Here is a 103,856-nt window from a genome sequence, read left to right as displayed (position 1 = left end):
ACGCGCCAGAATATACAATCATTGTAAATAGTGAACACCTGTTGAAAAATCAAGATTGTCATCATTTTCCTTTAATCTTCAATCAATATGCATAATTGCATGAAACATTTATATTTTTGTTCAAAACTGAAACGTTTGTAGTTCTGTTGCCAAAACCTGCAATAATATTTTATGACGACGATATAGTATCTTATACTGTTAAAAATCAGATATTTTTATTATGAACATGTATCAGGTTTTATCCTTGGATGTGCATGGTGATACTGCACTTTTATGTTTTGTATAAATAACAAAACTTATATTTTAATTCTGTTAATTATAATTGTATATAACAGTCTCTCATACTTCTTTTAAGCGGAATGGCACATGCATTCTTAATTTTATATTGTGTACCCAAGGACTATACAAATCCTTGGTGTACCTGATATTATATTGTGTTTATACTTGTATGTATGTGGTGAGACTTTAATAAACTATTGAATCTGAATCTGAATCTGCATAAACATGATAAATATCGTTAAATGAGGCAATCCACTAAATTAAATGATGAAAAATATTCACATTTTAATTTTGTTTTCCTCTTGTTTGATTTCAGTTCTTTGTATTTCACAATTTGGGTTTTTATTTTCTAAGCAATGATGCAAAAATAATGCATTTTGCAAGTTTATTATATATTGTACAAAGATAGTTTTGAAAACAAATTATAAGAAAAATATATTATTGTTCCGCTAAAACACAAGTAAAAGTAAGTGCGATGATACTCTCAACTTAAGAGCGACGCTATTTATAAACTCCTACATACATAATAAAATATCATGTAAATAAATGTAGCAACTGAATTAGATCTAAGTTTTTTGTTGTTGCATATTCTTTTAATATTGGAATAAGTAATTCTAATAAAAAAAAAAGATGTTTTCTTGTTGCTAAATAGTTTCTTGTCGCTTCTTGTCTCTAATATTATGATCTATTATTCTTCTTGTCGCTTCTCGGCGCTTCTTGTCGCTAAAATTCTTCTTGTCTCTAATTAGTGAGACCGCACGTGACATCACATCGGCCATTTTGTCTAGAACAGAATATCCATATTGCTTCCTGGTAAAAAAAATAAAGTAAGTCGTAAGAAAACGCTAATTGTTCACTTGATGAACACTGTAATTAGAAGTATCTTAATCTAGAATATCAATATAATGTATCGTAAAAAAATGACAACGGAGAGACCAATGATAAATCAACTTCAAAAATTAGTATGACGGTTTTTGACGGCTTTTTTTTTAGCACAGGCACTTGTTTCTGTTTTTTTGTCCATATAACATTGACATCTTGAAAGGCTTTTATATTTTTTTCTTTGACGCCTTTATGAGTTAACTATCTCAAAGGTCGCCAAATATAAAAAAAAATCTACAAAATAACTAAAAATTTGTTATCATTTAAATCTCAGTATTTTCAGTAAATCATAAGCCAATGCAAGGGCAAGGTAGTCCAAATAATTATGACGTCTAGAAAGGCTATTATAATTTTTTTTCTCTGACGCCTTACGTCGATTTGACTAAAGCAAAGGGTGGTTTTCACCCTGAGCCAACCACACACTTCAGCACTTCTCCTGTGCACAGACAAGAGTTTAAACAAGAATGGGTACTTTGGGGGCCTTGGTTGGTCAGAGTTGTCCCCTACATGTACTTTGACCTAGAGATCAATCTTCTGATATCTTTATGGTTTGTCTGCCAAGTTGCCCGATTGTTCTCTCCAAGTACTTTATCTTCCTCCACCTTGATAACAGATCTCCTGGTGTCCTAGCAATCCCTTTGTGTTGGTATGGGATTGATTGTCCTTGGTAAAATAATTGTCATTAATATACATTAGCGACACATCAACATAAATCCTGATAGGGAGTGGACATGGATTCAGTGATTTTGCTAGTGCACTTCAACTTTTGTAATTTACAAAACAGTTTTCGCATTGATGAAAGTATATCAAATCCATTTCGTCACTCAAATTTTGTAAGTGTAATGATATTTTCTCATTAAATAGTTTACACTTCACTGCTTTTAGCTTTAATACCTACATGACCTAGTTTTCTCGTTTAAATTATTTTACATTGTCATGTGGGGGCCTTTTAGAGCTGACTATGGGGTATGGGCTTTGCTCATTGTTGAAGGCCGTACGGTTACCTATTGTTAATAATTTCTGTGTCATTTTGGTCTTTTGGAAAGTGTTGTTTCATTGGCAATCATACCACATTATCTTTGTTTATATAAGCATGATAGTCCTTCTATAGAGGGATATTTTTCTTTAGACTGGATTTAAAGCAAAATTGGGCAAAATAGTAAAATATTGCTACTTTAAGTACTTATTAATATTATGTCAGTAACATGCAATATTTGATGCACCAATTTACATGTATGTATTTAAGTAAATATGCAAATGCCCAATTTACTGTTTATACTTGGACTGAATATCTATTGTTCATCATAATTGAAAGCTGTGATGATCAGGTTTATTCCAATTTGTAAAAATGCCTCAATGATTAGAACTTCTATTGTTAGATTTAACATGAAATGTTAGAGTCAACTGTCTCTTTTGTTGTTGATCAGGTGTTCAGATAGGTTTACAATAGATTGCACTTAGTTTTGTAACTTCACTGTCTTTTATCATTTTATAGCAGAAAACTGGGCATCCCAATTTTTAGTAAAGTGCAATAATTGAATGCTCTTCACTAACAAGCCTTGATGAATGAAAACGTTTTGTATTATTCATAATAATCCATTAACTTAATAAAACCTTTTAAAATGGCTATAAGTTGCTCACAGTTACCAAATGTTATTTGGGCCTTTACAAAGTGTGGAAGTTTTACTGTAGATTAATTATTGTTAATCATCATAATAATTATATATCAATATACTAAATAAATAAATGATTGGGAATATGTTAAAGTAATAAAAAGTCAAGAGAATTTCAGAACGCAATTTGGTTCCGAACAATATCTATCACGCTTTGTGCATGCAGACTCCACGCGGCCTTCACGTGATTTTACTATTTTTAGAATAATTGCATAGTAACCAAATGCACTTGATTCAACCTTTACTAATTATGCAACATTTTTGACCTGGTCGTGATTCATGTCCTATAATAAGAACCCATGCAGCTTTCACCTGATTCTCTATTTATAGAAAAATGTCCGAGTAACCTGTCCATATGAACTTGATTGATTCTTATCATGTTATTTATATGGAGCGCCTAAATAAATATCTTATTAACAGAATTTATAGTGTCAGAAATTATATTAATTTATTTATGGCATCTTAAACTGTAAATGCATACTATACGCTTTTATACCCCAATATAAAAAATAAAGGCTAATAGGGTGGTAAAGTATAAAGAAATTTTAACAAAATAATTAAACAAAAATAAAGAATACAGACCAATGACATCATAATGGGAAGAATACAGAAATTCGCGACTTCCATTGAAACACTCTTTAGGCAACAGTTGCTATTAGCTCATTGGTGAAGGTCGAAAATGCTTCATTTTACATATTTTTTAAAGCAACTTCTAAATATAATGCATTTGGTTTCGCTCATTGTTGAAGCCCGTAAATGCTTCACTTTTCATATTTTTTCAACAGATTCTAACTAAATATAATGCATTTGATTTTCTCATTGTTGAAGGCCGTAAATGGTTCACTTTTCAAATTTTGCTGTGTCCATATCAACGGCAGCCATTTTGACCTTTTTCAAAAGAGATGTCAAAAACATTTCACTTAAGTCTAATATTCTGTCAGAACATGCTACTTTTACGTTGTTCCCCCAAAGGTTTCACTTTTTTTGCTGCATGCAAACTCCAAGCAGCCTTCACTTGATTTTCAGAATTTAGAGATTGAAAAATCCCGATGTATCCGAGTATTTAAGAACAATCCCGAAACAACAGAATGAACTTTCGTCAGGCTTTATTATATATCAATATACTAAATAAATAAATGATTGGGAATATGTTAAAGTAATAAAAAGTCAAGAGAATTTCAGAACGCAATTTGGTTCCGAACAATATCTATCACGCTTTGTGCATGCAGACTCCACGCGGCCTTCACGTGATTTTACTATTTTTAGAATAATTGCATAGTAACCAAATGCACTTGATTCAACCTTTACTAATTATGCAACATTTTCGAATAATTCACTAGAAAATATTTCAATAGATTCTAAAATTTATATTGTAAATAGACACACTGCAGTTATTAATAGATAAATAAAAAAAATAACTTGTACCCTTTAATACATCCAATCACAGCGTTCTTAAGTTGACTTCCTTCGCCCTGTCTTGGGTACACAAAAGGCCAACCTAATGCTGGGAAAATGTAATACTTCCGTTTTCCCTATACATCAAGCATCATGAAATTGAATATTATGTCCAGAACTATACGAATGAAAATTATAATAGATCCAAATCTTATTCAGATTGTACTATAAAGAAACCGAAGTTTTTTTTCGATTTATTTACATAAACTTATTAAATCAGCTGCAGCATTACTATTATATGTAAACCTTCATTGCATAAAACAATGGAAATAACATTGTATATTGATATAAACGATCAAACTTGTAATAATGTAAATAAATGTATTAACATGCAACATATTTTAAGTCATTTGTAATATTGTACAAATCCTAAGAATACATATGTACATGAATGTGCAATCCATAAGGACTTGTATCAAAAATCAATGTTTGTGAAAGGAGCATAATTTTACAAACAAATATGCAACAATGCCTGCTATACAGAAGCAAGGGTTTTGTGTTCAACACCACAGCATTGGAAGAGTTAAATATGAGGGGCAAATATATATGGTTATTTAATTTAACAGAAGACAAATCCCAATCCCCAAAATTGCATTGGATCATTCTGTTATTTAAAGTTTTTTAATTTTTCTGTCCGAACGGTTCCAGGCTTAGGCACCATCAAATCACCTCCTTTTCAAGGAATTTATTATTAACGCTTCCATAAATATAACCTATGTGGTAAACAAAGTGATGCAATTATTTCCTGGAGATGAAACGCCCAACAACACCAGGAAATAAAAGATGGATATAAATATATTTTAAGCTTTAATAGCTTCCTGAATAGCACTGTAGATGTTTGTTGAAATTTAAAAGACAAAGTTGATTAATTTTAATATTTACAGTTGTTTACTTAATATCTATTTTAGTACACAATCATGACAACAGTTTGGGCAGATCATCCAATGGATGTAAACCTAAACATGACAGCTATACACAGTGAGAACATTCTGAAGAATGTTGAGATTAACAAAGATCGTTTCTTCCAATTACCAAGTAGCACAGATTTTCTTCTGTCAAGTAATTTAAATGGGTTATTGCAATTGAATGCATCAAAGTTAGTGGAGATTGGTCAGTTTAAAACAGGTAAACAAGGTAAGAAAAGTTTTAAATTGTTGTTTTAGAAAGAAGAAAAATTGGGGTCAGTTATATCTAAATGCCTTATTAAAACATTTCATCAGCTGTTTCTAGAAGTTTTGTTGCCAAGGGATATAGATATAGGGCTTATATTCATATATGCAGGGCTGTTTGTATCAGTTGTTAACCTGCAGTGATTGCTAGACTGCCAACACTGAGGTTTTAGAGTTCCAGCTCTGCTCAAGACAAGGTGCCTTTACACAGATCTTAATTGATTCTTTGAGTCCCACTCTACACCTCTGATGATCTTTAATGGATACTTTGGTTTGTTTTTTTATATAATATAATATTTAATGAAATCAACAAATGAACAAGTTTTCAAAACATGATTAATATTTTCAGATCAAACGTCTTCAAAAAATTTGGCACCAAGAGCTGATATAGTAGAGACGCCAAACAGTAACCACCAACCTTCAGACCAGCTAGTCCAATCTGTAGGGCCACAAGAAGTGGTTTGTCTAAAAACATGTAAAAATGTGGAGTTTGAACCTGAGGATAAAGATAATCAGGAGAAGCCTATCTATACAGCAGTGCCAGTTAATACTCCACAGTATGTTGGTGGATTGTACCAGTTGTTGAATGAGTGTGGTATTGAATACAGGGAGGAGACAGTTGTGTCACAAAACAATGTACATGTTGAGGAGGTCACCACTGCTTGTCAGCAGTACACTCAAGGGTAGGTTAGACAACTCTACTTTTAGTAACTATACATAACTAATTGATCACACATGTAATATATTGGTCTTAAGGCACTTATGCAGATTATAAGTTATATTCCATTTATGTTCATATTAAGGTGACCTACAGCATAAAGACCTAATTTAATATAAAACCAGTGTTCTTAAATTTCCTTCTGATCAAATTAAAAAAAGATGTGTGGGATAACAGGGATTGCATCAATGAGATAGCAACCCAGTGACGAAACAAAACAGAGGTCTATAGGTCAATATATAGTCTTCAACAATACAGAAAATTCTTAAAATTAATGCATGCTTTTATTATTGCACTTTGGTCTTTTTAGACTAAAATGCAATTTAATTTTATGCGATATTCAGAAAAATCCTGTTTAATTCAAACCAAAAAAAATCCAATTTAAGGTTAAAATTATTGTGATTATATTAAAACCTGTTGCATTTTCAAGATAATTTCTGTTCAATTGTCACATGGGCTTTGAGCCAAAATAAATAAAAGTGAATCTAACACATATGTAATTTCCTTCTATTTTTCTGTTTCAGACAAATCATACATGGTGACAAAAATGCATTGAAAATGTTGGCTAAAGATGTGGTCAGTCTGAAGACTGGTACTCATGGTGTCATTACAAATCCGGTAATTATTACAAAATAATTGTGTTAGAACTACAATCAGTTCCTCTAAAGTCAGTTGTTCAAGAAAAATGTAAACAATTTTATAATATAAACGATTTAGCAGTTTGCACTGTTAGCCACTAGTCCAATACCCCAGACTAGTAAATATTGATTTTGTCTTGTAAATTTTCAAAATTGTATAGTCATAGTTTTGATTGATTGATTGATTCTTGGCGTTTTTACACCACTTTTAAACACTGCATTTAGGCTATTTCATGGCGGCCAGTTTTTTATTGATGGAGGAAGCTGAAGTGCCCAGAGAAAACCACCCACCTTCAATAAGAAAACTGACAATCTTAGTCAATTAGACTGGAGTCTAGCACCAGCACAAGCAGGGTTCAAACTCACAACCTCAGTCTTGACTGGCTAATTTACAGTAGAGACTACTTAGACCACTTGACCACCAAGGTCATAGTTTTGATATAAAGTTTCTGGACTAGTAGATGAATTTTTTTTTTAGAGCAGACTGATTTAATTTAGTGCATCAGTTGAATGTGTTGGTATCAGTCATTGTCAGTGAGGTTGTGAAAAATAAAGTAAATTGTAATTTTTGGCTAATTTCTTAACATTTTAATGCAGTGATATATTATTTATGTTTTAGAAATATGACTTCCTATGGAATCCCAAATGTTCTGTGAAAAAGCAGAAGATCCTTGGACGAGGGGGCAATGGTACAGTGGAACTCTGTAATTATAATAATGTAGAGTTTGTCACTAAAACAGTAAGTTATATCATTGTGTTAGGTATCATGTCTCAATACTCAACAGTTAACAATACTAGAAAAAAAAAGGATTACATACATAATTTAAGATTAATAACAAAGAAATTTTACCAAGTTTTGTGTATTTAATTGAGGTGACAATTTTTAAGCCCTCACCTAATTGGAGGGGAAATTAAGTTTTACCCTTATCCGTCTGAACTTATTGGTCCTGCAATTGATTTCCGCTCTCTAACTTTAATTTGTCCCAACCAAATGTCTTGAAACTTATACACAATGCTTATTACCACAAAATACAGATCAAGTTTGAATTTGGGTGGTGTCACTCTTAATCTCTTAGTGAATGCCCATTACGAAATGAAAATTGCTGAATTTTTAGTTTCCGTTCTCTTGAACCAAATGTTACGAATTTTATAAACATTTCTTATTACTACAAACCTCAAATTAAGTACAAATTTGGGTAGCTTCATTTTTACTGTACTTAAGTTAGGTTCCTAAATAACGTTATATATATTGCAAGAGGTGGCATCATCTGTGTCCCATGGGCACATCCGTCTTACAAGTAAGTTACATTGTTTTATCTTTGTTTCAGATCTCCAGAGATTTCAGAGCCAATGAAGTGATGTTCACAAACTGTATGAGCCATGAGTTCATTGTTAAGTCACATGGATTGATAGTGAGAAATGGAACCCCTCAGATCATCATGGATTACGCAGGTAAATTAACTGTAAATTAACTGATTGATAAGTTCGAAAGTATTGTGAAGTCACTGTATGATGTAAGCTTTATTACACATTTGATTATAAATTCTGATGTAAGGTTAATATCAGATAGATAGCATTCTATTAACAAATGGTCACCAAAAATGATAAGTTAAGGATGTCTGCTTGTCATATTTTGGAATTTTTGTCAGATTTTCGAAATCCTCTGGTTTTATCCATTGCCTTAAAAAAAAATCCCCATGAACCCCCATTTTTCTTTTTATAAATCTTTTACATGTATAATTACAAGTCATTTGTAAAAGTCTCATAAAATTTTATTTATTTTTTAATAGTATTTGAGAACTCTAACTGGTCAGTGATAAAGCTAGGAAAAATCAAGAGAGAACATTTTCCCGCCAAAATTCCAATGGCTAATATCTCGAAAACAAGCACATTGACCCGTATATGTTTTTGGCTTTTTTGATTCCTCAATTCATTTCCTATAAGTACATACTAGTTTTATGAAAAGTTATTTATTTTGAAACTGAGCAGCAAACATCCTTAAGTCACCATATAAATTAAGATTGACTGACAGTTGTAAATTATATACTGAATTTAATTCAGTGTTATTGAGATGATTTCTTGTTTACATTTATTAGTATTTCATGGTCTTCATTCTAATGGCTGTCTCGCAGTCTGAACTGGAAAAAATGGCTATTATTATATAATTCAATATTGTGAATAAATCCATTTCATTTGCAATGAAACTGTCCCACCCCCTCTTTTCTGACATGCATCATGAGTTTTTATTCCTTGATTATAAATAATAATGTTGTCAACAATAGGTCAACTTACAACTTCAACAATGAACAAAACCCATGCCTCATAGCAAGCCATTTAAAAGATACCTGTTGTTGGATAGATTTATTATTATGTATTACAACAGAATAAGTGTCAGATTTTTATTTAGTTTTATTTTGTTTGTAGGAGACAACCTGTTACACTATGGTTTATCCAAAATGGTGGACGAAAGTGAGATCTGGAACATAACATTTCAAATCCTGGAAGCCCTTAACTACTTACATTCTAACCAGATTAGACATTTTGATGTCAAACGTAAGTTACTTACCAGGAATATGTACACTCTTTAATTCTGTCATACACTCTCAAAAATTTTAGATGTGACAAGATTTTATTACTTTGTTGGAGTTCATGAGTACATTGTAATAATATTCTGTGTGAATAATATGTTATGAGAGGTGGATTTAGGAGCCCCTGTCTTAATAAGAGAGAAACATTTTGTTAATTATATAGAGAATCACTGAAACATGACTGGCGTGGGTTCCCCTCTTATGAAAATTTCTGGATCCACCACAAAAAAAATTGCTTAGATTGATCAGTTAGATGCACTAAAGTACAGACACAGCTTAAAATAATTATAGATATGATTTTTGGGGTTAATATTTGTTTAAACATTACATCAAATTTTTTTTTTAAAAATGAATATAAAGATTTATCTTTGTTTTACAGCTGAGAACATAGTACTTATGGAGGATGCTTTAGGAAACAAAACATTAAAACTGGCAGATTTTGGAGGAGCCACTCTATTCACAGAGGAAGTGGACTGCCTCAGTTGGACTCCTGCTTACATGGCACCAGAAATGGACCAGTTTTATTTAAACAAACAGTTCCCTGGACAAAGATTGATTACTACGTCCTGTGGTCAGATCACAGAGAAATGTGACATCTATTCCTTGGCTTTGTCCATTCTGTTTCTGTATGTCAGAGGACACATCCTCATCAAACATATAACCAAAGGGGTACAGGCAATGGTGGGCTATGAGAAAGCTGATACTGTCAGCATGAAGATTGTCATTATGGTAGGTAAAGTTTAATAAAAATAGTGAAAGCTCAAGGAGATTAATTTTTTTTTCATCATATTTGTTAATTGACTGGAATTGCCATGCATAAAAATTATCCAACAAATAAAAAGAGTTCAAATCTTTTTGGCAAATTTATACAAGAAAACAAGACAATATTTTTTTTTCAAGATTTCAAATACACATAATTTTATATTGTAAAAGCTCACACTCTTTGAAATGCAAAACATAAATAAGAAAACTGTCAATACGTCTTTAAATAAATAAACTATGAAGATAATATATCCATTTTACAGAATGCTAAGAATCCCAGCCTTGCTGAAAGTCTGATTCCTCAGAATGTTGGTAAAGAAATGAAAGCTGTGTTAGCTGGCATGTTGAAGGGCAATGTTGATGACAGATGGACAGCTAAAGCTTCTATGGATCAAATGAAAGGTAAATAATAATAAATGTAATAGTTGAAAGAATTGTTATAAGTAATTTATATAAGACTGGTAACTTCTATTGTATTTCTGAAAAAATGGTCTTCAGAATTGCTTCAGAGTGCTGATGATATATGTTTGTCACACATTTATTTAAGTTATGAATTTGCATGGGTGCTTAGGTGACAAAGAGATTAAAGGATAAAGGCCAACCTGTGGAACAATCAATATAAATTGGAAGCCCCCACAAATTATACTTTAATAACAAATATCTATTTATTAGGTACCATGCTATATAAACTGTTTCCATTTGTTATATAACTCTTAATATTATCATTCTATTTTTTTTTACTAAAACATGTAAAAAGAACCATTCAATACTTATGAATACATGTTTTTGCTAGGATCATGAAAACATGATATTCATGAATGTTGGATTTCATTTTGACATGAAGGTTGATTTTAGAATGAAGTGAGATTGCTGTTAGCCAATCAAAATAACTCATTATAATGAAACATACATACATGTAATAGAATTATTTAGAAATGATCTTTACCAATAATAAGCTATTAGACCACTGATTATGGTTGATGGGTTAATACAGGTGTTTCAAATCATATATATGTCTATTAGTTTTGTTATCAAACATTTTTCTCATTACAGAACTGTCATCAGCTTCCCACAAGAGCATGGAACCTAAAAAGATAATCAGAAGAAAGTCCAAATCCACAGAAAACAAACTAAAGAATAGCCAGAACATTAGACCTAAAGTACCCAAACTTGTTATCGTTACACTCGACAAAACAGGTAGAAAAGTAGGAGAATATAAAAACACAGAGCCATTCACCATACCAAGGTATACAAACGGTAACCCCTTAGAAACTGAGGAACACCAACGACCTTTACGTGACCTGAATATTGACCTTCAGTTGCATGTCATCATTGAGCAGTCTAACAACGTGAAGGATGAGAAGATGAAACAGATTATTGATGATGAGAATCGTCCATTACTGAAAAGGCTGGTCAAACGTAAACTTAAAGATAAAGTCAACGGAGAGATAGCTTTCAAGATGACCAAAATGAGGGAAGAACTCGAGAGCAGTGGCTCATCTTCAAGTGGCATGTCAGTAAACCTTAGTGGACGTGGACATTTTATTACGACCCCTACAGAACCAGAAGTTGTTCCTATGAATGAGGGGCCAGGCAATATCCCAAACTTTGACATGTTTCTAGATTGATCAGATGTTGTGATTGTATTGTTGTGAATTTTTACTTAATTTTGTCTTTACAGCTGTACAAAATAAGATCTGTAATAAATATTTATAAATGAATGAGAGCAGTTGGAAAAAACTTGTCAGGAAGAAAACATTAGATTCAGTAAACAAGTTTTTTGATAGGTTGTAAAATATATTTAATGATCAGTTGTTCTTTTCCATTTCATTTCATTTAGATATTGATAATTTTGATCTAAGTCCTTTTCTATATTAACAGAACAGGAGATTTAAACTTCTATGGTATACATTTCAACAGAATTATAAATAGATTACTAACTGGGAATTCCTAATTTATTTTCTGTTTGGACAAACCATAGAAATTTTAAATATAAGTTTCATGTTCCCACTATTTGGGATTTCCAAATATATAAATGTAAATCAGTTGTGTGTATGAAACTTGAAGAATGTGAAAAATATTTGTACATACAAATGGTTTCTTAATCTCTTATTAAAAAATATCTGAAATGGGAAAATGCTTGATATTATCAAAATGAAGGGAACCATTAGAATGAAAGATAGCATTGTATTATTGTACATTTATTTATATTGTATGTATATATGAGAGAATGTATTTATTTTGTTAAATGTTGAATGCTTCATAGATCTTCATACATGTCATAGATTCATTGATTCTTCAATTATTGTAACTATGGAAACATGACATTAATATTTTAGTGACTACATACAACAAATTGTGTATAAATATTGGCATCTTGTATTTTATCAAAACTTAAATTGTATTTATTAAGAGTGAGAAAATGGTCCTTACAAATTATCAAAGAAATAGTTTTGTCCTCAAATATTTATTTTGTAGAAATGAAATACACAATGCATGCTTTTCTTTTTTTTATTTTTTGTTGTGAAAAATAAATTTGCTTGAGATCATTGGACACAGTGCAATGCTTTGTATACATTTAAAGATAGTAATAACTATGATTATAATTTAAATTATTATTGCTTTATATGTTAATTGATAGTGTTTGATATACATTTATATATGTTTTGAGGATTTGCCTTCTTCATATTTTTATCCAATAAAAGTTGTAAATAGAACTTAGATTTATTATTTGATTAACTGCATTAGTTGATATTTTCTCTATAAATAAGTAAACTGGTTTCAAACTTTTTAAGAGAAGCACTGAGATCAATGAGAACAGGCTGAAGAAGATGTAACTAAAATTATTAATAGATAAGTTATCATCAATATGACTTCAAAGGACAAAGCCCATATGGCTTGTATGTGTTATACTTCAAGGGGATGGGGGTAGGTTTGTTTTGACCTATCAATTGTTCTGTAAGTCAGTATTTTTAGCTCACCTGGCCCAAAGGGCCAAGTGAGCTTTTCTCATCACTTTGCGTCCGGCGTCTGTCGTCGTCCGTCGTCGTCGTCCTGCGTCCGGCGTTAACTTTTACAAAAATCTTCTCCTCTGAAACTACTATGCCAAATTAAACCAAACTTGGCCACAATCATCATTGGGGTATCTAGTTTAAAAATTGTGTCCGGTGACCCGGTCAACCAACCAAGATGGCCGCCATGGCTAAAAATAGAACATAGGGGTAAAATGCAGTTTTTGGCTTATAACTCAAAAACCAAAGCATTTAGAGCAATTCTGACATGGGGTAAAATTGTTTATCAGGTCAAGATCTATCTGCCCTGAAAATTTCAGATGAATCGAACAACCTGTTGTTGGGTTGCTACCCCTAAATTGGTAATTTTAAGGAAATTTTGCTGTTTTTGGTTATTATCTTGAAAAATATTATAGATAGAGATAAACTGTAAACAGCAATAATGTTCAGCAAAATAAGATTTACAAATAAGTCAACATTACCGAAATGGTCAAATGACCCCTTTAGGAGTTATTGCCCTTTATAGTCAATTTTTAACCATTTTTCGTAAATCTTAGTTATCTTTTACAAAAATCTTCTCCTCTGAAACTACTGCGCCATATTAAACCAAACTTGGCCACAATCATCATTGGGGTATCTAGTTTAAAAATTGTGTCCGGTAACCCGGTCAACCTACCAAGATGGCCGCCATGGCTAAAAATAGAACATAGGGGTAAAATGCAGTTTTTGGCTTATAACTCAAAAACCAAAGCATTTAGAGCAATTCTGACATGGGGTAAAATTGTTTGTCAGGTCAAGATCTATACCACAACGTCAACCACTGAACCACATGTTCCTGACTTTAAAAAGTGGCATATAAAATGAGGCTGGGTTAAACATTTTGGTTGGAAAGTGGGTATCACACACTAACTCGGACAGTTGTGTAACATTACAAAATAAGAACAAGCTATAAAAATCTGTAGAAAATCTATCAGACAGGGAATGTATAAAACCCTAAGAAACAACAAGGACACAAAGTACAGATCTGAAAGAACCTGCAGTTACTAATGGTTTAGTCAAAGTTGGATAGCAACTAGTAAAAAGAGAATGTGCAGTTACTGATGGTTTAGTCAAATTTGGATAGCAACTAGTAAAAAGAGAATGTGCAGTTACTGATGGTTTAGTCAAAGCTAATAACAACTAGTAAAAAACGTTGTGTATCTTAGATAAAAAAATATCTATCCATAAACATACAACATCCAACATGTCCTAGGAAACTGTATGTAAAGACGCATAAAATATTAAAAAATAGTGCACTGGTTTAATGTGATCATATAATCTTTCTTATCTTAGATAAAGGGTTTATTTATTTAAAAAGATATGTGCAAGACAATATGACTCTTTCAAATAACCAATAAAAAAGCATACCTATCATATAACGTGCTCTTTCACAAGATGATGGTCTGCAGGAAGACATCCATCCTACAGAAACACATATTTTTGAGAGTCTAATAAGACAGGAACAAAACAACACATGTAAAAGTCTCTTTAGTCTTAACAACAAAATGGCACCCACACAACACATGTTTTGGTCTCTAAATTCTGTAATAAAATGATGGCCACCACACAACAAATGTATTGGTCTCTTTAGTCTTAACAAGATGGCCACCACACAACACATGTTTTGGTCTCTAAATTCTGTAATAACATGATGGCCACCACACAACAAATGTATTGGTCTCTTTAGTCTTAACAAGATGGCCACCACACAACACATGTTTCTGTAATAACATGATGGCCACCACACAACAAATGTATTGGTCTCTTTAGTCTTAACAAAATGGCACCCACACAACACATGTTTTGGTCTCTAAATTCTGTAATAACATGATGGCCACCACACAACAAATGTATTGGTCTCTTTAGTCTTAACAAGATGGCCACCACACAACACATGTTTTGGTCTCTAAATTCTGTAATAACATGATGGCCACCACACAACAAATGTATTGGTCTCTTTAGTCTGAACAAGATGGCCACCACACAACACATGTTTTGGTCTCTAAATTCTGTAATAACATGATGGCCACCACACAACAAATGTATTGGTCTCTTAAGTCTTAACAAGATGGCCACCACACAACACATGTTTTTGTCTCTTTAGTCTTAACAACAAGATGGCCACCACACCATACATGTTTTGGTCTCTAAATTCTGTAATAACATGATGGCCACCACACAACACATGTTTTGGTGTCTATAGTATCTAACAACAAGAGGGCCACCACACATGTTGTGTTGTGGCAATATTGTATGTTAAAGACCATAGAGACCAATGCATGTGTTGTGTGGTGGTAATCTTGTTGTTAAATACTAAAGAGACCAAAACATATGTTGTGTGGTGGCCATCTTGGTGTTAAATATATATATATAAATACATGTGTTGTGTGGTGGCCACCTTGGTGTTAACTATATATATACAAATACATGTGTTGTGTGGTGGCCATCTTGGTGTTAACTATATATATACAAATACATGTGTTGTGTGGACGCTGTCTTGTTGTTAAAGACCATAGAGACCAATTCATGTGTGGTGTTGTAGCCTTCTTGTTGTTTTAGACAATAAAGACCCATACATGTGTTGGGCCGTGGCTCTCTTGTTGTAAACGACTATCAAGACCCATACATGTGTTTTGTGGTTACCATCTTGTTGTGAAAGACTATAGAGACCGAAACATGTGTTATGTGGTGACCCTCTTGTTGTTAGATACTATAGATACCAAAACATGTATTGTATGGTGGCCATATTGTATGTTAAAGGACATAGAGTATAAAAAAGAAGACGTGGTATGATTGCAAATGAGACAACTATCCACAAAAGACCAAAATGACACAGACATTAACAACTATAGGTCACCGTAAGGCCTTCAAAAATGAGCAAAGCCTATACCGCATAGTCAGCTATAAAAGGCCCCGATAAGACAATATAAAACAATTCAAACGAGAAAACTAACGGCCTTATTTATGTAAAAAATGAACGAAAAACAAAAATGTAACACATAAACCAACGACAACCATTGAATTTACAGGCTCTTGACTTGGGACAGGCACATACATAAAAAAAAGTGGACCAATTCATGTGATGAGTGGAATTGTCTTTTTGTTAAATACTATAGAGACCAAAAACATGTGTTGTGTGGTTGCCGTATTGTATGTTAAAAACCATAGAGACCAATGCATGTGTTGTGTGGTGGCCATCTGTTTGTTAAATACTAAGGGACCAATACCTGTGTTGTGTGGTGGCCCTCTTGTTGGTAAATACTTAGGGACCAAACATGTGTTGTGTGGTGGCCCTTTTGTTATAAAATACTTAGGGACCAACACATGTGTTGTGTGGTGGCCCTCTTGTTGTAAAATACTAAGGGACCAACACATGTGTTGTGTGATGGCCCTCTTGTTGGTAAATATTTAGGGACCAAAACATGTGTTGTGTGGTGGCCCTCTTGTTGGTAAATACTTAGGGACCAAACATGTGTTGTGTGGTGGCCCTTTTGTTATAAAATACTTAGGGACCAACACATGTGTTGTGTGGTGGCCCTCTTGTTGTAAAATACTTAGGGACCAACACATGTGTTGTGTGATGGCCCACTTGTTGGTAAATATTTAGGGACCAAAACATGTGTTGTGTGGTGGCCCTCTTGTTGGTAAATACTTAGGTACCAATACATGTGTTGTGTGGTGGCCCTCTTGTTGTTAAATACTTAAGAACCAATACATGTGTTGTGTGGTGGCCCTCTTGTAGGTAAATACTTAGGGACCAAAACATGTGTTGTGTGGTGGCCCTCTTGTTGGTAATTACTTAGGGACCAATACATGTGTTGTGTGGTGACCCTCTTGTTGGTAAATGCTTAGGGACCAAAACATGTGTTGTGTGATGGCCCTCTTGTTGGTCAATACTTAGGAACCAAAACATGTGTTGTGTTGTTGCCCTAAAGTCTTGTTGGTAAATACTAAGGGACTAAAACATGTGTTGTGTGATGGCCCTCTTGTTGGTCAATACTTAGGAACCAAAACATGTGTTGTGTTGTTGCCCTCAAGTCTTGTTGGTAAATGCTTAGGGACCAAAACATGTGTTGTGTGATGGCCCTCTTGTTGGTCAATACTTAGGAACCAAAACATGTGTTGTGTTGTTGCCCTCAAGTCTTGTTGGTAAATACTTAGGGACTAAAACATGTGTTGTGTGGTGGTCCTCTTGTTGTAAAATACTTAGGGACCAAAACATGTGTTTTGTGGTGACCATTTTGGTGTAAACAACTAAAGAGACCAATACATGTGTTGTGTGGTGACCCTCTTGTTGGTAAATGCTTAGGGACCAAAACATGTGTTGTGTGATGGCCCTCTTGTTGGTCAATACTTAGGAACCAAAACATGTGTTGTGTTGTTGCCCTCAAGTCTTGTTGGTAAATACTTAGGGACTAAAACATGTGTTGTGTGGTGGTCCTCTTGTTGTAAAATACTTAGGGACCAAAACATGTGTTTTGTGGTGACCATTTTGGTGTAAACAACTAAAGAGACCAATACATGTGTTGTGTGGTGGCCATCTTCTTGTTAACGACTATAGAGACCAAAATATATGTTGTATGGTGGCCTTTTTGCTTTTAAAGACATTAGAGATCAATAAAAATGTTGTGTGGTGGTCTCTTGTTGTTGAAGACTTTAGAGACCAATAAGTGTTATGTGGTGGCTCTCTCGATGTGTAAAAAACATACATATGGTGTACGGTGGCTCTCTTGTTGTTGACCAATGCATGTGTTGTGTGGTCACGATCTTGTTGTTAACGACTATAGAGATCAATAAAAATGTGTGGTGGTCTCTTGTTGTTGAAGACTAAAGAGACCAAAACATGTGTTTTATGGTGGCCCTCTTGCTGTTAAAGACTTTAGAGATCAATAAAAATGTTGTGTGGTGGTCTCTTGTTGTTGAAGACTTTAGGGACCAATACATGTGTTTTGTGGTGGCCATCTTGTTGTTAACGACCATGTAGACCTATACAAGTATTATGTGGTTGCTCTCTTGGTGTGTAAGACTAGAGAAACCCATGCATATGTTGTAAGGTGACTCTCTTGTTGTTTTATACTATAAAGACCAATACATGTGTTATGTGGTCACCATCTTCTTGTTGAAGACTTTAGAGACCAATATATGTGTTGTCTGGTTGCCCTCTTGTTGTTAACGACCATATAGACCAATACAAGTGTTGTGTGGTGGCTCTCTTGATGTGTAAGACTAAAGAAACCCATACATGTGTTGTGCGGTAGCTGTCTTGTTGTTTTAGATTATAAAGACCAATACATGTGTTGTGTGGTGGCCATCTTATTGTTAAGACTAAAGACACCAAAAACATGTGGTGTGTAGAGGCCTACTTGTGGTTTAAGACCATAGAGACCAATTCATGCGTGGTATGGTAGCCTTCATGTTTTTATAGACTATAAAGACCCATACATATGTTGGGTTGTGTCTCTTATGTTGTAAACGACTATAAAGACCCATACATGTGTTTTGTGGTGACCATCTTGTTGTGAAAGACTATAGAGATCGAAAAATGTGTTGTGTGGTAGCTGTCTTGTTGTTAAAGACAGAGGCCTACTTGTGGTTTAAGACCATAGAGACCAATTCAAACGTGGTTCGGTGGCCTTCTTGTTGTTTTAGACTATAAAGACCCATACATGTGTTGGGCGGTGCCTCTCTTGTTGTTAACGACTGTAAAGACCCATACATGTGTTTTGTGGTGACCATCTTTTTCTGAACGACTCTAGAGACCGAAACATGTGTTGTGCGGTGGCCCTTTTGTTGGTAAATACTTAGGGACCAATATATGTGTTGTGTGGTGACCCTCTTGTTGGTAAATACTTAGGGACCAAAACATGTGTTGTGGGGTGGCCCTCTTGTGGTGTAAACGACTAAAGAGACCAACCCATGTGTTGTGTGGTTGCCCAGTAAGTCTTGTTGGTAAATACTTAGAGACTAAAACATGTGTTATGTGGTGGCCCTCTTGTTGTAAAATACATAAGACCAAAACATGTGTTGTGTGGTGACCATTTTGTGTAAATGACTAAAGAGACCAATACATGTGTTGTGTGGTGGTTGTCTTATTGGTAAATACTTAGGACGAAACAAATTGTTGTGTGGTGGCCCTCTTGTTGTCAAATACTTAGGGACCAAACCATGTGTTGTGTGGTGACCATTTTGGTGTAAACGACTAAAGAGATCAATGCAGGTGTTGTGTTGTGGCCATCTTGTTGTTAACGATTATAAAAACCATATCAAGTGTTGTTCTGTGGCCATGTTGTTTTTTACGACTATAGAGATCAATAAAAAATGTGTGGTGGTCTCTTGTTGTTAAAGACTTTAGAGACCAATACATGTGTTGTATGCGTGGCCATCTTGTTGTTAATGACTATAGAGACCAAAATATGTGTTGTAAGGTGGCCTTTTGCTGTTAAAGACTTTAGAGATCAATAAAAATGTTGTGTGGTGGTCTCTTGTTGTTGAAGACTTTAGGGACCAATACATGTGTTTTGTGGTGGCCATCTTGTTGTTAACGACCATGTAGACCTATACAAGTATTATGTGGTGGCTCTCTTGGTGTGTAAGACTAGAGAAACCCATGCATATGTTGTAAGGTGGCTCTCTTGTTGTTTTATAATATAAAGACCAATACATGTGTTATGTGGTCACCATCTTGTTGTTGAAGACTTTAGGGACCAATACATGTGTTTTGTGGTGGCCATCTTGTTGTTAACGACCATATAGACCAATACAAGTGTTGTGTGGTGGCTCTCTTGATGTGTAAGACTAAAGAAACCCATACATGTATCTTTAAGATGAAGATGACCACCACCCAACACTTGTATGAATCTATTGTTTTTATCAACAAGACAGCTACCTCACAATATATGTATTGGTCTTTGTAGTCTTTATTTATCAATAAAACAGCCACCAAACAACACATGGTAATATATTCTTTAACAACAAGTATGGCACCACACAACACATGTTTGGGTCTCTAAGTCTCTAAACATGAGACGACCCCCATACAGTCAGACAAACATGTAAGGTCCTAAAAATAACAAACAGACAGTGAATGTTTTAAAATAACAATAGGACAGTTAACTAACTTTATTCAACAAAATTATCAACAAATCATATACAATGTATCCATATATTATGTGATAAATATAAATATAAAATATTCACTTTACACTTTATAAAAAAACAGTTTTCAATTTACAAATAAATAAACAAATATGCTAAAAATTTACTCTATTAAAATTTCTTTTCCACAGAGTAACTCTGTGAACATCTATTTTCACATGATCAGAATAGGATAAAATATTACACATATTGATTTGGCACATGTTTAAAGACAATTTTTTTTATCCAAATGGTCTAAATTTACATAAAAAACTTTTGTTTTGCTTACATATGCAAATTCTCAAGAAGTTATTTGTTTTAGAATTTACATTGTTATGGCAAATATAATTGTTACATAAACAGAAAGTGTGAATTTCTCAATTATGAATAAGCACATAAAAGACATCTTTGCATATTTAAAAAAAAAAGAGCAGGCTTATGCCGTTACAAGTCAGCACTTGCACCAGCAAAGTGGAAAGGGTTTAATAAGTTGTTATAACCTATTTCCTTTGCCACTATAAATAAATATGTTTAAACTAATAAACCTTGTTTTTTCTGTACAGTGACAATGTTACATGACTGTTCTTTTTCATCCATTTTAGAACATTTTTTTTAATGCAAAATTGTTCAGTTTTTTTTACAACTTTTCTAAAATTTATCCAGACTAAAATAAAGATACAAAATTGTGTATAATCATGATAATATTCAGTTTCAATAATGTATAAATAATCCAGTCAAAAGTGTTATTCGTTACATTAACAATCTAAACATATAAAAATAACAATAAAAGAATGTTTGCAATAATACCGGGTGATAACTAAAAATTTGGTTCTAATGTATCAATATCACAGATTATTATCTCCCAGAATTCATTTGGTTTTATAGAAAGTTGGTTTTTATCTAATCTTGAAGCTGATATCAACAGTATTTGGTTTTGAATTCTTTGTACAGTTCATCTAATTTACTGCATACTGTTTCTTCTGTCTTTGTGTCTATGTCTAACTATTAAAAGACAATTTTCTTATTAATGAAAATGGCATGATAAAGATTTAGATTTGGGTCAACAATTTCTTTGCTGCTGTGTCAGCGGGTACCAATACAGAATGCTTTCCTACAGTAATTTCTATATGTGATTCACTTTTAATAGAATTATTTTGTATCAAGTAACTTTTGTAATGACTACTGTCATAATCAACAAAATTTAGTATTCCGATAAATTATTATGGCAACCAAACTTACTCCATTTCATTTGAACTTTGGTGGATAGTTGTCTTATTGGCAATCATATAATATCCATATTTTTATATAACTGTCAAAAAGAAGTCAAAAGACATTTGCAGCATTACTATATCGCTACATATAGTGACATTTAGATTTTTAATAGGAGTTTTGTCTTTAACAGTGTTTTAAAATCAAGTAGATCTTAAAGTTTAAAAGTCAATATCCATGCAATCTGTGTAATGCTATACATAACTTATTTTGGAAAAAAGGGTTTTCAATCAAAACAGATATTGTCAGTAGATGTCACACAAACAAGGATCAATGACTAAAACAAGAGTGTACCCACTAATATGACTAGCCTGTAAATGTATTACTTTTATATTGTTTTTGTCAACATTCTATTGTTATAATAACTCACCTTTACTATTGATACATGGGTTTTCCCAAAAATATCTACATCACTGTTATATTTGTCCTCAGGCTTCAACAACTGGGGATTCTGTGTGGATAACCAGACCTAAACATAAGTTATCTATGATAATAAAGGTATATCTCATCACCAAAGAGGCTAAACCAATCCCACATAATAAATCACACAATAAAACATGTGGGGAAATCTTAGCCTCAGTGTGAAACAACTAATGAAATGCCGGTCACAAAGTAAGGTGAATATACACTTGGAATCATTCAATTTACAATAAAAGCATGAAATATAGGTCTAACTGACCTGTTTTTTTGTGATGCTGCTGTACTATTCTAAATGCATCCTTACACCAAGATGAATGAATGTTTCAATTGTAATATCCCATATGGTTTGAAGTGTTACATGAAACAAAAAATCCTTTTTGTAGCACAATGGTAAATAACTTCACAATTCTGATTGAGAACTTTTTAGAAAAAGTCTTTTTACAAAAGAATTTTTTCTTTCTTTCTGTTCTATGTAAGAAGCCTGTAAATTGTTATTTATTGCTGTTTATCACATCTGTTTTGCGTTTATATTTTTGTATGTAAATAAGGATGTCAGTTTTCGTATTTGAATTGTTTTACACTTACCTTTCAGTTGCTAACTTCTATTACATATGGTCTCTGATGGAAAGTTGTGTCATTGGCAATCAAACCAATTTTTTTTATTTTTATACAAAATAAAAGATTTTGTTTACTACACATTATAGTCTTATCAATTCTATATCTAATAAATAAGTTTACTAAGGTTGACTTACCATTGCTTCGCTCCCAATGTAAGAAGAACAAGTTAAACTTGGACAAAATAACCGCAACTGAAAAATAGTGTAAGACAAACAGGTTAAACTGGGGTAAAATAATAACCGCAACTGAAAAATAGTGTAAGACGAACAAATTAAACTGGGGTAAAATAACCACAACTGAAACCAGATGCTCCGCAGGTCGCAGCTTTATATGACTGCAGAGGTTGAACCCTGAACGGTTGTGGCAAGTATGGACACAACATTCAAGCTGGATTCAGCTCTAAATTTGGATTGTGATTAAATAGTTGACACAGCATAGGTTTCTGACACAGAATAAATGTGGTCTAATGAACTTAAACTTTTTGTTTTGCCTTTGAGAAATTCACTATGCTGTTGAATATTAATCCTCTCAAAAAAATGTTTGAAGTAACTTTCTTTATATTGATGAAATCTGAAATGAGAAAAATTGCAACCACCCCCCCCCCCCCCCAAATTTTTTTTCACATCCCCATTTCTCTTATTCCAAAACTGATCTCAATTCGAATTTCTAATGGCCCCTAACAATAACTACTCATTTAAATACATCAAAAAATATTGAAATGTAAAAAAAGTCTTTGTTATCACTGAATGTTAAAGATTGTTTTAATCTATCAATTGGTAGTAAAAGTGAATATACATTGTATATTGTATAAAACACTGATTTAAGTGGATTCAACTACTATTCTGGACAAAGAAAGATAAGTCCAATTGAAAATTTCTTGCTATTGCACACTATTGTGCAATTAGATATTTCTTGCTATTGCCCAATACTGAGCAATTGAAAATACTTGCCATTGCACATTACTGTGCAATTGAAGATTTCTTGCTATTGCGCAATACTGTGCAATTGAAAATTTCTTGCTATTGCACAATACTGTGCAATTAAAAATTCCTTGCTATTGCGCAATACTTACTTTGATAATCTTGGATCCTGATTTTGACCAACTTGAAAACTGGGCCCATAATCAAAAATCTAAGTACATGTTTAGATTCAGCATATCAAAGAAGCCCAAGAATTCAATTTTTGTTAAAATCAAACTTAGTTTAATTTTGGACCCTTTGGACTTTGATGTAGACCAATTTGAAAACGGGACAAAAAATTAAGAATCTACATACAAAGATAGTTTGGCATATCAAAGAACCCCAATTATTCAATTTTGATGAAATCAAACAAAGTTTAATTTTGGACCCTTTTGGCCCCTTATTCCTAAACTGTTGGGACCAAAACTCCCAAAATCAATCCAAACCTTCCTCTTATGGTCATAAACCTTGTGTTTATATTTCATAGATTTCTATTTACTAATACTAAAGTTATGGTGCGAAAACCAAGAAAAATGCTTATTACAGCCCCTTTTTGGCCCCTTATTCCTAACTGTTCGGACGTCAACTTCCAAAATCAATCCCAACCTTCCTTTTGTGGTCATAAATTTCAATTTTTGCGGCTGTATAAAAATAGTGTAAGAAGAACAAGTTAAAATGGGGTAATATAACTGCAACTGAAAAATGGTGTAAGACAAACAAGTGAAACTGGGGTAAAATAACTGCAACTGAAAAATAGTGTAGAACAAACAAGTTAAACTTGGGTAAAATAACTGCAACTGAAAAATAGTGTAAGACAAACAAGTTAAACTGGGGTGAAATAACAGCAACTGAAAAATAGTGTGAGACGAACAAGTTAAACTGTTGTGGTATTTAACCTTCTGGTAAAATTTCATAGAGATCCATTCACTTAAAACTACATAATCCCTTAAATCAATCTCAATCTTTTTATGTGGTATTTAACCTTCTGGTAAAATTTCATAGAGAGCCATTCACCTTAAACTAAAGTTATTATTCAGAAATTTAATGTGTCTTTGTACCACGACAACAACAATACGAACCCAAAAAACTTCCTTTACCATATATGTCAGCACTAAACCAGGACATGGTGGGGACATATACTTACCATAATAAGAAGTGGATATATTATGCACCATATCCAATATGGTAAAACTCCATTGGTCAAATTAGACATCACTAATCCAGGACACGTGGTATGAGAATATATTCTCTAAAAGAAAATAATCATTATTTCGTAATGCTTTGTTGTTTAGTAATTTTTGTCACTTTGAACATAAGAACCAAATCAAAATTTAAAAATAAGTATACAATCAAAGAGCATGATTGCTCTGAGGGATACGATTGCCATTGTTTTCATTGATACATGTATTAGTATTATTTTCAAAAATAATTCAGCTGCACATGTAAAATGTAATTTACGTAATCTGAATCGTTATTCAACTTTAAAAATATCCAATCATTGAAACAAGTGTATGAATTGTGTAATCATTTTGCTTTATTTTTGTACTATCAATTCCAAGTTTACTTTCCACAGCAGTCACTGAGAGTGAGAGAAGGTATTTCACTTCGTACCGAGGTCGCCTATTTTCCTACATGAATAATTTTCTAGGAGGAATCCCATTTCTTATTCTTTAAATATTTATTTTCCTTTGAATCAGTAGGCATGAATTCTTTCTGTACATATTCCTCTGTTTAAATTGCGATTGCTTGTAATATAATACGACGTCTATCAACAGAACGAGTTAATCTTTCTTGATGTATCGTCATATTTTGATTCAGAAATGACGGAAGTATAAGGGAAACAACTGGAAGCGATAATATGAAAGACTCCATTTCGGCTGAAGGGGTGTTCTAGTTACACCTTTACGTTGTGGACTACATTTATTTTAATGATGCATATGATTTAAAATTATGCAAAAATAATAACCCTTAATAGCAGACAGACATAGAAAGGATCTCATGAAATTCAAATTAATCAATGAAGTTGGAAATCTAGAGCAATCATTCAATCTGATACCCATTAAAGTCAAGAAAACTAACGGAAGTAAAATATCAAATATCAGTTAAAGACACGCATATAAGATGAGGAAAATATCGAAACATTATAGGACAGTTGTTTAAATTCAATCCTTTTGTTTGTTTTTACCTTTTAAAACAAGACAATCTTAAGGATCTGAGATGTTCCTTAATGTTTAAAATAAAACGGTTGACGTGAGGGCATGGGCCTGAGTCAAAGGTAAAAGTTTAAAGCAATTTATCCCAAAAACTAGTCTCTTAAATCTCTTTTGAGAGAAAACATTTGCTGTTGTCTTCTCTACGGTTGGGTTGTAGTCTCTCTGACACATTCCCCATTTCCATTCTCCATTTTATTATCATAACCATAGTTCAGGACTGCTGGACTCATTTTACTGAGATTTTTGAGAACCCTAATATAGCACTGATAACAGAGTATAATAAGAACTTCTCCAACATTCAAAGACAATCTACCATAAATATTAAAACTCACCTTTTTATTGAGTTTATTATTGAGTGACACACTAACAGTATCTATCACATACTTAGAGGAGGAATAGGGATTTTCTCTGAAAATATACAAATCATGAATAAAATATCTATTATTAAAGAGACAGCATATTTAAAGCAATGAATACATATCTTATTTAACATGTTTGTATGTCATTTTACAGCCAGTGTGAAGTGCAAGGAAAGAGATATATACATTATGTTAATATGAAAAACATATTCTAAGTATTGACCAGGAAACACATCCAAGTTTATGCTGGATATATATTCTATTTTTTGCCAAGGTAAAACCTTCCCATGTTTATGCTGAATATATTTTAACTCTGGGACAAGGAACTATCAACCTATGTTTATGCTGACTATATTCTATTTCTGGGACAAGGAACTATCAATCTATGTTTATGCTGACTATATTCTATTTCTGGGACAAGAAATCACCTACCCCTGTTTATGCTGAATATATTCTTTTTTCATGGGCAAGGAAACACCTACCAACATTTAATTTTATGCTAAATATATTTTATTTCTGGGGCAAAACCTACCCATTTTTATGCTGAATATCTGTAATATCAAAGGAAGATTTCATGGCTGCCCTAGAAGATGTCCAGATGATTTGTGTATCTTTGTCACCTCCAAGTCTATCTTCAAGCTCTTTTATCTGTAAAGAACACATATTGATATATTTAAGGTGAATGTAACTAAATAACTAGAGGCTCTCAAGAGCCTGTGTCGCTCACCTTGGTCTATGTGCATATTATACAATGGACACAGATAAATTCATAACAAAATTGTGTTTTGATGATGGTGATGTGTTTGTAGATCTTACTTTACTGAACATTCTTGTTGCTACAATTATCTCTATCTATAGTGAACTTGGCCCAGTAATTTATACAGTGGAAAATATTTTCAAAAAAAATCTACAAAAATTATGAAATATGTAAAAAATTTACTTTAAAGTGCAATAACTCCTAAAGGGGTCAACTGACCTGAAATTTTCAGGGCAGATAGAACTTGACCTGATAAACAATTTAACCCTGTGTCAGATTTTCTCTAAATGTTTTAATCTTTTACTTATAAGTCAAAAACTGCATTTTACCACTATTATCTATTTTTAGCCATGGTGGCCATCTTGGTTAGTTGACAGGGTCACCAGACACAACTTTTTAAACTAGATACCCCAATGATGATTGTGGCCAAGTTTGGTTTTATTTGGCCCACTAGTTTCAGAGGAGAAGATTATTGAAAAAGATTACTTAGATTTACGAAAAATGGTTAAAAATTGACTATAAAGGGCAATAACTCCTAAAGGGGTCAACTGACCATTTCCATGGTATTGACTTATTTGTAAATCTCATTTTGCTGAACATTATTGCTGTTAACAGTTTATCTCTATCTAATATATTATTTAAGATAATAACCAAAAACAGCAAAATTTCCTTAAAATTACCAATTCAGGGGCAGCAACCCAACAACTGGTTGTTTGATTCATCTGAAATTTTCAGGGCAGATAGATCTTGACCTGATAAACAACTTTGTCAGATTTTCTCTAAATGCTTTGGTTTTTGAGTTAAAGACCAAAAACCGCATTTTACCCCTATGTTCTATTTTTAACCATGGTGGCCATCTTGGTTGGTTGACTGGGTCACCGGACACAATTTTTAAACTAGATACCCCAATGATGATTGTGGCCAAGTTTGGTTTAATTTGGCCCAGTAGTTTCAGAGGAGAATATTTTTGTAAAAGTTAACGACGACCGACGACGACGACAGACACCGGACGCAAAGTGATGAGAAAAGCTCACTTGGCCCTTTGGGCCAGGTGAGCTAAAAAGTACATATTTATATTTAATTAGTACAGATATTGGTAAATCATTAGAAGTGGAAGATGAAAGATGTAAAACAAGGGTGAATATACTAAAATGATTTGCCTGTTATACTGACTATTTATTCTAGGTTGTCAATCTTATTTATGAAGGTGTTACTACAAGTATCCCACAAACTTAATATTTAAAAGAATCATGACTTTGGGGTCTAGGTCAAATGAATCCTGTTAGACAGATATGTTTACCTTACAACAAATAAAGTTGACTTACTACTTATAGACTTTGAAATACAGACCAACACATAAAAAGCTGACATGGACCAATGAATCATGAAAATGAGGTCAAGGTCAGATAAAACCTGCCAAACTGATATGTAACCTTACAAATATTTATACCCCCAAAAAATTGACCTTCCTCTGACCTACTGTTTATAGTATTTGAGAAATGTACCTAATCACCTAACTTCAGCCTTGATCATGGATCCATAAAATGAGGCCACGGTTAGGTGAACTCTGTCTGAGGGACATCTTAGATGTTCAGTGGACTGTGAAATCAGGGTAAAAAATTTGGTATTTAAATTAAAAAGATCATATCATAGGAAACATGTGTATTAAGTTTCAAGTTGATTGAACTTCAACTTCTTCAAAACCTACCTTGACCAAAAACTTTAACCAAAAGCAGGACAGACAGACTGAAAGACAAGTGGACAAACAAACTGACTCACAGACCAAAAAACTTAATGCCCATATATATATATCGTAGGTTGGGCATAAAATCTGTATTTTTTGTTTAATAATATGTCTATGTAAAAGAATACCATGGATGTTATAGCACAGATGTTATAGTGTGACAACAAACTACCATAACGTGACCATAACTCACTAAGGTATAGTGTCCAAATAGGTTTGAAGCAAATATATTCTTCAGTCCATCTTTTGTTGTTTCATCTGTGTGGTATAAACAACCTTCTCCTGTGGACAAAACATGGGCACAATTCCTGTCAATATAAAAAATATTTGTAATATGTATATGTAATATTCTGTCTTTCATATTGCATTATAAAAGTAACTGTATAATCCAGATGTATTGAAATCTGAAACTTAGAATAATGGAACAGTGGATAGAATTGTAATGAAAATTGCTTGAAAACAGTTTTTTAAAGTTGATTTTTGCAAATAAGTTCTAAAAAACATTTTTTTTTATGTTTATGAGTTTTGACAGAATAAATAAAAAGAATATTTTATCTACCCTTGCATGAATAAGTTAACTTATCCAAAAGTACTCCTGTGAACATGGTGAATTGACTTACGAGGATAGTACTCCTTTGACTACATTTGTCCAGTTAACTCCAGTCACAGGCATGATACCAGCATTCAGATACAGATAGTCTATTCCTTCATATCTACAATTCATCAAACATTAATTCAATAAAGCTGTCTATGTAAGGGCCAATTACATTTGTCAATAATTCAGCCCATTTATTAATAAAAAACTAAAAAAAGGATTTAAATAATAAAAAAATTCATCATAAAATTAATATTTTTCTTGAACATAAATAATCTTTTATTTAAATAAAATTGTTAGCAAATCATGAAGTTTTGGCAAAGTTAAAAATTTAAGAATTTATCTACATGTAAATCAAAACTACAAAATACTAACTCTGTCTATCAGTAAATGTAGGAAAAATATATTTCAAACTTTTGCTTGAAAGTTTACAGCTCTTATCAGTGAAATTTTCATCAGATTTATAGAAGATTTGACAAAGTTAGGGTTAGGGATAAGGGTTAGATAGAAAAAAAGGCCAAAACGGCATCTTCTTGTAAACTGCAAAAAAAATATATAGAAAAATATAAAAGAAATATCTTTTAAGTTTTGCTCTGTATATTATTCGTTGTCCAAAAAGAAGTTCCTGTCTACGTTTCGTTAAAATCCATGAAGGTTTATTGTTATTGATGTCTTTAAAACAAACTTTTAACCAGAGACTGAACCTTAATGTTGACAATACCAAAGATCGTGTATAGAATAACTTTGTCTCACTTTCACTAGAATGCATGTAATGCTTCTTTACAATGAACCTTACCTCTGTTTAAGATCTTGAGCTGCTTTGAATACAGATTTGACATCACTGGTATCCATAATAACTATAGTAATTGAAGACTGTGTGTGTGAAACTAACAAGGCATTCTTAGCAACCTCTGCTCTATGTTTATTTCTACACAGCAGACAAAGTTCAAGGTTGTTGTGTAAGGTCAGGAGTCTTTCACACACACTTAGTCCAATGCCCCTAAAAATTAAAGTTATATTTTTTTTAGTGTGTTTAAGATCTTGAAAACCAGGGTTATACATGTTTCTGTACCAGTTCTCAAATTTAAGATCTGACAACTATTCCATAGTAGTAAAATCAGTAGTTATCTTACTCTTTTGATGTGACAAATATTAAGTTATCTCCTATTTTAGAAGCAATTAAACCAGTATAAAAAGATTACAAGCACACTTTGTCACATAACATCAAAGCTCTTTAGATTCTACAGCATTCCCTACCCCCTTTTAAAAGACAGATACAGATTAATGCACCACATCATATTATAGAAATACCTCCCTTTTGACCTATAAAATAACAACAGTTACAGTAACTTCTTAATAGAAGTTACATGTACCTTCCTTTAAACATATGACACATAAACAGTATCAGTTAAATCTTTATAAAACTAAGAAGTGACCTCTATTAAAACATATGACACATAAACAGTAGCAGTAAAATCTTTATAGGAGTAACCTCCCTTTACACATATGACACATCTCAGTTAAGTAAAATCTTTATAGAAGTGACCTCTATAAAAACATATGACACATAAACAGCAGCAGTAAAATCTTTATCAAAGTTATCTCCCTTTAGACATATGACACATGACCACAGTAGCAGTAAATTTTTTATAGGAGTTACATCCCTTTAGACATATGACACATCAACAGTATAAGTAAAATCTTTATAGAAGTAATTACCTCCCTCAAGATATATGACACATGACCACATGTACAGTAGCAGTAAAATCTTTATAGAAGTTACCTCCCTCAAGATATATGACACATGACCACAGTAGCAGTAAAATCTGAATAGGAGTTACATTCCTTTAGACATATGACACATCACCAGTCTAATAAAATCTTTATAGGAGTTACCTTATACCCCTTCATGTTTGTATTTTAATTTTATCAGACAACCTTTAAAATGCTGACAAATTAAAGGGGTCTCATTAAAATAAATAACAACATTTTTTGTACATAAATAAAGCCGTTAGTTTTCTCGTTTGAATTGTTTTACATTGTCATTTTGAGGCCTTTTATAGCTGAATATGCGGTATTGGCTTTGCTCATTGTTGAAGGCCGTACAGTGACCTATAGTTGTTAATTTCTGTGTCATTTTGTTCTCTTGTGGTGAGTTGTCTCATTGGCAATCATACCATATCGTCTATTTTTTTTTTATATATATATACATGATATATGACCAGTTTAAATGACATCTTTCATCGGCATGATCAGGAGATATTACATTTATGATGAGATGATGGGGTGATAGTTTAATAGATGTTCTTACCTGTAATGGGGTGATAGTTTATCATTACACCTGTTCAGGTAGATAACAAAGGTAAATTGGTATGATTTAATCAAACAAATATCCAAATATATGTCAAATATATATGTCATGTATATATATGGATAGGTGGTTTCCAATTCTTATGTATATAAAATTACAAATAAAAAAACTTACAGTACTTCATTTAATAAAAGTTAAATTCAGTTAAAACTAGAGTTACAAAATGTATTTAAAATATTTAGTAAAATTTATACTAAATATTGAATAATGGCATTTTCATTTTTGATACTACATGTAACTTTATCAAGAGAGCTTGGTTGGGTAAGCTCATAATTGAGCTGATAAAGTCAGTATCAAAAAATAAAATGTCATTATTTTTTATGTCAGTCTTAAGTGCAAGCTCTTTTAATTAAAAATATGAAATCAAATGAAACAATTTCTACTCATGCAAAACGTTAGATTTCAGGTGTTGGTGGTTGACCAGTTTTTCAAGTTTTCCTGGTTTGTTATAATGCCCAGTTGTTTTTGTGGTTGTTCTATCAAAGTTTCACAGATAATAAGTTAAAATTCCTTATCCTTCAATATATTCCATCTCCCTTGACTTTAATATTATCATTTCATTTCATAAAATTCATATGCATGATATGAGTAAAGACACACAATTTTCTTTTTAAAATATCCTGGTTCCACATTTAAATACATGCCTGATGTTCATATGATGAAATCATAATCTTTCAGTCAGTTTAATTGAAGTCTGGAGCTGGCATGTCAGTTAACTGCTAGTAGTCTGTTGTTATTTATGTATTATTGTCATTTTGTTCATTTTCTTTGGTTACATCTTCTTACATCAGATTCGGACTTCTCTTTAACTTAATTTTAATGTGCGTATTGTTATGCGTTTACTTTTCTACATTGGCTAGAGGTATAAGGGGAGGGTTGAGATCTCACAAACATGTTTAACACCGCCGCATTTTTGTGCCTGTCCCAAGTCAGGAGCCTCTGGCCTTTGTTAGTCTTGTATTATTTTAATTTTAGTTTCTTGTGTACAATTTGGAAATTAGTGTGGCGTTCATTATCACTGAACTAGTATATATTTGTTTAGGGGCCAGCTGAAGGACGCCTCCGGGTGTGGAAATTCTCGCTACATTGAAGACCTGTTGGTGACCTTTTGCTGATGTTTTTTTCTATGGTCGGGTTTTTGTCTCTTTGACACATTCCCCATTTCCATTCTCAATTTTATGTATGTTGCATTCCACAAATCATTACTGCCCAAAGTCTTGCAATCTTCATTCATGTATCATCCATCAGCACACATTTTATAACCACTGGAATTCAGGGGAAAATATTTAGCAATTTGGTGAAAATTTTATCTGATAATTTAATAAAAGTTTCAAGTTGTATACTGTTGTTTGAATTGCTATAATTTGTGGTAATGACATTGGCTCAACCAATATATTTGGCGTTAAGATTCTGCAACTTTAAAAGCCAGGATTTCTGACTTTTGTTATAAGCATCACCATGGGGTCCTATCAGATGATCTTTGAACTAACAAACATTGCTTAATGGAACTAAAAGTCCATAACAAATATCCTTTGCAGGATAATTAAGATGAAAGATTGTTATACAGTAAAAATATTTCCACATGTTCCATGTCGAAAGGATTTTTTCATCATCAAAGATGTCATAAAGTACTAGAATAAACTATGAAGATATCATGCAGACCTTCTATTTTTGTTAAAATCAGGATTATGGTAAAACATCACCCTAGTTGCATTGTCTTTTTTTTTTTATAGCACCTTAGACATTAACATAGCACTGCTTTTCCTAAAAATCAAATGTAGCAAAATCATCCATGTTAAAAAATATGGCACCAGAATACCATAGTGCATCATAGTGCTTTAAGGCCCTGAGGTGAACACTGTTAGTGTATATATCTGTGATTGTAATTCTGTAATTATTAAAAAATTAAAAAAAAAAAAAAAAAAAAAAAAAAAAAAAAAATTTTTTAGAAAAGTGCCTGAGAGTTGACGGTGTGCTGTACCATGTTGTCCCCTAGAAGAAGAAAAAAACACTTACGAATTGCCTCCAGTTATGACAGCAACCTTCTGTAATCTTTTCATTTTTTTTTATATCAAGACCTACTGCTGTTACTTGTAAAGAATGTAATTAGTGTGGTTGCCTTTTACTGTTTACTTTTTGTTATCTGGTTCCCGTACCTTTCGACAAACCGAGATAACCAGTCATAAATTTGTATTATTTGCTCAATAACTGACACAGAACTGTATAATTTCCGATATCATACTATAAGTTCAATGTCCTTCAATGATCTTCAATGGTTAATTTGATAACTGACTTTTGAGGGTGAATCTGATGTTCAAGTACTTTTTATCTGAGACTACTATAACACAGTTATAGTAGTCTGTGTTATAGTAGTCTCAGTTTTTATACTGGATCAGAATTTACAATGATCTATTTTACCAGATTCACAATAATCTATTTTACCAGATTCACATAGTCAAAATGTGTTCCTGGCAACTTTTTAAAAGTTATATTTCTTGCAGTGGCTATTTTGCCGGCTCTGGCCTTTTTTAAAATAGCCGCTTATACTTCTATAGATCTCTATAGAAATGGCTATTTTACCAGCATCAACAATATAGTGAATTTCTTATTTTGACAGCCGGATTTTTAAAAGAGTCAGAACTTAATATACTGAACTCAAACGGAAAGTCCCTAGTCAAATGGCAAAATCAAATGATAAAACACATCAAACGAATGGACATCAACTAACTATCATATTCCTGACTTGGTAAAGGCATGTTCAAATGTAGAAAATGGTGGGTTTAACCTGGTTTTACAGCGCTAAGTCTCTCACTTGTATGACAGTCGCACTCTAGTCAAATTACATTATATTTACAAAGATGCGTGAAACAAATTAAAAGACATAATAGGAAAAACAGTCAAAATATGGGTACGTACAGCAGTCACTCGGCATCACTGTGTCACAATTTGCTCTTTCGAAGTAAATAGACACAGAAATCGGCTATCGACGGCAGAATGAAAAACTTAAAATTCTTTAAATCACAAGTATACAAAGGAACCAATCAAAATGCATTGTTATGTTATAAAATTCATGACAATGCATGTAAAGAACCGAAATAATTCGAACAGTATAAAGTCTATTTCTTTTATCTCCACGGTTGCCAATTATATATTTTGAATAGATTAAAAATACCCAATCTCAAAACAAACAAATATAAACAAAAAACACAAAAAGCATCTATCAAATTTAAAAACCACATGCATTGCTTCGCGTGTTGACGTCATGAAATGTAAACGTCCCGGCATATGAAGAAATATAAAATATTTTTGTCGCTCAATGTTTTCAAATTTAAAACAAACAAAAAAATAATTTCACGAGGGGAATGGTGGTATACAGGGTTAAAAAGATAAAAAGTATGTTAGAATTAATTTCAAAAACAGACCAAGATTTAAAATTATCCAGAAGTTCTATAGAATTTTTAAGAATCCACATATGGTTAATACCCCTACGCGAGTTTTTTTTTATATATAAAAAGGACAAGTCGGTCTTTGACATACCCCTGGGTTCATCAACTTTCTGCTCAGACACTGGTGACATTTTTAAAAGTCTGAGTAGGATCTGCAAGCTCTTGAGTATCGAATAAGTTGGGAAATTTATTAATCCCATATGCAGGTGGAGTTGGTATATTGCTACTAAGACGGTGGAAGAAATTGATAATTTTAAAGTTAAAATCGTCTCGTTTGTCATAGATTCTGGTACTGAAATGACTGTGTATGTCAAATTCAAGGTTTAAGTCTAAAAATGAGGCGGAAGCAGCCGTGTCTGTTGTTTCTTTAATCTCTAGATCTGGTTGATATATTAATGGAACCCAATCAGAAAAGTTCGGATTCAACGGTTAATGGAAAGAACATCATCAATATATCTGAAAGTGAAATTAAATACTCTGGCTTCTTTGACCTGCTTGTTTTTGACATTTAGTTCCCATAGGAATGCCGAAAAATTGTTGAAAAAGTCTACCTCCAAAATCAACAAATATATTGTCGATAAGAAACTCAAACATACTGATATAACTTGTTCCTCTGTGTAGCATGTTTTACTCTTTTGATAATTTTTAACAAAATTTGGCTTATATGATATCACAAAGTAATAAATTTATAGCGTATGCTATACCATTTCTATAATAAAGGTATTGTGGATTATTTCTTTCAGGCGATTTTTCAATTTCACATGGGGAATGGTGATATACAGGGTTGAAAAAAAAAGTTTTTATAGAACTAATTTCAGAAAAAGACCGAGATTTAAAATTATCTATTAGTTCTTTCGAATTTTTAAGAATCCATATATGGTTAATACCACTACGCGAGTGAAAGGTCTCACAGTATTTCTAAAGACCCTCTTTCACTGTATCAATCTAATAATGGACAATTATTTAGTGAAACATGCAGATGAACCGGCAATGTACTGTTGTGTGTGTGGAATTTTGTGAAGCTTAGGTATTCAATACAAAAAAGGTAAGTTGTATTTTTTTGTCTATCTGATGAGTTAAGCCTTTTTCAACTGATTTTTATAGTTCGTTCTTACGTTGTCCTGTTATACCACTGTCCCAGGTAAGGGGAGGGTTGGGATCCCGCTAACATGTTTAACCCCGCCACATTAATTATGTATGTGCCTGTCCCAAGTCATGAGCCTGTAATTCAGTGGTTGTCGTTTGCTTATGGGTTACATATTTGTTTTTCGTTCAGTTTTTTACATAAATAAGGCCGTTAGTTTTCTCGTTTGAATTGTTTTACATTGTCTTATCGGGGCCTTTTATAGCTGACTATGCGGTATGGGCTTTGCTCATTGTTGAAGGCCGTACAGTGACCTATAGTTGTTAATGTTTGTGTCATTTTGGTCTTTTGTGGATAGTTGTCTCATTGGCAATCATACCACATCTTCTTTTTTATAGGTCCTCAGATTTGTTGTTCAATGTAATGTTCATTGGAGCCACGAATGACTTATGATTTGCCAAAATCTCATCCTTGTCAAATGATATGATTTTGTATGTGGAATTACCTGAGTGCTCATTTATTCTTAATTCTTTTACAAGACATCCGTAGTAATACGATTTACATACAAAGACAATATTATTTGAAGCTTTGTCCGCAGGAACAACAACATACTTATCACAAAGAGATGATAGACATTTCACAACCTCTTTGTCTCTGAAAACGGACTTTTGTCGATCATTTACACAGTTTTTCAACTTATGAATGCGACGTTTTTTCAGAGACCTGATAGTTTCGACCCATTCAGACACAGTCCAGTTTAGCCCATGCTTTGGCGTGGTCCTCAATGGAATCCATAATTATTTTGAAGTTATGGTTCCAATTGATGTGTTGGGGTCTTCTAAACTTAGGACCATGATAAATCATCTTTCGGAAATGTTCATGTTGAATTGTGTTTAGATCCCCAGTAATAACATGGCCATGCAGAGGGGCTGTAATTATAAGGCGAGTGGGAACAGTCGCATGCCAGAGGGTTTATTTAGGTATTGTTCTAAGTCAAGGTCCAGCAATACTTGTTTATCTCGGTTGTTTATAGCTACATACTTTGCGTGCAATGGTTTTGGTGTAACTGTAGGATATAATAGGAACAGACTGGTTTTGAAAAAAATAGGAATTTTATATGGTATACCTCCTTGTAATGTAGAACGTTGCAGATGTTGATTGCATCAATTCCTCTATTGGTAACGTAAACAGGAAGAAACTCCCTCGTTTCCTCATGTAAAGGTTCCGATCTTACTGGTTTGAAAAGACGGGAAAGAGCTTCATCACAAATTATACTGACAAGTCAGTATATTGAAGAAAGTGTATTGTTTCTAATGTAAGTTCTAATGTAATGAAACCCTAGTGGATGATGAAGATTTGAAAGAAGGTCATTAAAGCTCCCAGAGGCCGGGCGATCTTGTTTTGGAAGACTTTTTTACATAGTCCCAGTATTTTTACTTTTTTACAGTATTAGTAAATATTTTCTTTTATTTCCTAATCATATAGGGCTCATTACAAACATAGTAATCGAGTCACAGACACAGACATGTGCACTACAGTATAATTGTGACTATTTTTACATATATAACAAACAATAATTGTCCTATATCAAAAGGAAACGTAAGGGTAAATGTTTGCCATGATTATTTGAATAGCACTTCTTGTACAGTGAAACGCTTTCAACAGAGACATATAATACATGTACTTTCAACAAGTGGCTTTCAAATAGACAGCGCTTCTTGAATATAACATTGGAAGAGCATGCAAGTCTGTTCTTAATGTTTATTTACGGGGCCATAACTCATATTGTCAGTTTATAAGGTTTATATGTACCCTTCTGTAGCCATTTTTGTACGAATTTTTCAAACCTCATGCAATTGTATCAAAACTACAGATATAATGAATAATAGAGATAGGCCATTTAGTACATATTCCAAGGGAGAACTTGATGCAAAGCATTATTTTTTACTGTTTCATTGCATTTGATAGAAAAAGAGGACTTTGTTGCAAATAAATCAAGTGAAAGAATCAAGAAAGTCGCTAATTTTGTTCATAAGAAAATTTAAAATCTTTTTTGATTTAGAATGTGAAGTGGGTTTGATATTCAACCTCATTCCTAGAGTAGAGGGAGGGTAGGAGGGGTACTGATCCCGAAATCCCGACTGAATCCCGGGGTCCCGAAATTCGAAAAAAAGCCGAGTTCCCGGATCCCGAAAGGGTCAATCCCGAAACCCCGGCTTAAAAACACCCGCAAGCGCGACTATTTGTGCGCAGACCAACCCGTCACATAATAGCCGAAAGGAATCTGTGACGTACCCATCCGAATTACAGAAGTGGGAAATAAAGATACAGACAGATATCCCGGAGTCCCGATAAAGGTCCTATCCCCCCTCAGAGTAGATATGTACTACATTTTGTACTTTTATGTCTCTTATATTACAATATAAGGGTTAGGTGAATAGTCAGATTAATTTTAAACTTTCCGCTTAAATAACTTTAGAAGAAAGGATAAAACGGGAAATACAGCGACACCTATATTGTTGATAGCAACAATGGCGCTGGTTAGCTCCAGTTCGCAGTATGATCGTTTTTCTATAGCAGCCAACGAATTGCAAGATCACATTGTTGATATTTATGGCAATAAGGAGAATGAATTGGAATTATTTCGGTAAATATCTCATGTTAACAGAAAAAATAGCCATGAAAGGGAATATTCACTACACGCACCTGTCAAATCAGCATTTGCCAAAAACCCACATTTATGCGCGTGCGATTATCACATGAGATTTTTAAACAACGTTCAAAATGGACGAAAAATACATGAACATGTTTAGGAATATACGGTGTTTAAACAAAGATACACCGCCTGATATAGTTGCTCTCATCGAAGCAGCTGGTATTCCTCGATTTAAATCCGTAGGAATACAAGCTGGTAGAGTGAAAACATTCTCTCATGATTCTAATGCAGACCAGGACAAGTAAGCAATGCTACTGAAAACAAAGCATCTTACACGGTTTTATACCATGATTTAATGTGATACAATTTCAATATTAACATACTTTTTCTTACCAATTTAGCAATTTTGTCTAAATTTGACTAGAAACAATACAACATACATTGTTATTAATTATGGACCAGTAACCAATACACCTTATTGCTATTTGTCCACCATTACTGGACATTACACAGAGTCCCGTATTTTTTTTTATGTCATAATTTAAAATAGCTGACGCCACAATGATTCTTGTATTCGTGACGACAATAGTACAAGCGGGACATATTCTCAGGGCATCCGGGGAATAGCATTAAAGTGTAAAACCTTCTTGCAATTTGTCCCCCATTACTGTTCATCACATAGGTTTGGGTATTTTTTTTATGTCATCATACAAAATATTGATGTCTCAATATAAAAGTAATTATTGTATAGTTCAAGCTGAGCAGGTTTTCAGGTCAACCTGGGTCAGGACAGACTTCCAAATAGTGATAAGGTGTATATCGTATGGAGATAGGGATGGGGTTCCCAGCATGATGAATGAAGGAAAACATTTGTCAAAATAATGTTCATCATAACAAATGGACAAATTTGGCCGTATGTACACCTCAAAAATTTCTAAGAGTAAAGAAAAATTAACCTGTGCAGATGTAAAATTTGAATGTCAGCTGGCATCCACTAGATATACATGTACTGTATAAGGTTTATATGCATCTTGTGTCTCTGTTTCAACAGTTTATCTATTCTTTAAAACAAAATCTGTCTATTTGTATAAAACACAAAACAGACTTTTTATTGATATGAAATTCTATCAGTGATTTTTTGTTGAGCCTTCAACTTTAGTCGAAAAAGGGAGACTTAGCGATCCTACATTCTGTAGTCTCTTATATCTGTATTTTGTGTGTTTTGTGTTATTGTTAGGGCTAAAATTTGCTTTGTATTTATCTGATGAGTTGAGCCCTTTTAAACTAATTTGTATGGTGTTCTGTAAGACCACTGTTTCAGGTTAGAGGAAGGCTTTAGTGTCAGCAAACCTATTTACATGTAATTAAGTTTGTATAATTTCAGGCCTTCTCTGGCAGACCATCACAAGGTTGGTTTCTTTACACTGGACAGATGTTCTCAGACGGATGTCACAGAAGTTGTAGAACTGAAGGATATGACAGAAGTTTTACAACTACTACTAAAGGTTAGTTTGACTTCGCTCTTCTCAACTCCCAGTATAAGTTTATAGATATGACAGAAGTTTTACAACTACTACTAAAGGTTAGTTTGACTTCGCTCTTCTCAACTCCCAGTATAAGTTAATAGATATGACAGAAGTTTTACAACTACTACTAAAGGTTAGTTTGACTTCGCTCTTCTCAACTCCCAGTATAAGTTAATAGATATGACAGAAGTTTTACAACTACTACTAAAGGTTAGTTTGACTTCGCTCTTCTCAACTCCCAGTATAAGTTTATAGATATGACAGAAGTTTTACAACTACTACTAAAGGTTAGTTTGACTTCGCTCTTCTCAACTCCCAGTATAAGTTAATAGATATGACAGAAGTTTTACAACTTCTACTAAAGGTTAGGTTGACTTCGCTCTTCTCAACTCCCAGTATAAGTTAATAGATATGACAGAAGTTTTACAACTTCTACTAAAGGTTAGATTGACTTCGCTCTTTTCAACTCCCAGTATAAGTTAATAGATATGACAGAAGTTTTACAACTTCTACTAAAGGTTAGTTTGACTTCGCTCTTTTCAACTCCCAGTATAAGTTAATAGATATGACAGAAGTTTTACAACTTCTACTAAAGGTTAGTTTGACTTCGCTCTTCTCAACTCCCAGTATAAGTTAATAGATATGACAGAAGTCTTACAACTTCTACTAAAGGTTAGTTTGACTTCGCTCTTTTCAACTCCCAGTATAAGTTAATAGATACATGAATGACAAAAATGCTTAAAGTAAATTAATAAGGCTTTGAGAGCCTTACATATTGTATAAACACCTGTCCAATGAGTCAATGTTTAATTCTGTCCCAGTTTGCATGATATCAAATTTCTTGTTCACAACTTTTCTGGACTCCTGGTAATGTAGCAGACATATACTGTTTTCAGAAGACGGTGTATTGATTTGTCTTTGAATAGCTGTGTTACAACTTTTCATGACATGCCTCACATCACCTTCATTTATTTGAAGTAATGAAAGAGGTTTTTCCAGTATCTTAATAAATTTTACAAAGCCTATAGCTATCTCACAGTGGGTAAAAGTATAATTTTTTCAGGATGTACATAAAATGAAACGGGACATTAATCTAACAAAAAGTGTGATGCAGGCTGATTATGAAGCTAAAGTTCAGGAAAAGGCTACAGAACTGTATGTATATCTATCACAGAAAATTACACCACTACATTTCAAGTTAAAAGATATACATAGAAAAAATAAGACAAAATAATTAAAAAAAAACTACAATTAATTTTTAATACTTTAATTTTGAAGGATACAAATATATTAGAATGCTGAAGGAGGCTTGAGGGTACAAAAATTTCAGAAATGTTTAAGCATTTTTTATTCATTATAAATTCTATTTATTACACTATCAATTGTAACATTATGATATGGTTGAAGAGTCAACACAAAAAAAAATGATTTGTTTTGACCCCAGGTGACTTAAAAAATGTTTACATCATTGAAAAAGCTCCAAATCATCTGCCTTTGGTGCAAAAATTACATTTTTTTGCATTAAAATTGAAATTTCTTTTTTAATTCATAGGTGACCTATATTTGTATTATTATTTTCAAATTAGCTGTACTTCAACTAAACATTTGTAAAATTTCGGTGATTTCTGTAATTTAGTTCTTTTCTTACTTGATATTAAAATTGAGAATGGAAATGTGTCAAAGAGACAACAATACGAACATAGAACAGACAACAGCAGAAGGTCACCAACAGGTCTTTTATGCAGCGAGAAATTCCTGCACCTGGAGACGCCCTTCAGCTGGCCCCTAAACAAATATATATACTAGGTGTTCAGTAATAATTACCTATATTTTTCCAATTAGTTCAACAGAAAAGTGTCATAACAAATATGCATGCATCTTACGAAAGGCAGATTGTGAGCTCAAATGAACGGTGACCCTACTTTTCTCATCACTTGGAGTCCGTCGTCGTCCGTCGTTAGCTTTTACAAAAATCTTCTCCTCTGAAACTACTGGGCCAAATTTAACCAAACTTGGCCAGAATCATCATTGGGGTATGTAGTTTAAAAAATGTGTCCGGTGACCCGGTCAACCAACCAAGATGGCCACCACGGCTAAAAATAGAACATAGGGGTAAAATGCAGTTTTTGGCTTATAACTCAAAAACCAAAGCATTTAGAGCAAATCTGACATGGGCTAAAATTGTTTATCAGGTCAAGTTCTATCTGCCCTGAAATTTTCAGATGAATCGGACAACCAGTTGTTGGGTTGCTGCCCCTGAATTGGTAATTTTAAGTAAATTTTGCTGTTTTTGGTTATTATCTTGAATATTATTATAGATAGAGATAAACTGCAAACAGCATTAATGTTCAGCAAAGTAAGATTTACAAATAAGTCAACACGACAGAAATGGTCAGTTGACCCCTTTAGGTGTTATTGCCCTTTATAGTCAATTTTAACCATATTTTGTAAATCTTACATGTCTTAGTAATCTTTTACAAAAATCTTCTCCTCTGAAACTACTGGGCCAAATTAATCCAAACTTGGCCACCATTATCATTGGGGTATCTAGTTTGAAAAATGTGTCTGATGACCCGGCCATCCAACCAAGATGGCCGCCACGGCTAAAAATAGAACGTAGGGTAAAATGCAGTTTTTGGCTTATAACTCAAAAACCAAAGTATTTAGAGCAAATCTGACAGAGGTTTAATTGTTATCAGGTCAAGATCTATCTGCCCACAAATTTTCAGATGAATCGGACAACCCATTGTTGGGCTGCTGCCCCTGAATTGGTAATTTTGAGGAAATTTTGCTGTTTTTGGTTATCAATGTCATGAATATTATTATCATGATTATAGATAAGGATAAAATGTAAACAGCAATAATGTTCAGCAAAGTAAGACCTTAAAATAAGTCAACATGACCAAAATAGTCAATTGACCCCCTAAGGAGTTGTTGTCCTTTATATTCAATTTTTAACGATTGTTATAAAATTTGTAAATTTTTACTAACATTTCCCAGTGAAACTACTTGGCCAAGTTCATTATAGATAGAGATAATTGTAAGCAGCAAGAATGTTCAGTAAAGTAAGATGTACAAACACATCACCATCACTAAAACACAATTTTGTCATGAATTCATCTGCGTCCTTTGTGTAATATTCACTTAGACCAAGGTGAGCGACACAGGCTCTTTAGAACCTCTAGTTTATTTTGCTTTTCTGATAAAATAAAAGTAAAGTTCATTTATAGGGTGCGGGAATTTCTCGCTACATTGAAGACCTGTTGGTGACCTTCTGCTGTTGCTTTTTTTCTTTGGTCGTTGTTGTCTCTTTGACACATTCCCCATTTCCATTCTCAATTTTATAGACAAAAATAGCGAAATCCTATATTTAAAAAAAAAATCAATTTATACCCACAAGCCCTCTTAAATTAACAGTGGCAATCATTTCCTGCATAGTCAGGACTAGTGGAACTAAACTAAAAAATATTTAGGATTTTAAGTTGTAAAAGGAGTGAGCAATTTGGCTGTAATAGGATAAAATTACTTTTTGTAGGAAAACAATTCTTTTTACAAACACAGTCTAAGATTTATGAAAACAGGATTTTTATATGAAGAGAGCTCAATATTTTTCAAATTCATAGCTTGGTATTTATAACATTCTCAGTAATATGGATCTCATTGACAAATATGTATATACATGTTATAGGGGTCACTAAACCTCATAAGAGACAACACTTATTAACATAATTCTGCATATCTATACACATGCACAAGTAATCCTGTTTCTCATAACTGACAACAGATGTAGAAAAGTTCAATTATCTCATAACATTCATCAATTAATAAATACAAAGCTACTTGGATGGAGAGTTGTCTCAATGTCACTCATACCTTATCTTCTTATATCTTTTAATAGTACTTTAAGACCTCTCCAAACAATTAAAATAGGATGGTTCCTATAATGTAAAGTACTGGGTGCAAGATCTTTCTCTTGTTTGTTTCGTAACATCATAAAATAAAAACAAATTAATGTTATTTTTTTTTTTTAACAGGTATTGTAGAATTAATGAAAAAGTAGCAGAATTAGAAAGAATTCATGAAGATGTAAGTATACTAAACAAAAAGTATAAAGCATAAATACCAACAACAAAGAAGTTAAGTGACCAGTGAGTTTTTATCTATCTGTGACAAGTAGCTATATGTATATATAGCTAGATAGAAAAAAGAACTGTTTTTGGTCTCCTTTCGCACTGTTGACATTTAATGTTAAAAGTTTCTGATAGATTAGAAACAAGCAAATCTGATAGACCATAACTACTTGTTCTTCAGTTGCATTGGCATCCAGTGATACTTCAGTCACTTTGAAAGGTATACTTTGTTCAAGTCTGAAGTATTCTATTTAGACATGTTTATTAAAAAGAATTCCAATTCAAATAAAGTTTTGTTATAATAAGTACATGTTGTATTTGTAGAGAGTATCGACTGTAAGAAAAGCATTTAGACAACAGTTAGCCGATGCAGTTGCCAGACTGGCAGTATTGTATAATGTAAGTATACTGACTTGTATGATTGCTATAATTGTTTTTTAGAATAAACCTTTATTGCCAAAAATATAAAAGTCACATCATAGGCCCTACAAATGAAAATGAATGCCATAAACATATCTATAATAAGTCGTTAACCTCTATGGTGTATACTACAGATTTCTGTAGAGATCTTTATTTTTTCCTGTTTTTTTTCTGAACCTATTTATCTGTACATCTTTGGTCATTTTAACTTTTGTTTTGGTGCATTTATATTTAAGGTGGTACCAAACACTTTCACTAAAATTAATTTGGCTCGTTTAATTTTCACAAAATTTGGACAAAGTATTTACTTCGATCCTTTGACAAAAATATAAAAGTTTCAAAAAATTTGAACCAACCATTTTATCAGAAAAATTACACTGGTTACATAGCAGTTTGACAGACAGTAATTTTGATCATTGAGAAGCTTAATATTCCCTTAACAACGCAACGTAATTAAAACGTTTAGCTGATTTTACAGAGTTATCTCCCTGTAGTGTTAGGTACCACCTTAATACATATTTGTCTTTATATTGAACTATTTTTTGATTGCATAGAAAAATTTAGAAAACAAGATGCAGAAAGAGAAGCAGAAGCAGGCAGGGGACCAGTATCTACTGGATGAAAAATACAGAGAATTACAACAAACAATACAACAGAATCAGAATGTTATAGCAATGTTAAAGATGCAGCTGTCTGCACATCAACAGAGTAAAATGGACCTAGAAAGTGTAGGTATTCTATATAGTACTGTAGGTAGTTAGGGCTTCCCATAGATACGTACTATACAGCTTTATAGAAGTCAGATGTTTAGCGAGAATGTCTCAAAGCATTGCAGTTAAATGTCGTAATACCAATTTTTTTTTGTCAGTTAGCAAATGAAATGTAACTTATCTTTTAGTCTGTATAAGAAATGATATTAATTAAATGAATTGATATAATAAAAAAAAACATGTATTAGGGAGTAGGGGCTGGAGAATATAAACTAAATGATAAAAATTCTTGGTTATCCAAAATAATGATAACTTAAAATGCTCCTTGGCCAAAACGTACAGGCAGAATTTCAATCAGCTTGCAGTTTAATATCGGAAAATACTTAATTGAAGAACTCTTTTTTTGTTTGACTATTAAATCCTATGTGGTAGTAGGTTTTTGTTTTCTGCTAGAAAATTTCTTAAAACAGACCTTATAAAAATTGCTTGTCTTTGATCAGTTTAAACCATTTGTGATATAAAATAATGTTATTAAGATGTAGAATGAGAAAGGGTTTATATATATTTCATGCTTGATCAGAATGTAGAGGCCGACCGTAAGGTGATAGAGGTATAGATACAACTCCAGTACTCTCTAAGTCATTGTTGTGCTCAAGGTGCAAGCATATTAATGTGTCAGTCTGTAGATACTTGTTATTATCAATTCATAAAAATTCTTGGGATATCAAATTTTCTATAGGCTATTGAGCAGACTTGGGTAAAAACAACAATATCAGTTTTCCATGGAAGCAATTTTTCCTCAATTCATGAAAACGGGTTTCCACAATAATAAACAAGTATTAGGTTTAATTAAATTATTTGAGAGAAGCTTTCCTGAAACAATATTAAATTTATGAAATTGTTAATCTGTCTTGAAACCTAGGCACAACTCTGACTCATTAATTAGTCATACATCTTCAAAGTTTTTTTCATAATTAAACAGCTAATATTGTCTTCTTTTTGTAAGTTTCTCTATTTAGAAACTAAGATTTGTTTATGTAATGTCAGATTTTAAAAAGCTTACTGTCTGCTTTCAATATGATTAATGGTAACTTTAACACAATCTACCTTGTAACATTGTGATATACGCATACACTTTCAGACATACTTGTTTTAGAATAATTCTTCATTTCCATTTGATTGATAATGAATGCTGGTGTGTTCTCTGTCATGGCTGGTGTTAAGCCTGCTATTTGTAAATGTTTTAAATGTTATTTAAAAAAAAAGGATTAAATTAGATATCAGCAAATAATTACATGATTTTTATAAGAAGTAAGAATTAAGTATCTAAAATCTCTTGGGACTTTTGAAACATTGATTCAGAGAAACAAAGTTTTTTCCTTAATATTACATAGAAATTGTACATTGCTTTATTATGACCTTGTAAATAACTTTGTCTAGAGTTTGATCTTGGCTGCTGCAAAAATTTTTTAATATAGGATTTTTTTGTATGGTTTTGAATGAAATGATAAGAATTGAATGACTGATAGTTCTGCTGTATTGATAAATCTGATAGATGTATGTGAACAATCTGTGTTCTATCTCTAATGAGCCAATTTCTTTTAAATTTTTTTCTGAGTCTATTTTTAAGCTTTATAATATCACTTTTTATATGTAGATTTTTGATTTAATGTTTAGTACTTGCAAGATTCTAATATGTGTGTATTTGCCTGTCTGTTTCAGGATATTATATTTATTGAGTGTATAATTTATTATTGAATACACTGCACAGATACTGTTTATTATTTGACCTTGACATTTTATTTTAGTCTGCATCACCGTCAGAAAGGCCATCAAACAATTCACCAGCCTCAATTCAGTCTCCGGTAAATTATTTGTGTCTGGAATTCTAACAGAAGTGTTTCTCGTCTAATCCATCATGTATCCCCTAATCATCTGACTTTAACCAACATCTTATACATTGTATTATTATCATCATTATACAAGACCTGTATAACCTGTCAAAATCGTAGAAACTTCTGTCGAAATATCTTTACAACAATGTGATACATATTATTCAATAAAAACTTGTATTTTTTAATAATGCTGATTTTGAATAACAAAATTGTACACTGTATTTCTTTTTGTTATCACCCAAAATACTACTCATTAAATATTTAAGGTTCAAATAATGTTAACATGACAGAAGTTTCTATAGTTAATTCTCAACAAACCCTATACCATAACACTGAATAAATGTAGAATGAATATCTAACTTTAAAAGTTATCTTCCAAGTTGGGAGTACTTTGCATGTCCTTAATGATGTATACAGTAGATAAAGAAACTTTAGATTGAAATGTTACATTCTTACTTCAAGTATAAAACATATTTTCTCATCTTTTAAATAATCCACATTCAGACTTTTTATTATAAAATTTGTACCATGTGCTCTAAACTCTAAAGGAGTTCAGAATTTCAAATGGTTTGTTTTGGTATGTTTGTGGTCAAGTTGAAGCTTCTTTCATTTCTTACTGGTATTCTGGATAATGACATTGTTATATTATATTTTATTTTTATTTTATATATTAAACATTTAAATACAGGTTCACATCATGGTATTCTGTATAAAATACTTATATATGATGGGGACACTAGTACTTATAGGTTATATCCTTGGAGGTACTGTACAGTGCAGTTTATAATATACTTATTAATGAAGAAAGTACTGTTTTTATCACCGTTTATAATAAGAATCAGCATACAGTCCAAATTGATGTCAATATAAATTTTTTCATTGCAGTCGGTTAATACTTTCTGTCTAAAGGAATTATTTGAGGTTTGAATAAAATAATGTAGAAAATTTATTTGGTGGATTTTCTTCCCTTTAGCATTATATTATTATAGAAAAATATTTTTGGTCTAAGATTTAGTATTTCTTATGATTAACTTAGATATTTGTGGACAAACTGATTAATTTGTAGCCCTAATCAGATGAAGAAAGTAAAAAACAATAAGTCTGCCCATATTTCAGAGGTTTGTTTTTTATAAGAACATGTACTTCTGGTATTATTTTCATTTTATTATACATCAGGTCCTACAAATCTCCAATTACAACCCTTGTTTACTTTATCATCTGTAAATGTTATATCACCATAACATTAGTGGGGCTGTTTTAACAACAAAAGTTTTCTAGGTTTGAAACCAGCTGCTAAATGAAAGTTGTCTTTTTTTTAATAAGTTAACCTAGGTTTTGATAGGGAAATGTTTATATTACACTATCATATGAATAATTCAGTTTTTGAATTTGAAAATTGCTTTGAAATAAAGAAATATCTATATGGAAGTTATGGTGATCGTTATGAAATTATGTAATTAGTTTCACCTTTTTTGTCAAATTTAAGTGATAATACTAAGTGAAATTTTTAAGATTGATAACTTTTAAACTGAATCTGTTTAAATCATAAATGTTAAAATCTACTGTTTCACTTATTTTTTCATCATCTTAACATTTGATTCACATTTCTACATAATTTCACGTTTGCTTCACATGTTACAGTGATTCCCATGTTCAAATCACATTTTGTGTTACATGTTTTGATTCACAATTTAATTAATGTTACTTTTATTTTAGATTTCACAAAAATCTAAATCACCACTGGCACCACCGCCTAACCTCCCACCACCTCCACCTCCTAAGGAGGCAAAGAAACCTAAAAAATCCAAGCCCCCACCACCCCCAGAACCAGCGGTAAGATGTGTGTCGTGACTAACCTTGTGCTGTGCAGGTATAAAGGTGCTTGACAGAAAGTTCTATATCTGGTTATGGAATTTTTGCTCTCTACCACAGGAATCAGGAAATAATTGGGTTATTGGTTTTCTATGCAATACTTTAATGATTCTGTGTTTGAGGGAATTCAAGTGACACAGTGTGTTGTTTATTAAAACTGGGTTATAACATTATGATTAAGATCATTTAACACTGTCTATTGTTGATTCTTATATATTGAGGAGTGCATTCTATTTTTATTTCCAACACTATGCACTTATACATACAGCAAGTGATGATTTAGTTTGAACAGCATATGTCAATTTGGTAATACCGGTAAACGTGTGTGCTTGTGTGTTGATATGGTACATGTTTGTGTTTTTCTGGGATTTCTATTACCAAGGACTTATATAGACTATATACGTCCCTGCTATTACTAATAATATTGTGATGTTTTCCATGTTCCTTCAGAATGAGTGTTTTGTCAAATCAGCAATTATAAATAAAACAAACAGTTATAAAAATTGACACACACATTCATTGTTATGAAGCTAGTTTTATATTTACATTTTCTGTTCTTTTTTGTAAATTATCAAATTGATTAAAATTCATGGAGAAAACATAGATAGCAAATTTGTATGGTTATAGTGAAGAAAGAAAGATAAACAACCATATTTAGTAACATTTAAAGGTGTGACATATATCCTGACATTATAAGTTCTGTATGGACTTTTTTCTGATTGTTGGACTAGTTGATATTTCACCATTTGTGTTTCAATGGTACAATTTGATTGACTGTATTTGAAGTAGTGTAGAACTAATTACATGGGGTTGTGATTTCAGAGAGAAAAATCTTTTCCTAAAGCTGTAACTCCAGAAACTAAGGTAGTCAGCTGGTCGAGGGAATTTCTTACTAATATATCAGCAAGAGGTTTCATTTTATTTAAAACTTGTATGTGTTAAATATACGTTTACTGAGTGTTATAAAACATTGGAACTGTCATCATCATGTTTCATAATTCAATTTGGATAAATGAAATGTGGTTGATACCTTAATTTTCTTCAATGACATGAAAATTTTAATTTACCACACAGAGATCAAGGGCAAGAAATTCAGTTACAACACATATTAATTTGATTAGAAAGTTTACTTTATATTGTTTGAGTTCTGTCTGTAAAGTAAAATACTTACAGAATTAAATATTTTTGGATCTTCTTATAGTGAACAATAGAATGAAACCTCAGATGACAAATTATTTATTTCAGGATAAAGTGATCTGTGTTGGCTGTCATTCATCGTTTTACCATTGGTTATTTGTGTATTTACTTGTTATCAGTTTCATTTGAATAAATATTGTTTAATGATAAAAAAAGTTTTTGCCATGTAATTGAAATTTCCTCTAGAATATGACGAGTGAGTAAAGTAAACGTTGATTATAAATCAGCCATTCATTCATTGTCTCTGTCTGTTGGTATCATACTGCTTTCAAGTTGTGAAGTGGATTGTGACACTTGGTTATATATATTATTTTAATTGCAGTGAAGATTTGTATGTTTGTAGCAATCTTATTTAACTACCAATATTCTTGTCTCTTATGAATGTTTTATACCATTGTTTTCAGATGATATGTTGCAGAATTTTACAATACAAAAGTAGAAATGTTTTAGTGCTGATTTAAAGGCGTTTATTTTTCCTAGTAAAAATTTTCATTTAATCAAAGAAAAAAATCCCAAATAACTTATAACATACTATGTTATAATTTTTTTAACATAAAATTGATTTCCTTCTTCAAAAATATGATTGATTTAAAGAAAAAGTAAAAGACATTTGAGAAATTAATCACATTTTTCTTCATTGTAAACTAGTAAGTAAAAAAAAAGAAGTTAATGTTTTGTATGTTTATATTGATCAGGTGTGGATCCAAGATTGTGAAAAAGAGGGGTCCTCCTTGTAAGCCATTATTTGCAATAAGTGGGCTAGCCTCTGTTGATTTCTCCTGAATTTTATTGATTGTATTTTACAGATTGAGTCTGTGTCTATGAGAACTCCATCACCACAATTTAACCAAGAGTTAGAGGACTTGAGGGTAGAGGTCGAAGATCTTAATGTCAAGGTCAATAATCTACAGGACCAAGTAGATAACAAAGATGATGAAAATAAGAAGTTAGGTAATATGAATAGTAATTTGGAGTATAGCAATGATTTAAATAAAAGTCTATGTGGGGTATACATATCAGTAAAACGATGTGGTATGAATGCCAATTAGAAAACTCTCCAACAGAGATCAAATGACTTAGAGGTCAACAACTTTAGGTCACTGTACAACCTTCAGCAATGAGCAAAACTAGTAACACATAGTTACTGACAGCTAGTTTAAAACTAATTTAAACTGATAAAAATTTGATGATAACAACTAATTAAATATTCATCTATCTAAATCCCTTTTACATTACAAGACAGCAATCCAGTAAAAGAATTTCTAAGTTGTTCATCAAGTTAAGGAAAAGTCAGAGTAACTTATAATATACACTCATGATAGATACCACTACCAGGATTAAAATTTGCTCCACTAGAAATGCGTTATAAATATAAGTATGTAATCTTTATATCATTATCAGATATGAGGAAATGATAAAGATAATAACAATTATAATTAGTTTTACTGTAATAACATTTTATTTTTAGTTATAGATAATGCATATTTTAAGGTTTTTCTTGTCGTAGAACACACCAAGGGTTTTCAGGATTGATCAAATGAAAGACCGACCGGAGGGAGGTCTTTCTTTGAACAATCCTGACTCCCCGGGGTGTGTTCTACGACAAGAAAAACCTTAAAATATGCATTATCTGACTTATATACCGTCAAAAAATATTATTTTTATACAGATTTGTAATATTTAGTATCTTTTTTTACCGACAATACTAAAGTGGGATATTCCTTTCTAACGCGTTCAGATTTTAATACGCCCTGCGGCTCATTTAAAATGTGAAATAAAACTCACTAAATAATTTAGATATAAACCTTTTAAAAATTGTTATCCATACACAATAAAAATATTACTCTAACTGCATGAAGTAAGACACAAATGTATTGTTACAATCTGATAACGGTGAATGACAAATACAAGACACATTGTAAGTTATTTATTGTATCACTTAGCTTATGGAAAAGGGGGAGGGTATGTTTTTTTTCGATTCGTTACATTTGTCATTTCTATCGCGGAAAAGTTATTATATATTTAACCATAATGGTTAAATAGTATGAAAAATTCAGAAAGATTTTCTTTTGAATAGCAATACATTTTATTAAAAGATAATCAGGATAAAATTATATACCCTCCGCACTTTTCGTTAGTTACGTTATTGTTATTCAATAGAATATAAGATTATTTTATTAGTTGATCATTTGATAGAGTAAAAGGTATACATAAATTTTAAAAAGTTACGAACTGACACAAAGACGAATATAAATACACGTAGATCACAGTATACTTTCCTATTCAGTGTGTATCGTTCAGAACATGCATGAAATATTTGCCACTGGACATCAAGCAATCGCCTATTCAGTTACTTCACGTTATTTGTTTCTAAAATTAAATTGCGGGTCTACAATGACGGTTTCTTTTACATCTATCATCGGTTGAACTTTAGAAAATAAATTTCCAAATCGGCAACAAAAAACTATTAGACGAATAAAATTTTGAAGTAAATCATAGATTGCATGTTTATCAAGGAAAATAATGACCTTACACAGGTCATTATTTTATGCCTTGGAGCATATACCATTGAAACATGGTATCGTCCTGGTAGATTCTGAAAAAGAATGACCTGACGTTCTGAAAGAAAATAACTCCATATAGGTATATAATTTTGAATATTTCAGATCAACAAATAGAAACATTGAATCAGGAGCTGGACCAAGAAAAAATGAAGTTTGACAAGGTAACAGTATAAAATAGGACATATAAGTAATTCTAGTACAATCAGAACACAAAGTTTTCTCAGACCTACTATCATTTTAGATATATTAAAACTAGCATCTCTTTAAGTAAGACTCTTTTCATGAATATAAAAAAAAACCAAGGTCTACAGATGAATGTAGAGTTTATAACAATAAATGAAACAGAGATAATTATACCCCTGTTATACCCCCGCTTTAAAAAAGGGGGGGTATACTGTTTTACCTCTGTCTGTCAGTCCGTCCGTCAGTCAGTCATTCCGTCCCATGAAACTTTTGTCACATTTTTCCCAGGAACGACAATACAAGGATTTCTGAAATTTGGTTTCAGGGTTTATCTAAGTCAGCTATACTGTGTGATGTGTTTTCAGATTGATCACTTGACAGCTTTTTGTTTACCGAACACTTGTATGATTTTACACATGATAGCCAAGTTGAAAATTTTCGTCACATTTTTCTCAGGAACTACAATACAAGGATTTCTGAAATTTGGTTTCAGAGTTTATATAAGTCAGCTATACCGTGTGATGCGTTTTCAGATTCATCACTCGACAACTTCCTGTTTACTGAACACTTGCACATTTTTACACTACTAATATTATCCACTTGCGGCGGGGGTATCATCAGTGAGCAGTAGCTCGCAGTTTCACTTGTTCTTTCCACAGTGCAATCTTGGGAGTATAATGCAAAAGTTGACATTTTTTCTAGAAATGTGTGTAATTTTATGATTTGTTATACTTAGATAAGTCATATAGATACATGTAGTAGAATATATTTGATGGAACTTTATTTGTAATATATTATTTCTTCTGTTAAGCTTTTACACCAGAGAAGGAAGGTAAATTGTAGGGAAACAAATTCAGTTATAACTTGATATTAGTGAAGCTTATATAACCACTTCCATTATAAACCCAGTCCTGAACTCATATATCAAAGTTACTTTTCTATTTAATGTTTATAAATCTGTCTAATCAAAACTAAATATTTAGTCCAGAAGGGGTTTATTTTATAAATTTCATAGATTTAATATGGTACTTTCAATATTGGAATATGGCTTTATCTCTTTTTATATTTAGAGTTTTATATTCATTCTTTAAATATTTTTCTTTTTTAAATAGGTTATTTATAGAATATGTTTATAATAGTTAACTTAACCAAGTGCTACTAGTTTTACTGGTTATGTTTAGTGAATGATTATTTCCCCTTTTTGTATCAAGTATTATCATGTAATCTATCTTAGAAATATACTAAATTTATAGAAAAAATCCCAAATTATCTGTTTGTTTTTTGTATGAGGTGTAGGGTTTTAAAATGACAAAAATAGATTGGTATTCCATTCTATAAAAAAAGAGATTAGCTACCATTTAAAGAAAATGATAAAATGAGACTTCATTTGTTTCAACCAGTTGTTAAAGTAAAAAAATTACCGGTAAATACAATTTCATAATTAGCAGAAAGTTTGGTACAATTTGGTCAAACAAATTCACTTGCAAGTCAATAATTCAATCTCAGTTAACCCAATCCATGTATCCCTAGCTTGACCTTTAGCTAAAGATTGGTTACACATGCCCAAAGTTGAAAAGATAAGAATGTCAACATTGAAAAGTTGAACAAGGGAACTTCTATGAAAATACATTGCTTTGACTGATTCAACCTACAAGAAATTAGTCATATTAAGGTCAAACCATGATTTATATATTTTAATCTATGACATGTGCCAATTACTACCAAATTTGAGGAGAATGTCTTCATTTTGTTTTGTAGAGTAATCATTCTGAACATTTGACACAGATTTCAGCTGAAAGATACATGGTCAACTTTTAGTTAAAACTTCACATTGAACTAATATATTTTGACTGAATTTTAGATTAACAAAGACCTTGAAAATACCAAGAAGGCAGCAGAGAATGAGAAAGCCTCTTCTGAGAAACTGGTAGGTATATATCTTATGTCTGACAGTTATGTTACTTATCAGCCACATACATGTATGAGTATGTTATTACACCAATTATATCAATATGAATATTATTATTTTATCACAACAGTTATATCAATATTATTATTATACCTAAGATAGATTTTATATATATTCTGTTTTGTAAGTATAAAAAAAGCAAAAGAGAGCACTATTTTTAAACAAATTTCATACAAACAGGTACTAATCATATGGGTCAATATTTGAGTAGTTTTAGATGTGTAATAATACAATGTACTAGGTGTACTACTCTTTGACTGAGATCACCCTGCTGATTGATAAACAAATGATTATTTCATAAATTTTGTTTTTTGTCATCTAGAGCAGAGAGCTGGTAAATATTTGTTTTGTGAATTCTAACATTGTCATAGTCGTGTTTGTCAATGGATTATGTCCCTTAGTTGAACTAATGAAACTGTAAACTAAACGATACTCTTAATTTTTTAACACTCTTTTTTATCTTTTAAAAGGTGAAATCAATTTAACTGAAATGAATTGATAATAAATATAACTTTAATGTTACAAGAAGAACAAAATACTTTAGAAGAAATGTTACAACTGCATTTGGAAAAAAACATGTAAAGAGAAAAAATGTTGACCTATTTTATTATTTCTATAGAGCAGAGAACTGGTAATTTATGAATGTTTGGTTTTGAAGAATGATTAACAGTTTGATAAAATACATTTTTTTAAAGTGAAAAAATGGTCTTCCTTTTCTACAATTATTGAATAAATATCTGACAAGAACAACTTCATCAGGCATAGAAATTAGAAAAGTTCTAAGCATTTGTCATATTAAAGTAGACTGAGTGAAATATAGGAATTGTTTTGAACTGACAACAAGTTAATAATCATAGTTATTTCTGGCATTAACTTTAGTTTGTTGATGAATTATGTCCCTTACAAAAAAAAATCTGCCATATAAATAAAAAAAATAATTAAACATGGTTAATGAAGGACTGTTTCTATCAAGGCAATGTACAAAATATTTTATTAGATGATTTAATAAAAGGTAATGATTCAATATTCTAAGGAAAAAGTAGCATTTCCATATCAAATAAGAAACATAAAATTATTTTCTATAGAGCAGAGATATGGTAATTTATGAATGTTTGATTTTGGAGAAAGCTTAACCGTTTGATGCAATGCAAAGTATTTCTATCAATGGTCAAACTTAAATTATTTCTATCAATGGTCAAACTTAAATGATTTCTATCACGGTCAAACTTAAATTATTTCTATCAATGGTCAAACTTAAATTATTTCTATCAATGGTCAAACTTAAATTTTTTTCTATCAATGGTTAAACTTAAATTATTTTTGGTAAAGTTTAATGTCACTCTTGATTTCATTGAGATCGTGACCTAAGAGAAAACAACCTTTGAAATAAAAAGAGGTCCATTTGTTAGGTTTTACACTTTTAAATGACAAGTTCATTGACAGGAATCTGAAACTCTATCCAAAATAAGGTATGGGGCATCCCACCAAATATCAAAAAGAGAGGATGTAAGCAATTATAGGTATTCATGCAGCCTTCAACAATGAGAAAAATCCATATGGTGTAGTTGGCTATAAAATGCCTGGACGAGAAAAACTAACAGCCTTGGTTTGCTAAGTAACATCAAAGATTTTTTTTCAGAATCATAAAAAGGACCAACTGGTTCTACAGACCTTGGGTGGCTTTTAAGATGATATTTTCTTTTTAAAAAAAAGGACATGCATACAACATAAATAATTTTGTAGATAGATTAATATTATCATTAAAACTAAGAGGGAAACTTATAAATGTGTGCTTTTGAAAATGCTGAAGTGCACTAATATGTTGGGTTTTTTTTATTCCTTCTTAACAGAATTGTTGTATTTTTAGTAAAGGGCCCTGAAGCTTGAAAATAACATTGTGTGAATAGATGTATTGGTATACAATCCCTTAGTTCTGATGTCAATACAATGCTTTAAGAATGAGATCTTTAGATCTGTTCCATCATAACTGACCATAACCAAAGTAACTAACACCAGTTGAAAGCTACTTACCTAGTTTTAAGTTTGTGACTAACTTTGTAATCACAGCTTCTAATATTGAGTGTTGTAACCCCACCGGGGTAGACATGTTAGTTAACATGGTAAGGATTTAATGTATGGTTCTTAGTACATGTAGGTAGTATTTCCTGGATTGCCAAAATGATAATAGTTTTTCTGTCTGCTATGTTTTTCTCAATGAAATAGTATGAAAGAATGACACATTTGTTAGCCATAAATTAATCAGTTTCTATAACTTAGATCTTCAGGAGATAAATCTTCATAAAGTTTTGGTGTCCAACATTTTGGTATTGCAATCATTACAGAATAAGGGTAAAAAAGATAAATGTATAAATGTATAAATGAAAAAACTTCTTACATTCAGTAGTCTGTGTATTGCTATGAAGGTGAGGTAGTGAATGTTTAAATGATATTAAAACATAGTTATTCCACTATATACATGGTTGAACTATGAAAGTATGGTACAATTCTGTCCTGTTTAATTGTAGAATGTATGATATAAGAGTGCTTTATTTTTATATACTTTATAGCCAGTTAAAGAGCTAATCAGAGCTCAAGTTGTCTCTGTTTAATATTATATACATATATGTCAACTTGTAATAAAATTAACTTACTGACTTACTTAATTTACTAGGTGTCATCTCAAAAAGTTAATATGATATTCTGGATAACATTACATTTTTGGCAATTGAATATGATATGCAAGTTAAATTTTATTTCTGAAGTAAAAAGGATTTGCATGATTTTAAGTTTGATTTCTTGATTTCTTTTGTATTCACTTTTAAAAGCAATAAGCTTCTTTTATGCTGTATAAAGAGTTCATTTTTGAAAAACATTTTGAGATGTTCCCTTAACATTAACATTACTATATGAATAATTTTTAATTATTAATTATTTCAGACTGATGGAGTAAGTGAAATGCCTCCCCCTTTTATATTGCATGCCTAATCAGTATATAACTGTATTCTTGTGCAGAGCTTCTAACTTCTAACAGTAAACTCTCTAACATTACATTGGCCCCTTTCCCAGTTGAGTCCCCCACACAATGTTACGTATTGTCTGAAAGTGAGGTCTCACCTTCAAGGGATATGTCTTGTCTCTGGAGAATATAGCAAAACAATAATTTCATTTCTTGGATTTGATGGAAATTTTGTAAGTTTTAAATCATTATTAATCTTCTTTCAACATGTTCAAGAAGAAAAGTCATTAATGTGTGTACCTAATGATACTCATAAATCTTAAACATAATTTACAGCCAATTGAAAAATCAGGAAACTATGCCTTCAGCTTACTAGCAAGTAGTACATTGGGGATGATATCAGTGCTTTCTTGCATATATTAGGGGTTGATTCTTTGAAATTATATCTCCCATAGATAAAGGGTAGAAGTGACATAATATTTATATTTTTTTCAGTATTTAGGTGTAGTTATATTTAGAAACAAAGTTTGCACATTTCTATTTTATGTAAGAGTGAACATTCAATATTTATTTGTCATTTTGAATTTCAAAACAGACATTTAAAGATATTCGACAGTTTACAAAAGTAAGATTCTTCAATATTTGGATGATGCACAAAAACACTTTATCAAGAAAAGGTGGCATTGATCCTTGCATGGTTCATAGCATTTACAGCTTAAAAGCCTTAAATAAAGTTAATATGACAATGCAGGCTTTTTTTGTAATCTTTGTTTGTTTAAGGGTATCATATTTTTTTTAACATTTTGAATAAAGTTTGCAAAATATGTACTGCATTTAGCCATTAAATGGAAAATGCTGTATTGGAAAAATAAAGTAAAGTAAGGAGAATTGCATGATGGGTAGTATTTGGCATGTTTGTGTTGTTGATGTGAAAGGGGACTGTTCACTTGTGTATGGTTTTATGAAAGAATATAACATCTTTTGCTCACCTTGTAATTAAGACAACATGAGCTTTTGCTTTCACTTGGTGTCTGCCGTAGTCTCACATTGTTGTAAACTTTAAAAAAATCTTCTCTGAAATACAGGGCCAAATATAACCAAACTCTACCTGATTGTTCCTTAGGGGATATAGTAAACTATATATTTGAAAGGAAACAATGGTTAATTACAGTGGATGGGGGGCTGCCAAACAGTGTCTTTGCATTCACTCTTTAACCGTGCAACTAAAGCTTTCAAATTTTGATATGGTGTTACTGATGTCAGACAAAAATTGAAAATGGAGGTCAAGGTGGATATTGATGATTTTCAGATTTACTGTTCAGGAGTAATGGTTCTTGTGAGAATTATAAATGGTGTTTCCAGTTGTGTTCATGCATTAACTGATAAACTGTTCAACTAAAGCTTTTCAAATTTTAACATATTGTTACTGATGAAATAGAGATCAAGTTTGATATTAATCATTTTCACTTTCACAATTCAGGACTTATGGTCCTTGTGATATTGAAATATGCCAGGACACAAATGAATTATTAAAAACCAAGTTTGCTGTCACTCTTACAATGTCTTGTCTTCAAATTTTAATTTGGGTATAGATCCATCAGCAAACATTATGTACTCCACCACATACTTTATGTGTCTGTCCCTTGGGAGCCTCCTGTTATTATTCAGGAATATGGCAATTTATGTCTCATCTTTAGTCACAGAACTTGAGTTGTTTAAGCTTATCAGATATATCTTGAAAGTTCTTTTAATAGGAACATGGTTATATTTGTTTTGGGAAAAATTCAAATCATTATAAAAATAACAGTCAGACTGGGACTAGTTGGCCATATTAAAACAAGGTCATACATTTTGCCCAAATATTATTTAAGCAGTTAGATGATTCACTGGGTTGATCCTAGAAAAATCTGCACTGTTACATTCTGTTTGATATTGTGATGGCATGATATGCATGGGTGTGAACCTAGAATTAATCTACAGTGATATTGCAGTGTATATATTAACATCTCTCTGTACATTTCATAGCATTACTTCACTCATTATATATTCATCTTGCATGATAAATGGGGAACTTGTATATTCGTATATTACACCTAGTTCATTTATGATAGACAATTTATTATTAACTTTTAGCAATAGAAAGTGTTCATCTGAGTACATCTCATGACAAATCAATTTCTAAAAAATCATTAGTACTCATGTTTTACATAATGTATGGTTCAATCAAGACACACTCTCTTCAGTTTTAATGATATTTTATATGTAAATCAAAAGATTTTGGAATTTAACTGTTTAAAAATTTACAATCATACCAATTCTATAGAATTTACAAACTTGCAACATTTGAACAAGTTAAATGCCTTTCATTTTTTTTTTCTAATAAAAAAAGGAGATGTGTAATGATTGCCAATGTTCATGAGCCATTATGAAGCCATTATGATACTTATAGCAGGCACTTAAGGTTTTGCTGCTTATTCTATTCAAGAATCATTCAGTGTTTATATTCTTAGACATTCTTATGCTTTTCGTTTTCTAGAGGAAGTTGTTTTAGTGTATTTATAAATATAAAGTAATATGGGTTAAATGCCTATGATACAACTATTAGATAAAATAGAAATGAACAATTACATTTACAAAATGACATGAAATTCTTCAATGGTGATGGAAATATTGCGGGAACTTTTGTAAGTAACAGCAGACAAATTTGCATACAAGTATAATATGTATAAATATACCTATTGGAGGAAGCAATAAGTGAAAAACAACAACAAAAAAACAGTCAGCAACACTGTGCAGAAATCCAACTTATATAACTGTTATCTTAAATAGAGTCTTCTTTTGAAAGATAATTAGTAACAAGTATTGTCCAGGATAAAATTACTCTCACAATAAGTGAGGTAAAATCACTATACAACAAAAGGATATGTAAAAAGTTTTTACTGACATCATTAGTAAAGAATTTGATTTAAGTTTTGATACTACAAATCAGTGATCATATTTAAAATAATTTGACCTTATATTTTTAGATGGATAAACAGAGAGCAGAGATGGAGAGAATGTTCCAACAGAAATTACAGAAAGCTCAGGAAGAGGTAGGCTATTTGTTTTGTCTGTCACAAGTTATTTTTTGACAGATACATGGGGATTGTCATTCAAAAAAGATACATGGGTTTGAATGTCATTTAGACAACTACCTTTTATATAGGGCAATGTACAGTCTTCCAACATTTAAAAGTAGACTAAGAAAATATAGCATAGTTATATAGCTTTTGACTTTTCCTGGCAACAATCTATAAGTTACGATTCTTTCTCAGTAACCTCTAACAGCAGTTATCATTAAGAATTGTATAATTGAAATGGTATTTTATAAATGTAAGATGAGATATTTTTCAATGTTAAATACTTTGCCATTTAGTTATAAACCCCCTCTTTGAATAGGAACATTGCAATGAGATTGAAGATAATACAGAATAATACCTTTAAATACATGTACCTCTGAATAGAAATAGATTGATCTTTAAGTAGTCTTGTATAAAGCAAATTTCAATCTTTTTTGTCCATAATCATTGTTTCCATAGGTTTTTGCATTCCTTGCTTTAAAATTTTGCATTAAATGCATATCTTGTGATAATAAAACTTTTGTGGTTTTAAGTGACAGTACCTCATTTTTCATACCAGAGGGGTCATCAAGGAGCTTTACTGATAAACTGTAAAATAATATAAACATATCTGCAAAGGAAAATGAAAATTTTATTTAAACATTTAGTTCAAGTGGGCAAATTTGAGGTAGTAAGAGATATGTTCCACTTTTGATAAAATGCATTACAGGCAGAGGCTAATGCTCAGAGAGAGTCAATAGCTCAACAGTCAGCAGAGAAAGACAAAGTCAAGTTACTCCAGGATCAAAAGAAATTGTTAGAGGAACAGCTTGCTAAGGTTAGTAATATTTGAATTACCAGTAAGACAAAAGATTACTAGATTTATTTAAGGTTTTTTTTTTAAAGTATATGACCAAATATTTTCAATGCATTTCTTAAAAAAACCAAAATATTCAAAAAATAAGAATAAAGAAACACCAATTTCTGTATGAAACTCAATATTCTATTTCTTAACTTATTACAAAAAAGCATGCCAGAACAAAAGTTATGATCACAGTTTTGTTAGCAACAAGAAGTTGTAACTTCTGGTATTATGTGACAGGTTTACATTTAAAAATGAAAAGAAGTGGGATGATTGCCAATTTACCAGAAATTAACAACTAGTTCATTATACAGCCTTCAACAATGAACAAAGCCCTGACAGCATATCCAACTATAAAAAACCCTGAAATGACAAATGTAAAACAATTCAGAACAGGAAAACAAATGGCTGTCATGTTCCTTTGATATTCTACTCCCTGTTTGACAAAGATTTATATTATTTATGTGCATGGTATAAAGTTTTGATCCCAATTTCTTATTTCAAAATGATATAGGGTCAACAGGTTTTAATTAGTTAGCCAAACTCACTTTGAGTATGTTGGTGCTGTAGTATAAAAGTATTATTACTTACATGTATGTAGGATGATGTCCCTCACAGTATATCATATTATACCTACAAGCATGTCCAATATGATGTTTTTCCCTTGGACAATTTTTATTTGAATAACTGATAATTATAGAATCATTTGAATTCTAGGAGAGAAAAAAGAACCAAGAAAAGGCTGAAATGGACACAGATATTGATAAATATGCCAAGAATGAGAAAAGGTTGAAAGAAGAAATAGATAGGTAGATATAACATAATGTGCTTTGTGTATCGCTCTTGATTTGTGTAGATATAACATAATGTGTTTTGTGTATTGCTCTTGATTTGTTTATAGATATAACATAATGTGTTTTGTGTATTGCTCTTGATTTGTTTATAGATATAACATAATGTGTTTTGTGTATTGCTCTTGATTTGTTTATAGATATAACATAATGTGTTTTGTGTATTGCTCTTGATTTGTTTATAGATATAACATAATGTGTTTTGTGTATTGCTCTTGATTTGTTTATAGATATAACATAATGTGTTTTGTGTATTGCTCTTGATTTGTTTATAGATATAACATAATGTGTTTTGTGTATTGCTCTTGATTTGTTTATAGATATAACATAATGTGTTTTGTGTATTGCTCTTGATTTGTTTATAGATATAACATAATGTGTTTTGTGTATTGCTCTTGATTTGTTTTTAGTGTTAACACAAATTAGATTGCTATGGGGACTTAGTTGGCATTGTTCGTCAGGCCATAAGTATGTCCATAATTTTTTTCTCTCACTTTTTCGCTAAACCTTCATTCTATAAGCTTGACATTGGGTATAAAGTACAAACATTAAAACTTATACTTTAATTATGGAAATAAAATCTTTTGGCTCTTTTAAATGGTATTGTAAGTATATTTATCGTTTTTCTCTAGGACTAAACAATCATATTATATTTTCTTAATTTCAGATTAAAGAGAGAAATAGAGAGAGTACATAGGACTTGGGAAAAGAAATTTGCCATATTACAACAGAGGTACAGAGATCATTTCCATTAACTCCCTTATCAATATTCATTAAAGTATAGATGATTGATCCATAAACTTGATCAGTAATAAATCTTTAAAGTTTCAGCTTGTTTCTAAATAGTTAAGGTAGATTATAGTTATAAGTTTGCAGAGATAGATTTTTGCTATGCTCTTTTCAAAAATTTAATGAAAAGGATAGGTTTCTGTGCTATTTTTCAAGCTATGAGTCATTGAAAATTGTCAAAATTTGCTTAGAATGATAATGCAAAACCACCTTTTTGTGCATAAAAAGAAATTTATGAGATAGAATTTTGAAATAAATTGTGAGAAGATAGGTTTGATAATATGTATTAAGAAAAGAAAAAGAACAAATGATGTCACCGAACTTGTTTTCTTGCTACAAGTAAAAATTTTTAAAGGTTTCCTTCTCAAACCAGTATAATTTTTACTAAAAGAGTTTTCTCCCCTTAAATGGCTCAGTTGAAAAAAAAATTCTTAAACACAATTGTTTGGTATTTGTTCAAATATTTAAGATATTGCAATAAATCAGCAAATTTAGTTCATATGAATAAATAGTCTAACCAATAAAATTCCTCATATGTCTACAAATTTGCAGATGTGTGCAAATAACCAAACTGATTGTGTATTGCAATAGTACAATCCAAGATGGTGCTTTACCATGAATCTACCTTAATTCAAATCTGTCTATAATTGATTGTTTCTTTTTAAAATAAGACTAGTTACTAACCAATTATTATAATATTTTAACAGTTTACATGCCCTGAAGGATGAGAGTTACATCAGACAAACATTACAGAGACAAGCTGCAGCCCTACATCATGCTGCTGTCAGTTATGCTGTGGATACACCCATGGGTATACTACCCACAAGTAAAATAAACAGTCCTATCAAGAAACCTGTTATAGTAAGTTACTTTAGTCTGATAATAGATACACCCATGCAGGGTTTCTCCTGGGTCAATATTTTTTTTCGCCACCTATTTTGCTACTTTAAATATTTTTTCGCCACTTTTAATATTTTTTCGCCACTTTTAAAATGTATTCGCCGACTGAATTTCTTTACTAGGTTGAAGATAAAGTTCAATGTGCTGCATTGTTGTCTCATGTACATTTACCCTACATCTTTCTTTAAAAATATATATTTCAATAAATGAACACCAAATTAGACTTACATATTTTATTTATCATTTATCTGCTTGTATAGATACAGTTAAAATACATTCCAAAGGCAATACAATTATATTTAAAAAACAGAAAACACATTTTTAGCCTGGGCACGTTGACAAATAGTACAGTACATGCTCTTCGTTTCTGGATGGTGTTTCAACCAAGGTCTATTGTGGCACCACTGTTCCCTAAAATTTCTTACTGCAACCTTTTTTGTTGATTTTGATGGTGTCCCAGTAATTGTATGTACACCATCAGCTGGTCTGATTTTGTCTTCCAACAGTTGTACATGTTCTGGTATAGAATTCCGTTTAGACAATGTTGAAGGACTCTGAATAAAATCCGAGATTTTTCGTATCTTTGTAGGTGTTTCTTCAAAAAAAAAATCCTTTTTCAGCCCATCGTTCAAATGTAAAGATAAAACGTAAAAAATATCTTTAAAACAGGAGTGCTAAAACGATTGTGAAGATTAAAATTCGTAACTATAATTTTTATAAAAGTTGTTAAAAGATCTTAAAACAACTCACTTAAGAGACATATGAAGCCATTCGACCACACAATTTAATTAACACCTTTTTATTGATAAGTTTATTGCCGATAGCTATCTAATGTTTGTACTTATTGACAATCAGCTGATTATTGATTTTCTGTCAAAATCGTATCGCGTGACAAGTTCAAGGTAAAAATCTGAGTGTTGACTGTTAAGAGAAAAAATCTGAGAAGTCCGAGAGAAAAAACAAGATGGACGATTTCAAACATTTTTATTATTCTATCGCCAAAGTTTTTCGCAAATGATGATTTTTTTTCGCCACAATTATATTTTTTTCGCAAATTGCGAAATTGGCGACCGCCAGCGGGCACCCATGGGTATACCACCCACCAGTAAAATAAACAGTCCTATCAAGAAACCTGTTATAGTAAGTTACTTCTGTCTGATATAAACATTGGCATTTTTCTGTGTGTGCACCCTTATGAGCAGTCCAGTTTTTTATACATCCTTTTTCATCTTGTATGCTTTGAGATAATAAGTTTACTGACTAATAAGGTGGAGGTAAAAAAGAGCATTAAATTTGATCCTAAATTCACAATAATAAAAAATAACTATTTTAAAATCTTAGCTAGCGCTATTTAGTCAAATGTTATATACTCAGAGATCAGACGGGACTTCACCAATGTTACAAATGCCAATTTTGATTTCATTTGTCAACACAAGAATACGGCTATGTATAGTGCTACTTTTTCCTATATTTGTCTTTTTTCGTTCTTGACTATAGCATTTATAACAATGGATATCACATAGAAATAAAGGTTAGTTTTGTTGTCTGCACATGTCATTCATCACCTCAACAGTTACATTCACAATGTATTCATGGATTTATTTACTTTTTATAATAATACAATTTGATATCACTGATCAACCATGTTGTAAGTGCATTGATAACAATATATCTAAATAAATCATATTGTTATCAACGCACTTACATGTTTATGTGCAGAATGTAAATTTGGTTTTTTTAAAGAAACTTAAAAAAAGTGAGGAGAATTAACCCTTTCAACGCTACACAAAAAAATAGAAAAATGGCTGCTGCTGCTGCATTTTTTTTGTGTTCATTCATTAGAACAGTATATTCCTTTTCAGACTGCTGTATCTTTTTTATTATAAGAGATACAGAAAAAGTTATTGCATGAAAAATGCTCAGGAGAGTATGAACTGTAATGTAAGGCAGTTATTTCAGTAAAAAAAAATTTCAGGTTACCTGCATTTTCAGGTAATTAACAGGTAAAAGGTGTAATTTATTACATTTGTGTTGAATTTTGAATAAAAACTAATTTTAGTCTTCATCTATTTTGTTTTTTTATTTGTCATATAATAAAGAAGACACCAATTGTTCGATTCCGTAGCGTATAGCACCATACACAACATATTATGTAATCATGGCACAAATCAGTGGCTCCGTCCTCAAAATTTTCAGTCAACCTCCGTTTTCCCCCCTTTTGCTACGTCTCGTAATGATCGATCAAATCATATTTCCAACACAAATTGAATGTAATAAACACATTGAGATAGCAAGAAACCTTTTAACTAATCCTCGTTGTCAGTTTCGCCATAGAAATGCTGAAATATTTCCATATTTACAGCTTTGTTTCCGATTTCCGCCATTTGCATTTGTCAAAATATTTGTTTTTATTTTCCTTCAATTTTCCTTCTACTGCATGATTTTACAATAAAAATTGCTGGGATTTCAAGCGCAAATGAGACCTTGCATATCCTCGATTCATACAAGGAAAAATTAGAGAGGACCCGAATGAAAACCGAATGGTTTAAGAGTCCTTATGAAAAATCCATTGTCATCGCGGCATATGCCGCGAATAGCAGTGGCGGACGGCGTATGTCATCGCGGCATATGCTGTGTATAGCGTTGAAAGGGTTAAGACTACAGTACATTTGGTATTTAGTGTTTGTTATATTATCTCATATATGGACAGTGCAATTAATGATCTGTTTTATTTCTGTTGTGTGATGTTAATGACCTTTTTTCTTTATCTGCAGCCAGACATTGGTAGAGGGAGACAACAGCCACCACCTCAACCCTCCCAAGGACAGCCACTCAATGTTGGAGGAGTTTTAGGAGAGAAAGATTATATTTCATACACTGTATCAGCTCCAAGTGGGCGTGGCACTGCTATGTTTTCAGTTGATGGTAAGTTTTATACCTGAAGAAAGCTATTGACATCGTTCTGTTTGAAAAGAGAAAGATTGTATAAGATATAGTCTTCTCATATCTGAGTGGCGTCATTTAAAAAGTTTGTAGCTTTTTCCTTGTAATATAATTTTTTTTTTAACGTGGATAATATACTTTATTGCACTCTATTGCTGTTAACAATTTACTTAGTGTACAGCATTGCACTAAGTATCCCTGATATATTAGTTATTAGGTATCCAGGGAGAATATCTAATAAAAGTAAATTGATGTTACATTACAATATTACAATATTTTAAATGATTTCATGTTTACCGGAGAATATTTCACTTCCGTCCGATAGTGTTTTTTAATATTAGATAAATGTGCATCGTTTTGCCATCATCATCTTTGTGATTTGGATAAATTTAATTCACAATACTTAGACAGTTTGTCTAATTTAAAAGGTAAGTTGATCATAATTTTCGTGATGTTTTGAATCATAATAAAAGTGTAACTGTTAACTTATTTGAAACCTGTTGTATTTTAGACTGATATATCTAAACTACTCGGGTAAACATGATTATACACGACATCAGAGTGCACTATACATAGTTGTCAAAGATAAACACATAAAATATAAAGTAAAAAAGAAGACAAAAAAGTGTGTATTATACAATATTGAATGATACATTATTATCTTTTTTTTTTAACACGTGGTATTAAAGTACATTATTGTCACCTGACATGCTCAAGTCATGTGACTTAATACTTGGGTCATGTGATCTCAGGGATATTTGTACAAATCCTTGTTATTATTTATGATCATTTATGTAGTTTAGGGTTTTTAAAATCAATTTACTGGTTTTTCTTTTAATTATATTATTCCTTGTAATATATATGTTTTATCACTATTGATATTTGTTTTTCTTACTCTGGTGTTGTTATTTCAGAAAACCAAGTGATGTCTGAAGGAGAAGATGACTTGCCTGTAGATGTACAACCCTTACCTGACCCACCTTCTAGGTAAGATTGTAACTTAAGTTTTAACCCTGGGGACGTACCATGTACTTTTAAAATCTTTTAGGAACATGACATCCATGTAAGGTATAAATACCTGATTGGGAGTTCATGCTAGAATATCTAATTTTGTAGTTGGTATCAAGGGTCTGAAAAAGGACAATTTTTACCAGTAATAGCTGATACTGAAAGCTTTTTGTTCTAAATACCAGATTGAAATTAGAATCAAATTTAGTTTTGGAATAAACTATTGGTCATTTCCTTTAGATCAGGTTTCTTCACCATTTTGCACTTGTTTTTAGTTTTTAATATTTTTCTTGAAATAAAACTGCAACTTCAGTATAATTATTATGATATACCTGAGGGCCCTTCTTATAGAAATATTGACTTATGATAATTAATTACATTCCCCATAAAGGGTTTATCATAATTAGGGCCCCGATTAAAAGTTGGTTTGCCCTATAGTGATCAGTCTGTCCGTCTGTCCGTCTGTTCGTCCGTCCGTCTGTCCGTCTGTCTGTAACACTTTAACTTTGTGTCCGCTCCATATCTAGAAAACCATTATGATTTCATACTTTATACTTTACATGTTTATTAACCACCACTAGAGGGCGTGTCATGATGTATGTACAACTTTCTAGGTCAAAGGTCAAGGTAAAAAAACTTTGGTTTCAGTTGCCAACCTTGTGTCCTGTGGTGATGATTGTGTCCGCTCTATATCTTGAGAACCCTTATGATTTCAAAGTTTATACTTGACATCCATTTTAACCAACACCAGAGGGTGTGTCATGATGTATGTACAACTTCCTAGGTCAAAGGTCAAGGTCAAAAACTTTGGTTTCAGTTGACAACCCTGTGTCCTGTGATGAAGATCGTGTCCGCTACATATCTAGATAACCGTTATGATTTTATACTAAATACTTAACATGTTTATTAACCTACACCAGAGGGTGTGTCATGATGTATGTACAACTGCCTAGGTCGAAGGTCAAGGTCCAAAACTTTGGTTTCAGTTGACAATTCTGTGTCCTGTGGTGCAGATCGTGTCCGCTCCATGTCTGGATAACATTTATGATTTCAAAGTTTATAATTGCCATCCATTTTAACCACAATCAGAAGGCGTGTCATGATGTATGTACAACTTCCTAGGTCAAAGGTCAAGGTAAAAAAAACTTTAGTTTTAGTTGACAACCCTGTGTCCAGAGTTGAAGATTGTGTCCGCTCTATATCTTGGGAACCGTTATGATTTCAAATATTATACTTGACATCCATTTTAACCAACACCAGAGGGTGTGTCATGATGTATGTACATCTTCCTAGGTCAAAGGTCTGTCTGTCTGTTGGTCTGTCCATCGCTTACAATTTTGATTCACACTATATTTATTTACCCAACGTTATTGACAGCGGGGCCCACAGAGATGGCTTCCATCTCAATGATATCTAGTTGCTCTTGGATGTTGTTTAACTAATCTTGACTTTTATTTGTAGGCCTTCTCGAGAATTGGTCACAGATGGTACCCCGACAGAGAAAGAAAAGGCTAGATTACACCATGAAGGTCAAAGGACATAGTTATACACACTTAACATTGGAAGTTTTATATTTTGTACTTGTATCACAACTGTTTACTAGCATAATCTCAGGTCTGAATTGTTCAAGTACTGATATTACAAGGTTGAGATGATGTTTTGTGGTGTTCTTTTTTTGCACCACCTGAGATAAATATATTGATGACATGATATAGAGGTTTGGTCATTTTACAACAGCATTTTCAAGGCATATTATGCTTGAGTCAGCCAAAAAACCCTTTGATAAGACTGCTGCTAAATGTTTTTTATAAATGCTTATAAGTTATTTTAATGTGTAATTTTGTCAAGAGTGTGAGTGGTCATAACTGATTAATAGTGGCTTGAAGGGGTTTTATTTGATCACCTGTTTTAAAGAAACATTGGCAGGAGATTAATAAGAGTATAAACATGTCTTGATGCTTTTTACCATACTGCTGATTTTATGCTGAAGATATATTTTTTTTTTCAAAGGCAAATCTAAAGAAATCAATATTATAACTCCTAGAATTCCTGTATTTTATTAAGAGAGGTGTATTTTTTAACTTTTTGTGATAAGTGTCTTATTTCTGAGAAATAGGTTACATATATATTTATTATACTGCTGTGACTGACTGTGATATTTAATTTTTTTTTACACATTTTTGTATATTCTTAAAAAAAATAATTTGTGAAGCTTGGTTTTGATATAGATCACTATATTTTCACTCAAAACCAATGTATAACTTAAGCATGATTTTGTTTTGTTAAACAAGGTATAAATTCTGGAAATATTTTCATTTTTTGTTTAAAATTAAGACATTATTTATTCCAACCAAGAAAAATTGATTTATAAAATCATACAGTTTTTGTATCTAGTGAAATGATATTTTGTTATTGATAAAAGTTACTTCGTGAGACCGTAAGCAATAAAAGTTAAAAAAAAACTTTGTGTTCTGTGATTTTAAAAACAAAAGTAGCAGAAAGGCAGACAAAACACTACACATTCAACTCAATATTTATCAACAAGAACCCTTCAGATGAACTCAGATGGATTAAAAAAATAAGTTATACCACGTAAGAAAGAAAAGAAGTTTACACAACTATGATAAAACTTGTCAAGTCTTTAAGGTGTAGCAGAACACATTTAAAATGATCACAATACATCATTTAGAGCATTTGACAAATGACCATTGTACTTCTGCTCCATTGATTCACCTTTTAAGTCTTGTCTCAGACATCTTTCTAAGATTTCTTATGGTGACAGTACCTGTTTTGCACAAGAAGACCTTGGTAAATCACATTTCATTGTCTGAAGTTTCTCTATGGCTTCTGTCATCATTTTCCTGTATGCTTACATTGCCTATGTAAAAAAGTGTTTGTATGCACATTGAACGACAAATTTATGTGACGTATAAAATTTTCTGACGTCACACACTCAAATCAATTAATGTGTTCGTAGATAGAAGATGTGTTTGTGTTCGGTTAAATTGTCCCCTTTTAAAATTGTTATACGATGATGACTGATGTACCCATATTTTGACTATTTTATTAATTGTGACTGTTTATTTAACGCATCATGTAAATATAACGGAATTTGATGAGACTGTTATTAAAGTGAGAGGGTTAGCGCTATAGAACCAGGTTTAATCCACCATTTTCTACATTTGAAAATGTCTGTACCAAGTCAGGAAAATGACAGTTCTTGTTCATTCGTTTTTGATGCGTTTTGTTATTTGATTTTGCCATGTGATTATGGACTTTCCTAATTGATTTTCCTCTGAGTTCAGTATTTTTGTGATTTTACTTTTTCCTGATTCAATAAATTCAAAAAGCTATAGCTGAGAACTTCTAGGTTGTTTAATGACCTTGACTGCCCATTACTGTATTTATAGCATGATAGTTTAATAGGTGTACAATATACTGACAGGGTTCATTTGACCTTAACTTTTTTATGGTCTCGCTTGAGGGAGTCAAAAAGAAAGATATAAGTATGCTATTTTTCTCCGACTGGGGTAGTGTAATCATTGTATAGTTTGTGATTAAGTCTAATAGTGGTAAGTCAATGATATTTGGTATGAAGTTGTATTAATATTGGCACATCTCATTAAGATGGAGATTATTTTGCACCTCCCCCTCAGTTATGGTCTACTGACTTTGAAACTATTGCTTAGTTTTCATGTATTAGTTTGTAATCAAGTCAGTTTATGGGGAACCATTAGTGGTAGGTTAATGATAATCGGTATGCAGTTGTAGAAGCATTGGCCTATTTCATTTCCATGGAGAATATTTGACCCTACCCCTCAGTCATGGTCTATTGACTTTTTGCATAGTTTTATGTATTCCTATTAGTTTGTGATTTGATTAGGTCAGTTTATGGGGAACCACTAGTGGTAGGTCAATGATATGCAGTTGTATTATCTTTGAAAAATCTCATTACCATTTGTATTATTTGACCCTTCCCATCATTCAAAGTCTATTGGCTTTGAAATTTTGCTTAGTTTACACGTATTAGTTTGTGTATAGGTTTGTTTAAAGGAAACTACTTTTGATAAATCAATGGTATTTTGTGCAGTTATATATGCATTGGCACACCTCATTCAGATTGTTCAGCCTTGTACTTTCAGTCATGGTGCATTGACTTTGAGTATTTGCAAAACTTACATGTTAAATAAAGGCAACAACAGTATACCGCTGTTCAAAACTCGTAAATCTATGGACAAAAAACAAAATTGGGTAACAAACTAAAACTGAGGGAAACGCATTAAATATAAGAGGACAACAATGACACAACATTTAAAAGTGTTGCTATTTTGATTACAACATTCGCAATAATAAAGACTTGCATTATGATATCTGATACATATATCTGTTTGAAGGTTTTCATTAAATCGCAAGAATTAATCTCATTTTTGTCCATTGTTTCAAAAAATGCAGTAATAAATGCACACTTTATTTTCTAAATTTACAATATTGAGGCTAATATTGATTGTGTTGAGTTGAGATTGCTCTTGTATTCAGTATAAACAAAATAATTGGACAGGCATACAGCTTTATATTCAGTCTGACCTCGGATGAGTGAGTTAATTTAGCTTTAATTTCCAGCCTGACCTGGTTTGGATTGAGTCAAGAAAACATTTTTATTCGGTCTGACCGAGTTTGGGTTGAGTCTAAATGGCTTTTATATTCAGTCTGACCTAAATATGTTTTTAGTTTAAATTGCCTAAGTATTTAGTCTTACCTAGTTAAGGTTGCATTTATAAGGTGTTTATAAATAGTTTAAAATTGAGAATGGAATGGGGAATATTTATGTCCAAGAGACAACTACTCGACCAAAGAGCAGACAGCAGCCGATGGCCACAAATGGGTCTTCAACGCAGCAAGAAAACCCGCACCCAGTCGGAGCTTGTCTTTGTTGAATTTAGAGGGCTTTCTTTAGTCTGACCTTGTTGAGGTTGAGTTAAGATGTCTTTTATATTCATTCTGAAAAGGTTTTGACCTAAGTAGAAAATTCCGCACCCAGTCGGAGCTTGTTTATGTTGAATTTAGAGGGCTTTCTCTTTAGTCTGACCTTGTTTAGGTTGACTTAAGATGTCTTTTATATTCATTCTGAAAAAGGTTTTGACCTAAGTAGAAAATCCCGCACCCAGTCGGAGCTTGTCTATGTTGAATTTAGAGGGCTTTCTCTTTAGTCTGACCTTGTTTAGGTTGACTTAAGATGTCTTTTATATTCATTCTGAAAAAGGTTTTGACCTAAGTAGAAAATCCCGCACCATGTCGGAGCTTGTTTATGTTGAATTTAGAGGGCTTTCTCTTTAGTCTGACCTTGTTTGGGTTGACTTAAGATGTCTTTTATATTCATTCTGAAACGGTTTTGACCTAAGTAGAAAATCCCGCACCCAGTCGGAGCTTGTTTATGTTGAATTTAGAGGGCTTTCTCTTTAGTCTGACCTTGTTTAGGTTGACTTAAGATGTCTTTTATATTCATTCTGAAAAGGTTTTGACCTAAGTAGAAAATCCCGCACCCAGTCGGAGCTTGTTTATGTTGAATTTAGAGGGCTTTCTCTTTAGTCTGACCTTGTTTAGGTTGACTTAAGATGTCTTTTATATTCATTCTGAAAAGGTTTTGACCTAGTTAAGAAGGCTTTTTAATATTCATTTTGAAAATATGTTGACCGAGTTAAAATGGCTTTTACATTTATTCTGAAAAGGTGTTGACTGAGTTCAAATGGCTTTTATATTCGGTTTTAAGTTATGGTGGAGTTAAGATGGCGTTGTATATTAAGTCTGATCTGATGTAGGTTGCTTTTAAATTCAGTTTAATATGGATTGAACTTAGATAAGATGGCTTGGATTGTATAAGGTGGCTTTTGCATACTAGTATACAATATGATCTTCTATACAATATCAATTGAAATGGCTTAACTGGATTAGTTAAATCGGTTTTAAGATTTGACTTGTGATCAGGTTAGGATTCTTTGAACAGTTCAGTTTGTATTAATAACTTATTTTTAACTCTGGCAATATAGATCTACACACCTTTCTTGAATTTTTACTTGTTGATGTCATTTGGTTACTGATACATACCATATATATTTACATTTGCAGTAGTCTACTATTGGTTGACCTACATACAATTCCCGCTTTATTTAATGCCAAGTTCCATCCTTGTCCATTTCAATATGTTACGTGTCCTACAGCACTGACATAGAAAGATAAATGACTAATCTATGATAGTTTGCCCCTGTAGAAAATTCATCACACTTAACCGTGTTTATGTGAGACTGCCTAATTATATCGAACTTTATAATTGGAACTATATGCTAAGATCGTACTTTATTCTGCTTGTGTAGGGACTTTGTGCTACTGATCAATTAATTTAAAATACACGATTTGACTGCTTTATTTTAGGTAAAACATTGGCATTTCAAATTTTAGCTTTCGGTTTCCTGTCAACAAAAGTATGAATTTTTCCGAAATACTAAGGATTTTCTTATTCCAGGCATAGACTACCTTAACCGTATTTGGGACCCCTTTTTAGAATTTTGGGTTCTCAATGCTCTCCAACTATTTGATTGGCTTCATAACTATCTGAGCGTCACTGTAAATTCGTATGAAGACGACACGAGCGTCTTGTCGTATTAAGTTTAAACCTTTGATAAATATTTACACCACTGGGTTGATGCCACTGATGATGGACGTTTCGTCACCGAGGGTATAACAAGCCCATTAGTCAATACCTTTGATAACTATTAACACATATTTACAAAGTTGTTTTTATCTAATATCTAGATATCATCCGCTAGTGTAACATTACATTACAACTACTCTTGTCGAATTTTTCTAGAATGTTTGATAAAAGAGGGACGAAAGATACCAGAAGGGACAGTCAAATTCATAAATCGAAAATAAACTTACAACGCCATGACTTAAAATGAAAAAGACAAGCAATCAATAGTACACATGACACAACATAGAAAACTAAAGAATAAACAACACGAACCCCACCAAAAACTAGGGTGATCTCAGGTGCTCTGGAAGGATAAGCAGATCCTGCTTCACATGTGGCACCCGTCGTGTTGTGTATGTGATAACAAATCCGGTAAATAGTCTAATTCGGTAGGTCACATACATGAAAAATCCTAAATTATGCACATGACAAAGGATACATAAATATATTTTCTACAATATACAGACCGGTTAGTATAATATATTATGTAGATCTGTCCAGTCTTTTTAAACCCGTAAGAACAGAACCTTTACAACTATGAGGAAAAGATGAAATTCCTTCCTGTTCAGTTTACCTATAAAGCCACATTTAATTTCTTATTAGCATATTCACTGGTGTAAAGCTGATGACCGTAACTGCATTCACGGTCATCCCAAGATGTCGGATGAAAAATTAGGTCAGTATTTTTATTGTCTGTTAAGGTGTTTCTACATCATTTTCTTTACAAAGCATACTTTGATACGATGGAAATTTATAAAAGATTCACACGGAAGTCACAAATCTATACCAAGGAACGTGTATAAAACGGGAATTTGTATTTGAAAAATTCGCTAGGATGACCGTAAATCGTAATCGAGATGACCGTAACAGGATTAGCGATTCATAACAAGGCTGACCGTAATTGGTTAAAACATGACCGTAAATTGTTTAGGATGACCGTAATTTATAAAGAATGACCGTAATTTATAAAGAATGACTAAATTTAAAAGGATTTTCGTCAATTGAAAGAAATATCCATATTTGTATGCATTGTTTTTTGTTGAGTTTGTCGCAATAGGGGCTCGGTTAGTTCTTTTTAACTATTTGGCGTATTTTGAGTTTATATGAAATTGTAGTAAATAGTATAATCGATGTTGTGAGTAGTTTTGATTTAAATGGACACTATAGACAATAGACACCTACAAACATTTATGAGTTTGACTGTCCCTTTGGTATCTATCGTCCCTCTTTTTGAACTGTATCTATTGATTCCATAATGCAGGCAAACATAAGTTCCCTTGTCAATCCTTTTCTTTGGCTGTATTTAGTTAAAAAAAACCAGTAATTTTGTATCATTTTTTGTTGTTGCATTTATTTGACGCCATCTTGAAACTCGACTAAACCTGCCCCGACCCAGGGTTGATATAGAGTTAACTCGGGTAGCTTCAAAAGGTAAAACTCGGGGTGTTCGGTTGTCAGTCGAGTAAACTCAACAGACTACTAACCCGAGTTGGACGAATCGAAGTAGGCCTAGGTGATTTTAACTGTGTAACTGAGTGGACCGTATCAAATGAAACTCGTATGTCTGTTTATTTTGCTATCTTCTGCATATTTAAAAAAAATTTTAAACATGAATTGTATCAAAACTACAGATATAATGAATAATAGATACAGTCCATTTTAAACATATACTAGGGAGAAACTTGAAGCAAAGCATTATTATTTACTGTTACTTGCATTGCATTTAATAGAAAAAGAGTACTTTGGGGCAAATAAACCAAGATTTTTATAGAAAATCACAGATTTTTTGTTATAAAATTTGAAACATAGATTACTCTCTTGCTTTTCTATGATGTGCTAGTATTTATTTTTTACAATAACCTTTTATCAACCTGTAAATTTCAAAATACCTCGTGCAGAGTAACTCAAGTCGAGCGCACCCTAAAAGGTGTACTTGATTTGGTCCATATTTTTATCTGTTCTAACCAATAACTACATTAATAAACTTGTTTTAAGGAAATCAATGCTAGCACTGTATGCAATAATCCTATATCTATCGGTCATCAAATTGTCAAATATGATAGAACAAGGATAAAGGCTGTGGATTTTCTATAAAAATTTCCATATGTTTAGCATTGGAGCAACACAAGGGTACATAATCCTTAATACTGTCCTAGATGCATCAATTTGTCTGTTCTCTTAATAGATATGTGTGTGTAAAAACGGCCATATTTTTCAATTCATTCATATGAACCTTAAACATTATGAATATCCGGTAATTGAGCCCATGTGTATGGTTCCAGAAGAGCAGAATAAAATCTTGATTTGTCTTGATATATAAAAAAAAAAAACAATTCTGTTTTCTGTTTAGACAAATAAAAAAAAAAAAAAAAAAAAAAAAAGTTTTGAAATTCGCTACTTATACAAGACTATTTTAGGATCTATTTTGCTGGAGCTCACCTTCACTAGTTTGGTCGGAGTATTTTAAAAACATTTTCTGTTATTTTACTTACAAGATAAAATGGTAGACCAATCAACAGAGACAATAAATGACGGTTATACTATGAAAGTTACGGTCATCCTTTATAAGTTACGGTCATCCTTTATAAATTACGGTCATCCTTTCGAAATTACGGTCATCATTTTACCAATCACGGTCATCCTTATTATATGTTACGGTCATCTTGAAAATATTTTAAAGATGATTTACGGTCATCTTAGCAATTTTTTCAAATCCAATTTCCCGTTCTATACAAGTTCCTCGGAAGAGATTTGTGACTTCCGTGTGAATCTTTTATGAATTTACATCGTATCAAAGTATGCTTTGTAAAGAAAATGATGTAGAAACACCTTAACAGACAATACAAATACTGACCTAATTTTTCGTCCGACATCTTGGGATGACCGTGAATGCAGTTACGGTCATCAGCTTTACCCCAGTGATATTGATGATGCACTTTCCATTTACGATCCAAACTTTTCTGATTAAGTTGCATTAAAACATCCCTCAGAATTAGATATTAAAGAAACAGAAGACACATCTTCATCTGCCTCATCATTAGACTGTTACCGCGGATTTGACATCAGCAGTTATCTTAGTACCATAATCTATGACAAATGAGACGATATTGATATACATGTATATATAAAAAAATCCATTTTCCCCACCTTAGTAGCAATATACTTACTTCACCTGCTTATGTGATTAACATTTCCAACTCATTCGATATTCAATAAACTCGCCATAGATAACAGGATTTAATTTTGTATTTACGCCAGACGCGCGTTTCGTCTAGGAAAGAACCTCCAACAGCTACCCAGGCTTTGTAAAACGTCACTAGTGTCTCAGCAAAAATTTGAAGAACAAAAGATATTTCAAAGAACGTCTCGTCCTTTTTCTAAAAAAAATAGATCACTGGAAGATAGAAAGACCTTATTTATCAAATCCAATTTAACAAATAATACATGATGGTCTTGAAATAAACATTCTAGGTACTGAGATGTTTATCATCTAAGTTAAGTGTTATAGTTTTCTTTTATTTGCCCTTGTAAATTATTGCTTTTACTGTTTAGTCTATTTTAACTTCGTAATATCCATTTGACTTATCTGCATCTTCTGCTATTGTGGTATTGTAAAATTGTGTATTATTGTCTTTTGTGTTTGCTAATTCGCTTGTGTAGTTTGTTCATATACCTTTTTGTTTTTCTGTGTTATCATTTTTCTTGATATACCCCTTTTTTGAAATATTTACATAATATGTCTGTTTGTTTTGACTAATCATTGTTTACAATAAAACGGAATTTGATGCGACTGCCATACAAGTGAGAGGTTTAGCTAGCTATAAAACTAGGTTCAAGCAACAAACACAAGTAACTGCCTGCACCAAGTCAAGACTATGACAGTTGTTATCCATTCGTTCAATATTATCTAGCTTTTGATATTGCCATTTGGTTATAGACTTTTCATTGTGAATTTTGATCGGATTTCGGTATTTTTGTCAATGTTGTTTTTTAAAACCAACTTTTGTTAAATTAAGCCTGTGATACCTTATTGAAATGAAGCACATTAAAAGAATGTTTACATATGACACAAACACTCCTTAAATTTACTACGACAGACTCACGTTTTGTCTGCGTAAGACTCATTAGTGACGCTCAGATAATGGAATATATATTTGCATATCATATTACGAAAATAAGTTAGAAATTGATAAAAGGGCTAACAATACTTCTATTTCTTATTCTTCCATGCCTTGCTCTATGCTCATTTTAACTTAAGTATGCATTTCACATATGTCTTATTTGTCACTATGGTCGAGTTAATTTCCATTTCCCGTCGGTAGAGTACTGTGTCAAATAATTACGACGTCGTCACAGTATTAATTAGAAATAATCTAGCAAGACCGTCATAATCATTATAATTATTTGGACTAGTATCCTTAAAACAATTTGAAATAAAGGATCTCGTTTCATATAATTGTATGATTTTAATTTTTTATATGCGTCACAAAAATACGTCACTTTATGTAGTGTGCTGTGCTGTTGTTTTAGGAAGATGTCCGGTTTTGTTTTCTGTGCTTTAGGCAAATTGAAAGGTTCTTTCATATTATTCCTTTGTGCTGACGGTTCCTGTGCTTGTTTGTACTGTATTTCTGTCCCGTAGTGTTGTCATCATAGCGATATGTGTTAACATTTTCATATAAGCAGGATGTTTTGCTAGCAGGTTCAACACACTATTTGTCTCCCAAAACGTCCTGTGCTAAGCCTGGAATGTGACAGTTGTTATCAAATATTATGTATGTTGGCGTTTGTTTTTGTTTCACTTTATTGTTTTTGTTGTTCCTTTATTTTCCTATTATAGTTGTTTCCCTCGGTTTTAGTTTGTAACCCGGATTTGTATTTTCTCAATCGATTTATGACTTTTGAACAGCGATATACTGCTGTTGCCTTTATCTATGTTTGTCGATATCAATGTTAAAATAAGCATAGAACATATCAATATGAAGCCAAACACAGATAAATGTAAACATACTTTAGATATGAGCGTCACTGATGAGTCTTATGTAGACGAAACGCGCGTCTGGCATACTAAATAAAAATCCTGGTACTTTTGATAACTAATTAGAAAGTTTTTATTTAATTTCAAAACGAGCAACACTAACAAAAATGTCCATTTGATCTAAGGTATTGTTCAAAATACAACGTGAAGCCCATGTTTTACTGATATAAGTACATGTTTTGTTTCCAAAGCAAAATCACAAAAATACTAAGCTCCGAGAAGAATTCAAATCGGAAAGTCCGTAATTAAATAACGATCTCATTGGTTAATATTTAAAGTAAAATAACAAAACACAGAACTCATCAAACGAATGGATATCAACTGTCATGTTTCTTACTTGTTCAGGCATTTTTTTATGCAGTATGTTACTTTGATTCGGGTGCCAGTAATGACTTATTTACTCTTTACAATACACATCCACACAATATTTCACAAACACATTGTCTTATTACAGATTTTGAAAACTTTAAACGCAAATTAATTTGGTTTAACTCATTTAAAAAAGCCTTCACCTGTTATGAAAACAAAATTTCTGTTAGATATATGACCGGAACTGTGGATAACCCTCCTATCTTTTATTCTAAATTAATGAGACTAGGAGTCCGACCTATCTAGGAATACTATCTCTGCAGTTCAAGAGAAAACTTATAACACAAACTTGAACAAAAGATGAAATGATTGTATGTGCATGTAAGCAAGTTATTATCTTGATCTATCGGGGTTTTTTCTTAATGAAAATAAAAATGAAATTTATAAATAAAGTTTTCCACCTTTGTTCAGCTTTTCCTGAACAAAAAATGTTGATAAATCAATGGTATATATTTACTTGAACCAGTTTCACACAATTCATATAACACTTATGTAATACAGCATACATAAACGTAAAACATCTACAAGACAGGAGCATCGATTGTTAAACATGGAGAGGTGAGGTCACAATGCTTCTGACTCTAAAATGATGAGAGAATGATTCCAATTGATCCAACCTAATCAATCACCCAGCTGATTCAGATCAATTCTTTACAAATATCAACTCCACAGTAATTACGGAGTCGTTTATTTCTTTCGCTCAGATCACTTTTAATGAAGTTAACTTTTAATTTCAATTTATTTGATTTTGACATAACACTAATATTCTTTGAAAAATACCGACATTAACTAGTTTCAGTATTATTTTGTAGTCGGAATTTTTACAACACAATATATCAACTGTGTTGGTCATTTATTATTTTAATAATCACATGTTTGTGACAATTAGACTGTTCAGTTATAATTCGTCATTGAGATTTACTGGTTGAGATATTTAACAAACCGATAGGATGCATGAATTGCGTGCTGTGTAATAGTTTATGGACAGACACACTATAGCAGGATGGCCTGGTACTTATTCCTTTTTCTGGGAAATATCACAGGTAAGAGTTATCTTATAATTAAGTAAAAATAAAGAAAAGATAAAGAAAAACATATTCTGTGATTTCAGAAATGTTTTGCTTTCGTTTCTGCTTGATAATTTTTTAAAGATGACAACACACTGTTGTTTTCCATTTTAAAAGTTTTTATCAGTTATGACCGTATGTTCTGCTCACACATCGTTATCGATGAAATCGAATCACATACAACTGTCATGCAAGGTAGTAGTTTAGGTGGCTATACAACCAGGTTAAGTCTGCCATTTTCTACATAAGGAAATGTCTGTACCAAGACAAGACTATGCAGTTGTTCATCTCTTTGATGTGTTGAGCTTTTGATTTTGCCTTTTGACAATGGACGTTCCATTTCAGTTTTCTTTGGAGAACGTTTTTATTTTGTTATTTCAATTTATTGATATTTTTATTGCCGAAAATTCCTATCTCTTTTATTTGGAAATGGTATTCGGGAAAACTATTTCGTAGAAGTTGTATTATCTTCTGATTTTGGTTTAGTTATTATTTCAATGATTTATATATATAATAGTATTTTTTAAATATAAAGCAATACTATGGGCATTATTGTATAATTTTTTTTTTTAAAGTCTTTCTAAGCGCTTCATATTGTAATTATCAACATGAATCTACTTGATATTAAAGTGAAGATACGTTATATACAGATGCGACTACTTGAGTTTTACAACAAGAATCAAACAATTCATGAAATATTAGATGCGACCGTAGTTTAAGTCTTTCAGAGGATTTTTTGACAATGATCTTATTCTTTGAGTGTGAAGTGTCAAATTTGGAATGGATCATATCTTAATTATCATAATTATTGATAATAATTTGGTTTACTTTCTTGCAAGGACAAACAAGTTATTGATATATTTGGTAGTGTTTATTATGCCGTCCTCCTAGGCATATTAGTTATTAGTAGTAAATACTGATTGATGTGCGTTACTAACTGGACGAATTAGTTGTTGATATTTGATGGTGTTTGATATGCCTTCTTTCAGGAAAACTAGTTATTGGTAGTTAAATGTATACCGATTGATGTGCGTTTCTAACTAAACAATGTTGTTATTTATAATTATTTTTACCAAATTTTAACTTTTTTTGCATTATTGTAGTAAAGCATGTTACTCTGTTTTCCTATAAGTAAATACATACCATTAATGTTAATTATTAAATTTGGTAATTAAAGTCCTTCGATGCAAAATTTGACTAAAGAATGTAGGTTGCAGTAATTTTAAAAAACATCCAACAGCAAGTGGTACCTTTGATTACTTTTTACACCTCTGGGTCGATGCTACTGCTGATGGACTTTTCAAGTAGCCCAGCACTTCGGTGTTGACTTGAATATCAATTGTATCATCATTTTTATAAATTTCCTGTTTACAAAACTTTGAATTTTTCGAAAAAAACTCAGGACCCCCCTGAAATAGATTACCTTATCCGTAATTTGCACACCTTTTTGGAATTTTGGGTCCTCAATGCTCTTCAACTTAGTACTTGTTTGACATTATAACCTATTTAATCTGAGCGTCACTGATGAGTCTTTTGTAGACGAAACGCGCGTCTGGCGTATTGATAACTTTTTATAGCGGTGAATATCATTTTGAGATTAGGGAAACATATATATCTATACAATTGTTAATTTATTTTTTTTAGAATTAGAATTAAAATATTATAATGCGTGTTTGACTCCTACAAGTTTGATTGTGAATTTCAAACCAAATCAATACAAAAAATAGAACATTTTTTTAAGAAGCATCTAATGCAATATCATGAATCACAAATAATTTACGGTGGATGAGTGTCAGCTGAATGCGTCAGTATGTATTTTAATGACACTCTCATTTTATAAATCTGTTTAAAAACAAAATAACTTCAAATTATAGATTGTTTAATACATTAGATCATGAATGTTATTATCTTTAAAGAACTAATTACACATAAACACATTAAGTCTGTCACATTTAAAACATTTTAATGTACCACAAAAGTTCACCAACCTCAAGATAGTGCTTTAAATCCTGATGTATTACATTATTTCAATGGCATGTTTGAATTTCCTATTTTATTAACATCGTATTAAATTGGTTGACCATTTTTGAAAACATGTATCTGGCAGTAATAACAACAATTCTATCAACGTTTTCTCTCTTGTCACGTTTTTTACTGGCGAATATAACGGTTGCCACAAGTACAGAAGGAATTGCTTAATTTTCCAGATCAAACACTTCTTTCCATGTTTTGAAAACGTTGTTGATGCTCACTTCTTAGTTATGTTTCATTTTAATGGACAGCTTATGTTTGTGTTTAATAACACAACCATTATAATATATAACACTGACAGGGTAGTACAAACCCAACAAATACAATATGTAAATAAAGGCAACAGTAGTATACCGCTGTTCAAAACTCATAAATCCATGGACAAAAAACAAAATCGGGGTAACAAACTTAAACTGAGGGAAACGCATTAAATATAAGAAGAGAACAACGACACAACACTGAAATGTAACACACACAGAAACAGACCAAACATCTGACAGAAAAGTATAAACCCAGCCAAAACAAAATAACACTTATGGATCAGCACAGACAGAATCAAAACAATATAACACTAATACAGCAGAACTGACCGAATGAAAACAATATAACACCGATATAGCAGCACAAACCCAACACTTTTAGAGCAGCACACACCTAATCAAAACAATACAACCCTGATGGAGTAGAACAAACCAAACCAAAACGATACAACACTGAATGAACAGCACAGACAGAATAAAAAAATATAACACTGATATCGCAGAACATAATGAATCAAAACAGTATATCATTGATAGAGCAGCACAGACCGAATCAAAATAATATATCACTGGTAGTGCAGCACAGACCGAACCAAAACAATATATCACTTATAGAGCAGCACAGACCGAACCAAAGCAATACAACACTGGTAGGGCAGCACCTAACCAAAAACAACGAAGATGAATCAATGACCAGTTCCTGCGGCATGGACAAAGATGCTTACATATTGAATATACTATTATTGGACTACAGAAAATTCGGTCATCATCAAAATAGACAATGTTTTAATTATTTTCTGTATGATTCATGAAAGATCTTTGATGAATGACTTTATGACAAACTATTTGCTTCGTAATCATGCAACGTTTTTAAATACAAAATATTTGCAGACTCGAGCGCGAGTTAAGATCTACATTTATATTTTAGTATAGCATAATATTTCAGAATATCTTAGTATCTCTTAGTCTTTTTAATCTGATTTTGATACACAGTCACGAGTAATTCTTGTTTATGATAGTAAATCACAAAACAAATATTGGACACTTAGATACAATTAAATAGAATTATCGCCGCTGACTTAATTATTTCAAAAGAACACGTTGTTAAATATTTCCTAAGAAATAAGCAACTGTTGCTTTAAATTAAATTTGATGTCTTATCTATTGATCACGCTGTTTATAAAATGCAACACAAAGCATGCAACAAAGAAGTCCTTAAAAGACTTCGTCTTCCATATAAATGACAATACTTTGAGTAGTATGGATAATATGATATCAATGGAAGGTTGTCACGTTTCATCTGTGTAAATGTCATTTCGTAAGATGGGGATTGCAACACCCACATGGGAAGCTGCATGAAATATTTGTTAAATACTCAATATCGTAAAATAAATACATCTTTGTAGGATTATCTGAAAACATAAACATGTTTGATTTTTTCCTTTGATAAAATTTGGAAAATGTATAAAGTTAAATAACAAAATACTGAACTCAGTAATTATTATATTTTAAAAAAAAAGTAAAATAACCAAAATACCGAACTCACAGGAAAAGTTAACACAGAAGGTCCCTAATGGAAAGGCTAAATCAAACTGAAACACATCAAATAAATGGATAACAACTTTCATATTCCTGCCTTTGTACATTCGTCTCCTTATGGACAAAATGGTGGATTAAACCTGGTTTTATAGCTAGCCAAACCTCTTCTTAAATAAACGTTGCATAACATTTTTTTGCCAACAATTTGTGATGAAAACAAACAAACAGAAGCAGTGGACATGTAAAAAAAGGTAAAAGCAGTCTTTATTGTAATATTATTTTATAAAAACAAGCAAATATCACAGCAAAGAAAAACAAAACGACACATAGACATAACATATAAACAAAAATGAAATACTATAATACAAAAAGTTACCATAGCAAAATAATACATTGATGGGCTGTATATATAATATACACCATGGCACGTCAATGCATATTACAAAAAAAGAATTAACATTAAGGATAATAATTTACAAAGACAAAAAGAAACAAAACCGAACACTTTGACATGTAATATTGAAGATGATTCATCAACATTTTGATCAAACACTAATTAATTAAAATTATCTCGAAATAATTGTTTTATTTGTATATGGCTCAAAAGAAGAAAAACAAATGCTCGGCAAAGTTAATCTATATGCAAAAAAAATAATTTAGATATACATAAACTGAGTAAAACATATCAATATTATCCCAAATGTGTTTATGTGAGATATACACTGATCATACATACACCAAATGACTAAGGACACATTATAAGTGTTTTCTACAATTTTTCATGGAAACAAATTTGTTACGATGTCACCAGTTAAAAATCAAACGAAAGGAAACTATTGTGTTGCAGTGTGTTGATTTACACGACAGGAGACGCATACATGACAGACGAAGGTTGTCTATAAGATACATTTGGTCTCAATCTGTATTGGTATTTATGGGATAACCTCAGATTTTGTTTTTTATTTTTATTTTGTTAAATGAAAAGGGTTTTCTACGACATTTGCATATCGATAACCTATCGTATTCCCTTACTATGTTATTATAATGGCGAGACATACAAAGCAAATGATTATCAAATATTTGTATCAAGTAAACCGAAGCAATGAAAAGGAATGACGAAATAAGTTTCAACGTTCACATACACTCTTATCACGCAATGCCATATAGTCTTTCGTGAGTTTGCATGTACATCTGTAATCAAACTTTCAATTTTAACGGGGACATGTGAATTAACATGTTCTTAAATAAGAAAATAAAATGAATTTATGAGAATGAAACATGATTCGTTACAATAAAAGAAAGTAAACAACCGATATTAGGTATTCTGCACATTTATAGAATCCATTATTGGCAAACTAACAAACGTCAATGATAGAAAGAATATTACCGTAAGCCTAATAATCTCGTTTGTATTTCTTTATAGATATAGAAGTATAATTTGTGGATAAAGCTTCCGCTAAGAGATATATTCCCTATTTCAATTCTCATTAATCAACCTTAAAGTCATTTGAATGTTGAATACCACACACGGAATTTGATCCTTTCCATTTAATTCTGACCGCATGTGGCTTCTAACTGTTTACTGGTGATCAATTTCTAGGAAACACTTGTGTAAAATGGTAATCTAATTTTTACAGTAGCCTACTAATTGTCGAAGTCTCACTTGATTGGACGTTTGATGATATACGTCAGACTAAACGGATAGATAAGTTGTTTCCTTTGCGTGAGAAAGAAAAACGATATTTAATTTCATTTTTAATTCCAAATAACGAGTAAATAAATTCATTTGGCCTTCTTAGACATCACTTAACTCTATTATAGTCCTACAGAAAATATCTTGTTTTGTTTAATATGTTTTGGTTTGCCTATTGCTGTGGTTTGTTATTAAATTTTTTTGTGAGGTCTCCATAGTCAAACATAAGTCCTATGAAACGATTTTCAGATGATTATAATTTTAAGAAAATATTTGAACTTATATGCATCTGCATTAGTTTTTTGTTTCATGTTTTTTAAGAATCTCCAACGTATAATAATGTTCTCGCATTGATTTGTACTGTATTCCCGTCATGCAATGTTGTCATTTAGCGGTATATTTAACATTGCTATAAAATGTGGAGGTTTGGGTTGCCACAAAACAAGATTCATATCACCATTTGTTCTTAAAATACCCTGTACCAAGTCATAAATATGGCAGTTGTAATCTAATAGTTCGTTTCTATGTATGTTCCATTGTTGTTTGTATTTGTTATACTTCAAAGTTTTGTTGTTTCGATGATTTTTTTTCCTATTATATTTGACCTGTTTCTCTCGGTTTTGGTTTATAAGATAAGATAAGATAAGAAAACTTTATTTTGATTCGGCATTAGTACAAATAAGCAACACAAGCTCTAAGGAGCTTTTGACCGAATATAAAAACATATAAATAACATAAAAACAGTGCATTTTGACATATAAAACAAACAACCTGTAATACAAAGTTGAAATCTCACATACATAGCATGCAATAAAAATAATCAAAATTTTTTAGAATGAAGTAAAAACATGCTTGACCAGAGCAACCAATAAGCAGCATAAATAATAAAACAGTTTAAGAATTATCTGCAAGCAGAACAGTGACATTCCAAACCGTTCCAGGACTGAACAAGACTTTTAAAATGTGAAAAACTGTTTTCAGTCCTGAAATGGTTTGGAAGACTGTTCCATAAAGTAGCAGCAGCAAATTTGAACGATTTTTTACCGTAACGGGTTGACTTTACCTGTGGAATTTCAAGAATATTTACATACCTGAAAGAATATTTAGATTTTTTGACATTCACCAAATTTTGTAAGCACACAGGAGCGATGTTGTTTATAATTTTAAAAGTTTCTAGAGCCATTGTTCTTATCCGTCTGATCTGCAAGGAAGGCACCTTAGCTTTAAGTAAGAGGTCCTCGTAGGAGCTGGTAAAATCCTCATAAACAAAACGGGGTGCTCTTTCCTGCACCTTTTCTAGTTTTTTGGAATTTTTCTCAGTGCAAAAATGCCATGCCAAAGGGCAAAAATTAAAATTACTAAGAATAAAAGTATGAAATATAGTAAGTTTACTAAGTCTATCCAAAAATGAGCCTAAACGTTTTAAAACATTTAATTGCTGTGATGCCTTCCTACAGATTGAGCTGATATGAACATCAAAATTTAGCTGGTAGTCTATTTCAATGCCTAATAATTTTACTGTTTTTTTCACATGTGAGGTTCGAATTTTGAATATGTATAGATGGGTTCTTTTCAAAGGTCTTTTTGCCAACAGCCAAAACTTGAAATTTGTCAGGATTTGCTTGCATTTTATTTACCCTGAACCACTCAATAAGTGTTTTTGAATCAGATTCCAAAGTTGAAATTAATAAATCGAAATCTGGAGTACAAAAAGATAAAGTATTGTCATCTGCATAGTTATATAAACTACCATTTTTAATAAAAAGAAAAATATCATTTATAAATATATTAAACAACAATGGCCCTAGTATCGAACCCTGTGGTACGCCTTTATGGATGTCAGCCCAACCACTCAGAACATTGTTGACTTTAATTTGCTGTTTTCGATTAGATAAATAGGACTTTAAAAGAGCAACTGCATTGGGGGTTAAACCATATGCTGATAATTTATCTAGCATAATATTGTGTGGAAGGCAGTCAAAAGCCTTAGAAAGATCCATTAATACTGCTGCAATGTACTGGTTTTTATCAAGAGCTTCTCGCCAGTCTTCTAACACTCTGAGAAGTGTGGTCTGACATCCATGTCCACATCTAAATGCACACAAAAATGGATTAATTATTTTATCAAAATAATCAGTTAATTGAATTTCATTTATTTTTTCAAAGATTTTAGAAAATATGGGTAAGACACTAACTGGTCTATAATTTGTTTTTAATAATGGGTCACTTTTTTTATGAAGGGGGGTCACTTGGGCTTCTTTAAGTTTATCGGGGAAACAATTATTATCAATTGACAAATTTACAAGAGTTGTCAGCTGTGGTGCAATATAAGATTTACAATTTTTCACTATTTTTGCTGGAATACCATCAGCTCCTGTAGCCTTCTTTATGTTTATTTTATTCAAATTTTTTTCCACATTTTCATTTGATACTTTTTTAAATTCAAAATCAGAATTATGCTTTCTGTTATCCAAAATTTCTTTTATACTAGGGTGATTTGAGGGGTCATATACAACATCTGCTCCAATTTTGTCTGCTACTATGGAGAAAAAATTATTAAAAACATTTGAAACTTCATTTGAACAATTTACAATTTTGTCATTTTCACATAATAAAATTTTTTGCTCTCCACAGTTCCCCTTTTTTGAGAAAAATGGTTTGACTGTTTTCCAAAAATCGCAAGATTTTGACCCACCGGAGCAACGTTCTAAAAAGTATACTTTTATTGATTTTCTCTTTATCTTTGTTACCAAATTTCTTTGTTTTCTAAATTTCTCCCAATTTTTGTCACTCCGGTTTTTAGTATGACCCGGATTTGTTTTCTCTCAATCGAGTTATGATTTTGAACAGCGGTATACTACTGATGCCTTTGTTTATGGGTTTCTTTTAACGACCTTTACTGGTTATAAAGCCCTCGCATGGTGGGTAGCATTACAGTAGTACCAGGTTAGAAATGTTTATATCTTTAGTTGATACAAGTAAATAAAGGCAACAGTAGTATACCGCTGTTCAAAACTCATAAATCCATGGACAATAAATAAACTCATCATAGATACCAGGACTAAATTTTGTAAATACGCAAGACGTGCGTTTCGTCTAAAAAAAAGACTCATCAGTGACGCTCGAATCCAAACAAGATAAAAATGCCAAATAAAGTACGATGTTGAAGAGCATTTAGGAGCAAAATTCCTAAAAGTTTTGCCAAATACAGCTAAGGTAATCTATGCTTGAGGTAGAAAAGCCTTATATATAAAAAAAAAATACAATTTTTGTAAACAGTTAATGCTTGCATATCATTAATAAGGTGTGCTATTAACATACCAAAACTCCTCCATGACTGAAATCGACGCAATACAAGTTTTGTTGTCGCTATCACGAATTTATTGTCTTCCTTTCTTAAAAATGTTACGGTCTCATAGCAATTTATAGTTCACATATAGATCTGTATTGTTGATTTAAATGATTGATAAAAGGCGACTTTTTTTTATTGTATTGTATTTAATAAACGCTCACCCTATATTTTGTAGTTTTACTGACAGCAGCAGACGACAATGAACATCGTCTCGTGCGAGATTTGATGAGAGCCTATGATAAAAGACTCCGTCCATCTAAGAATGCATCCCAGTCGTTAAATGTAACATTTGGTTTAGCTTTGTCACAGATAATAGATGTGGTAATGTGTGATAATTGTTATAAAAAATACATGTATTGAAATATTGTGTTATATTACACACGAAAACCCACGTAGGCATTCGCGTATGAATGGTCTTTTTGTAGATGTAAATGTTCTAATTTATGTTATTCGGTGGGTATTCGTATATATGAACCTAGAAAAATCTGTTAATATTATGTCTTCCTTTGTTTCCTTTGTTACTGTTGATATACTTAAATATTGATTACTTCAAATATTCCGAAATCTTGGGTGATCATCGCATTAAAACCAAACAGTCCTGGAAATTCAAACTGTATTTTCATCCAATTAATTCAATGACAAAAATGAAATACAGACCAAAAGACAAACAACAGTGAACAACAAAGTATCACAATATAACTGAACTCCATTGCAAAGTCAATAAAGAATAACAACATGAACAACAAGTGTTCTGTTAGTTTTAAAGGAATGTTTTCGAACACATTTGTGACAGTCAATTCTTCTATAGCAAAGATAACCTTATATGTTAATTCTTGAGTATTACGTTTGTTTTAGGCTGCATCACACATGAATTATCAAATCAGTCGGAAATAATATGTTTTGACATTTAAGAACAGTCTATTTTTTCAAGATACATGGTCATTTATATCTATATCAATCACACTTAAACCTGCCTCTGGAATTACCCTTTTACACTTATTAAAACAATATGTATATATAATTTATATTAGGATGAAAAGAACCAGATATTAACAACAAATTGCTGGCTCAATCAAGTAAGTGAAACTACGCATTTAAAACCTTTTCTAAGCTGATTATATATTTCCAATATTGTATATTTTTGTTGACTGTTATTAATCTTTGTTCGTATATCAGTTTTACCTTTTTTCAAATTTGTCTTACGAAATAAAGGCAACAGTAGTATAAAAATCCGGGTCACAAACCAAAATAGCGGGGAAAACACCACTTATAAGAGCGAAACAATGAAACAACTAAAACACTGAACTGCATACTACAAAAATCAAACGCCTAAATACATAGAAACGATTTATGTCATAACAACCGTTATATTAATGACTTGGGACAGGACAGTTTGTAATTTCTAACCATGTCGATTTTTTTAACCAAAACATTATTCCAAATACAGATCAGCTTTTCCAAAAAAAGTTTATAAAATGTGGATATGTGTTAAATGGATTCAGATCCTTCATCTTCTGTATTTCATAATTTAAGTGAAAAGAACTTTTACAAAATACCGAATTCCAAGTTATTTCTAAATATAGGAAGTTCATAAAGATAACAAGACCAAACGAATGAATTTATCAACCATCAACTGTATTCCTTAATTGTTGGAACAGTCAATTTTCGAGGGAAATTGTGGTTTACACCTGGTTTGATTGCTAGCTAAACATCAGACTTGTATGACAGTTTTTTCTAATTCGGTTATATTGAAAAGTTTGAAAATAAATAAGAAATAAAGTTTCCGTTCTGTCCACAATTAATCTATATGAACAATTTATATCATTGGCAGAGTTAATTTACTAAAATAACCAAAATATAACAAACTCCAAGGGAAATTCAAAACGGAAAGAAAGTCCGTTAGAAAATATCGCAAATCAAAAGATCACGAAAAGAAAATAACAACGAGTTTACTGACATTTCCGTTTTAACTAGATGCGACTGTATTTTACATCTATTTTTGCTTAAATTATGACGATTAAATAGCGGCATAATACTTTTGTTTTAAACTATGTTAAAATAGCACTTATACAATTAGATGACACAACTCAAGGTGAAAACAAGGTTAAATTGTGAGTTCTATAATTACCGAACTGAACAAAGAAATAACACGACGGGTGCCGTATACAGGGCAGGAAATGGTTACCCTTCCGGAGCGCATGATTTCACTCCCGGTTTTTGGTGCAGTTATTGTTGTTTCTTCTTTATTATCTATAACTGTTGATGTAAATGTCCTTTGGTTTTTTTTAGTCTTTGTTTATTCCTTGGTTTTAATTTTTGTTGTAGTTTGAATAGGAAGAAGTGCAAGTAACGCTTGTCTCATATTTGTCTTTAAACAATAAATGCATAAAAGGATAGGTAAATAAAATTATTGTACTTCATGTCAAAATGCCAGATTTCGATTGGCTAATACGAGGGTGTCAATTTACTCTACTACCCTTCATGGAGACGCTCGATCAAATGTGCGCTTTATTAAATACGACTCTATCCTATGACAAATACTCTATCACCCTTCACAGAGACGCTTGATCAAGTGTGCGCTTTATTAAATACGACACTATCCTATTGCAAATACTCTATTACCCTTCACGGAGACGTTTGACCAAGTGTGCGCTTTATTAAATACAGATGGTTATGTTCAAGATGTCACAATTTATTACTTTGAATTTTAAAAAATCGACAGTAATAACAGAACATTGTTGAATTGACCATTTAAGTTTCTGATAATCATCCTGTAAATAGATTTGGATTCATTTATAATTTTAAAAAATCGACAGTAATAACAGAACATTCAGTATAAAAAATTAAATAACACATAGCTGAGAGGGTGATAGAGCAGATTGGAACCCCTCGAAAAGGCATTGTCAACCTTGGCTTCGCCGCGGTTGACAATGTTTTCTCGGGGTACCAATCTGCTCTATCACCCTCTCAGCTATGTGTTATTTATATAATGTTAATCAACAAATAATCAATTGAATTATTAAAAACATAAAACAGTTCCCGTAATTAATCATTTGATCTTGAGAATCTGCTTAGTATTTTAAAACTGTCAATTTCTAACTTAAAAAAAAGCCACATCATGGTTTTCCTTTCTTTTTCAATGGTTAATGAAGATAAAATTTGACCTTTACAGATGTGGAAGGACAATGGATTGTCATGGGATCCAAAGAAATATGGAGGAATAGAAGTTATACGCCTGCCACATGATCTCGTATGGAAACCAGATATTTTCTTATATAATAAGTGAGTTTTCTAGAATTTAAAACGGAAGATTCAAAGCGATTACCAAACTCATATGACGAAAAAGACTGACTAATTATATGTATAAATCATAGCAAAAAACAATGAGAATACAAACAAAAGTCCACAAAACACTTGACAAAAACACTATAGACTGAGCAATAAACAGTGGTTATCTCAAGTGATCAACTGTTTCTTTATGAAATAAAATGAATTAAAAATAAATTCAAATATTTAACAATGCTGAGCAAAATACATCTTTTATTTATTATCTATAAACAAGAGTATTTGTATATATAATTGTTACATTTAAGTTTGTAATAAACGTAAAATAAACGTATATGGTGACAAATGGTTGTTAATTTCTGTGTCATTTTGGTCATTTTTTGCGAGTTGTCTCATTGGCAATCATACCACATCTTCTTTTTTGATATTATGATATATGTACACACAACACGCGAAACGGAAACAACACGTCTTTATAGTTTAAAGGCAAATGCACGCTTGAAAAAATTGGTCAAAAGCATCAGAGATCAATAATGCCTTTGATAGTTTCAACACAAATTTAATATTTCATGGACTGGAAATTTGCAGACTTAATATACCATTAGCCCTTCTAGTCAGCTTTTGTGCAGGAAAAGACATATGATATGATTCGCTTCTGTGCAATATGTGTGTCCTGAAAAGCCGTCATCAATTTCGAATAAAGCCAAAACTTTATAAAGTCGAAAATGTATCTATAAAACCTAACTATGATTGATGATTTATTGTCTTTCAGCGCAGATATTTCTACGTACTATTCCTCTCTTAGCTCAAATATGATCGTTGCCTCCGATGGAAATGTTACATGGCTTTCTATGGTAATTTTCAAAAGCACGTGTTCAATAAATGTGCGATATTTCCCATTCGATGAACAAAACTGTTCAATGACCTTTGCTTCATGGACTTATGACGGTTTCCAGGTGAACTTATCGTTGACAACAACGGAGGGGGATATCTCAAATTATATAAAAAATAGTGAATGGAGCCTTCAGAAATTGTACGTAGAAAGAAATGTTATGTATTATTCTTGCTGTGCCGAACCTTATCCTGATATAACCTTTTATATTTACATACGACGTCGACCATTATTTTATATCTTTAACATGATAATGCCATGTATTCTGATAACATTGGTGGCATTGCTGGGTTTTTATATTCCTTCCGATTCGGGAGAAAAGGTGACAATGGGAATAACAACATTACTTTCTATGACAGTTTTTATGATGCTTGTAGCTGAAAACATGCCACCGACATCTAATGTATTACCCCTAATAGGTAAGTTCCTATATTTATTTATTTTTATCTATTTATGATGTCTTTTGTTGTCTTGCATATTGAGCTTAACGGTTATAATGAGTAGCACATCCTTATAAATGATAGACGAAAGATACCAATACTGACTTTCAAATCATCGAAGGCGAAAATAAACTGACAACGCCATGAGTAAAAAGAAAAAGATCAAGTTCGGTACTTGTGTTGATATTTTTCTTTTCTTAATATACGTTTTACACAACAGTTTTGCTTGAAATGAATGCACCAAAAAATAAATATTTAATTGATCATCGTGCCATATACGGAAAAACCTTTAACGTTAATTATATAAACCTAGTCACAATATCGTTGATTTTAACATTATCTATTTACAGGTATATACTATGGTATCACAATAAGTATTGTTTCGACGGCAACCGGAATGACTGTGTTTACCTTAAATATTCACCATAAAGGTCATAGAGGCAGAAAGGTTCCTCAACTCATTAAGAGACTTTGTCACAACTTCTTCGCAAAGATTTTATGTATTCGACTAGAACATGCCGACTACAGTCCTTCTCGTGTGGTAAGTTGTCAAGACATAGCTATAGTGACCTGTCTTTTCATGTGACAGTTCATTGCGTGATAAATTCTTGCAAGAAATTGCATAAAAAAAATAAGATTAACAAACGACAAATAACCATCTAACCATCAAGGATGGAAAAGTTATTTATAGATAAAGTCAAAGTCATAGTAAAATTCACTGTATTTGTTTGTTCTGTTCACAGTGTCAATATTATGAAATTATATTCGACTGTCATAAAAGTGTGAGGTATAGCTAGCTATTAAACCGGATGTAATCCACCATGTTCTATATAAGAACATTTTTGAATTTGCCATTTGATTTCGGACTTTCCTTTTAGAATTTTCTATGGCGTTCAGTATTTTTGTGATTTAACTTTTCACTTCTTTCTCCGTGTATTTTGGTGTTAAACTTAATTTTGCTTTTGTTTCATTTAAAAAATATACTTCATCAAGGATACCATGCGTATAACTATGTACTCTAGGCGCGTTAAGTATACACAAGACTCACCAGCGACACTCGAATACATCAATTGGTCAACCAAATTAAATACCAAGTTGAAGAGCATGTAAAATCAAATGTTCAAAAAAGTTGTGCCTAATAAGAATAAGAAAATTAATAACAAGTAGTGGTTAAGAAAATGCCTGTACCAAGTCAGAAATTTGACTGTTGTTATTCATTCGTTTGATGTGTTTGAGCTTTTAATTTTGCCATGATCAGGGACTTTCCATTTAGAATTTTCCTCGGAGTTTTTTTATTTTTGTGATTTTACTTTTTTCGTATACAATAATCGTTTCTGAATTCAAATCTTCGCATGCACTCTCTAGCGTAACCATATCTGGTAAAATAACACGTCTTCTTAACGATTTGAACATAATTTATAAGACATACATACAGGTTATTCATATTCTGTATATTTTGTTCAAAAAGTCAGAAATGATTGTATACACATGGTTCACTATTATTATTATGTATCTGACAAAAGTTTAATATGACACAAAATTTCATACTTGTAGGTAAACGTTTATCAAAAATATTTTCAAGTATAGCTGTTAGAAATTCTGTATAGCCAAGTTTCAGGAAAAAGCTAATATTCGAAAACAATTAATTGTTTTCGAATGAATAATAATTTCTCAAGTATAAATATTTTTATATTTTGATTTGAGCGTCGCTGGTGGTTCTTGTGTGAACGAGCGAGGCGCGCTTCTGGCGTGCTAAATTATAATCCTGGTACCTTTGATAACTATTTATTCATTGTTTTTCAACAGGTTGGTACAATGAGTTATATTCTTGTACCGGGAATGAATTAATCACAGAAAAATCTAAATACTTCATTTTCATATCAAGGGGGTCTTTTTTACCGTCATATGAGTAGGTCACTTAGTAAAATGTTTGAAGAAGTTTTCGGTATATTAAACTTTATTTGATGTAATCTGTTTAATGTTGACATGATATTTATTTGGACCACTTATGATCAAACAAAGAAAAAAATTGAAACCAAATATAATAAAACATGAGTAAACATTTGCTACGATGGAAATAAAATCAAAAGTCCTTGTTCTCAAAATGTGACAAGTGTCATTGGTTTATGGATATTAAAAATTCTGAAAAAAACACGTTATGAATTCATGCGTCCAAAGCACTTTTCTGGAACGCTCAAAGCCGTATATTTAAAAGTCAAGCATATATAAGAACAAAGCAGTCAGATGAGGAGATATATTACAAGTTAAAAGTTTTATAACTACGGTGTGATATATGCAATTGTATAACAGTTTGGTTCAACACATTATAAAACGGCGTTCAAACATGAATTTAAAAAAATATCTTATTGTTTTATATAAAGTGTTTGGTATTTGTATGATACTCAATGTTACAGTTTTGTCGTATGATATTTTATATTGCTTTATAATGATTATACCGCTTTATTTTCTTTTTTAATTTTATTATTTTGATTCAGTGTTTGTATTTCGATAAGTTTTAAATTCTTGAAGGTTGATTCGTATTAAAACCACTAATGATAAAAACAAAATAATAAAAAAAAAAAAAATAATTGGTAAAAGATACAAGCCATAATGCATATTGGTTAACAAACAAATCTTACTAGTAATGTAATAGCTACATAATGTGTGAAATTCTTTATAGACAAGAGTTATCAATTAATACAATAAAGAGTGTTTTAAGAGTAAAAAAAATGCTTTGATTGTTTATCACTTTGAATGGTTGAGTGCTAGCTATGGGCCTAAAACTAGTGTGATTGTTTACGAAAACGCTCGTCTAATCTAATAGTTTTTGAGAGATAAAAGATCCCAAGCTAAAAGACAAAGACAGAATCTAAGATGAATTTCAGCTGATAATGGATTCTTGAACAAATAATTTATTGTCAGAACAATACACTGACTTCAAGTCTACACAAAAGTGAATACTGTGTTGGTGGAATTATCGGGGTCGAAAACTTCGAAATAAGTGACACCAACACAGTGGTTGTAAAAACTCATCACCATTACGCGTTTCATCTTCATCTTTAACCTATCGTCACTGATAGGTTAGAATAACATGTCAAACCATGTAAAAAGTTTAAGAGCATTAAACACTATTGAACCTTTAAAGTAAACAAAGACGTATACGTCGTATCAATAGTTATCAAATGTACCAGGCTTATAATTTAATACGCCAGACTTATCTACAAGAAGAAGAAGAAGAAGATGATATTTTATTTCCAATTATTGGCCCCAAAGGGCATAAACATTACAGCATCAATAATTTTTTAAGACTCATCAGTGACGATCAGATCAAAATAGTTATAAAGACAAACAAGTAAAAAGTTTAAGAGCATAAGGGACACAAAATTTCCAAAAGTTATGCCAAATACGGTTAAGTTAATCTATGACTGGGATAAGAAAATCCTTAGGGTTTTTATTGAAAACATACGAAATATTCATAATTTTGTAAAGAGGAAATTTATAAATAATGACCATATATTATCAAATGTCCAATATAATTATGGAAACTAGCTTTCCTCTAAAAAAAATTCCCAATATATAACTTGCAAAACCAAAGGTAATAATAACGATAACACTGGCGGACACAAAGGTTTAATTAACAATATTTATAGATTTGTTCCTATTTCAGTACATACCATCAGAAGATGCAAAGAACGGATATTTGCCTTTTTCTATGGTTAGCGATAAAGATCAAATGGTAAGACAGTTGTTGTCAATTAAACAATTGGTTTTTTTTATTTAGATGTCTAAGGGATTAATCCATCTTTCATGATTAGGTAGATGTTGGGGCTTTTTTTGGAGTGACATAAATCCATCTTTATAATACTTCATTGACTTTCTTTAACAAGTAAGTTATAGTTTTTACCCAAAGTGATGTCAGTTATAAACGTTCATCAGAAATAGATGTTCTGTGATTGGACAAAAACGTTACACAACGCGCCATACTGAAACCCTAAGACTGTGCAACAAAAACCCTTTCAAAAATAATATGTATGATTAATTATATATTGTCATCGATCATATATAAAATGTAATTCATTGAAAGCCAATTTTCTCCCAATTTATTGCCATTTCATTGTCAACATATCCAATGTGTTTGCTGGAGATAAACTAGCATATTTATCTTAAATGTTTACTTGGATTCTATCTAAATGTAAGGTCTTTATAAATTTCTAAACAACTTTTTTGCTGCATGTTTATTTTTTTCTCTTTTTTATGTCATTGGATTCTTGTCTCTTTATCATATAGGCAAATAAAACATAATCTCAACAATCATAGATATTTTTTAATCATAGACATGCAAATTATATTATCATGCACATTACGATTCTTTGTAATAGATTTTTGCCAGCAATTTATATTTTATGATATACCATGTACTTTACTGAATAAAAATTGACAGAACCCATTCAGCGTTTCATGTTTTCGACATCAATATAAAAATAAGAAGATCAGTCAGTTTAACAAACCAAAAATAATGGTTATGAATGACGTCTGTAAAAGAAAATGACCATTTTATAATCAATAATAACAATTAATTATATGCTTAATGCGTTTGGTCAGTTTCCATATAAATATCAGTCGTTACTTCGGCCTATAATGTTTTATTTTAATGTCATTTACAATGAAACTGAACCATTGATTTTAGAAAAATGTAAATAAAATGTTTTATCTTTGAATAAGTCATATTATATAATTATATGAGTTATCACGTGATTTGGCAACATATTCAGTTCGATTTAACAAAATATATTTTGATATTATCTATATATTCCCATATATTTTACTTGAAATTGTGTCAAAATGTTTAATTATTGCCGAAGTTATTGTACATTCGAAATTTACTGTATTCAATTCGTATACTTGATATTTTCCGATCCTATGTTTCATAAAAGCAATGGGAATTCAATAACTAATGTAAGGGATGCTTAATTGAAGCTTTAGATTGAGTAAATTATTACCAGCAAAAGTGCAATAAAACTTTGATTAATTTAAGAAGAAAAAAAGCAATGGGATCCGTCTTAAATCAGAATCCAAACTCGCCGAATGAGGTAAAAAAAAATCGTCGTAAAAATATATGTTTTATTTCTCGTTTCGCTCATCCAATAAAACCGCGAGATGTTTGTTCGTATATTTCGTTATTATTGTTCATGGTTTATTGTTGTTTTGTTTTAATGTACACAAACTATTTACATTTGGGTGTAACATTACATAATTAAGGTATTTACACTTAATAAGGAAACAGTGATATTAAATAGTTTTTCTGCAACCCATTTGAAAGTACAAAAAGCATGGTTAAGAAATATCTTCTTATCTTAATCTGTACAAAATGTTATTGACAAACTGATCCTGAAGTAGATTAGAGCGAAAAGTTAATGACAATCTGTACACCAACAAAATAAACAAGAAGCAACAATGAAAACTGTTTTAACTGACGTTATAATTGAATAACTATCTTATAGATCACATGCAAATAAAATCAACCTTTCTAATCAGTCTTCGATGCTTTACTTTGCATCTTTTACATGGTAGACAACAGTATGCAATATTCATTATTTGTTTTACCCTTTCCTTTGACTAAAAATTCATTACCATGCATTCTTTATCCCTTATATATAATATTAACATTTCATTATCACAATTTTATTTAAGAGCTATATAAAAAAAACATTTTTTATTTGCCTTTCTTCTTCCATGCAAATGAGCATTAGAAATTACGATGCAATTATTGATACAAAGTTGTCAACGCTCTATACACCTCTAATTCAATACTCAATATAGACGGTTTAATGTTGCCATCAATTTGTACCGCTACCATAATAACAATCATATCGTAGTAGATTTGGCACCGTGCTGTTATTCTAGTATCTTAATTATTCTCAAATGTAAAATAACATTAAGGTTAAGTAGCAATGGACTTTAAATTTCCAAACAAAATAATCGATTTAATTCACATTGTTTTCCTAAAACTACATGGCGTTACATTATGACATCTTTCATGCTTCTTTTCGAAAAGATATAATTGATGTTGTAAACTTTTGGTTAATGTTGGATAAATGGCAACACATTTAGACACTCTTTCGTAATTAGGGATATTTACTCTACATTTTGACATAAAAATTAAGGTATATCTGATCAGAAACTGGCATCTTTTCCATTACTAAAGGCGAAATATTCTATATGAGTCAAATATTCCGTAATGTTATGGATTTTTATATATATTTTACTAAAGAACATAAAAGGTGTTCGCAGTTTAGCTCTGCAGGCAATAATAAATTTCAATATTTGTACCAAAATATATATGCATCAGAACTATAAGGATCTGTGGAGACTCCAAATGAACAGCTGTTCTGATAGAAATCATTGTAGCACTGCACTCGTCACATAAACTTTACATTGAACAAAATCGTACTCGACAAAACATAGTATATCTGAGATGCATCTCACATGGATTTCTTCGCACCTCATCTCTAACTATAAAGAAATGCATGTACTTCCAGATTAACTTACTCTATCCAAACGTAAACTGTCTGTACAATGATAAAAGGTCCTCTTGCATAAATTTAATTATAAGCAACCAGGGTTATTCCCATATAAATAAGACATGTTTTGTGCTTGTTGCCTCCTGCTGTAGGGTGATATTACAATGTGTATCGACCCCCCCCCCCCCCCCCCCCACCGCCCCTGCATCAGCCAAGAGGAAGAAATGTCAGTACTCTATATTTCAATATAACAATATTCAACATACATATATTTATACCATATGCTTCTTTAACCCAACTTGCAATGTGGTACCGTGCCCTGGTGCTCCTCGCAGTGAAGTTAGATACCAACTGAATGGTCAATTCATTCAAAGCATGTTTGTATCCTTTGGTATGCCTGAGACGGTGGTATTATATGTATTTATATATATATATATATCTGAGTGTATGCATGTTCATTCTTTTTTTCTTTTCTTTGCACAATTTAGTTTTTTGTTGTTTTCTATAATTATGTTTTGACTTCTACGTGTTGTAAAAAGTAACATTAATACCAAATTCAAAGTGCACACTTTGGTAACTTTTATTTGCACTCGATCATTTTAATTGTGTCGCTCCATTATTGGTAAAAATATACTTTTAGTTTATAAATGTAATCTTTTAATTTGTTTTTATTTCCAGGACAATCGTAATACAGACGACATCCATCCTTCGTCTAAATATTGTGTGAACCAAGATAGAGGCAATGGTAAAATTCCTTGTAATTTACAGAACAATTTTCAGCATATGCCATCTTTACCCGATATGAACAAATTTGAGAATCAGCTGCGTCATGTTTTACAAAAAGTATGCTGTACGATAGAAAATAACGAAAAACGCCAAGAGGAACAAGATCGCCGTGATGTCATCAAAATGGAGTGGCAACAAATCGCGCAGATTGTAGATCGTGTTTTACTCTCAATATTTGTTGTAGTGACATTAACTGTAACTATTGTGGTTATGGTACAAGGACCAGCAATGTATGGGTCACAAATAAATAATGATATACATGATTGAAACATCAAGAGATACTTCATGTTCGGAAAACAATTATGCTGGTACCGGTTACAGAAAACGAAAACGAAAGGTGCCAGCGTATGTCAAAAATAAAACAATTCAACAATATGTATACTGTATCACTGTATTATATATATTTACTAATACTGTTATAAAAAAATTTAAAACTGTATTTGCAAGTAAGTATTTTCGTGAATGAAACGCACAAACAAATATCAGTAATATAATAGTCAACTCAACATGCAAAAACAGTGACGCTTACGTAACTAGAGAATAGAAGATGATTGTCTTCTATTCCAAGGATACGCACGGTTTTAATTGGAATCGTACTACTAAAATATAAATATAAATATTTTGTAGCATTTGTATTAAGAACTTTTATTTTATTTTGGTCAAATCTGGTGTTGTTTGTCTTTTTCTATGATTATAATGAATGCCATCTTGTTACTGTTTTCGCCATCAATCTAATGTCAAAGTTTATTCAGGAAAATTAGGATGCATCAGTACTAATTGATAATGCTAAAATCTTGTAGATCCATTTAAAACGTACAAATTAAGCTGGAAAACAAAACCCAATGGAATCGCCAGGTGTTAATTCCGATGGCGGGTGGTAATTGCATAGACGAACTGTTGTATTTTGAAATGGAAGAGAGACTGAAATACAAAATGGGCTTTTAATCTCATATTGAAAGATAAACTGGCAATACCATGGCAAAAATTACAAATTCAACGAAAAGAATAGTCTACAAATTACCATGACAAAAAAAAACCAAAAAAAAAAACCGGAGGTGATCTTAGTTGCTACATACAGATTGGTATGCAGATCAAATTCACACATTGCACCAATCGTGTTATTCAT

At 31.8% G+C, this 103,856-nt stretch overlaps 4 protein-coding genes across 13 annotated transcripts; 3 read left to right on the top strand and 1 right to left on the bottom strand.

Moving 5' to 3' along the window:
* Window positions 1–1,004: 1,004 nt before the first annotated feature.
* Window positions 1,005–12,881, top strand: LOC134706499 (uncharacterized). Its single transcript, XM_063565496.1, has 10 exons — window positions 1,005–1,106; window positions 5,198–5,423; window positions 5,808–6,141; window positions 6,701–6,794; window positions 7,434–7,553; window positions 8,143–8,266; window positions 9,239–9,367; window positions 9,782–10,131; window positions 10,428–10,566; window positions 11,218–12,881. Exons 2-10 carry the CDS (start codon window positions 5,207–5,209, stop codon window positions 11,790–11,792), a joined length of 2,082 nt encoding a protein of 693 aa, XP_063421566.1. The 5' UTR covers window positions 1,005–1,106; window positions 5,198–5,206; the 3' UTR covers window positions 11,793–12,881.
* Window positions 12,882–20,390: 7,509 nt separating this feature from the next.
* LOC134706498 (3-keto-steroid reductase/17-beta-hydroxysteroid dehydrogenase 7-like) lies at window positions 20,391–38,040 on the bottom strand. Of its 2 annotated transcripts, none has more exons than XM_063565495.1 (10): window positions 37,996–38,040; window positions 30,079–30,282; window positions 29,308–29,400; window positions 28,881–28,995; window positions 26,719–26,834; window positions 26,160–26,235; window positions 24,759–24,863; window positions 22,790–22,846; window positions 21,988–22,086; window positions 20,391–21,350 (listed from the first exon to the last, which is right to left on the bottom strand). In XM_063565495.1, exons 1-10 carry the CDS (start codon window positions 38,007–38,009, stop codon window positions 21,267–21,269), a joined length of 963 nt encoding a protein of 320 aa, XP_063421565.1. In that variant the 5' UTR covers window positions 38,010–38,040; the 3' UTR covers window positions 20,391–21,266. The 2 variants fall into 2 exon arrangements, with proteins under 2 accessions (XP_063421565.1, XP_063421564.1); XM_063565494.1 differs by lacking the exon at window positions 37,996–38,040 and adding an exon at window positions 33,670–33,835 and having other exon boundaries at window positions 20,393–21,350.
* A 607-nt stretch (window positions 38,041–38,647) lies between these two features.
* On the top strand, window positions 38,648–71,149 carry LOC134706496 (uncharacterized protein C10orf67, mitochondrial-like). 9 transcript variants are annotated; one of them, XM_063565487.1, is made up of 21 exons: window positions 38,648–38,830; window positions 40,224–40,344; window positions 41,429–41,520; window positions 44,400–44,451; window positions 44,820–44,894; window positions 45,470–45,643; window positions 47,434–47,490; window positions 49,237–49,353; window positions 50,215–50,256; window positions 51,396–51,540; window positions 53,256–53,314; window positions 55,198–55,263; window positions 58,857–58,886; window positions 61,288–61,353; window positions 62,090–62,197; window positions 62,939–63,030; window positions 63,740–63,805; window positions 64,569–64,722; window positions 67,536–67,686; window positions 68,619–68,691; window positions 70,174–71,146. In XM_063565487.1, the coding sequence occupies exons 1-21, from the start codon at window positions 38,715–38,717 to the stop codon at window positions 70,253–70,255; spliced, it is 1,938 nt and encodes a 645-aa protein (XP_063421557.1). In that variant the 5' UTR covers window positions 38,648–38,714; the 3' UTR covers window positions 70,256–71,146. The 9 variants fall into 9 exon arrangements, with proteins under 9 accessions (XP_063421557.1, XP_063421561.1, XP_063421554.1 ...); XM_063565484.1 differs by lacking the exon at window positions 38,648–38,830 and adding an exon at window positions 38,934–39,140 and having other exon boundaries at window positions 70,174–71,149; XM_063565486.1 differs by lacking the exons at window positions 38,648–38,830; window positions 50,215–50,256 and adding an exon at window positions 38,934–39,140 and having other exon boundaries at window positions 70,174–71,148.
* Window positions 71,150–81,793: 10,644 nt separating this feature from the next.
* LOC134704901 (neuronal acetylcholine receptor subunit alpha-10-like) lies at window positions 81,794–103,073 on the top strand. Its single transcript, XM_063563687.1, has 8 exons — window positions 81,794–81,907; window positions 90,982–91,127; window positions 91,838–91,882; window positions 93,979–94,088; window positions 94,864–95,402; window positions 95,774–95,964; window positions 99,091–99,159; window positions 102,623–103,073. The coding sequence occupies exons 1-8, from the start codon at window positions 81,868–81,870 to the stop codon at window positions 102,995–102,997; spliced, it is 1,515 nt and encodes a 504-aa protein (XP_063419757.1). The 5' UTR covers window positions 81,794–81,867; the 3' UTR covers window positions 102,998–103,073.
* Window positions 103,074–103,856: the final 783 nt, after the last annotated feature.

The sequence above is a fragment of the Mytilus trossulus genome, chromosome 2, assembly GCF_036588685.1.
Source record: "Mytilus trossulus isolate FHL-02 chromosome 2, PNRI_Mtr1.1.1.hap1, whole genome shotgun sequence".
NCBI lineage: Eukaryota > Metazoa > Mollusca > Bivalvia > Mytilida > Mytilidae > Mytilus > Mytilus trossulus.
Note: the sequence above shows the minus strand (reverse complement) of the source record. Positions and strands in the feature narration are given on the sequence as shown.

Bases quoted from the DNA above. Each gene is read 5' to 3' on its own strand.
- LOC134706499 (XM_063565496.1), top strand. From the start codon at position 5,207: ATGACAACAGTTTGGGCAGATCATCCAATGGATGTAAACCTAAACATG. The intron at 6,142-6,700 runs GTAGGTTAGACA...TTTCTGTTTCAG, and splicing joins TGTCAGCAGTACACTCAAGG to ACAAATCATACATGGTGACA. The intron at 10,132-10,427 runs GTAGGTAAAGTT...TCCATTTTACAG, and splicing joins GCATGAAGATTGTCATTATG to AATGCTAAGAATCCCAGCCT.
- LOC134706498 (XM_063565494.1), bottom strand. From the start codon at position 33,713: ATGAAAAGATTACAGAAGGTTGCTGTCATAACTGGAGGCAATTC. The intron at 29,401-30,078 runs GTAAGGTTCATT...GATGAATTGTAG, and splicing joins GCTCAAGATCTTAAACAGAG to ATATGAAGGAATAGACTATC. The intron at 26,835-28,880 runs GTGAGTTATGGT...TGTTCTTTACAG, and splicing joins TATTTGGACACTATACCTTA to ATAAAAGAGCTTGAAGATAG.
- LOC134706496 (XM_063565484.1), top strand. From the start codon at position 38,968: ATGGACGAAAAATACATGAACATGTTTAGGAATATACGGTGTTTAAAC. The intron at 50,257-51,395 runs GTAGTCAGCTGG...TGTATTTTACAG, and splicing joins CTGTAACTCCAGAAACTAAG to ATTGAGTCTGTGTCTATGAG. The intron at 58,887-61,287 runs GTAAGATTCTTC...TTATATTTTTAG, and splicing joins ATATTCGACAGTTTACAAAA to ATGGATAAACAGAGAGCAGA.
- LOC134704901 (XM_063563687.1), top strand. From the start codon at position 81,868: ATGGCCTGGTACTTATTCCTTTTTCTGGGAAATATCACAG. The intron at 95,403-95,773 runs GTAAGTTCCTAT...ATCTATTTACAG, and splicing joins TAATGTATTACCCCTAATAG to GTATATACTATGGTATCACA. The intron at 99,160-102,622 runs GTAAGACAGTTG...TTTTATTTCCAG, and splicing joins TTAGCGATAAAGATCAAATG to GACAATCGTAATACAGACGA.